This window comes from Ahaetulla prasina, chromosome 13, assembly GCF_028640845.1.
Source record: "Ahaetulla prasina isolate Xishuangbanna chromosome 13, ASM2864084v1, whole genome shotgun sequence".
Classification (NCBI taxonomy): Eukaryota; Metazoa; Chordata; class Lepidosauria; order Squamata; family Colubridae; genus Ahaetulla; species Ahaetulla prasina.
Genome location: NC_080551.1, coordinates 24389829 through 24517021, shown reverse-complemented (window position 1 = coordinate 24517021; position 127193 = coordinate 24389829). Strand labels below are relative to the sequence as shown.

Sequence of the window (127193 nt, the reverse complement as noted above, 5' to 3'; positions counted from 1 at the left end):
GTCCCTTCCAACTCTGTTATTCTGCTATCCTTCCTTCCTTCCTTCCTTCCTTCCTTCCTTCCTTCCTTTTCCTTCCTTCCTTCCTTCTCTATCTCTGGAGGTTTTTAAGAAGAGATTATCTGGAATGGTATAGGGTCTCCCGCCTAAGCAGAGGGTTGGACTAGAAGACCTCAAAGGTCTCTTCCAATGTTGTTATTCTGTCCTGTTCTAATTGATGGAAGGCAACATAGCTGCAGTGGTATGACTCTATGCATTGTGGCTTGTTCCCAGCTTTGAGACGGATTGGTTGAAGTGCTTTGCTATCAAATATGATTGTCACAGCTCCTCTGGCTATGGATTGGCTTAGCTGCTATGATGTCACATGGAGAGATTTAAATCCTGGGTGGAGCTCATTCATTAAAGCCAGACTTATAATGATGTATTTATGGCGTGATCCCACTGAACGTATTAAAACATGCTTCTCGGTAGACATATACAAGACGGCCTCCTAATCTTATCAGGATAATTTAGCGCTGGTGATTCAATGATGCTTCATGGATGCACGTTGAGATCATCCACACATCACCCAAACCCAAGCAGTTGGCTTAGTTTGGACTTAGTGTGTTGTGCCAACTTGTGTCTTTTGGTTCTAAGCCATGGCGGGTAAATTAACACAATGTGTGAACTAAGGTTTAGGACAGGGGTGTGCAATACCAATCATTATAAAGATCTCTCAGAGAGCACAGTGGCTTGTATGGTTAGGATGCTGGGTTGGAGATTCTCAATCATCTAAGTCATGGGTGACCCAAAGGTGCTTTTTTCAAGAAGCAACTGGACTTCCTTCATTTTTCCTTGGAGACATTTTACCTCCTGTCCAAGAAGCTTCTTCAGTTCTGGATGAGAAGCGAAAGTTCTTCAAGGAAAAATAAAGTCCAATTGCCTCTTGAAAAAGCACCTTTGGGATATCAATTAACATGTTAAATAAATTGTCAGTTTATGGAGCAGCTTATGGGTTCCTCTAGATCAGGGGTCTCCAATCTTGGCCACTTTAAGACTTGTGGACTTCAACTCCCAGAATTCTGCAGCCAGCTTTGCTGGCTTCTGGAAATTGAAGTCCACAAGTCTTAAAGTGGCCAAGGTTGGAGACCCCTGATCTAGATGGACAACTCCAGGAGATGTTCAGAAGTAAAGAAGCTCTCCATGAAAGTGGTTGTTAATCCAATTATTTCGAAGACTTCATGTGCCAAGAGGAACAGCTTCTCCTATAACTGGAGGAAACCAGACCTTCAGAAAAAATATCTGACCCTATTGTTTGTCCTGCCCAAGAGTAATTTAAATTTAATTTTATCTATATTGCTCTCACTTTTGCATTTTAGATTCTGTTTAATCCTTCTTGAGCACTCCCAGACTCAGGAAGTCAGGTTGTTAACCACCGTCTAAAAAATTAAAATATATATATATTATTCAACCAAATCCTTCAACTGAGAAGAAATCGCTGCTTCGGCAAGAGCTCCAACTCTTGAAGGGCTCAAGTCTGTCACTGGATTATTTGTAATTATTATGGCCATCACTCTGAGAGCGAGACAGGCGGTCCTTAAAATGGATAAATCAATGAAATAAATAAAATCTGCAGAATTTTCAGGATTTGGAGATGTGTTCTCCTGGGTTTCTTCCCCCACTTTAGTAATAAAAAAGGTTTTGGTTACCATCTTTAAAGCGCTTCATGGCATAGGGCCGGGTTATTTACGGGACCGCCTACTGCCACCGATTGCCTCCCACTGACCCTCTCTCTCACAGAGAGGGACTCCTTAGGGTGCCGTCCTTAGGGTGCCGTCCACCAGGCAGTGCCGACTGGCGACACCCAGGGGAAGGGCTCTGTGGGGGCCCCCACCCTCTGGAACGAGCTTCCCCCAGGACTTCGCCAACTTCCTGACCTTCGGACCTTCTGCCGCGAGCTTTATTTATTTATTTATTTGATTTATTTGATTTTTATACCGCCCTTCTCCCGAAGGACTCAGGGCGGTGTACAGGCAAAAATAAAACAGATAGTACAATATACAATTTAAAATGCAATTAAAAAACTTATTTTAAAATTGGCCTGAAAAGTATACAATGAACTAAAAAACCCATTTAAAATTAGTTAATAAAATTTAAAATTTAATAAAATTCAATTTAAGCCAGCCCCGCGCGAATAAAAAGATGTGTCTTCAGTTCGCGACGGAATGTCCGAAGGTCAGGTATTTGGCGTAAACCCGGGGGAAGTTCGTTCCAGAGTGTGGGAGCCCCCACAGAGAAGGCCCGTCCCCTGGGGGCCGCCAGCTGACATTGCTTGGCGGACGGCACCCTGAGAAGTCCCTCTCTGTGAGAGCGTACAGGTCGGTGGGAGGCATGTGGTAACAGCAGGCGGTCCCGTAAGTACCCAGGCCCTAAGCTTAAGACACATCTATTTATTTGTGCAGGGCTGGCCACGGGTTTTAGTTTTAAATTTAGTTTTTAAATGGGGTTTTGTATTATTTTAACGACGGTTTTAAATTTGGCCTAATTTAATAAGTTTTTTAAATGTTGTTTTTAACTTGTATTTATTCTTATGTTTTTTATTAGGCTGTAAACCGCCCTGAGTCCTTTGGGAGATAGGGCGGTATAAAAATTTGAATAATAAATAAAAAAATAAATATCTCAAGTTATTGGGGGGAAGTCTCTTTTTTCTTTTCAATTCTGACTTTAGGATTTGTGGAGTGGTGCGGTGGCCTAGAGGTGGAGCCCTTGCCTCACAGTCAGGAGGCTGTGAGTTCGATCCTAGGTAGAGGCAGATATTTCTCTCTCTGGGCATGATGGGAATATATCTGCTGAACGAAACTCCGCATTGGCGTCAGGAAGGGCATCCGGCCAATAAACACTCTGCTAGCTCCATTCAGCTGTCCAGACTCCACCCTGCAAGGGATTATGGGGTCGTTAAAAGCTGATGACTTTAGGATTTGTGCATTTTGCATGAATAGAAAAGACAGAGAGAAGAAACAATAGAAGAATGTATACTTTGGAGCAGCGGGAAGCAAATAGTATTGTGTTGAATAATGCAGGAAATTAACTCCAACAATTTTTCCACTGTCATCTCAACGCTGAATAATAGAAAGCCGCAATGTACCTTTTAAAGGGGTATAAATTTTATACGTGGGGCCTCGGAGACATTTGTTTTAAAAAAAAATGAAAGAGAAATCTAGGAGTCTATTATTAGAGGACTCAAGATTTATTAATATCGTTCAACAATCCATCGTATCTTTTTTCCCCTCTTCTGAAAACCTCCGCCTGGTTTTCAGCTGCATAATTTTTTTAAAAAAATTCTGCTTATTTACCCATTTGCAAATAAACATACATAAAATGAAAATGAACAATTCACGGCACATGAGGAAAAAAGGAGAAAAAACAAATGAAAACATTGAAAAGATGTGGGGGGGAGTCTGTACTTGCAAGTATATTTCAAGTTCAGATAAGTTTTTAAAAGGAGAAGCTAAGCCTTCAATATTCACCAACCTGTCCAAGATATAGATATATATATATAGTCGATCAGAATATATGTGTGTGCGTGTGTGTATTTGTTTTCTGAGGTTTTCGCGGGTGTTTGTATGTAGGTCTTTGGTTATTCGGGAGAAGCACGAAGCTGAAGCCTGAAGATGACGAATGAGACTTCGTTGAAACGTCGCCAAGACACTTCCAATTTTACGCGGGAGAAAACCCGAATAACCAAAGACCTACATATATATGTATGTATGTATATATATATATATATTCGTAGGTTTTCACGGGTATAGGTATGTAGGTCTTAGCCTTTTCGAGTCTTTTCCCATGTAAGATTGAGAATATCCTGGCTCTCAACCTTATCCAGCCTCAACCTCTTATCCAGCCAGGATACTCTTTCATGACCGCTGCAGACACTTCAGCTTCATATTAAACCTTCAGACAGGTATTAGTTTTTAGCTAAGCAAAGGTGTGTGTGAATCCAGCCAAAGGTGATTTCTAAATCCCCGTTTCGTGGCTTTGCAAGATAGGTGATCCTATCCAAGGTGGTTTAGACAAACATGCATGGCTGAAGCTAAAACATGGTTGACTTTAACTTCCTATTCACTCGTTTTACTGTTTATGAAATGAATGTGTCACCTTCTTCTTCTTCTTCTCCTCCTCCTCCACCACCACTTTTTCCTTCTCCTTCTCCTTCTCCTCCTTCTCCTTCTCCTTCTCCCTTTCCTTCTTCTTCTCCTTCTCCTTCTTCTTCAGCCATATCCATCATCGGACATTGGCGATCATGTATGCGATGCTATTTTTATCAACAGCGGCATGAAAAAGTATTGTTGAGTTTTGTCCAAACTGGTCCCTTCGATTTTGAAGCCACGTCACCTACACAACTCTCCAAATGTAGCAGATCTCCAGACAGTTGTAGGTTTGAGAACCTCTTTGCTTAGCCAACATTGGGGGGGGAGGGGGAGGCAGGTCTTGTAGCTTGAACCTTGTAACCAACCAACCTCTTCATTGCTTTGCCTTCTGCTGGGACTCTGGCATGGTTGGCTGCCTTGCTTCGGGCTCATGTCGGGTGAAAATGGTCCCCGCAATTCACCAATTACCGTTTCTGATCCAGCATATGCGGCAAAGACGTTCGGTTTGCCATTCTATCAACAGTATTCGACCTAAGTCAACCGTGATTGAGTAAATAATGGATTACAATGTTGTGTGAAGTTAATCCCTGTTCATCAGGCTTACCTTACTTGGGCGGGGGGTGGGAAGGCCGGAGACCCCGCCTGCAGTTCTTGCTTGCAGAGCCCCCCCCCCCGCCCCCCGGTCAAGCACGTCAAACCCAGTTCCCCCCACTGTTTTAGTAGCTTGGCAACTGGTTTCATTATCCAGGTGCCTGGCTCTCTGCCCAGCTTTTTCCAGGCCCCAAACGAGCTCATCTTTATGCGGTTTCAATTAGGCTGTGTTAATTAACCCGAGTCCTTGCTTGCAATGGAGAGAGCCCCATTCTGGCAGCCTTCCTCCTCTCTGCTAATGGCCTCACCAGCTTGAACCTTCTAAATAGAAAGGAGAGAAAATGACCAAGCAGGGCAGTCTGACATGCCAAGACACAACCTTCATGTGGCAGCCGCTGCCAGAGTCCCTTTTCGTCATCCAGGGTTGCAAAACCAGCACTAAAACCAACACTTTCCCACCCCCACCCCCACCCCGCCCCACTCTCCGATCTTAAATACAAGATGCCATCAAGCGCACACACAGCCAGGCGCACAAGCGCACACACCTGCACAAACATCTGCCAGGAAATGCATTAAATGGAAGCAGGGGGATGCTAAGAGGACCTGACAGATGAGCCCAACTCTGCTCGCAATGCGACTGTGAGCGGCAACGGAGTGTTGGGAAGGTAAATCAAGATGGCACAGGGTGTCGTGTCCCACTCCTCCGCTGACAGCTGGGTCAGGGAAATCCGAATCAGGCTTGCCTCTGCAGCTCTGCCCAAAGTCCTAGCAAAGTCCTCAGAGCAGGCAGGAGACCAGTAAGTGACTTCAGCAAGATAAGTTCGACTTTTGCCTGACTCAGAGACTGCCAGAAAGCAGATCCTTTATATAGGCCATGGGGTGTGGCTCCATGACTCAGCACTCATTAAGGCCTGCCCCTCCCTTCCTTCTGTTGCCTCCGCCTATCCAATCTTCTGATGCGAGGGTCACTCCAATCAGCTGTTGTTGGGAGTAAACCCTCCTCAGGCTCACATGCTGTGGAGGAGGGGGAGGGGTCTAGCTGCTCCGTTTGCCTGGGCATGGAGTCAGGGCTGGGGCTGGGAGATGCTCCTTCTTCTGCAGTTTGTCTGGGCATGGAGCCAGGACTTGGGCCGGGAGGCATACATTCCTCAGTGTTCGGGAGCAGGTAAGAAGGCCCCGGCTGCTCTGAGGGCGGACAAGACACAACACAGGGTTTCCTTTGCAAGGTGGCGAAGAGAAGGCAAGGCTCATGGCCTGGAGCTCTTGAAAGTGTGTGTGTGTGTGTGTGTGTGTGTGTGTGTGTGTGTGTGTGTAAGAGATGAAAAGGCTCAGCAGGGGGAAGAGTCGCAGGCAATCCTGAGTAGGCTGGAAAAAGATCTGACCACAGAGAAAAACACTTTCATATGTTTGATGCTCGCTCCAATCTGCCTTTTGAACGATCTCATCTTAAGAAAAGTCTCCCTTTTTGCCAGAATAAATAGGTTGTTCACAACATAGTCAGCCAAGAAAACAAACCAACAGATCATCAAACAAATCAACTCAATTGAAACACAAATGGCCAGAGTCAAATTATCCAACTTTGGGCCTGTTGTGTGAAGGCTCTGACTTTCTGGAGGAGGTTCTGATGTTGGGAAAGGTGGAAGGAAAGAGGAGGAGAAGAAGAAAACAACCCAACGGCAAGGAGGATGGACTTAGTCACAGTGGTGATCAAAAAGGATCAAAAGAACCAAGTTGGGAGCAGATCCCCCTGGAGAAGGTCTATCTGTGTCAGAGGTCTTCAAACTTGGGAGCTTTTAGGCCTGTGGACTTCAACTCTCCGAATTCTCCAGCCAGCTATTCATCAACCAGCTATGCTGGCTGGAGAATTCTGGGAGTTGAAGTCCACAAGTCTTAAATCTGCCAAGTTTGAAGACTTCTGATCTATGTGGTCGCTAAGAATCAATGATTTGAAAGGACCTCATCGATCCATTGGAAAAGAGAAACCTTAACAACACAATTAGAAAACGAAAATTGGAACATAGCACATAGAATTATAGAATTGGAAGGGACCTTGGAGGTCTTCAAGTCCTTGGTTGAGACGGAGACCCTAGGCCATTTCAGACAAATGATTGTCCAGCCTCTTCTTAAAAACCTCCAGCGATGGAGGACCCACAACTTCTGGAGGGAGGACATTCCACTGGTTAATTGTTCACACTGTTAGGAAATTTCTCCTTAGGTGGAGACCATATGAGTATAGAAACATTGACAGTGCGTATTCATAGCAAAATCCAGCCAAATTCAAGCAGGAATAGTTCTATGTAAACAATATATGACACAGCAAAGCACGCTGAGACACTTAGAGTATGGTTTGTGGAGGAAAAAATGATTTTTTAAAAATGAAAATAATCTCAATAGAAATGAGTTATAATTGTAGGTGCCCAAAGCATAGCATGAAAATATTTAAGGTGCAATTAGCAAATGCTAAGACAGTCTGTTATTAACACAGCTGCTTGCAATTACTGCAGGTTCAAGTCCCACCAGGCCCAAGGTTGACTCAGCCTTCCATCCTTTATAAGGTAGGTAAAATAAGGACCCAGATTGTTGGGGGCAATAAGTTGACTTTGTATATAATATACAAATGGATGAAGACTATTGCTTGACACATTGTAAGCCGCCCTGAGTCTTTGGAGAAGGGCGGGATATAAATGAAAATTTTAAAAAAATGAAAAGAAGTGTCGTGTCCCACTCCTCCGCTGACAGCCGGGTCAGGGAAATCCGAATCAGGCTTGCCTCTGCAGCTCTGCCCAAAGTCCTAGCAAAGTCCTCAGAGCAGGCAGGAGACCAGTAAGTGACTTCAGCAAGATAAGTTCGACTTTTGCCTGACTCAGAGACTGCCAGAAAGCAGATCCTTTATATAGGCCATGGGGTGTGGCTCCATGACTCAGCACTCATTAAGGCCTGCCCCTCCCTTCCTTCTGTTGCCTCCGCCTATCCAATCTTCTGATGCGAGGGTCACTCCAATCAGCTGTTGTTGGGAGTAAACCCTCCTCAGGCTCACATGCTGTGGAGGAGGGGGAGGGGTCTAGCTGCTCCGTTTGCCTGGGCATGGAGTCAGGGCTGGGGCCGGGAGATGCTCCTTCTTCTGCAGTTTGTCTGGGCATGGAGCCAGGACTTGGGCCGGGAGGCATACATTCCTCAGTGTTCGGGAGCAGGTAAGAAGGCCCCGGCTGCTCTGAGGGCGGACAAGACACAACACAGGGTTTCCTTTGCAAGGTGGCGAAGAGAAGGCAAGGCTCATGGCCTGGAGCTCTTGAAAGTGTGTGTGTGTGTGTGTGTGTGTGTGTGTGTGTGTGTGTGTGTGTAAGAGATGAAAAGGCTCAGCAGGGGGAAGAGTCGCAGGCAATCCTGAGTAGGCTGGAAAAAGATCTGACCACAGAGAAAAACACTTTCATATGTTTGATGCTCGCTCCAATCTGCCTTTTGAACGATCTCATCTTAAGAAAAGTCTCCCTTTTTGCCAGAATAAATAGGTTGTTCACAACATAGTCAGCCAAGAAAACAAACCAACAGATCATCAAACAAATCAACTCAATTGAAACACAAATGGCCAGAGTCAAATTATCCAACTTTGGGCCTGTTGTGTGAAGGCTCTGACTTTCTGGAGGAGGTTCTGATGTTGGGAAAGGTGGAAGGAAAGAGGAGGAGAAGAAGAAAACAACCCAACGGCAAGGAGGATGGACTTAGTCACAGTGGTGATCAAAAAGGATCAAAAGAACCAAGTTGGGAGCAGATCCCCCTGGAGAAGGTCTATCTGTGTCAGAGGTCTTCAAACTTGGCAGCTTTAAGACCTGTGGACTTCAACTCTCCGAATTCTCCAGCCAGCTATTCATCAACCAGCTATGCTGGCTGGAGAATTCTGGGAGTTGAAGTCCACAAGTCTTAAATCTGCCAAGTTTGAAGACTTCTGATCTATGTGGTCGCTAAGAATCAGCAATGATTTTAAAGGACCTCATCGATCCATTGGAAAAGAGAAACCTTAACAACACAATTAGAAAACGAAAATTGGAACATAGCACATAGAATTATAGAATTGGAAGGGACCTTGGAGGTCTTCAAGTCCTTGGTTGAGACGGAGACCCTAGGCCATTTCAGACAAATGGTTGTCCAGCCTCTTCTTAAAAACCTCCAGTGATGGAGGACCCACAACTTCTGGAGGGAGGACATTCCACTGGTTAATTGTTCACACTGTTAGGAAATTTCTCCTTAGGTGGAGACCATATGAGTATAGAAACATTGACAGTGCGTATTCATAGCAAAATCCAGCCAAATTCAAGCAGGAATAGTTCTATGTAAACAATATATGACACAGCAAAGCACGCTGAGACGCTTAGAGTATGGTTTGTGAAGGAAAAAATGATTTTTAAAAAATGAAAATAATCTCAATAGAAATGAGTTATAATTGTAGGTGCCCAAAGCATAGCATGAAAATATTTAAGGCGCAATTAGCAAATGCTAAGACAGTCTGTTATTAACACAGCTGCTTGCAATTACTGCAGGTTCAAGTCCCACCAGGCCCAAGGTTGACTCAGCCTTCCATCCTTTATAAGGTAGGTAAAATAAGGACCCAGATTGTTGGGGGCAATAAGTTGACTTTGTATATAATATACAAATGGATGAAGACTATTGCTTGACACATTGTAAGCCGCCCTGAGTCTTTGGAGAAGGGCGGGATATAAATGAAAATTTTAAAAAAATGAAAAGAAGTGTCGTGTCCCACTCCTCCGCTGACGGCCGGGTCAGGGAAATCTGAATCAGGCTTGCCTCTGCAGCTCTGCCCAAAGTCCTAGCAAAGTCCTCAGAGCAGGCAGGAGACCAGTAAGTGACTTCAGCAAGATAAGTTCGACTTTGCCTGACTCAGAGACTGCCAGAAAGCAGATCCTTTATATAGGCCATGGGGTGTGGCTCCATGACTCAGCACTCATTAAGGCCTGCCCCTCCCTTCCTTCTGTTGCCTCCGCCTATCCAATCTTCTGATGCGAGGGTCACTCCAATCAGCTGTTGGAAGTAAACTTTCCTCAGGCTCACATGCTGTGGAGGAGGGGGAGGGGTCTAGCTGCTCCGTTTGCCTGGGCATGGAGCCAGGGCTGGGGCCGGGGGATGCTCCCTCCTCTGCAGCTTGTCTGGGCATGGAGCCAGGACTGGGGCCGGGAGGCATACATTCCTCCGTGTTCGGGAGCAGATAAGCAGACCCCGGCTGCGGTGAGAGCGGACAAGACACAACAAGAAGAGAAAAAAAGAAAGAGAGGTGTATATAAGAGAACAGGGGGTTTATGGGTTTTTTTGTTTTTTTGCTGTTATGTTCTTCCAGTGTTTCTGGTTTTGTCTTTGTAAAAAATATATTTTTCTGCTCTGTCCCCAGGGACTTAGATTCATCTCGCTCCAGCCCAGGAAAGAGACAAGCCGATGTTGCCTTTAGCTGAAATGATATAAAATTATTATTTTCCCTCTTATTCCAACCCAATTCAAGCAGAGTCTCAAAATTTGCAAAACTCGTTTGACTTTGCCAGCTGGTTAGGTTGGAGCAGTGGTGAAATCTAATTTTTTTTTTTTACTACCGGTTCTGTAAGTGTGGCTTGGTGGGCATGGCTTGGTAGGTGTGGCAGGGGAAGGATACTGCAAAATCCCCATTCCCTCCCCACTCCTGGGGGAAGGATATTGCAAAATCTCCATTCCCACCCCACTCTGGGACTAGCCAGAGGTGGTATTTGCCGGTTCTCTGAACTGCTCAAAATTTCCACTACCGGTTCTCCAGAACCTGTCAGAACCTGCTGGATTTCACCCCGGGGTTGGAGGGAGATCAAGGAAGGGCAGAGACTGAGGAGGGTCCATGACATGATGGTCGAGTTCTTGGCCAACTCAAGGACAAAGCCTTGAGACCCTTCAGTTCTGAGAAGACGTTTTGAGCTACGGCTTGGTCAACATGGCTTGTAAACCCCGATGTGTGATTTATGCTGTTGTGCAAACACAGCCACAAAACTCTTCTCCAGTCCTCTCTGAATACCAGGAACAGCTCCTTTTATTTATAGTCTATTGTTCCCATTGTAGCAGGCTGCACGTTTGAGCGAGGGAGCAGCTGGTCTTTTGGAGTTTGGAGGCCACCTTTAATATCTTTGGGGAAACCATTTTGGGAGGGATGATGAAGAAGGCTGGCTCATCCCTCTACTCCTGGGGCTTTCGTTTCTCCCCCTTCTCAAAGAGAGGGGGGGCATTCTTTGCATTTTCTGGAAGGGCTGAATCTAATCCAGGTCCTGCCTTGCCCTTTTGGGGGCGGGGAAGACCATTGGCCCAAAAGGGGGGCTTCTATTGGCAACACCTGGCAGCCTCTGGGGAAGGCTTGCAGAGTGGGGCAGATCACAGGTTTCCCATCTTTTGGGGCGTTTTGGGGAGAGGCAAATGTCTTGGCTATATATAGCCATACAGAGATACCCTTGAAGCAAGCAACCTCATTGATTTAGAAGCAAGTGTTTGGAAACTTTTCCTTCCGGTCTGGAATGAAGACAGGTTTATGAATGGTCTCAATACTAAATCATCTTTTTTAGTTTGTTATAGGAAGAGGGAGGGAGGGAGGGAGGGAGGGAGGGAGGGAAGGAAGGAAGGAAGGAAGGAAGGAAGGAAGGAAGGAAAGAAAGAAAGAAAGAAAGAAAGAAAGAAAGAAAGAAAGAAAGAAAGAAAGAAAGAAAGAAAGAAAGAAAGACACGGAGGGAGAGAGGGAGGGAGGGAAGGAGGAAGGAAGGAAGGAAGAAAAAAAGGAAGGAAGCAAGGAAGCAAGCAAACAAGGAAGGAAAGAAAAACACAGAGGGAGAGGAAGGGAGGGAGAAAGGAAGGAAGGAAGGAAGTTCCATAGCTCTGATTTTTTTTTCTTCTTCTCCTGGTATCTTATCCCAAACTTGTATACTCAAGCATAAACCTAATTTTGTTCTGCAACTTCATTTCAAAAGGAAGAAGAACGCTATGAAGCATAGACTCATGGACCAAAGAGAAAAAAATCTCTTCCACACATATAATATCAATCCTTCCAAACATTTCCCCTCAGATGGTCCACTGAGAATTGCACAGAACCATATTTCTCCTGTTGGGATGTGTCCATGAAGGCCACAGAAGGAGGACAATCTGGTCTGGAGAGAAGCCAGGAGTCTGGAACTTCTGTGTTCCCTCCCAACTTTGCCACGGCTTCAAATTTCATTGCCCGCTTCGATCACTCATGGAAGTGTCACCCACACAGTGGGAGACTTTTCAATTAGTCTACAAGTCACAGATAATGAAGATGCTTTCCTTGTGAATTATGGCCCCATATCTGTAATTGAATTTCACTTCAGAACAATGTCCCTCCCTGATCAGAATTCTGCACACAAGAGTTCTAGGATGGTCTTCCAAATCTTTTGTTCTACAGCCAAATTAGGCCAGGAGCCTGGAACGTATTAACGTCTCTGCTGTCTTCCTTTGAAGTCAACAATATCCCCAGAACAATAGATGGCATCTGGAGAACCATAAATGGGAACCCCTGGAAAACTCTCCAAAGGATTCGCCAAACTCTCCAAGACTGGAAAGCATCTGAGGGTAGAACAAGAAGCAATGGGTGGAAACTGATCAAAGAAGCAACTTAGAATTGAGGAGAAATTTCCTGACAGTTAGAACAATTAATAAGTGGAACGACTTGCCTGCAGAAGTTGTGAATGCTCCAACACTGGAAATTTTTAAGAAAATGTTGGATAACCATCTGACTGAGATGGTGTAGGGTTTCCTGCCTGGGCGGGGGGTTGGACTAGAAGGCCTCCAAGGTCCCTTCCAACTCTGTTGTTATATTATATATTAAGTGGGGAGAGCACACAGCCTTGGGGGGGCCCTGTGCTAATTGTACAGGTATCTGAAGTGATCCGGCTTAGCTTTACTTGCTGCTTCCTGTTTGTTAGGAAGCTTGTGATCCACTTACAAGTCTGTTCAGGTACCATTAGCTGGTTTAGCTTAGTTAGAAGAATGTCTGGAATGATGGTATTGAATGCTGAACTAAAGTCTACAAAGAGGACCCTTACATAGGTCTTTGGAGATTCAAGATGCTGTAGGATGTAGTGCAGAGCCATATTAATAGCATCATCCGTTGATCTATTTGCTCGGTATGCAAATTGCAAGGGGTCTAACACTCTCCAGAAATTTACAGCACCCTCCAAATCCAGTTCTCCTACCTCTTAATTCCTTGTGCAAAGCTCAAAATAAATTAAACGAAAGGCCAATCCTACTTAAAATTCAGGCTTCCTCCAGGGCTGCCAATTTCCCAGTGAATCCAATAGTCGTTAAAACTGTAAGATAGCAAATATTAAAAGGGAATTAACCTCCTTCACCGAACACTTTTAGGAAAAAAAAAACATTGCTAACTCCTAACTTAACAGTGTTTTACACTGCTCCATGTTTGCTCTTCCTTAAGTCCTAAAATCATAGGCTAAGGATGTTTAACTCCAAATTCATGTGCTGTTTGTTTGGGGGAACTGGGTATTAGCTGGTCACTTCCTCACACTGTTGCCAAAGAAACAGTAATATCTGAATAAGCAGAGATTTGAAGCAAAGCCATCCGTTTTTCAGGAAGCAGAACTGTGCTTGCCGTGAAATGTCCTCTCTTTTTCCTTAAGCAGCAAGCTGTTTTTTATAGCCAATGCCTGAAAAATTGCTTTCCTACTAAAATTCTGTACGGCTGTACTTTATTAGGAGAAAAGTTTCCAGCTATCAAATTCTGAGTTCACATTAACACTTGGCCCTTTTCACACAAAGTTTTTGTTGAAAAAGGTGCTATCAGATGCCTGGTTTTTTGACTAGAAATGATGCAACTGAAGCTAGTTGGTTTTTGGTTCTTGTTACTACTAGGGGTCAGGGAGCACAGGTATGGTATTTGCACATTTCAATCAAAGAGCCTGTCCGTTGGTTTCACTACTAAAGTGCTGCGTTCTTGCACATCAATAAGCGGATGTCTACATTTTGCAAAGGAGAGACCTTTGGGGCTGTTGCTCCTGTTTTCGTGGAGGTGGTCGGTTCAATCACACTTGCAATTTTCCTCCTAGCAGGCTTAGCAAATTGCCATAAAGGTTTAGCAGTGGAAATTGCTGGAGATGTTTCCATGCAAACTTTACAAAGCGGGTATTCAAGGATGAGGCTCAGCATAAATTTCAGCTCAACTTTTAGTAGGGAAACGCACACAATGAACTGCAAACAACATGTTATTAAGGATCTCAGCTAGTTCAGAAGAAGATCAGAAGACCAATCTTCCTGAGAAATTATGATGCATACATCTCAAATTACTCTCAGAATAACAGAGTTGGAAGGGGCCTTAGAGGTCTTCTAGTCCAACCCCTTGCTCAACAGCCCTCCCAACAAATTGGCTGCAGACACTCGGCAACTCTGCTGCCAAATGCATTGAATGAGATCCAGCCCGATTTATCTAGTCATCTATCCAAATTTGCATTGTCTATTTGGACTGTCTAAATTCTCCAGAAGGATTCTGGTCGCATCCTTTCTCGCTAAACTCTTTCTTGGAAGTTGCATGAGCTGAAGCTGCCTTCATTAGATGTGTTGAGTGGCTAGATACTAAAATAGGTTTTACACTGGGAAGAGTTGCTAAATTAGGCAAAGTTCTGGACTGAATCTAGATTGGGTTGCATTCCAAGCACCTAACCTTAACTTTACAAGTGCAACAATTTGTTTAGGGAGACAAATTTTAAGATGTAAACATGGAGTTCTCTCCAGCAGTCAACACCCCTCCCCTCTCCCATTCCAGTTCAATCCTAATCCTAATTCTTAGGATTTAAAGGGAATGGTGAGAGAATTCCTCCAAAGGGTCTTTTATTCAATCCAAACCAGGGGTGAAATGCTCCTGGTTCAGACCGGATCGTCCGATCCGGTAGCAATGGCAGTGGGTGGTTTGGAGAACCGGTAGCAAAAATCCCTGCCCCCCCCCCACATGCCCAGCTGAGCCTTGCAATCATCGGAGCCTTTTTTTTTTTTACTTTAAAAGCATTTTTTCTGCGGCCAAAAAAATGCTTTTAAAAGTTAAAAAAAAAGCCTCCTAGCGCAGCTCAGCTGGGATCGTCAGAGGCTTTTAAAAGCATTTTTTCTACAACCTCTTAGAAGAGGTTGTAGAAAAAATGCTTTTAAAAGTAAAAAAAAAAGTTGGCCACGCCCACCCAGTCACATTAAAAAAAACCCACCATCACCAAGCCATGCCCACAGAACCGGTACTAACAAATTTAACATTTCACCACTGGTCCAAACATGAAGACAGCCAATAAAATCCTAAGAAAAATATATATATATATATATAGAGAGAGAGAGAGAGAGAGAGGGAGGGAGGGAGGGAGGGAGGGAGGGAGGGAGGGAGCATTGAGACCGACCCTTGGGTTCAACAATTGAAGGTGAACACCCCCACCACCCCCACCAGTCTAAACAGCACTCTTGACATGCCAAATAGCTCTTCCTCGCCATTCAAGAAGTGAACTTGACCTGGGTAATAAATCTCCTTTTTCTTCTTATTTATGAATGACACATTTTGGAGATCAGGTGGGGGGGAAAGCTACCTTTCACTAGCTTGTTACAACTTCTCCCCTACCCAACCTTCCTACTTTGAAAACTGACGCCATAAATAGCTACCGCAGAGGAAGATTACTAACAGTTGTACTTTCAGATCTTAGCGCCTTCTGGCCAAAAGAGGCTTCTCTCATAAGAGACAAGGCTGCCACCTAGTGGACCATCGTTGAAAAAACAACAAACAACCACAACCAGCTTGCAAAGAACGTTTTAAACAGGTGCTACACGTGGAAATCCCATGTTTGGCTTGACTGCTTCAAAGAAGAATGTATTTAAGGGGTTTGAGTTGTCTTTGTTGAACATTGCAACACGTTTTAACATATAATACACGACATACTTGGGAAGTTTCCTTAAAGGGATCCTTTCTATAAGTATGTTCCTGAAAGACAATTTTACACAAGATTTAAAAACAACTGAAACTCAAAACAGGAAAAGAAAAGAAAAAGAAAAAGAAAGGAAAGAATAAATGAAAAGAGACAAAAGGGAAGATATCTAAAGAAGTGACTTCCAAACTTCTCTTTGCAGCCGTTGCTTCCCCAAGAATTGCCTTCGGAAGTTGTGGGAGCTTCATCCCTGGAAGCTTTCAAGAAGAGACTGGACTGCCCTCGGTCAGAAATGGTGTAGAGTCTGCTGCTAGGGCAGGGGGTTGGACTAGATGATCTACGAGGTCCCTTCCAACTCTGTTAATCTGTGATTTACTATCTCCACCTTCCCAAATAACATGTCCTGGATGCCTTCTTCCCCTAAATGGCCTCTTTTGAGGCTTCTGAAACCATCCATTCATTTTTATCCATTTTCAGCAAAAAGGGTTCCATAAAGGGTTTCCAATCATTCAATTATGTTTAAGACAAAAAGTCCATAAGGGGTTTCCAATCATTCAATTATGTTTAAGACAAAAAGTCCATAAGGGGTTTCCAATCATTCAATTATGTTTAAGACAAAAAGTCCATAAAGGGTTTCCAATCATTCAATTATGTTTAAGACAAAAAGTCCATAAGGGGTTTCCAATCATTCAATTATGTTTAAGACAAAAAGTCCATAAAGGGTTTCCAATCATGAAGACCACTGGCAGCTAATGCTCCAAGCAGCAGGTGTCCCAAAGATGCTTTTTCCAAAAGGCAACTGGACTTTTTTCTTTTATTTTTTTCTTTGAAAACATTTCGCTTCTCATCTAAGAAGCTTCTTCAGTTCACTTCTTGGATGAGAAGCAAAATGTTTTCAAAGAAAAACAAACACACAAGAAAGTCCAGTTGCCTTTTGGAAAAAGCGCCTTTGGAGCAAACCATGACCTGGATCGTGGAGAATCTCCATAGACAAGCGGCAGGTGGGGTTTTTAGCAATGGCACGGGTGCAAAACTCAAAATAAAATAAAATAAAACATGGCAGCTCACAGGGAAGTTGAAGGGAGGGGAAAAGAGCTGGGCAGCTGTTCTGGAACCAGCTAATTCAAATGTTTTCTGGCGAAAATCCTCTGAAGATGTTCTCCACCTACTCAGCTCCAGAATTTTGACCTGAAATCTGCAGTCCTCCAAACAATTCAACTTGCCTTCCTGTTTTGGAGAATTGTCCATTTTCCCTGCCCAATAAAGGAAAGTTTTGGAAGGCAAAATCAGGCACTTCATACACTGGAATCAGAGGCCAAGGAAGGACCATTTTTGTCCTTCAAAACTTTAGAATAAAGATCTTCCACATTTTCTCCACGTTGCACGCGAGGAGCTGGCTTGCTCTGGGATGAGAAATACGCGGCCGAAGGGGCTTCCCCAGGATTTGTGGCTAGAGAATAAACCGTTTCTTGTCCATTTAGGTCGTTGCGGCTGGAAACGGCATACGGGGAACCTGGAAGTGAGAAAAAAAAGACAGATATTTTTCATTTTTATTTTTAAAGTAACTTTGAAACTGCAACCAAACCGGGTGTCGTGTCCCACTCCTCCGCTGACGGCCGGGTCGGGGAAGTCCGTATCAGGCGTGCCTCTGCAGCTCTGCCAAAGTCCTATCAGAGTTCTCAAGGCAGGCAGGAGACCGGGAAGTGACTTCAGCAATCCAAGGTAGACTTTGCCTGAGTCAGAGAATGCCAGAAAGCAGATCCTTTATATAGGCCATGGGGTGTGGCTCCATGACTCAGCACTTATCCAGGCCTGCCCCTCCCTTCCTTTTGCTGACGCCACCTATCAATTCTCCGGAAGCAAGGATCTCTCCAGGCTCCAGCTGTTGGTAATTCACATTCCTCAGGCTCACATGCTGTGGGGGAGGGGGAGGGGTCTAGTTGCTCCGTTTGCCTGGGCATGGAGCCAGGGCTGGGAGCTGGAGGCACGTCAGGCCCTTTGTCTTGCTCGGCCTGTCTGGGCATGGTGCCAGGGCTGGGGCCTGGAGGCATGCCAGGACATTCCTCAGCGTTCGGCAGGAGATAAGAGGGACCCGGCTGCGGGGAAAGCGAGCGAGACACAACACCGGGTGAATGGAAGACATAGCTGGCGAACATGCCCGACAGGTTAAGATTGTTTTGTTTTGAATTCGTTATTAAAAGAAAACTTTTGAAGGCTTTTGCCTGCGTGGCATCAGCTGATGCTTCAGTGCATTGTCAAAAGAATAAATATGCTTTGCAAGAATGCCTTGAACGTAACGCCATCCATTAAGTGGTCCTATGAAATATCTCGGTATTTACATCCCAAATATTAGGGATACGATATTTGTTTCAAAACCACCATTTGAAATTAAAAGTGATAGAAAGAAGAATTGACTTACAATCTTCTGTTGCCACTGTAGTCTGGTCCCTAAATAAAAGAGATTATTTTAACATCATTTTGAGGTAAAGGGAAAAATACAATTTCTATTCAATGGTACGATAGGGCAAATACCTTTGTTGACTTTCCAGTGGCTTTCCTGGGAACAAAATATTTAAAAAGATAGAGTGAATTTTGTATATTGCAAATGCTTTTTCCCTTCCCAAAATTGCAAGTTTTCCTTTGACGCCACCCTGGTCAAATCATTTTCCTTTTTACCTTTTGCTTTTTTCTTGCAGTACAAGAATAAAATTACCCCACTCATCAGAAGCAGGGCTGCCACGATGACTGCAGCGATGGCTGCGAGGGGAATCTTCAGGCCGAGGTTTGGGTTGGGTGGCGAATCTGGCGATGCTTAAAAAAAGAGAAACGCAAAATTCATACTAGAATAGTCAGAAAGAGGAAATGAGCAAACGGGGAAGTTTCTGAAGCAGAATCCCATAGAAGAAAACATTTGTAACTTAGGGTTGGACTGGCAGGGCCCTTGGTGCTCTCTGAGTGGGGGGGTTTTCTTGCAGACCAGAGGTGGGTTTCAGCAGGTTCTGAGCATTTCTGGAGAACCGGTAACGGAAATTTTGAGTAGTTCAGAGAACCGGAAGTAAAAATTCTGTCTAGCCCTGCCCCCATCTATTCTCTGCCTCCCGAGTCCCGGCTGATCGGGAGGAAATGGGGATTTTGCAGTAACCTTCCCCTGGAGTGGGGTGGGAATGGAGATTTTACAGTATCCTTCCCCTGCCATGCCCACCAAGCCATACCCACAGAACTGGTAGTAAAAAAAATTGAAACCCACCACTGTTGCAGACATTTCACGACCCAACTAGGTAACATGATCAGTGCCAGAAGGGAGTGGAGCTTGTGAAGAGAAGAATGGAAATCAGAGCCATTCTTTGCTAGGAGGAGGAGGAGGAGGAGGAGGAGGAGGAGGAGGAGGAGGAGGAGGAGGAGGAGGAGGAGGAGGAGGAGGAGGAGGAGGAGGAGGAGGAGGAGGAGGAGAACTGTAGTGTCCTTGATGCTCTCTGAGCTTGGTTGTTTTCTTGCAGATATTCCATTATCCAACTAGGGAACATCATCAGAGCTAGAAGGGAGTGGAATTTGCAGAGAGGAGGAGGAGGAAAACAACAACAGCTGTGGGGTCTTTAATGCTCTCTAAGCTTGGCTGTTTTCTTGCAGATGTTAGGCAACATCGCCAGTGCTAAAACAGAGTGCAGTTTACTCTCACCAAAGCGAAACCAAAATACCTCCTTGCCCACAATCAACACCCAGATGAGCAGAGATTAGCATCAAAGTTAAGAGTAGACCAAGAAGTCAACAGCACCCCAGTGAAGGAACGACCAACTCAAGGCAAGTAGCTAACAGTGAAGAAAAGCATAAACAAGGAATCACTAGGAACACTGACAGGACAAGCCACTGTATATAAATAGAGAGCAAACCTCCCTCTCTTCTAGCACTGATGATATTACCCAGTTGGGTCATGAAATGTCTGCAACAGTGGTGGGATTCAGCCGGTTCTGTCCGGATCACGCAAACCGGTAGCAGTGACTGTGGGAGGCTCTGCCCACCGGCCCGGATGTAATGCGTGACTGTACTGTACATGCACGAACTCACATTTGCAAACCGCAGGGAAGGTAAGTGAATCTCACCTCTGGTCTGCAAGAAAACAGCCAAGCTCAGAGAGCATCAAGGACCCCACAGTCCTCCTCCCTCCACACCCCACGTCCTTCTAGCACTGATGTTGTTCCCCAGTTGGGTCATGAAACATCTGCAAGACAACAGCCAAGTTCAGAGAGCACCAAGGACCCCACGGTCCTCCTCCTCCTCCCTCCACACCACACACCCTTCTAGCACTGATGTTGTTCCCCAGTTGGGTCATGAAACATCTGCAAGACAACAGCCAAGTTCAGAGAGCACCAAGGACCCCACGGTCCTCCTCCTCCTCCCTCCACACCACATACCCTTCTAGCACTGATGATGTTACCCAGTTGGGTCATGAAATGTCTGCAAGACAACAGCCAAGCTCAAAGAGCACCGAAGAGCCCTCACAGTCGGAATTTGTGGGACACATTTTAATGCTCGGTTCTCACCCTTTGAAACTCACCTTCCTTCACGTTCACAGATATCCTACGTTCTATTGTCCACCTGTATCTTTTATTATAAGCGGCCACCAGACATAAATAGCTTCCATTGTCGGCCGTGGTGCTGTTGGTGATTGTAACGACATGCGTATGGCTTCGATGTTGACGATCTAAAATTGTGGAGTTCTTGATTCGTCGGTCTCTGAATGCGTCATCAATACAGCAGTTGATATCGTAGGAGAAGTCAACAGCAGTGCCGTAGCCTTCATTTGAAGCTGAAAAGAGGCACTTGCTCGGTTTGGTTTCTTTAAACCAATACACAGCGAAATCGGTTGTGTTCTTTCCCAGTTCAAACTCGCAGGAAAGAGTAAAGTTTTGGTTTTCCTCAGTGGAGACCTTTTCCTCTGCTTTCCAACCAATGTTTTCAGAACGCTGCTCTGCAGTGCAAAACGGGGGAAAGGGTTGAGATTAGAGGCGTATTTTTGTCAAGTTACGGACCCACAACATTCTTGTCTTATTGCTGTGGCGCTTTGCATCTTACAGAGAAAAACAGTCATTGTTTGGGTGGGTTTCCTTTGATCCCGGGGTCCAATTTTTTTGAAAGAGGGAGTGGAAAACCCACTGCTGTTTTGCAGGTTGGTGTGGTGCCTTGTCTTATAGCAACGGTCTACACAACCTTGGCAGTTTTACGACATGTGGACTTCAACTCCCAGAATGCTGGCTGAGGAATTCTGGGAATTGAAGTCCACATGCCATAAAGTCGCCAAGGTTGGAGAACCCTGTCTTATAGGATGTCATTCTTTTTATGGGTGGCCTCTGTGTGCAAGTCTGATTTAACTTGTAAATTCTCTATCTGTGGGGTCTTTGGTCCTCCTCCTCCTCCTCCTTGATGATTCTCCTGCAAACATTTCCTGCAAACATTTCATTACCCAACTAGGGAACATCATCAGTACTGATGAACACCACCAAGCCACCTGTATATATATATATATGGCAAGCAAACCCAACTCCCTTCTGGCACTGATGATGTTACCTAGCTGGGTAATAAAACATCTACCTGAAACCCACCAAGCTCAGAGAGCAACAAAAACTCCCCAGTTCAACCTTGAGCTACAAATATTCTCTTCTGTTAAAATTCTCTAGTTGGTCCCCAAAACGCACCCAACCAAATCTGACTCTCTAAACCAGACCTTTTCAGGAAATCTGCAGAATCAAATAAATCATTTTGTTTTTTAAATTTCTCAGGTTCAATTTCTATTACAGCGAACATCAACAGATATGGCTTGCCTCAACGGTAGCTCTTCAGTCATTTCTAAGAATTGCAACAGGGGCAATGAGAATGGCCGGTCTAAACCATCTAAATGACTTTGACTTTGATTCCCGCCAAATAGGAAAAAAATAAAACCTTCTTACCTGTTGAGTTCTTTATTATTGCTACAATAAAGAAATTGAAATTGGTGCAGTCATTTTTTGAAGAAAATAGAAGGGTTTTGATCCGATGCCCCACTTGGGTTTTGCATGCAAAAATCCCACCACTGGAGAAATTGCTTAGGGAAAGGTTGTTGGGGCAGTTTTCATGGTTAGAGTTTTTAGAGTGAGTTTGGACAACCCCATTTTGATAGTAGCACCACCGTTCAAATTTTTGCAGAGAGGTAGTCTGCTGCCCAATCCACCAAGTAGCATTGTCTCCCCCAAAGGATTCATTGCAGGTCAGAGTCCTGAGTTCAGTTTCATACAGATGAAAGAAAGTGGCACCTAAGGTAAGAAAAACAGAGCAAGGTGGAAGGATTAACGCTGAACTCCTGCCAGACTCCAGCATATTCTCCCCCCCCCCACCATGGATTGGTTCAATCACTCAGAATAGAGCTGGAAGGGACCTTGGAGGTCTTCTAGTCCAACCCCATGCTCTATACCTATACCATTATAGGTCAGTAGTCAAATCCATTTTTTTTACTACTGGTTCTGTGGGCGTAGCAGGGGAAGGATACTGCAAAATCTCCATTCCCACCCCACTCCATGGGGAAGGATATTGCAAAATCTCCAGACCCTCTCCACTCTGGGGCCAGCCGGAGGTGGTATTTGCCAGTTCTCCGAACTACTCAAAATTTCTGCTACCGGTTCTCCAGAACCTGTCAGAACCTGCTGGATTTCACCCCTGGTATAGGTCCTATACCTAGAACCTATACCATTCCAGACCAATGGCTGTCCAGCCTCTTCTTAAAAACCTGCAGTGATGGAGCACCCACAACTTCTGGTGGCAAGTCGTTCCACTGGTTAATTGTCCTCCCTGTTAGGAAGTTTCTCCTTCATCCCAGCTTGTTTCTTTCTTTGATTAGTTTCCATCTGTTGTTTCTTGTACAACAGATGGAAACTAATCTTTCAGGTGCTTTGGAGAATTCTTCATATGTTTTAGTCTCCAGGCCTTTAATCATCTTAGTTGCTCTTTTTTGGAGTTTTTCCAAAGTCTCAACCTCTTTTTTGTAACGTGGTGACCAAAACTGGATGCCGTATTGCAGGTGTGGCCTTACTAAGGCTTTACAAAGGGCTTCAGAGGTCAGCTGTGAGTCCAGGAAAACACCCAAGCTGTGCCCCACCCCTGAATAAGGAATTGCTACCCCATTGGGAGGAAAAGATAATAAATACAAACCTAGACTTACAACGGTTCATTTAGTGATCTTTCGAATTTACAACAGCCCTGGGGGGAAAAAATGACTTGTGACCTTTTTTCACATTTAATGACCATTGCAGCATCTCCATAGTCACGTGATCAGAACTTGGCAACTGACTCATATTTATGACGGTTCTAGTGTCCCCGGGGTCACGTGATTCCCCTTTTCTGACAAGCAAAGTCAGTGGGCAGGCCAGATTCATTTAACAGCCGTATCTCTAACTTAACAACTGCTGTGATTCACTTAACAACGGTGGCGAGAAAGGGCGTAAAATGGGGCAAAACTGACTTAACAAATGAATTAGCGAAATTCACCGAACAGCTGCCTCGCTTAGCAACAGAAATGTTGGATTCGGTTGTGGTCGTAGGTCTGTCAATCCAAATCAAGACCACACCCAAAAAAGTATCCCCAAAGCCAAGCAAAGATCAAACTCCAAATATAAAAGGCAGCAGAAAAGGCCCCTAAGGAGAGGCTGCGTCTTCCTCTTTCGCTCAGCTCCAGCTGCTTCCTGTAGATCCCACATTGTGGGAATTCCACCCCGTGACAAATGCCCAGCAGGAAAAGGAGACGCCACCCCGGGAACCAAAGCAGGAGGTGGGATGAGAGCCATACCTGCAGCTTCTCTCAGCAACAGGAGAGCCAGGAGGCAGCGCGAGATCCTCGCTGAGAAGCAAAGCATCTCTTTGTTTCCCATCTTCCTTCAGATCTCGAAAGCTGCTTGAGTAAAGGAAGAAAGAGGAAGTTCTGCCTTCGCTGAAGATCAGGAGGTCAAAAATAGTAGCAGAAGGAAATGCATGAAAAGTCATGAAACTGACATTTTTGTTCCTCTTGCACTTTCAAAACCGCCCAGGGGCTGGCCTGGCATGATTACCACACCCAAGTTCTTTAGAAGAATGGAAGTCACAGCCATTGTCTGCAAAGAGGAGGAGGAAGAGGAGGGAGGGGGGGAGAAGAAGAGAACTGTAGCATCTTTGGTGCTCTCTGAGCTTGGTTGTTTTCTTGCAGGCCCAACTAGGGAACATCATCAGAGCTAGAAGGGAGGAGGAGGAGGAGGAGGAGGAGAAGGAGGAGGAGGAGGAGGAGGAGAAGAAGAAGAAGAAGAAGAAGAAGAAGAAGAAGAAGAAGAAGAAGAAGAAGAAGAAGAAGAAGAAGAAGAAGAAGAAGAAGAAGAAGAAGAAGAAGAAGAAGAAGAAGAAGAAGAAGAAGAAGAAGAAGAAGAAGAAGAAGAAGAAGAAGAACTGTAGTGTCCTTGATGCTCTCTGAGCTTGGTTGTTTTCTTGCAGACATTCCATGACCCAACTAGGGAACATCATCAGAGCTAGTAGGGAGTGGTATTTACTCTCTGTAGTTGGAGGTACCTTCCTGCTGGGACTTAAGTTTACTTCGCATTGTTTAAAATCCATAGAGGCCAAATGCAGTTTATGACGATTCAAATGCCAAAGTTGTTACCTGGATCACCCACTAGAGGGCGCAGTGATATTTCTGCCCTTAACCTTGTAAAAAGAATTAGGAGAATTGAAGTCCGTCTTCAATTAAATTAGGGGAAATACCAAATATTGTTTCCAGAAAAACCAGCCTGCATACAAACTCTGATTCAGAGGGTTTTAAAGATCAATATAACTGTTGAAACCAGAGGTTTTTCTTTAGGGACTGATGGACAAACTGTTGGGAAAAAAGTTACAGAATTTTCTCTATGTACATAACTGTGGTGATAACAAATATTGTACATTATTTTAATGTACCAAGATGGGAACCCCAATGGAAGAATGGTTAGTGAAGAGGATGGAACTTGCTGGGATGGCTAAACTGACTTCCTTGATCAACAATAGGACAATATCTATTTTTTATTGGGACTAGAAACCTCTGAGGGACTTTTTTTTTGGACAAAATTGAACATAATCTATGGGGTTTTTTAAATCAAAACCTTATTAAATTCCAAATATTTATATAAACTACAAAAAGCAAAGGATAAAAGGGGAAGCAAATTAGGGAATGCAAGTGACAACAGCAACCAAAAAGCTACCAAAAAAAAAAGGAACTTTGGATTTTCTTTGATGATTAGAAAAAAATGGTTTAAAAAAGTGAGTTATAGAGTAAGAGATAAATTTATGATTGTGCTTATTTATTTATTTTATTTATTTATTTGATTTTTATACCGCCCTTCTCCCGAAGGACTCAGGGCGGTGTACAGGCAAGATAAAACAATACAATATACAGATTAAAATACCATTTAAAAAACTTATTTAAATTAGCCTAAAATTAAAAAATTTCCATACTAAAAACCCCGTTTAAAAATTGATAAAAGATAAAATTCAATTTAAGACAGCCCCGCGCAAATAAAAAGATGCGTCTTCAGTTCGCGGCGGAAGGTCCGAAGGTCAGGTATTTGGCGTAAACCCGGGGGAAGTTCGTTCCAGAGTGTGGGAGCCCCCATAGAGAAGGACCTTCCCCTGGGGGCCGCCAGCCGACATTGCTTGGCGGACGGCACCCTGAGAAGTCCCTCTCTGTGAGAGCGTACGGGTCGGTGGGAGGCGTGTGGTAACAGCAGGCGGTCCCGTAAGTATAAGTGTTGTAAAAAGAATGGAAGCCACTTCTTGGTATATGTGTGTTCTTATCTGTTTCTTTTATTTTTTCCCCCTTTGTTGCATTTTTAACTTTCTTTTTGATGGCTTTCTTTTCCTTATTCTAAATTAGCTTGTATCATGTATTTTTCTTTATAAAAATAACTATTTAATCAAAACATCTATTCTGCCAGAGAAAGGCATAAAATCAACCTGCACATTTCCTGTACCTCAGGAAATTGGTTGGGTGTCAACTTTGATGGTTTATCAGCTTGTTGTGGCTGATTTTAAAAAAAAAAGACTTTATGTCTTAATATGTTCTTGAATTTAATCCAGTATTTGTCAAGTTTAGCAACTTTAAGAGAGGGAATAGAATAGCAGATTAACAGAGTTGGAAGGGAATAGAATGAGCTGGGACCTTGGAGGTCTTCCAGTCCATCCCCCAGCTCAAGCAGGAGAACCTATACCATTTTAGATAAGTGGACTTCAACTCCCAGAATTCCCCAGCCAGTCAAGGAATTGAAGTCTGCACCACTTATAGTTGCCAAGCTGAAGAAACATTGCTCTAAATTGTCCTAGAACTAAAAATATTCCATTTGAAAGCGAGTTCAGCTCATTCCATCTATAGGAACTGTGCGGAGTCTGCAACATTTACATATTTTCCACTTTCTTTTGTTTGACGTTCGGGTGGCTTTGAATGTAAAATGATGCTCTTCACCTAACAGGCACGCATTTGCATTTTTCCCTAGGACAATTCACGTAGGAACGGGTGGGATGATTTGCATGGCTTTCCACTGCCCGGCCAGGTGAGGGAGGCGAGCAAGAGCAAGACCAGGACAAACTGAGCGAGGGGGGGGCAATCCCTTCAGGGCTGACCTTAAAGAGAATTGGGATGGTTTTGATGGTAGGCGAGAACGACCTTGGAGACAGGAGGAAGAGCTGCAGACTAGGCAATGGGCAGAGAAGAGGCAGCTGAGCCCACCGGAGGAAAAGGAGTGTGGGAAGCGTCTTAGAAGGAACCCTGCCTGGTTTTCCACTGAGTAAAAGGAAAGGAGAGGAGAAATATTTGCAGAGTTGAAAGATTCAGTTAATGTAACTTGAAAATTATGATAATTGGGCTTAGCCAGAAATTGTCAAGCATCCACTGTTGGTTCTCTTTGGCTTCCTGGTACAACATGGAAAGGTCCAAGCCAAGCTCAAAGTGGCAATACAGTCTTCAGATGCCATCTACCCCCTGGAGACGGCCAGGTATATCTAGAGGATGTGGCCCCCCCAAAAAAGATAGTGGCCGTGATGTTGAGGATGAAGGACAGCTTAGTACAGGATTTATCAACGTTGGCTATTTGAAGATGCAGGGACTTCAACTCCCAGAATTCACTTCCTTCTTTCCTTCCTTCCTTCCTCCCTCCCTCCCTTTTCTTTCTTCCTTCCTTTTTTCCCTCCCTCCCTCCCTCCCTCCCTCCTTCCTTCCTTTCTCTTTCTTTCTTTCTTTCTTTCCTTACTCCTTTCCTTCCTTCCTTCCTTTCCTGTATACCTTCCTTCCTTCCTTCCTCCCTCCCTCCTTCCCTCCCTCCCTTTCTTTCTTCCTTCCTTCTTTCCCTCCCTCCTTCCTTCCTTCCTTTTTTTTTCTTTCCTTACTCCCTTCCTTCTTTCCTTCCTTCCTTTCCTGTATTCCTTCCTTCCTCCCTACCTGCCTCCCTCCTTTCCTTCCTTCCTTCCTTCCTTCTGCCATCCCTTCTTTCCTCCCTCCCTCCCTCCCTCCCTCCCTTCCCCCCTTCTCCTTTTCTTTTCTTTTCTTTCCCTCTTCCCTTTCCTTCCCTTTCCAATTACTACCTTGTATACAGGACAAATCCACCCCCCATGGCTACAAGCCCAGGTTCTAACCAAGTGAAAGCCTGTTAACAGCCATAGCCATTCACCCAAAGTAGAACTAAGACGGTGCACAGTCTCTGATAGGGAACTTCTTTTTCTTAGGATTTGAGCTTGGGGCCGGCCAAGTTCTCTAGTCTGGTCCCGAGCCAAGTTGTCAACTCTGCAAATAAGGACGTTTGATCTGATGAATGGCTTCAGCCATCCAGAAAGGCTGGTGAAACACAGTAAGCAAATGAGTGTTTTGGGAAGCTGTAAAAAAAAAAGAATATACACACACACACACACACATATATATATATATGTTTCCCTGGGATATTCTGCATCTCTTCTGGCAGGCAGGATGCAGAATCAGCCGGTGGGACTCCCCTCCACAGGAAGGGAAAGGCAAAGGGAAAGGCAGCCTTCGGAGATGCTGAAAGACCTGATCTTAAGATGGTTCCTGGAAACGCAGATTGCTCTCCTCTTGCAAGAGGGCAGATTGCCAGACTGGTTCCATGGATTCCTGACCAGACAGTAAGCGAACGACCCTTTTCTGATCGAGAGGAAGCAGAATTTTAGTCCGAAATAGGAGACGTGGCTTGGAAGCCATGTATATTTTAAGGTTATGGAAGGTCTACTGTTGCAGAAACAGTAGATCCTTGCCAGCATTCTTCCTCAATTTTTTTTTACTTTTTTTTTTTTCTCGTTTTTATCTTTAAATCCTCTTCAGTCATATTTAAAAAGGGAATCCTTGTCAAAATTCCTCTCTTGTATCAGGGAAACTGAGACGCTGCTGGAAAACAGAGAGTTTGGCTGCTTCCTGATCAGGTTGAACGAAAAAGCCTTCGGCTACATCCTTTCCTACCGGTAAGTCTACGGCTTCTCCCAGGGGTGAGAAAAGTCACCGTTTCCCAAATCCCTCTTGGGTTGGGTCTCTTTCTTCACACGCCGGTGCTCTGCGACCCTGAATCCAGTCCTTGAGAAGCTGTGAAGATGGACTGTTGGGCTTTCTCCAGGTCAGCCTTCCAGCCTTTGGCTCTGTGGCAAAGAACGCCAGCAGGAGCTCAGCCAGGTGGACTTGGGATTAAATGCTCCGGGGATGAAGAAAGGAAGCAGGGCTGGGCAGATTCAAGGTGGTCTTTGCTAGACTGGAAGCAACTAAACTGCATGGGAAGGAAGGGGAGGAGGCTTTGCCTAATGTGCTGCAGGCAGGCAGGAAGAAAGGAAGGAAGGAGAGGAGGAGGAGGGAGGAAGGGAGGGAGGGAGAAAAAAGGGAAGGAAAAGAGGAAAGAAGGAAAGGAAAGAGAAAGAAAGAAAGGGAGGGAGGGAGGGAGGAAAGGAATGGAAAGGAAAAGAAAAGAAAGGAAAGGAAAGGAAAGGAAGGAAGGAAAAAAGGAAGGAAGGAAGAAAGAAAGAAAGAAAGAAAGAAAGAAAGAGAGAAAGAAAGAAAGAAAGAAAGAAAGAGAGAGAGAGAGAAGGAAGGAAGGAAGGAAGGAGATTAGGAACTAATAGACAAATAAAGTATTGCGATCACAGAGATCAAACTGCTGTGATTCACAGAACCTATGATTCAAAGCAACATTCGCAATAAAATATATTACCAGCAGGAAATTTCCATTTCTGGCATCAGTACATCTCTACAAGCCGTAGGTTGGTGGCCAAATCAAGCCCAGTGTGTCCAAACTCAGGCTTGTTCATTTCATCCTGTCCTTTGGGACAAAGGTGCCATCCATTATTAAAAAATAATAATAATAAATCCAGTGGCAGGAGGCTTTAAACTGCCCAGTTCAGGGACTGAATTTGCAGGTGTGCACCCCCAACCCCGAGAGTTCAGGATAGCCGGGAAGGAGGCGAGAAGTGGAAGGAAAAGCTGGGCTGTTCTCTCTCCCTCCCTCCCCCCACCCCCACCTGAGACATCCGTCCCATTCTCCTTACTGGTAGGGCCAATTGGGGCTGGACTTGGTACCTGGGCAGGAGAGAGAGAGAGAGAGAGAGAGAGAGAGAGAGAGGCAAATGAAAGGCGGAACCTAGACAGACCAGGAAAGGAACAATGGCGCCAACTGGGTGATCTGCAATTAGCTGGAATTTCAACTTGGCTTTTCCTGGAAAGTCTCCACGACTCTTTTTTTTTTCCCCCTTTGGGGAGTCAAGAAAAGAACCAGGACAGGCTGCAGGTTGTCCTCAGCACCTGCTCCTCAGATGTCCCGCTTTTTGACTTCCAGAGGGAAGGATCGCTGCCGTCATTTTGTCATCAGCTGCCACCGCAGTGGGCAGTACGTCGTCTCCGGAGACACACGGGCGCATGCGAATTTGACTGAACTGATCGGCTACTACCAGAGGTCTGAGATTCAGCCCTTTGGAGAAAACCTCACGTCGGCCTGTCCCAAGGTGGGTCGGGTTGCCGAACCGTAGATAGCCTCCAACCCAATGATGCAAACGTAAATTATCATCCTGTGGTTTTGTTGCATTTAAGAGCCGCGGTGGCGCAGTGGTTAGAGTGCGGTACTGCAGGCTACCTCTGCTGACTGCCGGCTGCCTGCAATTTGGCAGTTCGAATCTCATCAGGCTCAAGGCGGACTCAGCCTTCGCTCCTTCTGAGGTGGGTCAAACGAGGACCCAGATTGTTGGGGGCAATATATGCTGACTCTGTCAACCACTTAGAGAGGGCTGTAAAGCACTGTGAAGCGGTGTAGAAGTCTAAGTGTTATTGCTATTGTTATTTAGCTAAGAGTCCCTGTCATACCACCCAGCCTGTCTCAAAGGGTTGCAATCAGTAGAAGAGTCTCCCTTGAGGCTTCCTATGACAGTCCGAGATATCCTTCTTCGTCCAAGAATTTCAGCATCATTTTAGCATCGCAGGGTACAGCGGTACCTTGATACTTATTTTTAATTGGTTCTCAGAGGCGTGATGAGTACCAAACAAATTTTTCCCATGAGGAATAAGGTAGTAAGTCACAAGGCAGCCAACACAACAAGTTCTAGCTTGGATGTTGAGTACCAAAGAAACGATGAGTACCGGGATAAAATTTTTGCATCAGAATGCGTTGAGTACCAAATTTGATGACTTTGAAAGAAAGCAGTTGATACCAAAGGTGCCACTTCAGTTTCCTTAGAGCTAAAATTCATATTTTTGAATTGCTATTGGTGTACTATAGCTGTGGCTCTCGAGACCTTTCTTTTTAAAAGTTGGGATGGTATTTTGGGTTCATGGTCTGTAGGCTGCCCAAAGAATTTGAACTAGGAAGTTATCTAGAACTTGCCTGCATTTCTAAATTAGCGGTAATGGTCCAGCATGCTGTATCTTCCTCCACGTTCTTCCATTTTCACAGCTGGAGGAGAAAAGTATATATGATGAAATATCTTCAGATCGAAGTCCCAGTGCAGATGCTTCAACACCGAGCAGGAACCCATCTGCCGATTCGCTGGTTACCCGGAATCATTTCACCAATCAGCCAGGACATCCAAGGACTCCACTTCAGGAAGAGCAGAAGTCTCTTTTCAAGGAACGTCAAAATTCAAAGGTAGGTTTTGGAGAGTGATCCAAACCAGCTTCATCCAACCTCAAGTCCTTCAGGCTGGTGGGATCCCTGCAGGGGTGCCATTCAACAGGTTCTGACAGGTTCTGGAGAACCAGTAGCGGAAATTTTGAGTAGTTCAGAGAACCGGCAAATACCACCTCTGGCTGGCCCCAGAGTGGAGATTTTACAGTATCCTTCCCCCAGGAGTGGGCTGGGAATGGAGATTTTGCAATATCCTTCCCCTGCCACACCCACCAAGCCACACCAAGCCAGGCCCACAGAACCAGTAGTAAAAAAATTTGAATCCCACCACTGGTATCCCTGCTTTGCATGCATGGAAACGGAAAGTTAGAAGGATCCAAAGTCTGGATCGTATACAAGAATCTTCTTGGGTGCTCAGTTTTGTATCAAAGTGATCCTCACCCTGTAACTCCTGGTGAGATCTTCAGAAGCAGCAAAGTTCCATGGTGACATTGACGGTTCAATGGTGGCATTTATCATTGCAATATACAACATTTTGGGGCACTGATTTAAAATATCCTCAGCTTGCTCACTCTCCAGGAGCAATAGCAGTTCATGGGTTGGTCTCAACTCAACAATATGGCGGTGTTGAGGGGGCTGCCAAGGGATGGATGAAACCATTTTCCAAAGGGGGAAGAATTGGTAGCAATTATTTATGACATATCTGATTCCCTCCCTGTTAGAGGAGGCCTGGCTTTCAAGACTGGTTGCTGGAATTCAGCAATGGGGAAAGTTTATATTCTGTTTCTTATCTTCTTTGCTTCTCTGCCATGGCAAGTAAGAGTCCACATTCAGAAGGTACCTCTTGAGATCTTCATGCAAGAAGTTATAGAGCAAAACGACGTTAATAGAACAGGGATCTCCAACCTTGGCAACTTTATGACTTGTGGACTGCAACTCCCAGAATTCCTCATCTAGCATGCGCTGGCTGAGGAATTCTAGGAGTTGAAGTCCACAAGTCATAAAGTTGCCAAAATTGGAGATCCCTGTTATAGAGCATTGAACACCAGAACAACTAGACACAAGGGCAGTATTTTCCCCGCATGCCATCACTCTGCTAAACAACTAATTCCCCCAACATTGTCGAACTATTTACTAAGACTATTACTATTCTTCTCCTCGTCCTTCCTATGTCCTATCTCCTTCCACTTATGACAATAAACTTGTTGCTTGCATCTTTACAAACTTGTTGCTTGCAAATTTAGTTTCCTAGTATGCTTTTGATTGCTTACCTAGTATCCTATGGCTATCCCTACGTGTAGTATCTTATGATTCATGATGAATGTTATTTACGACGATGATTCATTACTTATATCTTTTATGTACACTGAGAGCTTACGCACCGAAGACAAATTCCTTGTGTGTCCAATCACACTTGGCCAATAAAGAATTCTAATAAAGAAGGAAGAATTCTAAGAAGTAGACATTCTTCTCCACGAACAGTCTTTTTCCCTTCTTTGCCTTAAATCAATACAGGAGGATCCAGATGCAGCCCCCCCAATACCAGACAGGTCCTGCTTGCTGGAGTCATTGTCTCTGGAGGAAGAGGTTGGAGATGAAGGAACTATTTACTCAGCTGTGAAGAAACTTCCTTTAGATAAAAGAAGCTTGGGAAAGTCAAAAGAGGGGGCCAGAATTTTTGGGGACACTAAGGCAAAGGGATCTGTAGGACTGGGCCAAGGTCACAGCTCTCCTTGCCAAAGGAAGAAAGAATTTGGATTGGCCAAGCAATCAGACACACCATTCACCATAAAAGTGAATCCTGCAGACCCAGCTCAACCAGTCACAAATTATTCTAGGATTGCCATAGACCAACCCAAAAACTGTTGGATATCTGCTGAGCCCCACAATTATCAGTCCACCTTTTTATTGTCCAAGAAATCAGCCGTTCTTAATTATCCACTTTCAAAACTATCTCCCACATTGCTGAATAAATCCAAAAATTCGGAAGAGTTCCATGACTCTCCTCTCAGGATCAACACGAGGTCGGTGGTCAACAAAGAACATGGGCAACTAAACCAACCCAAATCCTTGTCTGAACTCCCAAAGGAACGCATGGATGAGAAGATCCAACCATCTACCTTATGGGCGGACAACACAACTAATACTCAGGAATCGTTCAGGTGGGCAAAAGGTATCTTCCTTGGCTCAGAAAAACCTCCCAAGGTTTCCCTCAGCAGATCCAAAGGGTCTTATGATCAAATCTCCAGAAAGTTTGGTCATGTCTCCAAGCTTCAGATCAACCCTGAGAGTCCATATGAAAAAATACCTGATCCTTACTCTCAACGCTCCTCAACCACAAGTCAAGCTGCATCTCTGGAGGACCCCTACGAGCAGGTTCCCTATCTGCCAGGGAAAAGACTAGAAGGAAAGGTCGCCCAAAAGGTACTGTAACCTTGAATAGTCACCCCGTGTGAAGGGGGCATGGCTCATAAATAAGGAGATTTTCTTTTTGAGCGGTACATAATAGGGGCCAATCCGGATGATGAGTCTTCTTAGGTTTCAGAGAACTCAGTGAGCAAAGTAGGGAGAGGATGGATGTAGTCAATTAAAAAAGGGGTTGTCTAGGTTGAATATCCAAAATCCAGAGAGGGTAGAGTAGGGTAGGGTAGGAGGAAAAGAGGAGGAAGGAGAGGAAGGGGGAAGGGAGATGGATGGGTCAGTGGATAGATGTGTGGGGGGATGGGATGGGATGGGATGGGATGGAATGGAATAGAATGGCGGGTGGGTGGATAGGTGGATGGATGGATGGAATGAATGGGTGGATGGAATGAATGGGTGGATGGATGGAATGATATGGAAGGGTGGATGGGTGGATGGGTGGACCAACTGACAGAGATAGAATCTCCTGAATTTGAAAAAAAAAAAAACCCATACAGCATCCAAGCATATGGAGAGCCTTCCAGCCAGTAATGTTCACAGTTTTCACCTAGCAAGGAATGTTCAGAAGTGTATTTTCTGGGAAGGGTCTTTCTGAAGTGACCCCTCTGATCAGCGTCCCTCTATTTTCCCCCTGGCAGAGTGAGAAGCCCAGAAGGTTCCCCTTCGCAGAGAAGAAGCCTAAATCCTGAAGGCTCAATGTCAGGGTTCCAAGTGCCTTCAGGCTTCACATCGATTTGAACCCAAACTCTCTTCCCAAGGCCTCCGCTCAAGGACCAGCGGAAAAGTTGCAACGGAACACAACCCACCAGGATGTCTCAGACTCCCATTTTTGAACGAAAGCCGTGCCGTCTTTGGGTCACTTGTCCTGCCTGCCAGGGGCCGCACATCTTGGTGGCCTCTTTGATAGAGCTTGGAGATGAAGTGAGATTGGGTAGAGAGGCAAAGACGGTGGAGAGGAGCATGGATTGGATGAGGTCCCCAAGGGTTGTACAGGTATTGTAGTCCTCGACTTACGACCACAACTGAGCCCAACATTTCTGTGGCTAAGGGAGACATTTGTTAGGTGAGTTCTACCACCTTTCTTGCCACAGCTGTTAAGGGAATCCCTGCGGTTGCGTTAAGTGAGTCACACGGTTGTTAAGTGAACCTGGCTTCCCCCTTGACTTTGCTCGTCAGAAGGTCGCAAAAGGGGATCGCGTGCCCCCCCCCCGAGAGACTGCGATTGTCATAAGTATGAGTCAGTTGGCAAATCAGTGCCCCCCATGGGATGCTGCAATGATCCCGGATGTGAAAAACCGGTCTCAAGTCACTTTTTTCAATGCCGGTCACTAAATGAACTGTTGCAAGTCAAGAACTGCTTGTACGGGTGGGTGAAGTCCCCAAGGCCTGAACAGTTACCATGTTTCCCCAAAAATAAGACCCTCTCTTATATTTTTTTGAACCCTGAAATAAGCGCTTGGCCTTATTGCCATGCGCTCAAAAGCCCGATTGGGCTTATTATCAGGGGGTGTCTTATTTTGGGGGAAGCAGAGTATCTATCTATCTATCTATCTATCTATCTATCTATCTATAATCTATTTATCAATCCATCCATCTCTCATCTATCTGTCTGTCCATCCATCATCTCTCTCTCATCTCTATATATCCATCAATACATCCATCTATCATCTATCTATTTATCTATCTACCTACCTACCTACCGTGTTTCCCTGAAAACAAGACTGTCTTATATTTTTTTGAACCCTGAAATAAGCGCTTGGCCTTATTGCCATGCGCTCAAAAGCCCGATTGGGCTTATTATCAGGGGGTGTCTTATTTTGGGGGAAACAGGGAATCTATCTATCTATCTATCTATCTATCTATCTATCTATCTATCTATCTATCTATCTATCTATAATCTATTTATCAATCCATCCATCTCTCATCTATCTGTCTGTCCATCCATCATCTCTCTCTCATCTCTATATATCCATCAATACATCCATCTATCATCTATCTATCTATCTACCTACCTACCGTGTTTCCCTGAAAACAAGACTCTGTCTTATATTTTTTTGAACCCTGAAATAAGCGCTTGGCCTATTGCCATGCGCTCAAAAGCCCGATTGGGCTTATTATCAGGAGATGTCTTATTTTGGGGGAAGCAGGGTAGTCCTTCACCTACAACCATCCACTTAGTGACCGTTCAAAATCACAACAGCCCTGGGAGAAGTGATCTAGAATTTGCACTTACGACCTTCACCATATCCCCATGGTTATCCCTGTCAAATTGGGGGTTCTTGGCCACCGACATAAGATTGAGGAGGGTTGCAGCATCATGGGTTACGTGATTCCCCATTGATGACCTTTCCAGCCGGCTTCTGACATGCGAAATCCAGGGGGGGGAGGAGGGAGCCAGATTTGCTTAATGACCGTGTGATTCACTTAACAACGGCGGTGACAAAGGTCATAAAACCGAGCATGACTTGCCAAACCACCGCCTTGCTTAGCAATGGAAATTCTGATCCCCGATTGTGGCCGTAAGTCGAGGACTCCCCCCACTGGGATAAGTTGGGAGAAAGGAGAACGTTTAGCGGTGAATTTTTCCAGGAGCTGGTTCGTTTCCTAGAAACCGTAAAAAGAGGAATTATGGCTCTGGTGTTATGAGAGTTCTTCCATTCCTCCTTTCTCTTATAATGATTTTTTAGACACAATAAAACAGAAATCCTGCCTCAGCAGTCGTGGGGAGGAGGAGCGGGGGGGGGGCGACTGGAGGTCTTCTCAGAAGCCAAAATAAATCTTTAGAGGTTTTGTCCTTGACTCTCCTCTGCAGTGTCTGGTTTGCCCCCATCCTCTTCGCCATGACATTCAAGGGAGATTAATCAGAAGAAAAGCAAACAGATTTTATTCCCTTAAAAAAAAGAAAAGAAAGAACCGCTTGCTTTTTTTCTTTTTAAATCCCCAATGACTCGATTCATTTCCATCCCTGCAGGGTGAACAGAAGGTTATCCGGAAGTCCCATTTTTCTTCCCCCCCCCCCCCCCGTTTTATTAGGGAAATTGACTTCCATGTCCTGCTTTAAGGCTTTCCGAACGGAGTTAATGATCTCGGCTTCCCTATTTATTTACTTCCAAGTAAAGGGATGGAGATGTTGGCTGCCTGTTGGCACTCCGGGTTTCTGTCTGGAAGAACCGATGCTGCTTAAATCAGAATTTGTTGGCTTAGAAGATGGAAGAAACAGCCACTCTTGTTAGTAAAGATACTTCTTGCTTTATCCACAATTGGGACCAGGATTTCCAGTTGCTAAACAAGTGGCTGTTGAGTCAATTTTAGAGGGTTTTTTTTTTTGCCAAGTTGTTAACAACAATAGCAACAGCCCTCAGACTTGTATAGTGCTTCACTGCTAAGGATGGAAGACTGAGTCAGCCTTGAGCTGACAGTGGGACAGAGTCAGCCTGCAATACAGCATTCTGACAGACAGACAGACAGACAGACAGACAGAAAGACAGAAAGGAAGGAAGGAAGGAAGGAAGGAAGGAAGGAAGGAAGGAAGGAAGGAAGGAAGGAAGGAAGGAAGGAAGGAAGGAAGGAAGGAAGGGCACTTAAGACTTCACAGTGCTTTACAGCCCTCTCTAAGTGGTTTATAGCGTTTACATATTTGCCCCCAACTATCTGGGTCCCCATTTTACTGATCTCGGAAGGATGAAAGGCTGAGTCAACCTTGAGCCAGTGAGAACTGCTGGCAGTCGGCAGAATTAGCCTGCAATGCTGCACTCTTAACCACTGTGCCACCATGGCTCGTAAACAAATCACTCTAGTTATTAAGAGAACCATCTGGTCATTAAGTGAATCTGACTTCCCCCATTGAGTTATCAGAAGCCAGCTGGGAAGGTCATAAATCTTTACTTGCCTTCATTTGATTTTTGGATCTTAAGTTGGATAAACTATTTTAAAATAATAATAATAATAATATCGTAACACTGTAAATATCGTAGTTCTATTGTCATTTGCTGCCTGATCCAATAAATAACTGGCAATTCCCAGAAATTTTGGGGAGACGACTGACACCCCCCTCTTTTTTTTCGGACACAGTACTAAACAGATTTGGCAAATTTTGGAAAAATTGTGTGACTCTAAATGGCTCCTTTCCCTCAAAGCATACAAAAATCCCTGTCTTTTTTGCATGGCTTCATCTAGGCTAAAAACCAGTGAATAATAATGATGATGATGGTGATGATGAGATTTTTCTTAGCTCCGCTTCTCTCATTTCTAACTCTTTTTTAATCATGATTGTATCATGGTTTGAACTAATGATTATCTTATTTCTTTCCTGTTTTGACTGGCTTGCTCGATGCCGCCCAGAGTTGTTTTCCATGAGACGGGCGGCCAAATAAATCGGATTAATAAAATAAAACAAAACAACCAGAGCTTGTCCTTTCAATGGTGAATCAAAAGAAAACCATCTTACATCAGTAAAACCGGCCGACGTTTTAATTCTGGATAATTTACAGAAGCCACACAATATGTAGCAAAGCCCTTCCAGGAGATTGTGTGTGAAAAACGGTGGTAAGATATGATTGTCATCATGCCTAGTTGATTAGCCAAGAACCCAAACCGAAAGAAGGGGAAAAAAAAGAAGTAAAGTACGAAATACAGCTGGTTTCGGAGAAGAGAGAAACACATGGCGGTCACCCATCCCAACGAGGAAAACTGCCTTAGGCGGCTTCCCGGGTTGTGCGATGGCGAAAGGTGTAGGTTGTGTGTTTTGTGTCCCCCTTTGTTTTCGTCCTTTGTTTTCGTTCGTTTCGTTCTTTCGTTTATTTTTTTATTTTTGTTTGTTTTTTTGCAATCGGTCAGCTTAATGCAATCAGGATAGGAAGAGAGGCATATCCCGTTTTGGGAAAGGCATTGATTTGCTAATGCAGAATGCCCTTATGGGAGGCAGGAGAAACGAGGAGGAAATATTTCAAGTTTCATTGAGGAGGAAAGTCTTCACCCAACGTCCGGTGGATGAAGCGCCTCGTTCTGGGCACCGGCGGTTTTCTTCTGCTGCACGAATCCAGCGGGGTGGGGGTGAGAGTGTCGCCTGGTTTTAAATCTGGGGACCTCCTTCTCTTGGGAGTTCCAGTGCTTCGGTTTGATCAAGTCCTTTCAGGAAGATTCAACATCTCGGTGAAGTTGCCCTTGGGATTTTGTCTTCTTTTTGCTCAAGAGGGCTAGTAGAGACACGTATAAAAATGACAAGGAAACCCCACGGACGGCTCGGTGGTGGCCCAGTTTTAAAAAAATAACAGTCCAACAAGGTGTGTCCCACGAAGGGAACAGGCCCATTTGTGGGGCGTTGTTGTTTTTAAAAACAAAAACCAAGTTAGTAGTAATAATAACAATCCAGGGATATTCCAAAGATCTTGGGAAATAGTCCTGCCTCTGCTGGGCCAGGATTCAGCGAGTCCTTTGCTGCAGCATCAAGGAAAGGAGGAGAAAGAAGCCAGGAAGACGGCAACCAGCCTGGCTTCCGGTGGCTCAGCCCCATGGGTTTCAGATTCGTATGTGGAAGGTGCTGCGAGGGAAACGGGAGGGAAAGAAGGAATCAGGAGGAGGGAGGGAGGGAAGGAAGAAAGAATGTCAAACAGGAAGGAAAGAAGGAAGAAGGGAGGGAGGGAGAGAGGGAAAAGAAAGGAGAGAGGGAGGGGAGAAAGGAAGGGAGGAGGAAAGGAAGGAAGGAGTGGAGAAAGGGAAGGAGGGAGGGAGGGAGGGAGGGAAGGAGAAAGAAAGAAGGAAGAAGGGAGGGAAGGAAAGAAGAAAGGAAGGAGGGAGGGAGGGAGGAAGGCGTGGAGAAAGGGAAGGAAGGAGGAAGGGATGGAAGGAGAAGGAAGGAAGGAAGGAGAAAGAGGGAGGGAGGAAGGCGTGGAGAAAGGGAAGGAAGGAGGAAGGGAGGGAAGGAAGGAAGGAAGGAAGGAGAGAAGGAGAGAGAAGGAACAAACAATATGAGAGCAGCTAAGTTGAGATCCACACATCTTAAAATTGCTAAAACAAGCCCTGGTCTAGACTGATAAAATTCACTAAAGCACAACATTTCATACGAAGCAAAGTTGGCATTTTGCCCAAACAGCCACTTCTTCAACCGACTTGAATGGGTCTCGTGGAGTGAACTTACCTCTTTAGATGTTCCACTATCCTATAGACCTGTGTGCATGTGTGTGAAATTTCAGCTTCCACAATGATTTATATAAAACCATTTCCTGCGAAAATGTAGCCAGTCTTGTAGAACGGAACACTTAGCTCCTGCCAGCTGAGAGTGCTAATGGGGCCATTAAAATGCCCAGGCCTTCAAAATGATCACTTTTTTTTTTTTTTAAAAAGGGGGGAAACGATCCCACAGGGATCACATTTTCAGAATCTATAAGTGTTTCTGCCATTGCCTGGAAGTTTGGGGCCTTTGGGATTTAGTACCGGTAGAAGTCATTCCTGGGTTTTGGTCAGATGTTGCTGGAAAAAAATCCTTTCCAATTATCTCTTTCCTTTGAAACGAAGAGACAAGTTTGTCCTCGACCTGAGTCAAGAAAATGCTAGCCTCAATTCCCACAGGAGGAAAATGATGATCTGGTTGGACGCAGGTTTTCCAAGCCCAGCCAAATCGTCTTCTGATCATCTATAACCTAGTCAAATCTGACTGCAGGCTTTGAAACCAGAGTTCTCCGACCTCAGCAAGATCTGTGGACTTCAAGTTCCAGAATTCCCCCAACCAACAAAACTGGCTTGGGGAATTCTGGGAGTTGAGGTCCTCACACTTTAAAGTTGCCAAGGTTGAGGAACACTGCAAAGGATTTTTCTCCCCCACCCCCAAGTTTTTAATTTTAATTTTATTTTTTACAAACACATCAGTGCAGGAACAGTGTGGCACCTGGGTGTCATACATTCTAATACAAATAAAACTAATGGCTTTAGTCAGTTATTACTTTCAGTCCAACTTACATGTTTCTAATAATGATACATATTTATATAAAATTACGATCTATCATTATTCAATTATTCCATGTTTTCTCTTATTATTACTCTTATTTTATTATATAAAGGAGTATACGCTAATATGCCCCTTTTCTCTTAATTCTACCGCTTATTCCAACTTTTAATCATGTCATCCTTTGTTAAAAAACATTTTCTTTCTATCCGACCTAACTTCTAATCATGTCACCTACTTAAAAACGAGAAAGGAAAGAGAGAGGAAAAGCAAAGCAAATCAAAACAACACCAAAAACAAAAAAATCATCTATCCATCATCTCTTGCCCACTTCAACACTTTAGTTGCTATGCTTTTTTTTTCCTTTTTGACTTGTCTCCCATATTCCTCTCTAAAATCTTTATCTCTTTCTACATCTGCTTCCTGGCTGGAGGAGCACCGCAAAAGATCCTCGATCGATGGTGGAGATGCTCATACCTGAGAAAATCTGGAGCTTTGGAAATCATGTTCTCGAAATCTGCAAATCCAAGCTTCCCATCTCCATCCATGTCGGCTTCTTCAATGACCTTTTCACACACCAGGCTAACCTCCTCCTCAGTCAGCTCTTCCTTGGTCAATTTGTTCAGCGTTTGTTCCAGGTCAGATTTGCAAATGAAGTTGTCGGTGTTAAAATCTAGGCAGGCAAAGACAGGAAAGAAAGAAGTGGCCAGGACGTCATTTTGAGGCCCTCAACTTGGCTGGGACTACGGCTCTCATACGCTATACTGCAGTCGATGGGATATGGAGTCACTTTTTTTTTTAGGGCTCTCTATATATCTTCACAGAAACTAGTAGATGGGTAGAATTTTTCTACCAGGCCAAATATCTAATATTTGAGGGGCTGCCACAAAGAAGAAAGGGTCAACCTATTCTCCAAAGCACCTGAGGGCAGGACAAGAAGCAACGGGTGGAAACTAATCAAGGAGAGAAGCAACCTAGAACTAAGGAGAAATTTCCTGATAGTAAGAGCAATTAATCAGTGGAACGACTTGCCTCCAGAAGTTGTGGGTGCTCCAACCCTGGAAGTTTTAAGGAGAGACTGGACAATCATTTGTCTGAAATGGTACAGGGTCTCTTGCTTGAGCAAGAGGTTGCATTAGAAGACCTCCAAGGTCCCTTCCAACATGATTATTCTATTACTGATTGATGTTTTCCAAACTCCCAATAAATTTGATAGGTGGAAAAATAAGTGTTCTAACCCAGCTCCCCAAACACGACAAACCCTCTGAAGTTAACTCAAAGATTCCTTTATTAGGAGCACCAGCAGCCCCGGCCAAAAGTTTATCTCACTGCAGGCTAACAAGTCCCTCCGACAGGTAGATGACTAGTTGTCTGCCACATCTATTCATCTCTACCCCTTGTCTTTTATCCCCAGAGCTAGGATGGGACTTTGCTAGCAGCAGTAGCTCTTTCATCCCAAGGACCGGTCCATAGATTTCCACTGCTCTCCTCTCCTCTGCCTTCTGCGCATCTGCACAGGTCCCAGCTGTTCCTCCTCTTCTTCAACAGCCACCTCCAGACCTGGGCACTGTTGAGTCTCCATCTGAGGGCTGACGGAGGGCCCACAACAATATGTAGTGATTTATTGCACGTGGCTTGGACGTCTAAACTTCAACCAACCCCATCAACCCTTCATTCCTTATCTCCTGGTTGGAATCTAACGAACATCTGGAGAAGGTGTGTTTCTTCCTCTCTTCTCTCTCTGAAGCTCAATCATGAATCTCGCAAGTGAACAATAGGCTGGCGATTAAAAGGCCAGCGCTGAGCATTTGTTTTATTGTGCTTCGCTCAATAAGCAGAATTACCATCAGTTCTATTTAATTAGAAACCAGCAGAATGACATTTAGCAGGTTGCGTATGGACAGTAAATCTGTCGAGGCAGATTTATTGGGAAAAGGTCTGGCATCTGACGAGTCTTTCCTGCCATGAAGGAAATAAATCACATCCTTCCTTTTTCTTTCTAAAGGTTTTGGACCTCGTAGGCTTAAAAATTAAATTGACGTTGAAAGATAGCTTTGCTGAAGGAGTTTGGGGAAGAGGGGGAGTAGATCATACCAGTAGCTACCAGAGACAATTAAGACAAAAAGGTTTCCACTTGTTCCATAAAATACATAATGCTGGATGAGACATTCACAGAATCACCAAAAGAAAGACATGCACTGTGGCTGAGAATTTTTAGCTGCTTTTCATGCTAGACTGAGTCTGGGAATTCTGGGAGTTGAAGTCCAATCCACTTGAAGTTGTCAAAGTTGAGAAACCCCTAACCTGCTATTATTCCACTCCTTGGCATAAATCTTTAAAAGATTTTAAAGATCTTGCTGAGAATTAGTTGCTTCTCATAAGGATACCAAGTGTGTTCTAATCCAGAGTTTCTCAATCTTGGCAACTTTACATTGGTGGACTTCAACTCCCAGAATTCCTCAGCCAGCACTCTGCAAGTTAGTGGACTTCAACTCCCAGAATTCCTCAGCCAGCACGCTGTAAGTTAGTGGACTTCAACTCCCAGAATTCCTCAGCCAGCATGCTCTAAGTTGGTGGATTTCAACTCCCAGAATTCCTCAGCCAGCACGCTGTAAGTTGGTGGACTTCAGCTCCCAGAATTCCTCAGCCAACACGCTTTAAATTGGTGGACTTCAACTCCCAGAATTCCCAGTCAGCTGTTCTCTCACCCTGTTATTTTTCTTACCGTAAATCTTAAAGGCATAGATTGCTTTCAGTTCCCGGGGAGCCATTTCACTAAGTACAGAAAACATGTCAACAAAATCATTAAAGCTGAGACTTCCTTCTGGGTCTTCTGAGAAAGAACGGACAATTCTCTGCCTGAAGGGATTTTCCTGCAGAGAGAGACAATGTGTTAGCTCCCTCCATATTTTTTTTTTAAAAAAAACTAACATAGTAGAAATCAGGGCTGTACTAGCTTAAATGATTATTCAGAAGACATTATTTAGAAGGCAAAGAAGCATGAGCCTTTTGAAAGCAGCTGAGTCTTTTTTTTTAAGCTCCTGTGTGAGTCTGAAGAAACGATTGCAGCTGCTTCGATGAGCCCATTCCAGAAAGCAAATGGGTCTTTAATGCGACTCATCGAAGCAGCTGCATCTTTTTGTACCAATACCCAATCCTTTCATGATTTTGCAGTGTATTTCGTGAACAAGCATATAAACATGTCTTTTTTTTTAAAAAAAAGGGGGGGGGCAAATATATTGTACAAGGGAAAACTGTGGGCTAAAAATACAAAAAACTTAAGAAAGCCATTGCAAAAAATGGTCCCTTAGAATAGGGATCTCCAACCTTGGCCACTTTTAAGCCTGGCGGACTTCAACTCCCAGAATTCTGGGAGTTGAAGTCCGCCAGGCTTAAAAGTAGCCAAGGTTGGAGACCCCTGCCATAGAAGACCATATCAAACAAACAAGCTGGCTGAATTTTTAAAAAAACATAAAATAAAGTCATATCAGTTTAAATTTGGACCAGCAAGAAGCTGAGTTAATGTTGGGGAATTCACGTTTGTCTCAGACAGGAGCAAAGCGTGTGAATGGCTTTCTACAGCCATTGTGTCTTCTCTCCCGTCGTTCCCAAAGGAGAACATGAGAGGAAGCGAAAGGCAGATCTGCCCAGAGATATAACATCTCAGGAGCCAAAACAGTCTCTCCCATTTCTGGACTTCTCCACTGCTACCCATCGGTGTCTCTTACAACAGACTGCATTACCACTGGATCCAGTTACTCTGATGGCAGTCTGCAGACGGATCCACTCAACACCTTCGGAAGCAGGGAATGGATCAAAAAAAATAAAAATAAAATCCTTGTGCATTTCTGCTGAGAAAAGACAGACCCTCACAGACATAAGCCATCTTTGGACTCCTTTTATTGAATCTATGACACCTTCTTCCATGTCAATCAAGTGGCGGTGGTGGAAATGGTAAACTGGCCATTCTATCATTAGGAAGAGACGTGGAAGGCCTGTTCCCAAAGCGATAGGATAGGATAGGATAGGAAAGGAAAGGAAAGGAAAGGAAAGGAAAGGAAAGGAAAGGAAAGGAAAGGAAAGGAAAAGAAAGAATAGAATAGAATAGAATAGAATAGAATAGAATAGAATAGAATAGAATAGAATAGAATAGAATAGAATTAGAAAGGAATAGAAATAGAAATAGAAGAAACAGAAATAATAGAAATAGAAATAGTAATAGTAATGGAAAAGAATAGAAATAGAAATAGAATAGAAAGAAATAGGAATAATAGGAATAGAATAGAATAGAATAGAATAGAATAGAATAGAATAGAATAGAATAGAATAGAATAGAATAGAATAGAATAGAACAGAACAGAACAGAACAGAACAGAATAGAATTCTTTATTGGCCAAGTGTGATTGAACACACAAGGAATTTGTATTCAGTGCATAAGCTCTGGGAATATGCTTTGAATTCACTTTGTTTCCTGTTGGAGCCAAGAGTTGTTAAAATAGGGAAGATGCTTTTAATTACCATATTTTTCAGAGTATAAGACGCTCCAGACTGTAAGCCGCACCTACCTTTTTTGGTGAGGAAAACAAGAAAAATAAATCTGCCTCTGCCTCCCAGCAATTTTGCCTCCTTGCAGCAAACAGCAAACAGCCTGCTTTACTTTCATTTTCGTTTTCAGCATAGCTTGATTAGCACAAGAAAAAAAAAATCTCCTCCCAGCAATTTACCTCTTTGCAGCAATCAGCTGAGGCCTGCACAGAAATAGGCAACGGGCAATCCCTGCAGCCTGAAACTGCTGAGGGTCGGAAGGCCGATCCAACGACAATCAACTTGGGCTAATCAGGTTGTGCTGAAGCTGAAATGGGCTGTTTCTTTTTGCTGCTTGCTGCAAGGACTTAAATTGCTGGGAGGCAGAGGCCAAAGGGTGGGGGCCAGTGGGTGGGAGGGGCTACATTCAGCCCTTTTAGGGGGGGAAAAGGTGCATCTTATACTCCGAAAAATACGGGAGCTCTGGAGAAGAAATGATCTATGGACCCAATTGAGGCTGACAACTCCAGTTGGAGCTGTCCGTGGTCCTACTTTAATCCTGAAGTCTCCTGGGGCTTCCCCAGAGTGGTGACCACGCAGAGAAGGAGCTCCTATCTTCACTAGAATTGCAAGAAGGTCCTGAGCAGGGGTGGACAATTATGGCCCCAATATGACCTGTGGACCTCAACTCTCAGAATTTCTAAGCCAACATGGCTGGCTAAGGAATTCTGGGAGTTGAAGTCCAAAGGTCGTAAAGGGGCCGTAGTTTCTCACTCCTGCTCCTGAGGATGAAATCCAGTCTCTCCATTAACCTGGGGTGGTTACGGTCTCAACCCTATTTTCCAATCGGCTAAAATAAGGGCATGAAGTTTGCCAATCCTGAGTTGGACTTTCAGAGGTGTCTTCAAGATATGGTCAATACATTTAAGGTACACATGATGGCGCATTCAAAACTCTGTTTTTACATGCATTGTTTCAGTGACATCATTATGGGCCACCTTCTTCTGAGAACAGCCTGGAGACACCCCTGGCTTCTTCCATGTGGAGACCCCAACTAGTTACAGTGAGCTCAATAGCAAAAACCAGCTTGCTCAGAACGTCCTATCACCATTCTATTCTTTACGGCCCAGTGCTGGCGTCTTTTGTGGGTTTTTTTTTTCAACCTTGGGAACTTTGAAGATGTGTGGACTTCAACTCTCATGCTAGCCGAGGAAGGCTCTGCTTTCCCTCCCAGACGTTTTCTCGAGGACATTAGCAATTACATTAATTCTTCTGCTTTTTTAGGGCAATTCAATCCCAAGAATTGGCCTTCTGGTCTCCTGTTCCCTGCTGTTGATCTCCCTCTGAATATATGAAGTTACAAGGCTATAGATAGTGTAAACCAATCCCCCTTAGGGTTGAGGACAGGTCAAAGCCACTAAGGAGCATGGCCGGAGAGAAGCCAGGCCAAGGGTTACCTTGCACAAGGGTTCCTCCGGTGCGGAGCAAAAGAGGAAGTCAAAAAGGAGCACCCCAAAAGCAAAAGAGTCGAATAAAGACCAACAACAACAGAAGAATTCAATGATGGAGACTTTGGTGCTTTCTGAGCTTGGTTGTTTTCTTTCATACATTTCACTACCCAACTAGGTAACATCATCCGCGCTAATGAATGCGAGGTAGTAACTTGCCCTGTCCATGTTGGTGGGATGTGGTTTTCCCCTTGGAAATTGGTTAGGGCCATGATGGCGAACCTATGGCATATACCTTCCCTATGGCATATACCTATGGCACTGTGTGCCATATCAGTGGGCACACAAACTCAGTTCCGGTGCGTGCATGGGCCCACCAGAAGTAAGGAAACAGGCTGTTTCTTCCCTCCGGAGAGCCTGAGGGTGGTGAGGAAGACCCGTTTTTCTCTCTCATCTGGCTCCAGAGCCTCTCTATGAGTCTGGGGAGGGCGAAAACGGCCTTCCCTACCTCTACTCTAGGAGTCCCTGGAGGCTGGGGACAGCAAAAAACATCACTTCCTGTCCAACCGGAAGTTGGGAAACAGGCCATTTCTGGCCTCTGAGGGCCTCCTGCGGGGAGGGGGGGAAGGCTGTATTCGCCCTCTCCAGACTCATAGAGAGGCTCTGGAGCCAGGTGAGAGAGAAAAACGGGCCATCGCATGCCAGGAGCAGGGAGGTCGTGCGCGCATGTGCGGGGCACAAAGAATTATAGGTGTGGGCACGCACACCAATGATCTCCCCACCCCTCCTTCCTGGCACACGATGGCAAAAAGGTTAGCCATCACTGGGTTAGGGTATTGTTTTCTGCTCACTTATTTGTCTGGTGTTAATTCCTGCTTATCTGGGCGCTGGTTACTGCAGAGGATGTGTTCTGGCTTTTTTCCCTCCCTTCTTAGCTGTTTTATTAGCTCTTTTCAATGGCATGTAAATGTAATTTATGTCTATGTGTGGATGGCTGATGGATCTTCTTCTATTGGGAGAATTCAATTAGCAAAAAAAAAAAAAATCAATACTCTACTGAAAAAGAGATACGCAACATTCTTGCCGGGCAATAAACACCAACAGTTTAGGGCAAATGGTTTGGCATCAAATCTATTCATGCTCATTATTATGGTCTGTTCCCATCCCAATTTGCTTTGCAAAGGCAGAGAAAGAATTGGAGCTGATCGGTACCACGGCCATCCGTATAGAACAGAGATCTCCAACCTTGGTCCCTTTAAGACTTGTGGACTTCAACTCCCAGAGTCCCTCAGCCAGCAAAAGCTGGCTGAGGAACTCTGGGAGTTGAAGTCCACAAGTCTTAAAGGGACCAAGGTTGGAGACCCCTGGTATAGAATGCTATCCATGCCGAAGTTTACGAGCCCATCATCTCAATGCAGAAGTCTTAATGGGAGAATTTTAAATCTTTAAAGCAAGAGGGCAGCTTTCTGCAGCCACATCTATAAAAACTGCAAATTTTACAGCCTTCTCTGCCCCCCGCCAGCCCGCCCCCAAGATTTTATAGGCTGCCTGCTGGAAAATATCAACACAAGTAAGGCTCCTCTCGCCTTGCTGTACCTTTAATTCCGGCATGTTTTCTATGAGCTGCAGAGGGAGCTTAATATCTGGATTCTTGGTGTAATCCATGGGAACCATGTTCGGAGCCAGTTCGTGATAGCGGCCGTGCAACCTGTAAGGAAACAGACCACAGCTACGGATCAAGAAGATGGTACGTAGATAAGGTTTGGTTCCCAGCTTCCGGAAGAGTCATCAGCCTTCCCATTAGCTGATTTTTTTTTCTTAAAAAAGTTTTACAAAACTTTTTTTTCCCCTTTCTCCCCCTCCCCCCTCCCTCCTCCCTTCACAAACCCCCCCTCCCCTCCCCCTCGGACTTCCCGGAACAAACACAAGTTATAGTTAAAAATAAAACAAACATATGCTAAAAAATTTTCCCTAACTGAATTATACTCCTACAACTCTCATCAGCCTATTATTAACAGCAACTGCTTGCAATATTGCAGGTTCAAGTCCCACCAGGCCCAAGGTTGACTCAGCCTTCCATCCTTTATAAGGTAGGTAAAATGAGGACCCAGATTGTTGGGGGGCAATAAGTTGACTTTGTATATAGTATACAAATGGATGAAGACTATTGCTTGACATAGTGTAAGCCGCCCTGAGTCTTCGGAGAAGGGCGGGATATAAATGCAAAAAAATAAATCAATCAATAAATCAATTCCTAACCTCCTCCCACCGCTTCTGTAGCAGAATCCTGAGCTTTACTTTTTTTTTTTATTATTTACATTTATATCCCGCCCTTCTCCGAAGACTCAGGGCGGCTTACATTGTGTAAGGCAATAGTCTCATCCTATTTGTATATTTATATACAAAGTCAACTTATTGCCCCCAACAATCTGGGTCCTCATTTTACCTACCTTATAAAGGATGGAAGGCTGAGTCAACCTTGGGCCTGATGGGACTAGAACCTGCAGTAATTGCAGGCAGCTGTGTTTAATAACAGGCTTCTTACAGCCTGATCCACACCGCGGCCCTTTGAGTTTGTTGCTCCTTTTCTTTACGCTTGAGGGCTCCCCTCGTCACTCTTCGTTCTTGTGGTTGTTCCTCAGATGGTAACATCACTGGGATCACCTCAGCTTCCACACCCATTTGAGTCTCTTGAATTCTTTTTTCTATTACTTCTATTTCAACTTTCAGCACAGTAGAAAGAAAATATTTGGCCTTAAGCACAGTATCAATACGATATCTTCTTCCTTGATAATACACTGTCAAACCAACTGGAACTTCCCATCTAAATTGAATCTGGTACCTCTTAAGTTCTTGTGTAAAAAATATAAAGTCTTTCCTATCCCTTAACATTTTGGGAGGAATCTCTTTCGAAACCTTCAGCCATTAGCTGATTTTTATTTTATTTTATTTTATGGCTCCTTCCGGGAAGATCTGGTACCAAAACGTTTGAGAACTGCTGTGATTTCCCACCAGGTTCATGGAATGCTCGGGGCCCCCAACAGGCTTCTCGTGAAACTCAGATTCCGCTTTACAAAACGAGAGAACTTTTCTTGGGAACCAAGAAAATGAGCATCGGTGGTACAGAAGTCACAACTCTGCCGCCCCTACTTGACATGTGGGACCCCCTGGTAGACCTCCTGGGAGGGCCAGGAGAAAAAAAAAATAACCCTACATTTTGGGAGAATTTGCCGAGGATGAGACTTGAAGTCCAAGAAATAAGAAGAACATCTGTTTGCAGACAGATCAACTCCTCTCGTGTTGATGATTCTAAGCTCCCTATTCTGCCAGCCTCGTCCAGGTTAAAGTTTTGCCCAGGAGACATCATAAAAAGTTGCTTTGATACAAACAAACAAACGAACAAAAAAACCTGGGGAGCATCAGCCTGGTTTTCCCATCCCGCCTTCCGCTGACACATTTTGTTCTCTTCAAAGTAACCCTCTCTGAAAGAACTCCTAGTCCTGCAGCCTTGGCTGGACCAGAATAAATTATGGCCCTCTTTGGTTTTACTTTTCAGGTACATTGCACACAGCAGGGACATCTCTGCTACGGTGAGGAGAGGGGGAAAAAAAACAAAAACCCTCGGATTACTAAAGAGAGCCCACTCTGGACATGTTAGCAGAGCGTTGTCTCGTGAATTCAAATAAGCACGAATGGATTATTGACTTTGAGTTGAGACGATGGGCTTGGACGAGGATAATGGTCTTCTCAAGAGAAATGCCAATAATAGCTTTAGTTCATTAAGCCTGGAAATTGTCGTTTTCTACCAAGTCAGAACACACACGAACGGCTTTGCTCTAGGAAGCGGTGTAGTTTTTGCAGCCGAATTGTAATTAGTCACAGTGCTACGTGGAATTTACCAGAGGCAGAAATATGGCAGAAAAGAACGGCAGGTTGAAAGGTCTTTCTTGCACCTGTTGTAGACATCGCCTCTTTTCCTTCTCTGGGGAGAGATTAGTGTTTGAAATGGGCTGATCTCATAAAAATAACCGTGACTGTTTTGGGAAATTGTAAAATAAAGGAAGCAACCGATCGTAGAGTAGGAAACTGGTCTCATTGGAAAAACCTTGGTCCAGATATACCTGCGTTTGACCAGACAAAACCCAGGTGACGTATCTGTTCCCATCCTAAAATCCTGTCTCTTTCCCCAACAGGCATAATTTGGGTAAGATGACCGACGTTTGAATAATTGTATCAGCCCTGGAGGCCCATCTTTTGCATTGGATCTTCAGGGCTGCCACACTTAGTGCTGTGGGAAACTGGGAGGGGGGAATTGCACAGAGAGGTGGAGATATCTAGCCATAACAACATTCTTTTCTCTGAGAGTCAAGGACATCCTGCCCTGCACCTGGAGTGGCGTGACTGGGAGGCATCTCCAGTTGGGACGGTGCATTGATTGGACCATGGGATGGACATGTGGGTGCAGGGGGAAGGGACTTGGCCTTTCCTTTGGGTGGGGAAAACCTGGAAGCTTTCAGATTCGGGTTTCCCCAGATGTGCCAATATGACATCCCTCATAAAATGGACCTTTGAGGAAACTCAAGCCTCGGAGTTAGGGAACCCTGACAAAATAAACCTGTCTAAATTTAGTTGAAGGACCATCAGACAGCTTGCATAAAGCATGGCAGTTAGTTTGTTTCAGCCGAAATCAACGGAATGAAAATAATAATAATAATAATGAATAGCGATGACTGTTTGTTGCTTTGTTTTTATCCATGGGCTCATCCCGGATGTTTTGTTGAGTTTGCCAACAACTCAGGGCTGTGACTTTCTCAGAACATGGAGGGGAACCACAAGAGAGTTCCAAAACAGCCCCTGTTCGTTTGCGGTTCCCGTCTGGAAGAGTCACCCGTACCAGAGGTGGGTTTCAGCAGGTTCTGACCAGTTCTGGAGAACTGGTAGCAGAAATTTTGAGTAGTTCGGAGAACCGGCAAATACCTCCTCTGACTGGCCCCACCCCCATCTATTCTCTGCTTCCCGAGTCCCAGCTGAGCGGGAAGAAATGGAGATTTTGCCGTATCCTTCCCCTGCCACGCCCACCAAGCCACACCCACCAAGCAATGCCACGCCCACCAAGCCACACCCACAGAACTGGTAGTAAAAATTCTGACTGGCCCCGCCCTCATGTATTTTCTGCCTCCCGAGTCCCAGCTGATCGGAAGGAAATGGGGATTTTGGAGTAACCTTTCCCTGGACTGGGGTGGGAATGGAGATTTTACAGTATCCTTCCCCTGCCACGCCCACCAAGCCACACCCATCAAGCCATGCCATGCCACGCCCACCGAGCCACACCCACAGAACCAGTAGTAAAAACTTTTTGAAACCCACCATTGAGTTTCAAGGTAGGAAATACCTTTACGTTCAAGGTAGGAAAGCTTCTCTAATTCCTTGCGCCCCTCCCCCACCCCCAGGAAGGACTTGAGCAACACCTGGCGCCTCTTCCTGGACAAACCTGAAGGGTGGAACAAGGTGCATGTACTGCTTACCTGAGGATCTCCTTTCGCGTGAAGAAGGTGCAGTCCTGTAGGAGAACAGAAAGAGAAAAGGGAAATGAGGCTTCCCCGTTGCAGGGGATCAGCTGAGGAGAAGACCTCTTCGTGTTCTGCGGAGGAAAAAGGCGTCTGGCTTGAGCAAGGGGCTGGACTAGGAGGACTACTTGAGGGTCAGCTATTAAGGCGGGTTCTTTTCCTGCCTAGCGGGTGGCTGATGGGCTCGAGAGTCCCTCCAGGTTCGATTGGGTGGCTGAATAAAGCGACAGAGAATGCAGGGAGACGGTTTCTCTCCTCCTTCTAGAGATGAAAAAGTAACAGAACGAAAGAGTTGGGAGGGACCTTGGAGGCCTTCTAGTCCAACCCCCTGCTCCAGCAGGAGAACCTAGGCCACTTCCAGGCAAGTGGCCGTCCAATCTCTTCTTGAAAACCTCCAGTGGTGAAACACCCACAATTTCTGGAGGCAAGTCCAGAGTCATTGTCCTCAGAGGCAGGAAGTTTCTCCTTCGTTCTAAGTTGGCTCTTTCCTTGATTAGTTTCCTGTTTCTTCACCGGGTCTCCAACCTTGGAAACTTTAAGACTTGTGGACTTCAACTCCCAGAATTCTGGGAGTTGAAGCCCACAAGTCTTAAAGTTACTAAGGTTGGAGACCCCTGCTTTGGCGAATAGGTTGAACACCACAACCCCACCCCTCTCTTCTTTGTGGCAACCCCTAAAATATTGGGACCCCGCTGGAGAAAGGAGCCAGGATCCCTCCCTGGATTTGCACATTCTTGCACCGCTCAGGGAGGAGGGTGTGGGTGGCCTTTTGCAAAAAGGAAACACAGGAAGCAAAAGAAATGCTGGTTAAACACTCTACACACACACAAACACACACACACACGCACACACACGGAGCTTTCTTTTTCCCTCATGTAATTATATCAGCCGGGATCGTTAGCCAAGATCGTTACTTAACCAGAAGCGAAGTCCGAGGCTGGGCTGGGCAACGGTAATCCAAACTTCCAAGGGAGAAGAAAAACTCAGCCCTCCCACCCAGCGTCCTGTTTCCAAGCTCCATTAAGCTGAAAGCCTTTTCGGCCTTCCGGAGCCAAAGCTTTGGAGGCCAGCACAGTATTCGGGCAGCCTCCGCTGTGCCTGCACATGGAAGCTCTACTTTTAGCCCCTTTCTCGGCTGGGAAAGGTTTTGAAAGTGTCCCCGTTTATTGCAGGCTAATGGCTTCGGATCGACTCGTTCCGAGGGAAATGGCCTGGGAGTTCGGTTTGCTCGCAAGAGAAATTAGCATCATTAGCATCAAGAGAGGGAGGGAGGGAGAGAGAGAGAGAGGGAGGGAGAGAGAGAGAAAGAGGGAGGGAGGTAGAGAGAAAGAGGGAGAGAGGGAGGGAGAGAAAGAGAGGGAGAGGGGGGGAGGAAGAGAGAGAAAGAGAGAGGGGGGAGAGAGAAAGAGAGAGGGAGAATAAATTAACTAATAAACTAAACTAAGTTAAAGAAAACCAAACCAAGCCCAAAAAATACGTCAACGGTTGGCAGAAAAGCTTTTTCAGAATTAAAATGAGCCACATTTTCTGCGATTTACAAATGCGTCTGCTCAGCCTCCATCCAACTGAGTTATGTATTATTATTATTATTATTATTTTACAGTAGGATCCTGGCCTTGTATAAATAGCCAGTCAGAAAGGCCAAAACTGAGACCGGAAAAAAGGGAATTATCCTGTAAAAATACGGGGTCTGATGAAATAGAAAAGGAGGCTTCTGAAAATTTCTCTTCAGGGGAGTCCCTTCCAAGACAGGTTTTTTTTTTCAACCGCGAGAATCTATTCCTTTCTTCTTTCCACTTGATGGAAATGGCCGTTTAAGCAAGATCCATTTCTGATTCTCACATGGCTTCCTCCCCGCCTTCTTTTTCTTTATCTTTGTGTAGAGTTTTACTGAGTCTGACATGGTGCCCTTCATAATAAAATAATTTCCAATGAGATCATGCAGGTTAAACGCCATACAGCTAAAATAATTCTATTGCCCTTTTTGTCTCGCTGAATTTGCAGAGATAAAGGACTCTGCTTGGAGTTTTGAAAGGTGGAAGGTTTAGGTCCCCTTTTTTTAAAAAAATAATATGTATTATTATTATTGATTGATTGATTAGCCTATAGCCATATCAACGTACAAGGTTCAAACGCGTATTACCAATAAAATCCTATGCAAATTATCAATTTTTATTGGCAATACGTGCTCGAACCTTGTACATTGATATGGCCTATAGACTAACCAATCAATAATAATAATAATAATTAATATTATGTATATACAACATATTATTTCTAGAATAAAAAGCAATGCCTGAGTGGAAGGCGTCTGTGAGGTCATCTAGTCTAACCCCTCCTGGATTAGATTTCCCGTAGAACATTCACACAGTGCCCAGGTAAGAGTTCTTTGTGCATAACACGAATAAGTCACCTGTTAGGTTCATGAACCAACCTTGGCAAGCCGTAGAAATGCACCAGCTTGCTAGATTTTTCCCAGAGTTGGTTCAGCGTGTTGTGGGAGTGCATCAAAGTTAAGAAATCTGAAACCTCATTTGTAGAATCAAGAGTGGCAACAAAATGTTACGGCGTAGAGGGGCCTAGATTATGGGAATTGTGCTCCCAAATTTCTGAAGGGCACCGACTCAACCGTGAGATGTTTCCAGGCATTTTTAAAAAAATAATAATAATCCACTTCATTGCAACTTTTCCCTACACTGACATAACCGTGGAGGCTGTTTTGCTTTAAAAATTGTGAATTTGAACCTCAGCGTTGAATTCTCCAATTTGCAAGGATGTCGTTCGCCCTCCATCTGAACCTTCCAGACGGAAAGGAGTCAACGCCAATTTGTCTTCCCTTAGGAAGACTTCAAAAGGAAGACAGGGAAGGTAATTATGCAGACGTCGACCACGGCACAACAACCAGTTTCATTTTTTTAATTGACTGGCTGGAACGGGGAAAATGAAGGGGTCCCCCTCCTCCCAAAAAAACCACCACCAGAATTTCCAATGGTTCTTCCCAGTCCAGGCCGTCTAATCTGGGCCGGCCTGGGTCTCTGTGTAGGAAAATAGGCTCCCATTTAACGTTGGCCAGTAGACCAGGTGATGGGAGTGGAGATTCCCATCCTCCAGTTTCCACTGGACCTTTTGTGATGGGAGTGGACCGATCCTGAGACTCTGATGTCTCTGCTGAAGATCCGCAGAGTAAGGCACGGACCATTCTGACATCCAGCAGGGCCAGTCAAGCCGCCTGATTCATACGAAAGGGTCCTGCAGGGTTTCACTTCTTGCAGGTTGGCACATCAGTTTGAAAAGGGGCATCCTGAGGCAACAAAGCCCATCCAGGTGGTGTGTGGGCAGCAGTTTCCCTGGCACAGATAGGAGGGGGTCTTTATGGCAGGACTACTACCAAGCTCAGGAGTTCTGGCACTCGCTTCTTCACCCACCACAGCTTTCATCTAAAGCAGAGCTCTCCAACGTTGGCAGCTGGAAGACCTATGAGTTCCCAGAATTCCCAAGCCAGCATAGCTTGAAGCCTTATGGACTTCAGCTCCCAGAATTCCCAGGGAGCTGGCTAAAGAATTCTGGGAGTTGAACTCCACAAGTCTTCAAGTTGCCAAGATTGGACAGCCTGATTTAAAGGCTTCAGGATTCAACTCAACACACTTTGGGCTTTCCAAGGAGGACCATCTGCCCCAAACCTCTCTCTCTCTCTCTCTCTCTCTCCCTCCCTCCCTCCCTATCACTATCCCTTCTTCCTCTCTCTCCCTCCTCCCTATCTCTCCCCCCTCCCTCTCCCTCTCCATCTCTCTCTCCCCCTCCATCTCTCCCTTCTCCTACTCTCTCCCTCTCCTTCTCCCTTCTCTCCCTCTCCTTTTCCCACTCCTTCTCTCTCCCTCTCCATCTCTCCTTCTCTCTTCCCACTCTCTCTCCCACCCCTTCTCTATCTTTCTCTCCCTTTCCATCTCTCTCTCCTTCTCCTCTCTCCATCTCTTTCTCCCTTTCTCTCCCTCTCTCCCTCTCCCACTCCCTTCTCTATCTCTCCCTCCTCCCACTCCCTTTCCTTCTCTCTCCCTCTCCCTCTCCTCTCTCCCCTCCATCTCTCTCTCCTTTCTCCCATTCTCTCTCCTTCTCTATCTCTCTCCCTTTCCATTTCTCTCTCTCTCCCTTGTCCCTCCCTCTCCATCTCTCTCTCCTTCTCGCTCCCCCCTCTCCTTCTCCCTCTCTCCCACTCCCTCTCCATCTCTGTCCCTTTTCTCTCCCCCCTCTCCTTCACCCACTCCCTTCTCTATCTCTCTCTCCATCCCTCCCTCCCTCTCTCTTTCTCTCCCCCCATCCTAGAAAACTGCCTCTCAGCCCAGCCTGACCCCAAGGCCAGATCGAAGGAGGGGCCCCGCTGCAAGGAAGTCTCCTAACCAAGCACCCAAGATTAAAGAAAGGTGGCTCCCCCCAGGAAAGAGAAGAGGCTGTCCGGGGTTTTTGGGAGACCCACCGGCCTTCAACCCCGTCCGCTGAAGCCCGAAGCAAGAGAGCCTCGTGCTCCCCCTCCACCCCGAGCATCCCCAAGCCCAGCCCAGCCCAGCTCACCTGATAGGCGTCTAATTGTTCATCCGTAAAGATGGTTTGCTTGTTCCCCATTTTCGAAGGAGGCGCCTTCCCACGTCCAGATGCGTCCCATGCCAAGATTTAGGGCCTGGGGGTCTTGCTGGCATCGAGACCAAGCATGCAGTGTGACCGGATCGAAGAGGGGGAAAAAAGGGAGAAGGGGAAAAAAAATCTCACACCTGCATCAAAAGATTTGCGGTGTCCGTTCTCCCTGCAGAAGGAAAGGGGTTAAACTCCCCCATGAAGATCAGGCCCAGAGAAGGCTGTTTGGGCTGCCTCTTTGGTCCCTGGGGGGGCCGCAGGAAGGCTTTGCTGGAGGGAGACGATCGGAGGAGACGCCTCCCAGGTCTGGAGAAACCATCTCGGCTGCCTCAGATCTCAAAGGCACGGAGGGAAATTGAAGACGGTCCTCCTTTCGCTCTCTCCATCGTGCGCTGCGTGACATCGGCCACACGGCGGCAGCACTTCGTTTTTATAGCCGAAGCTGGCAAATAGATTCAATACAGATGAATACAAACAAGACTTGGAAGGGACCTTGTAGGTCATCTAGTCCAACCCCCCCCTCCGCCCAAGCAGGAGACCCTACACCATTTCTGACATGGCACTCCAGTCTCTTCCCGAAAGCTTCCAGGGATGAAGCTCCCACAACAAGATAAAATGCCCTTGCCCAGATTTATTAATGCTTCTGTTTGATCCAGCCACTGACCAAAATTAGAACGATGCATCTGTATTATAGAGAAGGGGAGCAGAGGATGAGAAGAACAGCAAAATAACATAGTGGGAAAGGACCTTGGAGGTCATCTAGTCCAATCCCTCTGCTCGGGCAGGAAAACCTGTATCGTTTCAGACAAACGGTTGTCCAATCTCTGCTTAAAAACTTCCAGTGTTGGAGCACCCGCAACATCTGGTACTTTGGCTACATTTTCTTCAAGAGTTTTTCTTCAATCAGAATAAGCTGGAAGGGACCTTAGAGCAGCGGTCACCAACCAGTGGGTCCGCCGACCATTGGTGGTCCGTAAGAAAAATTGGTTGGTCCACAGAAAACCTATTTGCGGTTTTTATATTGCACTACATACTATTTATCTTTTTGAAAAATTCGTTTTATTGGTCCGCAGGATTTAAAATTATGAATTTAGTGGTCCCTGAGATCCGAAAGGTTGGCAACTCCTGACTTAGAGGTCATCTAGGCCAACCCCTCTGCTCAAGCAGCAGACCCTACGCCATTCGAAACAAGTGGCTGTCCAGTCTCTTCTTTAAAATCTTCAGTTTTGGAGCACCAACACTGTTCCATTGGTTGATTGTTCTCACTGTCAGGAAATTTCTCCTTAGTTCTAGGTTGCGTCTCTCCTTTAATTAGGTTGCTTCTCTCCTTTAATTAGAATAACATAACATAACATAACATAACATCAGAGTTGGAAGGGACCTTGGAGGCCTTCTAGTCCAACCCCCTGCCCAGGCAGGAAACCCTACACCATCTCAGTCAGATGGTTATCCAACATTTTCTTAAAAATTTCCAGTGTTGGAGCATTCACAACTTCTGCAGGCAAGTCGTTCCACTTATTAATTGTTCTAACTGTCAGGAAATTTCTCCTTAGTTCTAAGTTGCTTCTTTCTTTGATCAGTTTCCACCCATTGCTTCTTGTTCTACCCTCAGGTGCTTTGGAGAACAGCCCGACTCCCTCTTCTTTGTGGCAGCCCCTGAGATATTGGAACACAGCTATCATGTCTCCCCTAGTCCTTCTTTTTGTTAAACTAGACATACCCAGTTCCTGCAACCGTTCTTCATATGTTTTAGCCTCCAGTCCCCTAATCATCTTTGTTGCTCTTCTCTGCACTCTTTCTAGAGTCTCAACATCTCAACAGAACAGAATAGAATAGAATAGAATAGAATAGAATAGAATAGAATAGAATAGAATAGAATAGAATAGAATAGAATAGAATAGAATAGAATAGAATTTTATTGGCCAAGTGTGATTGGACACACAAGGAATTTGTCTTGGTGCATATGCTCTCAGTGTGCATAAAAGAAAAGATACCTTCATCAAGGTACAACATTTACAACACAATTGATGGTCAATATATCAATATAAATCATTTAATTAATTAATTAATTAGGAAGGCAATAGAAACACCACTTGGTAATTTATTTACTTTGGGAGCAATAGGCTTTCCTTTCAAAACGCAAATTACATTTTAAATCGGTGGCTATTTAATTCCTATGTAAGCATGAAATCATTTGTTACCCTTTTGTTGGTAACCACGTTGTGTATTTTCCAAAGCACCGGAAGGCCAGACAAGGAACAATGGATGGAAACTGATCAAGGAGAGATTCAACCTGGAAATAAGGAGAAATTTTCTGACAGTGAGAACAATCAACCGATGGAACAGAAGCTGCCTTCGGAAGTCGTGGGAGCTTCATCACTGGAGACTTCAAGAAGAGACCTGGACTGCCCTCTGTCAGAAATGGTGCAGGGTCTCCTGCTCGGGCAGGGGTTGGACTAGATGACCTACAAGGTCCCTTCCAACTTCTATTCTATTCTATTCTATTCTATATTCTTCTATCTTCTATATTCTATTCTAGCGTCTTCTTATTCTTCTCCATTCGCACATGGAGAGTATGAAGTATGGCCAGGTCACGTGGTGAGTTCTAGTCTTTTGCATAGCCCCGCCCTCAACAGCTCTAGATGCCCCGCGGACCAATCAGGAAAGGCTCCTCCCCGGTCGCCGCGGAGGTGGGACGGGGCGTAAGCCTCCTGGCTTCCCACCAATCCGCTGCCAGTCCGGTGTAGTCGGCGGGCGTTGATTGGCCGGCGCATCCCCCAGCTCAGCGCCGGCGAGGGGGCCGCGGCCGATTCCTTCCCTTCAGACCCGCGGCGTGACCGTCAAGCCGGGCCGAGCTGGCGAGGAGTTGAAAGGGTCGACGCTGCCGCCTCCGCTCCCTTCGCCATGGCTACGTCTTCCTGGATTCCGAAGGTGAGGCGTGTCCTGAGGTGACCTTGGCTTCTCCCTCAGGAGGACCCCCGGGTGGCCCCGTGGGAAGTCTCGCGAGAGTTGGATCGCCCCTCCCTTCCTGGCTGCTGGGGGGGGGGGCATTCCGTGATTCCTGCTCGGGCGCCCTTTGACGGGTTCGCCCTTGGCGCCTCGCGGGGCCCGGAACCACAACTCCCGGCAGGCCTTTCCCTCCTTAGACGCGCGGAGGTTGCTGGGAGCTGTAGTGCGGAAACTGCTTTGAATCAATTGCGGTCTGAGGCCCTTCCGAGGGGACCGAATCACAACTCCCGGCAGCCCCCGCGGCAGGCGGAGAGGTGGCTGGGAGTTGTAGGCCAGCCACCCTTGCAGCCGGGTGGGAGCCTCTGGCCCTGCTTGCCTCTTATTGAGGCTGATTTCCGCCCCCACCCCACACACACACACCGCTGGCTGCGTCCTCACAACAACCTCGTGGGGTAGGCCAGGAGGAAAGGGAGGAGGACTGCTTGCAAGATCCCCCCTGCCTGCAATGGGGTTGAGTGACAGATGTGATCCCACTTCTATGGGAAAGGATTCCTGTTATTCACAGGCTCATCATTGCCTGCTGGCTATTATTATTTATCCTGACTTTTTATATCTATCAATCATTGTAACAACCAACTGGCGCACAAGACATTTATAAGCTAAGGAGAACAGGACAGGACAATTCTGCTGCTGGTGTTTCCTAGTCTGGTAACGAAACATTCAGAAACTAAATTGAAGCAAGCTCGGAGAGCAAACCACTAACAATATCTATCTATCTCAATATCTCAATATATAGATATATGTGGATATAAATATATGGTATATAAATACATAGATTAGATATAAAATGATAAATCACTATGTTTTCACGATATCCACATGACTTTTATCACTTCTATACAGGTAATATTAAAGCCGCCTCTGGTAAGACAAGGGCATCATTTAAAATAAAATTATTGCCATTTTCAATGATACGATGATCACCCGGCTTGTTTTGAAAGAGTGGTTTCCATAGGAACATCTTGACAGTTTTCACTGGTGCCAGATATCTGGTATTTCCCATAGTACAGAGAAAAGTAATAGAATAGAATAGAATAGAATTTTTATTGGCCAAGTGTGATTGGACACACAAGGAACTTGTCTTGGTGCATATGCTCTCAGTGTACATAAAAGAAAAGATACGTTCATCAAGGTAATAGTAATAATATTGCAAGATACCCTCTGATAACAGTGTAAAGCTGAAGAATAAGGCTGCGACTGAGTTGGGGTATTATTCTTTATGGTGCCCTGGGGTGCCCAAAATTCCCTGCAGGTGAATGACAGGGAAGGATATCTCTGCCCTCTTCACTTTTCGAACCCCTCTGCTTGGATCTGCTTCTCCTGACCTGATTTGTTTAACTAGTTGTGTATTCGGTGCTGATTTAATGCAGCAGATGCTTTCTGTCAGTCCGGCTGCTAAAATTAACTATATTCTTATTTTCATTGCTATAGGTCTTTCGTTTTCTTGGGGGGTTCAGAATTCAGAAACAGGTGACCAGAAATTTTGCTAGTAATGTGAGTATACTAGTGTAGTTGTTGTTTCTCCCCCCCACCCCACCCTTCCTTTTTAAAGATGCTTTACAAGAGGGTTGTAGAATACCAAAAATAAGACCATGCCAGGTTTAGGAAGCTAAAGTCCACGTCTTAAAAGTTGCCAAGTTTGAAAAAACACTGCTTTAAAGCAACGGAGAGTGGAAGGAAAAGAGATTAATTCTGTTTCCTGTGCCATGAGGAAAATGTGTAGAAAATAAATTCTCTTTAATGGGGTGAGTGTTAGGAGTATATAAAAGCATCATAAGCTTGAAACTGCTAAAAGGTCCTGTATGAATTGCAAAACATTCCGTTCCACACTCAAAATGCTCGAAACCATCCAGATCACATTTGAGGCAGCTACTTGGCATTCAGGATTGGGCACACTGTAAAAAGTTGTGCTTCCATGTTTCAAACATTTGGCAGACTCCATCTAACGGCCAGGCAGGGTCAACTTTTAGAAAATGTGCAGAAATAGGGATTTTGCTCTTGATGGTTCTCAGGGTAGTGGATTGGAATGGCCGGCATGAACAGATTTTTACCCTAAGCGTGTCACAAAACTTGCTATGAAGGTTTTCTTCGTAATCAGATCAATCTTTTTAGCTCATTGTTTACAGCAGGAGTGGGCAACCCAAGGGCTCCCTTTTAAAACAAAGAAAGCAAACTCCTTTACATAATAATCTGAACCATTTCACATTGCAAGGATGATGTCTGAATTCTGTATTCAAAAAAAGGCAGCAGGTCAGGGAAGCCCAAGAAAATAAAAGCTGCGATCCTCTCATTGAGTAAAAAATGCACAGAAATCTCAGGGCATCATTTAAAGTCCAAATAATCTCCAGAGTTTTGTTTTTTTTTCTTTGAAACCATCTTTAAGCATAACTTCTGATGGATGAGGGTTTATTTTTGTTTTTGTTTTGTTTTTCTTCTAGCCTCAGACGGTAACGTTGATCCCAGGAGATGGTATTGGGCCTGAAATCTCTGCTGCTGTGGTGGAGATTTTTGAAGCTGCTAAGGTAAACCTGGCCGTGGATGGTTTCATGGGTTTGCTTATCCCTTCTGAATAAACGACGGCTTTATTCCTCGTTAGCACTTTCCTGCTTGAGGCTCTGTCGGTGTTTTTTTTTTTTTTAAAGTGCAACTGAGGACAACAATGAGGGTGGTTAATAATTCCCCCCCCCAAAAAAAATATATGTTTAGGTCCCTGTTCAGTTTGAAGAAAGAATCGTGACTGCCATCCAAGGACCAGGAGAGAAGTGGATGATACCCCAAGATGCCAAAGAGTCTATGGACAAGAACAAAATAGGATTAAAAGGTACTTGGCTCGAAAGGAAGAACTATTAAGTTTTGCTGCAGTTCTGGAAATAAGCCCGTGCTTGAATTCCACTATGTAACGATTAGAAATACGCCAAGAAGGTCCCGTTTCTTGTGCCTTTTTTAAATCACATTTTAGTGTGGTTTTTTTTTAAAAAAAGGTTGCTTGGTTCACTGCCAGTTTCTAAATGTCGTGCTGCCAGTGAGGACTTTCCCACATCTCTTGTGCCTCTGCTTGTTTTCCAGGCCCTCTGAAAACTCCCATAGCTGCTGGCCACCCGTCCATGAATTTGCTGCTCCGTAAAACGTTTGACCTGTATGCCAATATCCGCCCTTGCGTGTCCATCGAGGGCTACAGGACCCCTTACACGGATGTGGACATCGTCACCATACGAGAGAACACAGAAGGCGAATACAGCGGCATTGAGCACGTGGTACGTGGTTCAAGGGGACATTAATTCCATCCGTCCCATACGCCTAGATCGTGCAGGCTGCTTGAATTTAACAAAAGAATTCAGTGAAATTAACTTTTAACTGCCGCTTAACCTGGTTTTTCCAAGTTTTTCATAACCCCCCTTTTTTTCTGCTACTCGCTTAACCTTTGTGTGTCTTTCAGATTGTGGATGGTGTTGTGCAGAGCATTAAACTCATCACTGAGGATGCAAGCAAGCGGATTGCTGATTTTGCTTTTGAATATGCCAGGAATAATCAGAGGAGCAAAGTTACGGCTGTGCACAAAGCTAACATTATGTAGGTGCTGATAAAATGACTCCAAGCCTTTCCGATTCTTATTCCAGTGTTCAGAATCCTGACTGCTTTTTTTTAACCAAGCCATGTTTTCTGCTGCGACGCATTGTCAGAGAAAGAGAGGTGGTGTATTGGAAGCTTATTTTTGGCAGACAGATATTATTCAATTTAAGACTCGATCCTTGGTCTCCGCTTTTCCAAATTAACTCGCTAAAAGAAAGCTTTTATAATTGCTTAGCTAGAGATGATTGAAGACTACTTGTAAATAATAATTTCAAAAACCTTTTTGTACGCCTGGACCTCCAACCTGGGTTGCTATTCTTTGTGTGCAGGCGAATGTCTGACGGCCTGTTTCTGAGAAAATGCAGAGAAGCCGCAGAAAACTGTAAAGATATTAAGTTTAATGAAATGTACCTCGACACCGTGTGTCTGAATGTGAGTATATACTGTATGATGGGACATTTAAGCGGCCACTGTTCCGGTTATGTTAAAAACAACTGTTACCTGTCTTCCTTTTTTCTTCAGATGGTGCAGGATCCATCTCGGTTTGATGTCCTCGTCATGCCAAATTTGTATGGGGACATCCTTAGGCAAGTAATTTTGAGTTGATGGTGGTCCATGTGGGTGGGAGATGTGGCCGCAGCTTCTAGTCCCAAATGTTCTCCTCTGGTGCAACCTGATTTTGCTTCCTTGCTACGGAGCTTGTGCTTCTCAAATATCATCCACTGCAAAGGCTAATTGTCCTTTTTCCCATCCTCTTCTTTGTGTGTGTGTGTTTCTTTCAGCGATCTGTGCGCAGGCTTGATCGGGGGTCTTGGTGTGACTCCCAGCGGAAATATCGGTGCTAACGGAGTTGCAATCTTTGAATCGGTAAGGTCTTGATTGCGACATACACTTAGCTTCTTAGACTGGCCTTTGCTGGGGGTAGCGATGGGTCAGTGGGATGAGGATGCTTTCTCTTCGCAGGTTCATGGAACAGCTCCGGATATTGCCGGGAAAGACTTGGCCAACCCAACGGCGCTTCTCTTGAGTGCTGTCATGATGCTGCGTCACATGGAAATGCAAAACTTCGCCATGAAAATAGAAACAGCTTGCTTCGAGACCATCAAAGACCAGAAGGTAGATCTTGGCTAAGGTCCACCAAACTGAGGTGATTTTGGGAAGGTCATATTCTGGGACTGAATGCCTGTTTATTTAGGTTCAGGCCTTCCATGTCTGAAATCCCAGCACTTTTCCCAAAATGAGTTAGGCATTGACTAGGTCAGGAGTGAGCAACTATAGCAACTTTGTAATCAGTGGACTTCAACTCCCAGAATTCCTGAGCCAGCATCAGGGATGGACAACTGTAAAACTTTATTACTGGTGGACTTCAACTCCCAGAATTCCTGAGCCAGCATCTAGCTGGCTCGGGAATTCTGGGAGTTGAAGTCCACGGGTCGTAGTCACCATAATTCCCCAATTGGACTTAGTGATAATGGTTTTATCACCCTTTGCTATTTCTACTGTATAAATGATACTGTTAGCACAATCAGTTAAGAACATTAGGTGACAAGATGCCAAAAGTTGCATCTCATTCCAGACTCCAAAGCAGGAACTGTGAATTTATTCTCTCTTTCAGTACAAATCTTATAAAACAAAGTTTTATTTGTGTGTGGCCTATACATTTGAGGGCAGAAAGATTAGATCAGGTAGCCTGTTCACTTTTCCCGTTCATAAATGATCTAAAAGTTCCATGCACAATTTGCAAAATTTCCTTTCCCAATTTTAGGTCTTGACCAAAGATTTGGGAGGCAACGCCAAATGTTCGGAGTTCACCGCAGAGATTTGTCGCAGAGTGAGAGCCATGGAATAGAAGTTGTCTCCATGTCTTCCTGGTTTCAATCCCTCCTAAAGGATGCTGTTATTTATTACATGTCACGTCCATTTTTTTCTTTTTCTAGAAATAAACTCCATTTCCATTGCTTGAAATGATAAAATTGTTAGCTACCCTTACATTTCAGACCCATCTACTTTCCAGAAACACTCCAAAATTTGGAAGTAATATTTTTTCTCACCCCAGCAGTACAAGACACTCCTCAAGCTGTCCTTAAGCAGCTTCCTCGCCTTAAAATAGCACAAAATAAAAATTTTCCTTGGGAAATAGAATTATTTTTTTCATTACTCGCTCCTGGAACCTGCCCTTCCAAAGCATAAAGACTTAAAACTGTGGGCATTTCAACTTGTGTACATAAAATGTCAAATATTTTAAGGGCAGAAGGAATATCATTCAGTGGTAAAAAAAATAACATCCAATTACAGCTTCAGTATTTTTTTTTTCACACATCATCTCTTGCTCACTCGAACATTTTCCAGCGCTGATCCGTTCTATCCATTGCCTTTGTCCGCTGCTGATTATGAAAGGAACGCTAATGCTTTTTTAAGAAAAAAAATATTTATCTTGGGGAATATCAAATACATATTTTGGGGTTAGAATGTATCTGCAAGCCATTTGTATCGTGCTTGGAGTTTATAGAGCTTTAGGTTCTATTTCAGCGTGCTGCTCTGCAATGAACTGGGTTTCAAAGCACTACAGTAAAAAAAAAAAAAAACCAGAAATGTATTCGGTGTGAGGTGAGACGACATGGAGGATGCTAACGGTTGCTTGATTCGCTTTTGTTCCAGGTGATGTGAGCAAAAACGAAATGCATGCTAAGGTGGGAGTTTTGTCCTGTTGCAGAGGGATCAACGAATGAAATCTCCTTTGACTCATGAGAACAGATGTTGGAAGAGAGGAATTACAGAGATGCTGGGTACAAAAGCATCAATATTTCTGCTCCTAGTACTTCCGATCACTAAAGATGGAATCTTTCTTTTCCTTGGGAAGTCTTGGAAGTCCTGTTGGCCTTTCCTTACGTAGTCCACTATGCTGCAGACTTTTAGAAAAGGAGTGTCCAACCTTGGCACCTTTTAAGACTTGCGGACTTCAACTCCCAAACAGCCAGGCTGGCTGGAGAATTCTGGGAGTTGAAGTCTGCAAGTCTTAAAAGGTGCCAAGATTGGACACCTCTATTTTGGAATGTCTTGCATTGATTCGCTGCCCAGCTTCTGTCACCTGTGTGTGGCACATTCCCATTTAGTTTCCAACTTTGGAGATACGAGCTGTGGCAGGACCACTGATCTAACCAGGACTGCCAATCTCCAGCTTGGTGGGGATTTTGGGAGGGGGGTGGTATTCATTCCCATTGAAATCAGACCAGCAGAACTGCTTGTATTGCTACCAAGAAGTCCGTTCGATATTCTCACCGGTCAAAAAAGTAGCCGTGAGGCAGCCAGCTTTATCCTGTGTGTGACTCTGCACGGTGTTTAATGCAGTCACTTTCATATCTGTGTGGGCTCAAAACCTGGGAAACGTTTATTAGTCCAAACTGTGTGTTTTTTGCAGCTGTCTGTAATAAATGAGGTGGAAGCCTGCCATTTGATGCATAACGAGAGGAAAATAAAAAGACTTTACAAAGAAATCTTGCTTTTTTGTGTTCTTTTAATAAGAAGTGAAGCTTTAAATGCTCTGACAATCTATTTTTGCATCTCCCTCTTTTATCTCTGCAAGATCTCAGACTGATTCTAGAAAGGACATTTAGTTTAAACAATGTATTGGGGTTACAAACAAGCTTTGTCATGAATCATAGAAAGTCTTCAAATTTTTAAACGGAAGCTACTAATGTAATGCTGGAGAAAAAATAATCTGGAATCATGGAAATGATGTTGAATAAAATAATCTACTTAGAGCCATGTGGAATAGGGCAGTATAAAAAGCTTGTAACAAATGCAACAGCACCGTCTGAACCAATTATTACGGCTCATTGCAAAGAGTTTCATGGGTACATTTTGGGGTACCTCAAACTTTTAGCCAATGTTTGCTTCCCAAAATACTTTTATCATTTGACACGGTTTTTTTTTCCAGAGCTGGCTTAAAAATGACCTTTATCCATGCAATTGAATAGTTCCTGGGGAATTCATAATAAATCAAAATACAGTTTGAGTTAAAAGTATTTTCGAGGGACAGCTTAATTAATCATTCCATCTCTAGCTCATATAACTGCAGTAGAATAAAAGTCTGTTAACTGGAATGTATTTGGGAGTTCTGATTCGGTCTTTCTGGTTACTAAATTGAAAGTAACACTGAAGTCATAGAGGAGTTGCTTTCCGCCCCAATTGCAAAAACCTTTTCCAGTGTAATGTTTGCATGGGAACAGTTAATGCTTTATAAAAGAAACTGGCAGGATTTCTTCTCCTGATGGAGCTAAGGCAACTCAACTTCAATCCTTGTAAAAAGCTTCAATTTCATTTTGGTACTTCTCAGCCACCGTTTGCCGCTTTAATTTCATCGATGGACCTAAAAGGGAAGGGAATTGGTAAGTAGGAGGGAAGAATTGAAGGAAAATGATTGGTGGGCTCAGTTCAGATTGTATGTTTCGTGCAATTTTGGTAAGTCTTGCTTCACCAAGCCTTCGCCTTCCCAATAATCTACACCTCCAGCTCAGAACGGAAAATGCCCCCTCCAAAACTCACTGTAAACTCACCAAATTCTCCCCCAGAAATGGAGAAATCTTTTCCTAAAATCGCCCACTTCTGAATGCGCTGAGGGTTGCTGGCGGAGCGCCTGTTGACGCGGTCTATGCCATCTTGCACAGCCCGGTAAATGGCGCGATCTCTAGTCTGCACAATCTCGGACACCCGCGTGGCTTTGCTGCCGGCTTTTTGGCAAAAGGCTCTGGCTTCTTGGGTCAGGCAGTCGGTGGGTTCCGATGTATCAGGATCTACTGAGCACTAATAACACCAACATCAAAATTACACACGACACCTTTAACCACGGCAAAGGAAAATCGAGCGGTCACACCAAACCTAAGCTTGGGTGGGTTGAGTGTTGGGTGACCCTAGTCCAGTTGGCTGGACTCTGATCCAAGACATTGTGTGAATCCGAAATGGGGGAAATTGGCCATCTCATCAAGGCATCCGGGGAACAGGAAAAGGGCCAGATTTCAAATATGCAACTGAGAATCAATCAAAAAAACTATTTCATCATGTACCTTTAAGGTCAGCAGCATGGACAAGAACTTCTTCCGATCGCCAATCAACACAGCATTGCTAATAAGTGGCAGCTCCTTCCTGACAGCTTCTTCCAGGGGGATTGGAGGGATATTCTCACCCCCAGCTGTAATAATGAGCTCTAAGAAATACAGAACACCAATGTTCAGCTCGAAAATGCCTATCATCATCATCCTAGACATCCATCTGTGACAGGGAAGATGGGCTAGCATCCTTGCAAATACTTTTCTATGGCCCCATTGGCATGTTCTGTAAAACCTCAATTGAATAAACTAGTGCAAGGGGTATCCTTTCCTTTCCCCCCCCCAACCCCCTGGCCCCGCCAAATGTCCATTCAAATTTCAAATGACATCAGCCAAATCATGATAACATTTTGCATCGATCAATGTGCTAGGCAAATTACATGAATGGATACAAATGACTACATTTCATCCACATCAAAGCGCAAAAGATGTATAGTAGATGCTTCAACCTGGCTACTTTGGATGCCGCAGGCTTGTGCCCAGATAGAAATTGATAAGTAGCAAGGGTCTATTTAACTGAAGGTTTGCTGTGCTTTCATATGGCATCATGCAGAATCTCCTGGCCATTCTATTTACAAGAAATCCAGCTCAACCAATATCTATTTCAGCAAAGACTATTCTGAATTTTAGGAATATTATGTGGTTCTTGCTGCTAATTGTCTGATTTAGTTGAAACTTAAGCAATTCCCGTCAACCAAGAATCTCTCCAATAGATAATTTGTGCTGAGCCTTCAGGAATGCCAAGAGATTTTTCAGAAACTTCTACACGATGGCGGGAAGAGGGCAGCCTCCATCAATAATGGAGCCTGAAATTTGGTACTGAAGGACTCGGTAGAAGCACCTAAGAATTTAACAGCCTGGACAGCTAAAAGGAAATGAAGTAGGGCAAGGCAACCTCCAGATGTTTGAGACGAAAGCTCCAACCACTCTGGCCAGTGGGAAAGAAGTACGGAAGCTGTGATCCAAAACATCTGGAGAGCTTCAAAGTGCAGCAAAAGAGGCACCACCTTTAATTCTTCCGGTGACATAAACAAATCCATCCTGGTCCATCTTTCCAAGATCTCCAGAGTGCAACCAGCCATCCTGGTCAATCACTTCCCTGGTCTTGTCCTCCATGTTCAAGTAGCCCATGAAGACGCTCCGTCCCCAAAAGCAGATCTCCCCGTTGCCGTCCTCTTCTTCATTTACTATCTTAATGAGACAGCCTGGGACAACCTTGCCACAGCTGCAAGGAAAGGATGGACAGCAGAAACAAGAGTGTCAACACCACACTGAGAAGATGGGAGCTGTGCCTTTTCCCGGAGGGGGCTGGAGGTGCCTGATGAGCAGAAAAGGCCACACCCACGAAACCTTAGACAGTCTTTTTTTTCTTTTTTTTTAATTGCAATTGTGCATTTGCTTGATTTTTAAAATATTGGAGCTCTGGCACTCAGCAGCTTCCAGATACATCATGAAAATGTCCCCAATACTCCTAAGGAGAAATGGTTCTAGAAATATGGAAAAGCAGGTCTGCCTTTTCTCCAATGTGTTTGCAACTCTATGCTGGCTGGGGAATTCTGGGAGTTGAAGCCTACACTTCTTCCAGTTGCCGAGGGTGAAAACACTGCTCTTGAGTCTCCAAGGCCTTTTCACAGTGGGCTTAACAGAGTGACTAAATCAAACCAATGCTTTTATTATTGAGTCTGTCATCTGCACCTCCATAACTGTCGGGTTTGGCTCTGCAACCAAACAAGACAAACACAGACTTCAGAGAATAATTAGAAATGGAGAAAAAACAATGGTTGCCAACCTGCCTTCCACTGAGGACCTGCCTATTGCACAAATCAAAAAGAGGGCTGTGAAAATATCTACAGACCCCTCGCATCCTGGACATCAACTATTTCAACTCCTAACCTCAAAAAGATGCTACAGGGAACTGGACAGCAAAACAAGGACAGTTATTTCCTGAATGCCATCACTCTGCTAAAGAAATAATTCCCTCAACACTGTCAAATAATTTACTAAGACTGTATTACTATTGAAGAATAATAGTATTCTTCCTTACTAGTATCTATCTCTTCCCACTTCTATAAACATGTTGCTTGTATATTTCAATTTATATTGTTTTTACTTGTTTCCTAGTACGATTTGATAGCTTATTAGTAACCTTGACTATCACTAAGTGTTGTATCTTTTTATTCTTGATGAATGTATTTTATTCTCCTTATGTACACTGAAAGCATATACACCAAAGACAAATTCCATGTGTGTCCAATCACACTTGGCCAATAAAGAATTCTATTCTATTCTATTCTATTCTATTCTATTCTATTCTATTCTATTCTATTCTATTCTATTCTATTCTATTCTATTTTGCCAGTATACGAAGCACAAATAAGCTCCATCATACTGACAACTAAGTTTAATCTGTTGTAAAAAGACAGTCTTTAATTGCAGGAGTCAGATGTAAAGGACCGAACTCTCACAAGGTGACCACAATTTTGAGCTACATTTCACACTCACACCCAGGGTAGATGCCAGGGAAGGCAGGGAAACCACCACACATAACTGTCTCCATCCCTTATCTTCGCAGGTGGCCCCAGCCCAGTCTACTCTCACCACCTGTAAGCTAAACGTCAAGGTTTCTTGGTTGGGGGGTTGCTAAGGGGAATAGGCCAGATCTTTACCTGTAGAGTCGATACACGTGTGGCCCAGCTATGCAAAAGGGACCAGAGGTTTCGCTCATCCCGTACCCTTCATAAATAGGGATGTTCAGGCTGAGGAAGAAGTGGGAGACTTCCACGGGGAGAGGGGCAGCTCCGGAGAAATGCTTCTGGCACTGGGAAAGGCCCAGGGCCCACCGGATGTTCGCCAGGAGCAAAGAGTCCACCAACCCCATCCAGAAGGGCTTTGAGTCCCTACAAAGATGCAAAAGAGGACAGCCACCAGGTCCAAGGTGAAATTGGGAGGAATCAAGTGACCCTTGTCAAGATTCAGGGCAGGGGTGAAATCTACTTACCTTCCTTACCAGTTCGGAAGTGCATGTGCCGCACACGCACAACCTCTGCGCATGCGCAGAACCTTTCTGCGCATGCGCAGAGGGTACAAAACACCGCACATGGGCAGGTGGGCGGAGCCTCACACCTGGATTGCTATCGGTTCTCCAAACTACCAGCCAAGATTGCTACCGGATCGTGCAATCCGGTCCGAACCAGGAGCATTTCACCCCTGATTCAAGGGGGGGAAAAAGAGACTCAACATGAGTTGAAGTCTCAAGAGGAGCACAAAGGACATCAGACAATGTTAAACAGCAGTCCGAAACAAACCCATTCATGCAAACTTGGTGTTGTTTCTGGAATACATTTGCCAGCCAGGCAACCACTGTATTTTATTTATTTAGGAGATTTATATCGCTGCCTGTTTGCATATGGCGACTCAAGGCAGCTTATAAGAATATAAAAACATCATAACATCATATAAAAACAATAAAACTGAATAGATTTTGCCTATCTGAACCTCCAAGACAAGGACGTTGAACGGGTTTTGGTTTGCAGGAGGCTATCGGTCCCACAAAGCTTTGAAAGTTATCCTGCACAAATTTTTGGAACTGCAAAAATCTTCAGCTAGATTAGAAACCTGCAGAACATCTAAAGAAGGTATTGCTTCAATGAAGGCAGTGTTTGCCAATCTTGATTGCTTTAAGATGAATGGACTTGGCTGGGGAAGCTGCCTGGGATGGGGTGTCTGAGAGTTGAAGTCCACTCACATTAAAGCAGTTGAGGTTTGGGAAACACAGAATTAGGGATTTATTTTTCCTTGCTGTTTGTGCTGTGTAATAGTTAACCCTCTGACCCCCCAAAAACAGGTCCTTATGGGTACCCACCTATTTGAGCAGCTCAGGTTTTGTTCCAAAGTGGCCGACATGGCCCAAGACAGCATCTTCCTCTTCAGCAATCCAGTCCGAGAAGAAACCTCTTTGATCTTCTCCATCATCTTCTCCCACACGCGGGGTACTCCCATTTGTGAAGTGGGCAGTGCTTCTCTGAGAACCTCAACCAAGCTTCCCTGCGAAGGCCAAAGAGGGGAGGTTGGGAGCAAAAAGACCAGGGATGCCCACTCCATGCCGACTCCCTGGTCAACAGGTCAGACTGGAGGATCGTGCCTTCATGGGGCACTTGCTTAAGTTGTGGAACCAGAAGTTACAAGATGAAGTCACTGCCACTGCCTCACCTGGCTTTAAAAGGGGGTTGTATATGAGGGGTATTAGCTTGTAATTCCCCCGTATTTCTCAAAAAGCATTCCCTGAGTTTGGCAGGGCTTTAGACACTTAAAAAATACCTGGTCAGCAAATGTTGCAAAAAGAGGCCTGTTAAACTCTAAAAATATATCACCTCCCTAATCTACTCTTAATCTTAAAAGTAATTTAAGTAATCTCTAAAGCAATAAACAGCACCTCAATCAAGGAACTACCAACAGTCAAACAGTCAACAGCAGCCTAATGAAGCAACCCCAAGGGACAGATAGGACAAGTTATTTGCATATAAAGAGAAAGCAAAGCTCACTCCCTTCAAGCGCTGATGATGTTACCTAAATGGATAATGAAATGTCTGAAAAGAAACAACCAAGCTCAGAGAGGACTCCGACTCCTCCTCCTTCTCTCCCTTCTAACACTGATATTGTTACCTACTTGGATCATGAAACATCTGCAAGAAAACCACCAAGTTCAGAGAAGTGGTTCAAAACCACCAAGTTCAGAGAGAGCCCTAAGGACCCCACAGTTCAACCCTGAACTACAAATACTCTCTTCTATTGGTAATTAATCTTACAGTGACTGAGACTGGTTAATTAAAAGTGCTGAAGAGATGAATCAAATTATCACCTATAAAGTACATCCACCCTATTTTTCCCTTATTATTTCTCTAGAAGGATATCTCATCCTATCCTGCTGAAAAGTCCTGACATAGCTTCCAGGCAGGACACAGAGAGCATCTTATGGAAGATGCACGGAACTGCAGGGAAAGAAACTTGGCCCCAAACCCCACCGAGAGACCTTCAAGGCGTCCGGCTGTGCGAAATAAACCTCTTCGCCCCACTTGATCCCAGTCCAGAGGTCATACATCTGACCAGCAACGTGGCTCAGGGGCAGGTAACTGACTATCTTTTCCTGTTGGATTTCAGCTGGTTGTACGTCTCCTGCTCGACTGGCGTGGGCAGAGGTCCAGGTAATCTGTCCAGATTTTTAAAAAGAAATGGCAAAGAATTAAAGTCCTGAGCCAAGGATCTTGGAGGGTTTTTTGTTTTTGCTGTGTCCCAAGGTCATGTGATCCCCCCTCTGCAACCTTCTGACAAGCAAAGTCAATGGGGAAGCCAGATTCACTTTCTTAAAAATAGTTTTTATTAAGCTTCTGACTTTTAAAAACAGAATAAAGAAAAACACGACAAAGACAAAAACACATTAAAAAACATAACAAAAATAACATTACATTATATATTATTTTACAGCTTACCAGTAGAGGAAACAGTAATTTGAAAAATTTTACAATGTGCAGAAACGGATAAAATGACATTGGAAATTAAGGAAAGGGAAGAGTCGGAATATTATAGAGTGTGGAACAAACTATATGAATGGTTAGATAAAAGGAATCAAAACAATAATTCGGAATGTTAAATTAATTGGGTTAAAATTAGGAAGTGTAAATTACAGAACATTGTTAACTGGACAGTGATGATTGTGTGAATAGATACAATGTAAATATGTATATTTACAATGTAACTTAGATGAATAATTGAACAAAAATAGAGAACATATATCTATGTCGATACAGAAAGCCACATTCACTTAACAACCGGGTTACTAACTTATCAACTGTGGTGATTCACTTAACGACAGTAGCAAGAAAGTTCATAAAATGGGGCAAAGCTCGCTTAACAAATGTCATACTTAACCACAGATTTGGGGTTAAACACAAATTGGGGGCTCAATGGCGGTCCTAAGTCGAGGACTACTTGTATTGGGTTATTTCTGTAACATCACCTGCATTTCTTGGTGTTTCCTCTCCTACTTGAGTTATGTGACTTTGCCATTGAAATTAGATGTAATTTTAACATGGTTGGTGTGTTTACTGTGACTTTGTAACTGCACAGTCATGACAGCAGAGGGAGAGAGATCAAATCAGTAAATAATACTGTCTCTTCCGCGTCCAAATATGCTTTTCTGCGTCATCTAAGCAGCATCAAGGTGGCCAAATTCTTGGGCAGAATTTGATCACCGTTTAAAACAGGTCATCTTTTAATAAAAGGGGCCTCAGTGCGTAGTGAGGGCCAGCAAATGCTTTCCACAATGAGGGAGACAATAAAAATAGCTTTCCTGCACATGGAAATCAGGATCGAGCCGGATCGAGCAAGCTAGAACTTGCACAGAGAAGTTTTACTGGTCTCCAACTTCTACCCTGTTATCCATGAATAGATTTCTTTGGACAAAATCAACTCAAGAAGAAGAGAATACAAATATTCTTTTCTATCATAAGTACTCTCTTCTATCAGAAAATCAAGTTTATGGGACTCTGAACCATCTCCAAAAGTTGTGGGTGCTCCATCAATGGAGGTTTGAAGATGTGATTGGATGACCATATGTCTGAAAATGTATAGGGCCTCCTGATTGAGCAAGGGTTGGATTAGAAGACCTCCAAGGTCCCTTCCAACCCTGTTATTCTGTAAAACATGCGTCCCCAAACTTGCCAACTTTAAGACTTGTGGACTTCAACTCCCTGAATTTCCCACCCAGCGCATAGTTAAGACTTAAAGTTGCCGAGGCTGGAGATCCTTGCTTAGAAGACATTTCTTCCACTGGGCACGACTGAGGAACTGCCCTCCAGTGCCAACCTGAAGTGGTCTCCAGCCTTCCTTGAGACAGCCAAAAATTCTTGTGGCACTATTTTCTCTATGCCCAGGGGCCAATCTCTCTCCTGCCACAGTTGTCTCGCTTCCCAGCCCCCTGACCTCTTTCCAAGGGGATGGGAACCCTTTGCAGAGTTGGAATAAAAGAGAAAACATGATTTATGCCAGTTCAGCCATGGACAGAGTAATTTCTGTCACTCCCAAGCTGGCAAAAAGACCAGGCTGTTGGCAGGACATATTTGGGCCCTGGCTAGGGACAAGTAGAAATATGGCCCTTGTTGTGTTACACTCTCTCTTTTATACTAAAAATGCACTGTTCTGTGTTATCCTGACAGTACATCTCTACTATTTTTTTACTTCCCAAAGAAATATGAACTTTGTTCTACATTTTTTTAGCTATTTCAGCATTTAGATCTGGTGTTGTTGTTTTTTACTGGAGATTATGGTCTATATTTTAATCCCTGTATTTCAGACCTTGAGGGGATTATTAATAAATCTTCAGTGCAAAAATTAATCACGTAATACATTGTATTCTTGCATTAATTTTGGCACTTTTATTTAGGTTTTATTTTGTTTCTAATTTGTTATTGTTAGCATTGACTGACATGGACACAGCTAAATACCTACATTGTCATGGCTCAGCATGACCCCTTTGGGCTTCCCTGTCGTTCCAGAGGTGTAGATCAGGACACAACATTGGTTTGCCTCTTGGGAGTTGATGATGGCATCAAGTTGTCCATCCGGAATTTCGTTTCCCAACTCCATGAATTCATCCATCTACAGAACAGAGAGGAAGGTCCCTATGATACCCAGGTCTTCATCGTAATATATCTGTTAATCTTTCTGCATTTATTTTCACCAGGCTTGGGTAGCTTCGAATAGTCACATTAAAGGCTTTTACAACACTCTATTGATACGGCTATGCCATACATATGCTCGCTCCGCTGTAAGTCCATTGAATTTCCACTGGATACCCCAGTTGGGGTCAGGAGACCAAACCCGTTTATTTTATGTGGGATGCATGTAATTTGCCAAATAAGCTGCTAAATTAATACCACTTAGAGGGAAAATAGCACTAGATTTTTTGTAGGGGGAGGATTGTAAATTCAATCCTCCCTAATTTTGCATCCTGGACTACTAAGTGGTCTTTTTGGTTTTAGATTTTTTTAAAAAATCTGGTCTTTGAGGACATAAATCAAGGGTGAAATCCAGCAGGTTCTGACTGGTTCTGGAGAACCAGTAGCGGAAATTTTAAGCAATTCGGAGAACCAGCAAATACCACCTCTGGCTGGCCCCAGAGTGGGGTGGGAATGGAGATTTTGCAGTATCTTTCCCCTGCCACACCCACCAAGCCACACCACGCCCACCAAGCCACGCCCACATAACCGTTAGTAAAAAAAAAATTGGATTTCACCACTGGCATAAATGTCCTTCTTTTTACATCAAAGGACAATTAAAAAAACTGGACATTGGGAAAATTAGAGATACAACTGGGAAAATCTAAAGGATTCTTGATGGGTCTTCAAAGGACATGTTCTATTCTTGAACAAGCAAGTGACTCTAAATCTAAGGATGTTTTACTGGTGTTAATTTGCTCGGACAAATGCACCAAGAGAGCAGCTACAGAACATATAATTTCACACATGAACCATGTGAAGAAGGCTCCTCTGAGTCTCCTCCCATCGTTCTTTGGATCCAACCCCAGTTTTAGAACGGAAAGCTAAAACATCTACAGAACTGGAAACCCGAGGCTGATGGATGAGCTGGCCAACAAACAGCACCGGGCAACTGGGAGCACATCCATTAACACTTCAAAGAAGGACGGGGTCGGTTTGGTCAGGATGACGAAGCGTGAAGTGTCAGCACGTCTGGGGAGAAATCCTTTCTCCATTACTACGATACTGTCCTGGCCAGTGAAGGCAAAGGGCAGAGAAGGACACCGTTACATGTTGGGAAATGAGACCATAATTTCTTAGCCAATAAACCAGGGGTGAAATGTAAAATTTGTTACTATCGGTTCTGTGGGCGTGGATTGGTGTGTGTGTGTGTGGGGGGGTAATGTGACTGGGTGGGTGTGGCCAACTTTTTTTTTTTTACTTTTAAAAGCATTTTTTCTACCGAAGAGGTTATAGAAAAAATCCTTTTAAAAGGCTCTGGTGATCAGGCAAGTCAGCTGGGATCGCCACAGGAGCCTTTTAAAAGCATTTTTTTACAGTCTCTTCAGCCGAAGAGGTTATAGAAAAAATGTTTTTAAATGGTTCTGACGATCCCAGCTGAGCCGCACGATCACCAGAACACTTTAAAAGTTTTTTTTAACAGCCTTTTCGGCCGAAGAGCTTGTAGAAAAAATGCTTTGAAAGGGTTCTGACAATCCCAGCTGAACCAAGTGATCATCAGAGGCTTTTTTTTTACTTTTAAAAGCATATTTTCGGCCAAAGAAAAAATACTTTTAAAAGTAAAAGAAACCTCTGATGATCGCACGGCCCAGCTGGGCATGCGGGGTGGGGGAAGAGGGGGGCCAGGGATTTTTCCTACCGGTTCTCCGAATCACCTGCCACCATCGCTACTGGATTGGGCGATCCGGTCTGAACCGGGAGCATTTTACCCCTGCAATAGACTGTGATTGAGATTTAAGTATCTTCATGTTTCATAATTCATAGGAGTATCTTTTGATGTCCTTTACCAAGCTGAAGTCTGTGGGATTAGTTAGTTGGTGGGTTAGTTTTACTACTGTTGCTAAATTGGCCTCAAATTTTAGCTGATTAATCTGGAGGTCACACCTTTTTAAATCTGTAGTTTTGTTCACGTGTGCGGGAAAGTATTATTTTAAAGTTTGAGGATGCACAGTATATAACACAGGTATCCAATCTTGGCATCTTTGTAGACTTCAGCTCCCAGAGTTTACCAGAACGGCCGGCTGGGGAATCTTGAGAGATGAATTCTGGGAGTCTTTTTAGAATTCCAGATATCTTTAATTATATCAACCAGGTTCATGTCATGCTTAGTAAGATGTATGGACCTATTTTCTAAAAACAGGTTTTGAGCCTAGCCTTATGTCTGAACCTGCCAATTGTAACTTATTTAACAAACTATGGATAAGCACTATGTATCGGCTCAACCAGACACTCCCCAGATTTTTTTCCTTTTCTGTCTTGCTGAAGTATTAATATTTCCTCTTCAAACTGTTTTTCACCAGTTACAGAAATCCCAGCAATGGTGAGGGAGAATGGAATTAAAACTAACGAGGCAACTAAAATGGATGAATTACTTGATTTATCATGAATTTACATACCGTATACAAATTGGGATGTTTCTCAGACACACGATCTTTATACATCACGACAGCTTTTAAGTACGGTAAACGATCCCAGATCTGTGTAAAGTTTGAGATTTTTTTTTAAAGTCTTATTTGTTTTATGGATAATGCTATACTGGAACAAAAAAATTAACATTCCAACTCAACTTAAAAGAAATCAGACAGACGAATATTATCACATAAGCCAAAGAGATTAAAAATGATAAAAGCTTCATTTCTGCGTTAGGTTTATAACCTTACAAGGATATTGTCCAGTCTGCTTTACACATTGCACAAAGCAAGAATTGTGGAATGAATTGTAAAGCTTGTTCTATATGTCACATTTAAGCCCTAAATCTCAGTTGACTAACCACAATGCCTGAGTTCACATGACACCTTGACAAAAATAAACAAACCATCTTCCAGTTTACTGACATGCAAATCTGGGTTTGTTTCGCAACTGAGTTCAGCCCAGGATAACCCTTCACAGCCAATTTTATTGAATCTCAAAATAAGTTTCAAATCTGTAATATGAGCTGCTCTAAGCTGAAATTGATTGGAGCAGCAAAATGGCTTGGAACCAGGTGATCTGAGGGACCATCTATTGCCAGTCACACCTACCTGACCCATCAGAGTGGGGAGGCAGCAAATGTTGCAGGGCCCTTCCCCAAGGGAGATACACCTGGTGGGACCCAGAAGAAGGGCCTTCTCCATGGTGGCCCCTTCTCTCTGGAACATCATCCCGCCCCACAAGATTAGAATGGCCCCCACTCTAATACTCTTCCGGAAGGTGCTGAAGACCTGGTTCTGGCTGCGGGCCTAGGGAACCCAGAGCGGGATGGAGCCCATGAAATGGTTCGTGTGATCTGCTGTCGTCGGGGCAGGGGGTGGGAGGTGGGGGGTGATTTTGTTATATTGTACTGTATTAATTTATTTGATTTTGTTAGTTTTATTGTTTTAAATGTGGTTTTATATTCTGTAAGCCGCCTTGAGTCGCCATGGGCGAATAGGCAGGTAATGTAAATTCAATCACTCAATCAATAAAATGAAGGACACAAATCTAACAAATAAATGGAAGCCCGGCAAATAAATTCACGAATAAACAGAGGTAAATAAAGTCAAGCTGACATTCTCAAACGGGTGTAAATTCTAGCAGCAACTTCCTTACCTGCATTATCTTGTCCAACTGCTTCTGGTTTTCCACCACCACAATATTAGCTCTGCAGTCATGAGCAATATAATGACAAGCCTCTGGAGAACTGGTGGTGTAGATCCCAGACACAAGGCCGCTGTTGTTGAGTAGAAATAATATTCTCCTTTTAATGACAAGCATGCCATATCGTACAAGTGGGTTAATAGTTCCTAGTTTGAAAACGAAGGGCTTATGACAATTATAGGAGTACACAGGATTTTTTTTTAAATTAGTGAAAAAGGCCTAACTGATCTTGGCTGATCTCAAAAGCAGGACTGAAACTGGACAGTGTTTGGATGGGAAACTAGCCAGGAATGCCAGATTATAGTCTAAACCAGTGTCTCACAACCTTGGCCTGAAGATGTGTGGACTTCAACTCCCAAAGTTGTGTGGACTTCAACTCCCAAAATTCCCCAGCCAGTCAGCTGGGGAATTCTGGGAGTTGAAGTCCACACATCTTCAAGTATTCAAGGTTGACAAACACAGATCTCAACTGAGAAGTTAAAAAGAAATCAGTGGGAATTCACTTATGAAAACTTGATGGACATTTCCATATAATCATCAAGACTTGTGCACAACTTGCAGACTTAAATTTTCAACAATCCCTTGCATTTAATGCAGCTTTCTTGGGAGAAATACCCCATGGCTTGTAACTTGTTGACCTCTGGACTTGCTGACACCCCTCCAGCTCTCCTCTCCTGAAAAAAGAGGGGTTCCAGCTAAACCATCAGCTACCTCAGCCCATCTTCCCTGGCCAGGAGTTTATTTGTGTCACATTTTCCTCCGTAAATCCCTAATGAAGATGTTTCCAACCTTACCCAGCAAATACAGCTCCTACAGCCGAAATGAACCACTCTGTAGAATTAAAACCCAGAATTGCAACACTGTGGAATCGTTCAAGGCCAAGCTTGGGGGGAGAAAAAGGTACAATACAGTCAACATTGTTGGAAAGAAAGAAAGTCTTTTTTTCCCCACTGAGATGTGAACTTTGTTAATTTCTCCTCCTTCCCCTTTCTCATTTAACTTGGCATGCAAAATTTCTAGGTCATTTAGCACAGAATCCTTATCCCATGCCAACTTTCTGGCTGTTTCTCTGATTTTAGCTGCTGTTGTTGCTTTTCTAAACCCCGTGCGATATCTTGCTGTTTGAATATTATTTGCCTTACTTAGTCAAAATAAAAAGAACACTGGTGGCTGTCTTCAGTTATCAAATCAGCTGTGGCTTCATGAGAACGGGAAGGATCAAATTATCAGGGCTTGAGTATCTTTGCAGTCGCTCAAAAGGCAGTCAGTCCAGAATTTGCAAAAGAGGAGGAGGAGGAGGAGGAGGAGGAGGAGGAGGAGGAGGAGGAGGAGGAGGAGGAGGAGGAGGAGGAGGAGGAGGAGGAGAAAAGGGAGAGGAAGGAGAAAAACAGGAAGATGGTGTATGCCAAAAGTTTGTTAGGTGACAGGCTGCCACAGGATTCCTGATGAAGTATTATTCTTTATAAGAAACATTGCAAAAATACAACAGTAGAGATCATTCTTAATATAAAGATAAAATTGCACAAATACCTGCACTCACTTAAATAAGTCTCACTCCCAAAGACCACAACATGGGTATCGGGTATAAAAAAGTGGTTTACCTTCAGGAAACTCTTGGCTGCTTTCCGAGAAAGGTGGTAATACTCCGAAAAAGTAATTTTTTCCCATTTCCCCTCCTTTTTGCTGGCTAATGCATTGAGAGACTTGTATTTCTCTAGAGATTCTAGGAACATCTGGTGAATTGTTATCGGCGCTTGTGAACAGGTGGGGTCCCTTCGCAGCTTCACCTGCCCGTCTGCTGTTGTGGTCCAGAGAGGAGCTAGGAAACAAGAGCAGATTATTCAGTAACATCTGGAGATGAAAAAAAACTCTAAAGTCCAGCTATGTTAGCTCCTCTTTTTTCATTGGGACCAAATAGGTATTTGCAAGGAGGCCACGGCATTTTTCTGGATTTCCTCTTTCTTTTACAATTTGTTTTCTTTCATAAACAAACTTTCTCTATTGTAATCCTACAGCCAAGGAGGATTGTGATTTTATTGATTTATAAAACAGGGCAGGAGCCAATAAAGGAGACTATTCATAGTTCAAGATTGAAGTATTGGACCCTTGGGGCTCCCTGAGCTTGGCTGCTTTCTTGTAGACGTTTAATTACCCAACTAAGTAACATCATCAGTGCTAAAAAGTAATGCAAGAACCCCATTCACTCCTGGCATTGATGAAGTTAACTAGTTTGGTAATGGAAAACAACCAAATTCAGAGAGCCTGAGGGTAGGGGCCTTTGCAATATGCAAGTTAGAAAAGAACTTCAAGAAAATCATTGTCCCCAAAGTAGATTAAGTAATGTCTTCGATCTACTTCAATGTATCATAAATAAAGCAATTCAAATTCATCCTGATATTCATTTACCTGAATCTTTTTCCAGACTCATTCCAGAATCTTTTCAGGTGCTCCGGACTTCTGACAAATTTCTGTGAAAGGAAGGAAATTTTAAAACTCCCTTTAAAACTCTGGTTGTTAATAGCTTGCTGAGGATCAAGTTCTCAAAAAGACAAATCGCAACGGGAAATATTTTTATCTAAAGCAGGGTAGAAATATTCTCCCAAGCAAGTTCTATAGATAAATCATTTTAGCACATCAGCATTTACTCTCTTTTTCACAAGGGAAATTATTCTTTGCAAACAAAAGAATACCTCCCCCCCAAAAAAATCTTATTTTTCTCAATAGCAAGTATTACAACTCTGTATCTTTTTTGGAATGTCGTTTTCCTTTCATACAAAAAGCTGCATTTATTCTCTGTTACAGAATCCAGCTTACCCTCCTTGTCCTGTTTCAGCCTAATTTTACTGCTTTTATAGACCACACATTCACGCATTCCTATATTTTAGCCCGTTGAATTATTTTATCTTCAATTTGTCAAAAGACCAACTCAAAAAGTTGCCATTCTGGAAGGACAAAACTTTCTTGATGCCTGAGTTAAACTCAACCAAACAAGATATGGGTCAAAACTTTTCCCAAGTCTGTTGATTTTTTTAAAAAAAGCTATTATCTGTTTGATGCATTACAGTCTTGACATCCTTATTTCTAAACAAGCACCTTATACAATACAGCTTCCATCTGCCAAGAAAAAAGCAATTTCTCCAGGCATTATTTTACCTGATTGCTTTATTTCTGGTCCTTTTGTTGTCCTGCTACAGTTCTTTCTTCGGAGAACCCGTCAAACTGACCCAATTCTTTAGATTCAAGCTGAGTGGCATCAACTCTATTGAACTCTGGAGGCACAAAGTGCTGATTTTAGTTAAGAATTCAACGGGCATCAACTTGACCAGACCTGCAGTGAGATAGATGGGGGGCGGGGTGTCTCCAAAGCTTTTCCTGGTCAACTTGCTGAGAAACTCCTTCGTGTTCAGCGGGGACAAACTTTCCTTTCATTCGGTGTTTTTTTCCTTCTCCGTGAGAAGAATCTCAATGACGTTTGTGATCAGGCATCCCTTGGCACAAAGGAGAATTGGAAGTGGCAGAGTCATGGATGTAGACCCTGGAGGAGTTAAATTTCTAGCAAGAACAGACAGGGTGGTTACAAAAGCGTTTCGGCAACGGTGGTATATCAAATGCCAATGTAATTTATTATGAAATTAGGATTCAGCTTTTGATATTTTTATTTACCCATTTCATTCATTCATTCATTCATTCATTCATTCATTCATTCATTCATTCAAACTTTAAACCATCCCATATCTGAACCTCTCAGGTTGCTTTGCAATGAAACACTGTAGACATAACTGTTGGAATGAAAACCTAGCCCAATGATGGCTAACCTTTTTGCCGTTGCGTGCCAAAAGCAGGGGGAACGCGGGGGGGGGGGTCACGCGCGTGCTTGCCCATACCCATAATTTAATGCGCCCCGCCCTCCGTGCATGCGCGCATGACACACACACACCCCGCACGACCCCCACTTTTGGCACAAGATGGCACTGTGGGCCCGGTAAGCCCGTTTTTCATCCTCTCTAGGCTCCAGAGGCTTTCTTGGAGCCCAGGGAGGGCGAAAACGGCCTTTCCCACCACCACCCTGAGGCCCTCCAGAGGCCGGGAACGGCTCATTTCCCGACTTCCAGTGGGCCCGGAAGGCTCAAAAATCAGCTGGCCAGCATGCACATGCGCACTGGAGCTGAGCTAGGGCAACGCTCGCTTGCCCACAGATATGGCTCCTCGTGCCACCTATGGCTCGCGTCCCATAGGTTCACCATCACGGACCTAGGCAGGTAAAATGCAGAATGGAAACACCCTACAGATTCAGCAGTGACAAGGCAAGACAAATAAAAAGCCAAATAAATACAGGGGAAAATAAAGGGGCCTTTACTTGAAACCAAAATGCTGCTACAGTGGGGGGGTGCCCATTGTGCCTTTCTGGAGAAGGTTTTTTTATCAATGAGGGGGCCACCACAAAAAAAGCTCTTTCTCTTCTAGATCCGAACTCACCTCCATTGGTGGAGGGACCTGGAAGAGGGCCTCACTGGAAACTCGTAAGGCCCAGGTAGGTACAGAAATCAAATTAAATTAAATAGCATGCAGGTAACATGGTGACATGTTGACATGCCTGAGCAGTAGGTTGGGCTAGGTGACCTATTAGGTCCCTTCCAACTCTGTTAATCTGTTAAATCCTTTCATTCTGGTTTCCTGCTGTTTGCTGCTAATTCTGTGAAAGTCTCATTAAGTCGGTGTTGATTCCTAGCGACCACATATCTACAGTAGATTTTCTCCATGATGATCTATCCTCAACTTGGTCCTTCTGGTCTTCCAAGTGTGCCTCCATCGCCATTATAACTGAGTGCCACCACCTTACTTCTGGTTGCCTCCTTCTTCTCTTTCCTTCCATCTTTCCCACATCAACTGGGTCTTCACTTAATTTGTTCGAAACAGTACAATTTGAACCTGGTCATTTGATTCTTGAGTAAGAATTCTGGGCTGGTTGGTTGATTGATTGATTCATCTTTGTTTCTTGGTTGTCCATGGTATTCTCAAAAGTGAATGGAGATTGTCCGTCATTCAGGTCATGGTTGTCCCAAAGCTTCATGAGGCAACTGGACTTTTTTGTTTTTCCTTGAAAACGTTTTGCTTCTCATCCAAGAAGCTTCTTCAGAACTGAAAAAGCTTTGTGATTAAGAAACAAAATGCCTTCAAGGAAAAACAAAGAAAACTCAGTTGCCTCTTGAAAAAGCACCTTTGGGATATTCTCAAAAGTCTTCCCCAACACCAAAGTTCAAAGCATCAATACTCTTATCTTCTTCTCCATTTTAGAAACTAGTAAATTGTAATCATATACAAAAATAGAGTTCACTCTTCCAAAAACTATACCCATGCCCTTCAGCCAATGTACGAATTGCGATTTGATGAAACAATGATGACCTGCTTTTTAAAGGCTGGTGACCACATCTAATTTTGGGATGAGATTGACAAGGAGTTTGGATGGCCCTCCAATGTAAAAAGGCAGCTTTTTATTAAAAAGAAAAAGGATAGTGTTTTTTCAGTGTTATTTTTCCTAGGGTTTAAAATAAACTCTGCTGAAATGCACACTGCTGAAATTACTGTATACTGGAATGATCACTGTTGTAAAATTAGTTGACAGTGACATGTATTAAAAATGGATATTAAATTATTTTTGTGATTGTGCTAAGCTTCTTTTGAGGTGTACGTTTCCAGTTCTGGATTATCCCAAAAGTGGAATGAAGCACCAGGTCATTTCTGGCAATCAAAGGGAGTTAAAAAATCCCAGGAAAGTTTATGGGCCATCTGAAGTTTGGAGTCCTCATGAATTGTCCAATGCTATGATGGAAGAAAGAGGAAAATTAGACCAGCAGGAAAAAAAATGCAAGTGTATCTAAGCAACAATAATGACGAAGGATAGCAACATTCCATGAATTCCATTTGACAGTTGGCTAGAGAAAAAAATAGATGGAAAATTCTCTGATGGGTTACTCGGTGAAAGGATGAATCTTCTCAGCTTCTTTTCTTCTGAAGCAGCCTCTCCTAAATGATTACCATTGTTCCATCTTCTGCTTCCCAAGTTGGCCAAAATGTCTTCCAACATTTCATTCATTAAATGAATTGTCACATTCAATGCAGGTAAGTTCCTTGCCAGAATGACAGGGTTGTTAAGAGTCACTGCTCTACAAAAACTTAATTAAAGCGGGTTAAATTAAAAAATAAATTAATGGATATCCACGGGGTGGGGTCACAAAAAGTCAAGATGGTAACCGCAGCTCCAAGCTCCACATTGTATGTAAAAACTGGAGCAGATTTTTACATGCACCAAGGTAGCCAGCATCTCCAAATCTTTGACTTTCCTTTGTGAACACCCCTGAATCAACATAACCCTTTGTGTTGCTTCTTATAACTTCGGTGCCTTTTCTCCACTTTTATGGATAAACAAAAGTCATGGAGTCCAAAGAAGATAAAAGAAATCCTGGGCAGTCATCATCAGAAGATAAAAAAGCCAAAGATCAATCCAATGAAGAGAAAAAAAGTAAGGAGTCCAACGCAGAGGGCAAAAAACCTAGTGAGAGTCCCACAGAGAACGAGGAAGCCAAAGAAGCCGATAGCCACGCAGTAAGGCAAAATTATCATTTGTTTCATGCGTTTTCCCTTTTAATTCCTCTGTTTCCTTCCAGGGCTATTTTTATAATTATCCAATTTTTCATAAAAGCAATTGCAGATTAATTCTAGAATAAAAGCCTGGGGGCCATGCGAGTTTTCTCCCAATAGAAGAGAATACTGGCAGCTTGAGGTTCAACCATGTAGTTCTTGACATTGCTGAGGTTGGTGGTTGGCTTGTAGGCATCTCATTACCCAGCTTGGCACCATCATCAGTTCCAGCAGAGATGGGGGGGTTGGCTGCTGGTTTATTGAGAGCAGGTTGCCCTGCCAGTTTTGGTGGGCCTGTGGTTTTTACCCTCAAGGAGGAAGCTAGATCCCCAAATTAGATCTGTCTAATATACAGGCAGGTCCTCGGTTTATGACCATCCAGTGATCGTTCAAATGGCGCTGAATGAGGACTTAGAATGGCTCCTTGGAGTTCTGGCCGCTGCAGTGACAGTTGGTTCACCTAATTAGGATCTTCCAAATTCTTACAAGCAAAGTCAATGGGGAAGCCAGCAGGAAGTCATAAGTGATGGTCACGAGGTCCTCGTTTAACGACGGCAGTCGCAGACTTGCGCCAGAATTGCCATTGCATCCAAGATATGTAGCAACAGAAGCGCCCCGTGCAATCGGATCTAATTCCTTTAAGAAAATATCTCTTTGTTGGGAAGGAGTTCCGTATTATTATTGTTATTATTATTATTTGGGGATCTGTTTTGCATTGCATTGAAGGGCTCCAAGCGGGCTGCTACTTTTGTTCAAGCCAACCCTGTGAGGTGGGCCAGGCTCAGCAAATTGGAATCACATAGAATCCCTCCTTTAGCCTTCCTAAGGCCCTGGACCTAGACAGGATCACTCAGCGGTCAACACCCGCCGGGACTGCCTGTAAAAAAAAATAAATCTGAATTTTAAAAGATTTCTTGAGGAAAAGTCCTCCCCCAGGAACCCTGAGGCGGCGTTACGCTATTAGCGTAGCGAAGCCGCTTCTGAGCCGGCCGGTGCGCAATTTGTTTCCCCCTTTACGCGGGCGGCGTAACTCAGGCGGGCTTTCCCCTCGCGACGAGCGGGCGAAGATTTGGCGAGGGGGGCGTGGCCGCGTCGGCTCTCGCCCCGCCTCCTTCATTCCCCTCCGCGCGCCCGATTGGTCCGTCTCCCGGCGGCTGCCGAGGCTCCGTCCAGACGGTTCTAGAGACTGGTCGTGACGTCACGGCGGCGGCGTTCCAGAAAGTTCGCGGCGGCGCCTATAAAAGCACCGCAGCCGCCGGGCGCCGCGCCAGGATCCAGAGAATCGGGGCGGGTGGAGGTTGTGCGCGCGCGGGGGCGGCGAAGGTAAGACTCGGGGGCTGCCCGTGATCGCTGAGGCGTGACAGGGCAGGAGAAGCTCCGGAGGGAGGGAGGCTGACATCGCGCCCATGGGATTGGACTACTTGGACTACAAATCCCATCATCCGCCCGTCACGTGTTGCGCCCTTGTCCTGATGGGGGAGGATTGCGGTTGCGACGTTTAACTGGGTGGGCGAGCGGCTGTGGATGATGGGAGTTGTAGCTCCAAAGAGCTGGGGAGAGGAGGAGGAGGAGGAGGAGAAAGAAGGGGGTTCGTACTGGTCTGGGCGAGGATCACGGGGGTTGCAGTCCAAAAGGGGAAGGGCAGTGGGGGGAGGGGTTGGTTGCACGGGTGGATGGGCATTGTAGTCCAAACGGGTTTTCGTTTTGAGCTATGGCTGTGGAAGATGGGAGTTGTAGCTCCAAGGAGCTTGGGAAAGGAGGGTTAGAAAAAGGGGGTTCGTACTGGTCTGGGCAAGGATCATGGGAGTTGCAGTCCAAAAGGGGAGGGGCAGTGGGGGGGTTTGTAGTCCAAACGGGGTTTTATTTTGAGCTATGGCTGGGGATGATGGGAGTTGTAGCTCCAAGGAGCTTGGGAAAGGAGGGTTAGAAAAAGGGGGTTCGTACTGGTCTGGGCAAGGATCATGGGAGTTGCAGTCCAAAAGGGGAGGGGCAGTGGGGGGGGGTTTGTAGTCCAAACGGGTTTTTATTTTGAGCTATGGCTGGGGATGATGGGAGTTGTAAAGCTCTCAGGGAGGGGATGAGCAGGCAGAGGGGTCCGTTATATTTGTATAAATTAAGGAGGGGAAATTCCTTTGGGCCAGAATTGCAATTCCAGGTGGGGGGAAATGAACGGTTCTGCAGAGAAGCCATAATTGGGTTGCCGCCCCCACCCAGGATCTGAAAGACACACACACACCCCACAAAAAAACCCCTAGTAGACCTTCATTGGAAAGGAAGAATGTTAATAAGACCAATATTAATAAATCCGGAATTGGGGAGAACCCAAAAGATCGAGATTAACAGTTGGAAGGGACCTTGTAGGTCATCTAGTCCAACCCCCATGCAGACCCTACACCATTTTTGACAGATGGCGGCGCAGTCGCCTCTTGAAAGCTTCCAGGGATGAAGTTCCCACACGATTTTTGATAATCTCCCAAAGGTGCTCTTTCGAGAGGCAAAAGGTGAGTGATGAAAAATTCCTAATTCTTCCTGGTCCGGCTGGGACTTTCATCAGGATAAAATTTGGGTTTTTAGGAAGAAAAGAGGGAAAGCCTGGAAAAAAGTGAAGGAGCTCCCTGAAAAAGGATTATTCATAATCTGTATTTATGCTTCCAGTGCAGTTCTCCATAGAATGGCTGGAAAGGAATCTCCCCTTCACCAGCCCCCCTGAGCTGCCTTTATTGTTATTAAATTTATCTACAGCCCATTTAGTTTTGCATTGATTTGGAATAAAGCGAGGTATGTGTATTGTGATAAACTCTAGCTGGATCAAAAATAATCCAGTTTTTTTTGGGGTGGGGGGTGTATATAATGTTGGTTTTGAAGTATTTCTAGCAGGACTAATGGATTCTGGAACAGCTTTGTTCCCTGACTTGCAAGATTCGTTTTTCTCGCCATGTACATGTAATACATCCGAACTAGACTGTTGTTTCTCTGTCTCATATAATATATGTGGGTATATGCATAATTGTATTTACAATACATAATTGTATTGTGGTGGTTTATTTTGTCGTGTTTATGTAATGTATATTGAAAGTGGTGACCCTTTGAGAGCTAAATGCAACAAAGTTTCATTCTAATGTATGCCGATTAGTGTACATTCAAAGAGTTCTTCTAAATTCTAAGCTGGTGCATAACTAGTTGTTTATTAAGCTTGTGACTGTTCCTAGGGCTGAAATGCTGTGCACCTGTCAGTTTCCATGGCCTTGTGTTGTTGTGGGGAAAATAGAAGTATTGGGCATCTTTGCTGCCTTGAGTAATTTTTAAAAATAATGAGGTGAGGCATAAATAAACTTTAAAGAGTTTTAAGTATGGCTTATATGCTGCCCTGGCTGGTTATTGTGTGATTTAGTTTGTGAATCAAGTTTAAGAAATAATTGAGCCATAAACGCAAGAACTGTCTCTGTCCACACATCCCCACTCCAAAATTGTTCATTTTTGCTTTTAGGCATCCCAGGTCAAGAATGCTTCCCCCCCCCCCCCCCCCCCAATTTCAACAGCAAGATAAGCATTTGAGATGAGCAAGTTGGCTTCTTCCCTGAAATGATGCACAACAGGTTTCACAACAAGAAAAAAAGGCCACTCATAAGCGATGATTGATTATGCAAGGAATTGTTAATTTGTTTAAGGTTGCTTAAAGAAAATGCAAAACACAGGTTTTCCTGTGGGTGCCCAACCTTGGCAACTTGAAGACCTGTGGACTTCAACTCCCAGAATTTCCCAGACAGCATGATATCCACAAGTTGCCAAAATTGGATACCCCTGACCTAGACTGTAACAGAAAAGTAGAATTCTGTGTGTGTGAACAAAGGGAAAAAATGCCCTTCCCGTAAACAAAAAGAATATTGAACTGGAAATATTGGAGCTTGAGGTATTGAGTGATGGTTGGTTTGTTTCTCTCGCCCTCTTAGGCAACCATGGTGAAGGAAACGGGCTATTACGACACTCTGGGAGTGAAACCCAATGCCACCTCCGATGAAATTAAGCGTGCCTACCGCAAGCTAGCATTGAAGTACCATCCTGACAAGAACCCCAGCGAAGGCGAGCGGGTATGAGCTGAAGTTAGATGGGGGAGACACTTTGGGGTCAACCTGAGCATCCAGGACCTAAAGGTGCCTTTGCTGTGTAATCTGTGTAATCGACTTGACTGTATTCGTGGGAAGGAGACGCACAGTTCACCCAAAAAGACTGCTGCTTATGGAAGAGAATATTTGTAGCTCAGGGTTGGACTGTGGGATCCTTGGTGCTCACTGAGCTTGGCAGTTTTCTTGCAGACATTTTATGACCCAACTAGGTAACATCATCAGTGTCAAGGGGCTGTAGTGTACTGGTGATGTTACCCAGTTGGGTCACGAAACTTCTGCAAGACAACGAAGTTCAGAGGGCCCTAAAACTGCTATTAGTGCTTTCAGGATGGGTCTCTGTTTGAACAGGTTGCATAGGACGATCATCCCACTCTAACCTGATTCTTGCCTTGTGTATGTAGTCCATCGAATTGTACTACAGGGTCCAGCAACTGACGCGGTCGTAAAGTGTGACATCATGTCACTGTGCTGACATATGATGGCAGTTGGAGCAGCGTCAATGGCAGTTGGTAGGCAATTCCCATTTGCGACTTCCTGCTGGCTTCCCCAGTGACTTTACTTTTCGGAAACCAGCCGTGAAGGTAACGAAGTGGCAAAGGTGTCACTGCAAGCAGCAGCCACAGCTACCAGGAACAGTCCTAGGTCCCCTCATTCATTTCTATTAGAATTTTGCTCCTTCAAAAAGGTCATTTCCTGCTAACTTTGGTTATGGGAAGCCGGCAGGAAGTTACCTCGCCTAGCAACTGTGGGATTCAAGTAATGATGGCAACCAGGGCTTCTGCCTCTAAGCAATGAGCTCTCACTTTGTGACCGCTTAGAGACAGAAATCCCACTCCCAAACAGTAAGTTGAGGATTACTTGTATTAGAAAATTTAACTCTTGCTTCTGATAATTGTCATCCAGGTTGGTGCTGATGGGAGTTGGAGTACATCTTTGATTTAGACCTGGAGAGCTTTCCTAAGACATCCTTCCTTACTGCCTGAAAAATCATCTTGTTCTATTGTGCAATTATCCTTATCAGACAGTTGAGCTTTACATTTGACAGAAAAGCAGAGCGTAATTATTTTTAAATAATGGGTGTAGCCAGCATTACAATTTTACCTGGGAACCTGGTTCAAAATATCCAGTAAATTTAAAAAGAGTATTTTCATTTGTTTCATATGTTTGAGGTACTAACAAAGTCCAATTTATACCTGGTGGAAAAGCAGCAAATATGAATAAGAAACTATCAAACTTCATGGCAGTGTACTGGGGGGCGGGGCGGGGGAGTTAATTGATGAATGGAAGTTATGCATGAACTCTTAATTTTCAGCTAGGAAGTGAGTCTTTAACATGCTGATGTTGGGTCACAAAACAATTTGAGGGGGGAGTGTTTTAAGCAACCACACTTGCAACATTTCTGTACGAGCAAAAAAAAACCAAAACCCTGTTAATTTCAAATGAATAAAATTTATCAAACGTGTCACATGTGCATATTTTCATTTCAGCACTGATTACAATGGCCTTTGTCTGGAAACGGGAGTTTTGTACTTTGGCAGGGAACATATCATTTTTTGTACAGTAGAAAAACATTGGGTACTTCGCTTGAGTCCCAGACACAACATCCAGTTTCTTTGGATTATAAATAAAACGGTGGTTGACTGCAGTTTTGCTGTAACAAATCTCAGCTTGTTACAGTTTTGGTGTAGCATCCTTTGTGATCACAGCCTGCGATGCACAGCTGGGCCGTGATACAAAACTGCATTACCTGTGTCTGAGCCTGCAGTTTCATAGTGTACATAACTTGGAAATAATCCTGCTAAATTCAAGAGAGTTTATTTTTGAGCAAAGATGCGTAACACAAAAGCGTTGAATTCAGTCTTTTCCTGGGTGGACATGCCAAATTTGAAGGAAATGCCGACATGTTTATTATCTCCCCACGATTTCTAACAGTGCACCGATGGAAATTTTGAAAAGGAAATAGCTAGTTGCTTTGAGGCTGGGAAGATGAAAGCTATTTCATGGAACTGCTTTAGCCAGTTCTTTTACATTTTCTCATGCAGGATGTGTTTCCTGTAATGAAAATCCCACTCAACATTGCATAAGAACAGGTTGACCTAATACTCCTGGATGATGTTGTGTATACATTTAATCGCACACTTTTGAGGTGAGATATGAAGGGTTGATAACGGGCCAACTTAAAATGCCTCAAAACGTTTTTTGTCCAAAAATTAAAAGCACTGTATATCCAGGGCCACTGCATTAGGCAAGTTGCAGAGGATAATGAAATCCTAACTTGATTACATCCACTGTCTAGTTTGATGGTATATTTATAGCTATAGCATCAGTGAAAGTTCATAATAAAGAAATAGGAGCACGATAAAACATTCTTGCAGGCAAAAGAAGGAACATCTTTCAACTTGGAAGTAAGTAGCATTTGATGTTTCCATTTATAGAAATGGCTCAAGTTTGCAGAACTGAATTTTGAATTTAAGATACAGGCACTGTTCAAAGAGGAAGAAAAATATGTATATTGAATTAAAAATTCAGTTTTGCCAATATATTTTATATAACTGGTGGCATTTGAGAAAGCTGCAATTTGGGATCTCTCCGGCAAATCATTCTCTCCTACCAAGCAACAAATTCCCCATGTTAGCAGAAGTCTGCACTTAATGCAGCGTCCTTGGCTGATGCTCCACAGGAGCCAACCTTGTACATACATCTTCACACTTACTGAATTTTTTTCTAGCTCCTGATATCACAGACAGGAGATGCGGAATGCAAACAAAAACTGGGGAATCTAAAATCGCAAGAGGCTTCCCTTGACCAATGACTACATTCCTAGGCTTTTCCCTTGTAACTAAGAAGCAGAACAAGAGAGAGAGGATGCGAAGGAGGGAACATTGTAGGAATTGACTAATTTTCAGATGCAAGCAGAGTATTGGCTGTAAGAAGAAACTGATGTTAACATCTTTTGTCCTTAAAGTTGAGAAACGGAACAGGAGTCCATAGCTTCATTTTGTGCTGCACAATTAAACGGAAAAAGTAAAAGGAAAAATGAGCCTGTTCTTTGGTCCATTATTGTCCACTCAAAAGTCTGCACTGGAAGTCCTGTGCCTCCAAATCACCTCCTCTGTCTCTGCAAATAGGTGTAGACACAAACACACAACTGTGTGTACACATACACTTAGGTGGAGATAGACAGTCACAGATCTTCCAGGTGCTTTCAACGGAAGCTCCGGAATCTGTTACCCATCTCTTTATTTTTTTTATGGCTTGCGAGAAGCTTCCAAACGAGCTTTCACTTCATATGAAAAACCCTCCCTCTGAACTGCATGAAACTGGGCAGAAGGTACTCCCCTCCCACCTCCCCATGTAAAATGTCACCATTCTGGCTTGGAAGTGGATTTTAACATTTTAAGGGTGGGGGGCTCAAGCAAGATCCCCATGGTATTTAAACCAGTAGGCCTGTTTCGGGGATTCAGGGGAATTAACTCTCAAGTTCTCAGTGGAAGCAGCCAGAAGGAGCTCTTGAACACCACAAAACGGGCACTTTAGGAAAAATTCCAGGGAATGACTGACCAATGATATGAGATCTACACCTTTTTTAAAAAAAATCCGAAATGTGGATGGTGTGCTATTCTCGTGTATAGAGGTTCAGGCATTTTTTTTAAAAAGTTGAGTTTTTCCTGTGGTGCCAGCCAGTTATTCAGAGGGTTTCTCTCTTTCTCTCTCTTTCTTAGTTTAAGCTCATTTCCCAGGCTTATGAGGTCCTGTCGGATCCGAAGAGGAGAGACCTCTATGACCAGGGTGGCGAGCAAGCCATTAAAGAAGGCAGCTTAAGTGGCGGCAATTTCTCTTCGCCCATGGACATCTTCGACATGTTTTTTGGCGGCGCTGGCCGGATGAATCGAGAGAGAAGAGGTAGGGGCTTGTGTTTTAAAGCATTGGAAGGAAACTGGAGAGGTTATAATGTGTTCTACGTCAATGATCATGCAGGAAAAAGTACTTTTTTTTTTTTTAAGCAAAGGTTAATTGTGCTTCAATACGGATGACTTTATTCAGAGCCAAATGGTTTGCAGGGGAGAGAATTGCAAAGCTAAAGACTGTAACACGGGGGTCTCCAACCATGGCAATTTTACGACTTTTGGACTTGCCAACTCCCAGGATTCCTCAGCCAGCTTATCCACATAAAATTGCCAAGGTTGGAGGTCCCTGCTGTAGTAAATTCATGGCAGTTTGGTTTTCTGTCTGGACATTGAAAATTCTGGGTATTTTTCTGTGCTAGTGAATTCCCCTAGAAATTTGGCCAGGAAGAAGGTGGAATCAGACATGAGTTTTGCAGTTTCAGACCTGTTTTTGAGAAATGGTCGACTAGATGAGTGAATACGGTGCTTTGGAAAAATAATTAATTTGGAAGATAAACCTTATTGCAACACTAGTCATGGGGCAATACTTTTAATTGTCTTTTAACTTTTCTGCAAAGGACGGAGGCTGCCTTGTTAGGTATACCGGTAGCTCTACTGGAAACTTTGAAATGCACCTTGGCTATTGTTAATTGTCTGCCCTTCTGTTTTCATCAGGTAAGAATGTTGTCCATCAGTTGAGCGTCACGCTGGAGGACTTGTACATGGGAGCCACAAGAAAACTAGCCCTTCAGAAGAACGTTATCTGTGACAAGTGCAAAGGTAATAATTTCTTGATTATAAAGGACTGCAAGAGTTGAGTACAAAAGTTGGCCCCTTTTCAGGAATTTTAGGAACTGCTCTTGCCTTCTTGACCAAAAATGCTGACCATTTCACGCAATACATTTTAAGACACCAGCTGTCTTTCAAGTAAAGCAGATTTTGTGACGCGGTGACTCATCAGGAATGTTTAATCCAACCACAGGAATAGATCACCAGTGTGTTAGATTCATCTCATGGATGTTGCCTTGAACGAATATCGCGAATGAAATCTGCTGGGATATTCATTCTTTCCTCTGCCTCAATCCAGCTTTTTCAGAGAGAGGCCTTGGTAAAGCTAGCGTAGTAACAGAATGTTGCCATTAAAAAAGAAGCATTAACCAAAACAAAACAAATTTGTTTAGAAACCGGAGTGAGAGCTCCTCCAGTTTGTGAAATTTCATACCGTCCTTGTTACCGTCCATTTGCAAATATGAGAAATTTATAGATAAGTTTTGCTTCATAGTTTGGTCGAGTGTCCTACACAAACATGAATAGGCCAAATAAGGCAATTTCCCTGTTTTTTGTTCAGAATGCATAAAAAGTACCCCTAGTTTTACAAAGAGGCATAACTTTATCGACTGAAATGCGAACAGTTGAAATGCAGGTCTGTCTCCCCTGAATTTTAGATACAATGCAGACTTAATCCTGTTCTCGCATGAGACAGATGCTGGAAACCCTATTCATCACCACAGAGATCCGTATTCAGTTTGGAGAGCTGAACAAAACCCATTTTTATGTGTGTTTCTTCTTCCAAGGTTACGGTGGGAAAAAAGGGGCCGTAGAAAAATGCCCCACCTGCAAAGGGCGAGGCGTTCAGGTGTTGGTCCAGCAGATCGGACCCGGGATGGTGCAGCAGATTCAGACCGTGTGTCCGGACTGCAAAGGCCAAGGGGAACGGATAAATCCCAAGGACAGGTGTACCAACTGCAACGGCAACAAGGTGGTTAGAGAGAAAAAAATTATCGAAATTCACATCGATAAAGGTAAGAGTTGGAACATTGCCAGGGGGCGTGGGAGATGGCTGCGGAGCTCAGTTATGCTAGAGAACCTCAGATGCTCAAATCTTTGTCACCTTAAGTACCGGGGCTTTTGAAACCCAATAGACAGGGCCTCCTTTTGGTATCGCTGTTCTCTTGAGAAGTAACCTTTTTAAGTGGCAAAGCTGCACCTCTTGTTGTGAAAGGCCGTTCTTGACGTTCTTCGGAACTACATTTTGGTTCCTTGTAGTAATTTTTGGTGTGTGCCAAACGGGCTCCCCCAATTCCTGTTCCAACCGCAGGCTTCTGTAATTTAATTTTAGGATTAGAACATGCAGACGGGCAACATCGTCTTCCGTTCTTTTACATTCTCACTTGCAAACACAGACGAACGTGTGAATTAAAGTGTGAAGTTGTTCCGGTACACTGGCACCAAAGAACATCACACAGAAATACTTTGCTTGTGATCAAGACATTCCCCTCTCCCCTCCCCCTCCCTGGTAGTGGTAGTTGAGTCAGCTGACTTGAAGTGAATCCTTTGGTTGTTATTCACACGTGTTTCTGAGTCAAGGGACTCCTGTCCTGAATTCAGCCCTATTTCTCTGGGCTCTCTTGTTTTCTAGGTATGAAAGATGGCCAGAAACTCGTCTTTCACGGAGAAGGCGATCAGGAACCCGACCTAGAACCGGGAGATGTCATTATTGTACTGGATCAAAAAGATCACTCTGTATTTCAGAGGAGAGGCAATGACTTGGTGATGAAAATGAAAATCCAGCTGACGGAGGCCTTGTGCGGCTTCAAGAAGAGTGTGGAGACGCTGGACGACAGGGTCCTCCTCATATCCTCCAAACCAGGTACGCTTGGCCTCTTTTTGGGGGGAGGGGCTGCGTTTTTTGTGTCAATGTAGAGCTGCATTTACATTTTAGACCTGGTGTAACGCCCCGGCTCTCCCAACAGGGGAAGTGATAAAACACGGAGACATCAAATGCATCATCAACGAAGGGATGCCGATCTACAAATCCCCCTTGGAGAAAGGATCCTTGATCATGCAGTTTTTGGTAAGGAAGGCTTTTTAAAAAGGGATTATTTAACGCAGGCATGGAGGGTGAACGGATATTAGCAGCTAAAACTTGGGGGTTTGTGCCTTTAATGATCTGCTGTAAACTCCTGCTGAACTCGGCATTGGGGAGGGAATGGGACAGTTTTGATAGCGGGGAATAAAAGGGCTCCTCTGCATCAATAAAACCCACATTTTTAACAGATTTAGTGTCGAATAATCAGTGGAGTTTATATCTCAAGATGAATCTCCAAGCTTGTTTGTGGGGCGGAGCCTGAATTCAGAATCAGAACAGAAGCTGGAAGGGACCTTGGAGGTCTTCTAGTCCAGCCCCCTGCTTAAGCAGGAGAGCTTACACCCATGATGGTGAACCTATGGCATGCGTGCCACAGGTGGCATGCGGAGGCATTTCTCTGGGCATGCGAGCCATCGCCCTAGGTCAGGTCCACCATGCATGCACGCGCAGTTCCCACCGGCCAGCTGATTTTCGGGTCTCTGCCATGCATGCGGGAGACGCGCACACATGCCCATGCCTCCCCACCCCACCCAGGAGTCTCCACGTGGCCCATTTTGGATGCCAGATAATTTTTTTTTTTTTTTTGTTTACATTTATACCCCGCCCTTCTCCGAAGACTCAGGGCGGCTTACAATGTATAGGGCAATAGTCTCATTCTATTTGTATATATTTACAAAGTCAACTTATTGCCCCCCCAACAATCTGGGTCCTCATTTTACCTACCTTATAAAGGATGGAAGGCTGAGTCAACCTTGGGCCGGGCTCGAACCTGCAGTAATTGCAGGCTTTGTGTTCTTAATAACAGGCCTTACCAGGCAGAGCTAAACCGGCCCTTACCGAACCCCTAATCACGGGGTTCACGCAGAGGCTCTGAGAGGGCGAAAAACAGGCCTACCAAAAACTCTGGATGGCCAGGGGAGGCCTCTGGAAAAGCCTCCAGAGCCTTGGGAGTGTGAAAAATGGGCCTACCGGAAGTCTGGAAATGGGCCATTTCTGGCCTCGAGGCTTCAGGGAGGCCTGCTAAGCCCAAAACGGTGTGCTGGGGTGGGGGTCGCATGCGGGAGGGGGGTGTGAGTGCATGAGGGGAGCGCACACGTGAGCGAGCCAGACCCGTGGCAATTCTGGCCTTAACTCGGGTTCAAATCCTCTCTCTCTCTCTCCCAGGTTGCCTTCCCCGAGCATCACTGGCTTCCCAACGATCAGCTCCCTCTCTTAGAAGCCCTGCTGCCTCCCCGGGAGCAAGTGATGGTTTCCGAAGAGATGGATCATGTCGACCTGGTGGAATTCGATCCCAAAGAACGAACATACCGAAACCACGGCGAAGCCTACGAAGAGGATGAGGAAGGCCCAAGGACGGGGGTCCAGTGCCAGACCTCGTGAACCGAGCAGGTTCTGGCTGCCTGGGACTGTTAGGAAGAGCGTGAGGAATCATCGCCGGGGCTCCGTTTGTCAAGTTCGGCGCGACGAGAACAGATGTATATTAGTTCTGTTTCATATTTATGTGTTTGTGTTGTTTAAAAAAAATGGATCTGTGTAACTTGAAACCCGAATGTGCTGCTGTGCTGTTCGATACAAATACACCTTTTTCCCCCCACATTTAAAAACTAAAGCAGGGGTCTCCAACCTTGGTCCCTTTAAGACTTGTGGACTTCAACTCCCAGCTTTGCTGGCTGAGGGACTTTGGGAGTTGAAGTCCACAAGTCTTAAAGGGACCAAGGTTGGAGACCCCTGCACTAGAGTAACCGTCCCAAACCTGCAGTTTTCTGGCTCTCCAGGGCTACGAAGAATGTTTGCTGGGGATGATTAAACCAGGAGTGGGCATTTTTGAGAACCGTGCACGTAAAGGTTCCCCCAGCAGTAGTTAAAACTTGAAACGTTGCCACTTCACTTCAATAAGATGGTCTCCAGATCCTAGATTATTTAAGAGGCATTTTATTAAATAAAATATTGGGACCATTTTCTGGCGTGAACCCTGAATGGTTGGATGCTCGGATGGGAACTTCTACAGGGAACCCGAAGAGTTTGGAAGAGGGCTCCTTTATATTACTGGGTGTACAGGTAGTCCTCAACTTGCAACAGTTCATTTAGCGACCGTTCAAAGTTACAACGGTACTGGAAAAAAGGGTTTAATGAGAGTTTTTCACACTCGTAACTGTTGCAGTATCCTCTGGGTCACATGATCAAAACTTGGGTGCCTGGCAACTGACTCAGGTTTATGACGGTCGCAGCGTCTGGGGTCATGTCATCCCCTTTTGCGGCCTTCCGACAAGCGAAGTCAACAGGAAAGCCGGATTCACTTAACAGCGTGGCTAACTTAACTGTTGCAAGAAAGGTCGTAAAACGGAGCAAAGTTCACTTAAATGTCTCTATGAGCAGTGGAAATTTTGGGCTTCGCTGCGGTCGTAAGTCGAGGACTACCTGTATCCCAAATCGAAATGCATTACAGCAAAGAAATTAGAGCTACAGAGCCAAGGGCACATTGTGTGGTTTTGTTTGGCAGCAACACCACAAGGATTGTTGTGATTTCCTAGTTGTGGAGCCAACACTAAAGGAACGGAGCCCGATTCTGTTCAGCTACGGACAATCCTTCACACGGATCTGCCCAACTTTGGAACGCAATATTGTAATTCTGCAAAACAAGCAATAGCGCCAAGAGGAAAAGACTGAATCGTTGCCCAGATTCCACAGTAAGGGTTTATTTAGCTTTAAAATAATTTTTTAAAAAACCAAAATAGCAAAGTGCCCACCTAAATAATTTTCAGATTTCCATCTATTAGATTTTTCTTGACCCAAAAAAAAAAGTATCAAAACACTTTTGGACAACCGACACTGTAGCCATCGCGAGCAGAAATCTTAGACGGGACAGTCGTAAACGTGTATTTCTTGATCGTCCCCAACGGAAACAATTTTTGAGCCGTTTCCGTTGTACTGCACTCCCCAGACCTACGGGCGGGAGAGAAGGGCCCAGCAAGTTAGCAGGAAGGACAGCCAGGGACGGGCTGCCCCAAAGATCACCTCCCACTCTTGACCTCCCTACCTGGTCTTGATGGTCAAAGAAGGTGTGGGCACAGGTCCTGGAAGGCACGTCCCAGACTTTGACCGTTTTGTCTGATGAGCTGGAATTGGGGAGGGGAAAAAGGGATTGGCTTGCTTAATTCCAGGACTGACTCCCTTGTCTATAGGAGTCCTTCTAAAAGTTACGTGCGCTTATGTAAAGTATTTATTGATTAGTTTTCTCACCTGCCTTTTGTACAATTAAAGTTCACTGATTGGTAGATGTGGATGATAAATCTAGCAATGGCCAATTTTGGAGAGATTCCTTCCCTCCCTCCCTTTATCTTCCTTCCCCATCATTTCCTCTCCTCTCATTTTCTCATTCCTTCCTCCATCTTTCTTCCTTCTGTCCTTCCTTTGCTCGTCTTCCTACTTTCTCCCCCTTTTATTTTCTCTTTCCCTCCTATTCCTCACTCCATCTTACTTTCATCTTTTTTCCTCATCTCCCCCTTTCCTTCTCTCCCTCCCTCTCTTTCCCTCCTCTCACTCCTTCCTTCATCGTCTTTGTATCTTCTGTCCTTTCCTCATCTTCCCTCTTCCTTCCCTCTCTCTGTCTTTCTTTCCTTCCTTCCCGTCCCCCAAATCTGTTGCGATTGTAGACAGAATACATGTCATTCTACTCACCTGGAAACAAAATGGGTATCATCGGGGCAAAAAGCTACATTTAATACCCAAGATCCATGGCCGCTCAGAGTGCCTGCCAAGTTGGCATGCTGTCTGTTAATTCAGAAAACAGATTCTGGGTTAGATTAAAAAAAACATCTTAAAATGATTTTCAGAATGCCCCCGAAATCCCGATACTTCTAATAAAAGAGGTAGGAACAGACAGTCCAAACTAGCAAGCTATCAGTGACAGCTTGTAACTACAAGTTGACTTCTGAGATAGGAAAGAGATACATGCCCGTTTTCGGGAGTGTTAATCCCTTGGATTCAGAAAATTCGGGAGCTGGAAGCAGAAATTCAAAGGAGGCACGGGGAACGGAGCTGGCGGGAGGATTTATGGAGAAGGGAACCGAAGCGGCAGATGGTGGGTTCAACAAGGACATCACTCACACATCATAGATCTTGATGTAGCCATCATCTGATGCTGTCACAAGCAGCTGTGAGTCCGGGGAAAACGTCAAGGAACGGATAGGCATGGCGTGACCTGAAGCGGAAGAGGTAATCAATCGCCTTGTATCTTTGGCTGCATCTTGCCTCTTATAAATCAGTTGAACTACTCCCAAAAATGTTTCCAAACCTCACCTTCCAGCGTGTGGACAAGTTTCCCGGTTGCAATATCAAAAATATTGATAATCCCGTCAATCGCTCCGCTGGCTAGATATTTTCCATCTGGACTCTAAAGCAATCAGAAACTGGTATTGAGCCCTGCCCTTTCTCCACCACATGAAGCCATGATAGTCACACCAAACGCTACGCCTCTTTACCATTTTGCATTTACACAGGGTGGAATTTGGGGACTGACCTTGATTACATTTTAGTTTAGTACAGAGGTCTTCAAACTTGGCAGCTGTAAGACACACAGCTGCTGGAGAATTCTAGGAGTTGAAGTCCACAAGTCTTAAAGCTGCCAAATTGGACCTTTCCATAATTAATCTTTTAATGCTTTGGTTATGTTATAATAATAATAACAGAGTTGGAAGGGACCTTGGAGGCCTTCTAGACCAACCCCCTGCCCAGGCAGGAAACCCTACACCACTTCAGACAAACGGTTGTCCAATCTCTTCTTAAAAACCTCCAGTATTGGAGAATTCCCAACTCCTGGAGGCAAGTTGTTCCACTGATTAATTGTTCTCACTGTCAGGAAATTCCTCCTTAGTTCTAAGTTGCTCCTCTCCTTGATGAGTTTCCACCCATTGCTTCTTATCCTGCTTTCAGGTACTTTGGAGAATAGCTTGACTCCCTCTTCTTTGTGGCAGCCCCTGAGATTTGAAAGACTGCTATCATGTCTCCCCTAATCTTTTTATCAAGTTCCTGCAACCGTTCTTCATTATGTTTTAGCCTCCAGTCCCCCAACAATCTTTGTTGCTCTTCTCGGCACTCTTTCCAGAGTTTCAACATCTTTTTTACATCATGGCAGATATATTTTGAAAATGTTTTACAGCACTGACACCCTTCCCAACCATCCCTCTCTATTCCCTCAGCGCCGCTGATAAAACCATTATAATTCAGTGCAAAGTATCTGGGATGAACTTGCAGAGTGGGAGTGATAATAACAGGTGACAATATATGCTTATTAAAAGACAAACCAAGCATCTTACGTAAGCGATACTTAGGATGAATTTCCCTCGAGTGTCCAAGGAATATTCTTTTTTCCCGGTCTCAACGCCAAATATGTTGACTTTTCCGATGTGGCTTCCGGTTGCCACATACTGGGAATCGGGAGAAAAAGCCAGCGACCAAGCGTCCACTACAGGAAAGGAAGCGGACAAAATTCTGAAATACCCAGTAATAAGTACATTCATTTTTGTTGTCAAGATTTGCACTCAGGTCTGGCAAGGAAGCAAATAATATTCTGAATAAGCAAACAGTAAATTAGTAAAGCTATTTTCAGGCCCAGTATTGATTAGTCTTTTTAACTGGATCTGGGCTATGAGCTTATTGTTTCAATGTCCGTTATGAATACATGCCCCAAAGGTGCTTCCCTTCCCCCCTTCCCCCCCCCAAAAAAGGCAACTCGACTTTTTTTGTTCTTTTTTTTTTCAGAACTGAAAAACTTCTTGGATTAGAACCAAAATATTTTCAAAGGAAAAAAAACCAAGAAAGCCAGAGTTGCCTTTTTGGATAAAGCACCTTTTGGACAACCGTGACCTGGATGACTGAGAATCTCCAGAGATTATTCACATTGTCCTCTTTATTTATTTACTTACAAATAATTAAAAAAATAAAACAACAAAACCTTCACTGCAATAACAAAGGCAGCCATAATCTTTCACCTACTAATTAAAATGGATAGGCCACAAGTAAGTGACATTTGCTCAGTTCCCAGGGTTGGGTTGAACGTTACCTGGCCCAGCATCTATTGACCTGATCTGTTTGCCAGTGTCCAAGTCCCAAATGCGGATGTGAGCATCTAATGAGCTGGACGCAGCAACGGTGCCTGTATGACTGATGTCCACAGAAACGACACCCAGCTGATGGCCTTCTAAAGTCCACTTGAGATCCAGCTTTTCCTCATTCCTTGGAGAAACAAAAAGAAAGCATTTTTCCCCCTAAAGAAGAATAAGTGGTACACCTATCCATCGTTGCCATGTGGTGTATCTAGCGATGGTTCTTGAAATTCCATTCCTGATGGCATACTTGGCTCCCAGTATCATATTTTCCTCCCAAATCTGGACTAGCAGTGTGGTCCTTGTCTGATTACCATTACTGAATCCAGAATTGCATTCATAATTTTATTGTTGTGGTCTGCCGGCAGCCTGCGGAGCTGGCAACGGAGTCAGACAGCGATGAGGCTGAAATGGGGCCGGGGCCATCGTGGAGTGAGGGGCAGTCTCCAGAGCCTCGACAGTAGTAAGGCAGAGGAACAGGAGGAGCCTGTTCCTAATGCACGCATGAGGAGAGCTGCCAGAAGGCAAGAGCAGCTCAAGCAAAGAGGATGACTCAGGAGTAGGGCCAAGGGATGATTGGCCCCTCCCATAAAGCTTAAAAAAGACCAGCAACGGCATTTGGGCTCTTTTCTGGAAAACAACATTGGTAGCTTCGTCTTTTTGCATTTATTTTGTATCGGTGTCTTCTGAACGTTTGTCAAGAAAGGCCTTTGGCAGTTTGCCTAATTGGAGCAAGGTTTACGATAGGACTGAGGAACTTGTGTTTGCTTTAATTTAGTTGAACTACGCTGGGAATGAAGTAATTCTCAGCTGTTCAAATAAAGTTGTTTTTTTTTCCACTGACTGAGTTTCCTACTACCCACTTGGGCCTGGGCCACAATATTTATGACAGTTGTTAAGCAGGTCCCTCATGAGTGACCCCCCACCTGATTCTTACAGAAATTGTTACGCGAATGCTATAATTGTTGAGCAAATAGTCATGAAATAAATACATTTTCCCTACTGGGTGTTTTTGGCCAGAAATGGGCAAAAAGTGCTGAAAACCCACAGTCATGTGACTGCAGAACACTGTGAAGAGCTGTGAACGAGAGCTGGTTACCAAATATCCAAAATGGAAACATAAAGGTGTGGGTGGGTGTAGTGTGTTTGTGAGGGAAAAACAAATCGTAACTTCAAAAACAAGTCCTAAGTAGTCCCAGAGAATCTGTTCTAACTTCAAGTGGTCTCTAAGTGGTAGGTTGTTAATTGAGGATTACCTGCATGTACTTCTCTGACTGGTTTCATACTACACAGCATTTTTAGAAAAACCACCTGGAATTTACCATTTCCAGACTTTCACCAGATCATCCAGAGAGCCTGAGATTACAGTCTCTGAGCCGTCGTTTCTGTTTTTGCCCCAAGCAACCGACCAAATTGCATCGTCGTGCGCTGAGAGAGAGAGAGAGAGAGAGAAAAGACGACTCCCGTTAGCCTCTTGCAAGAAAACAAATTCCACTGAGCAAAGCCAGCCTCACCAGCAGGAAATCTGAAAAACCCTCCACAAAGGAATTCCAGGCTTTGATGATTTGATGCTTCTGGGATCCTTTCCCTTCCCCATCGCAGCTAGTCCGGTGGGCCACACCTTCTACCTGTGAAAAGCAAAGCTGGCTTGACCTTCCCGTTATGGATCCCCTCAGTTAAGGAGGTCCAAGGAGGGACCAAGAAGGGGGGCCTTCTCCATAGTGGCTCCCTCCCTATGGGACATCATCCCCATGAAAATAAGATGGGCTCCCCACTTGACAGGCTTTTGAAAGGCCCTGAAGATATAGATTTGCCAGTGGATCTGAGAACAGCCAGGATGATACAGAGGCCATCAAGGGGTTAGTTTGATTGTTGTTGCCAAGCGATGGGGACCTACTGAGGTTTGTATTGGGGATATATTGCAGTTTTAGCGCTGTAAACCACCCAGAGTCACCGTAAGCAAGTTAGGCAGCCATATAAAGGTTCTTAATAAATAGAATATATGAACATTTTTAATAAATTGTATACATATATGTAAATGTTCTTAATAGAATATATATAAATGTTCTTAATAAATAGAATATGTACTTTTTCAAAAGAAGGGATATCCTCGTTTCATCCGTGACCTTTGGATTCCTGAACCTGCCACCTAATTTATTTTTTTATTCATTTCATTTTTATGAAATTTATTGGCCGCCCATCAGGTTAACTCCTTAAAAAGCAAACACACCAAACACAATTTAGAAAAGCAGATTTTCCTTACCTTGTTCTTGCTTGAAGAGAATGCTATACTGAAAGAGGGGGAAAAAAACAGAAGAACCAATCAGCCCCTCAATCCTCTGTCTTGTAACACGTGTGAAATAACACGACTGGGTGCTTCCTTACCTGAGTTGTCATTGTTCTCTCTCTCTCTCTCACAACCCCACTATGTGCATCAAAGCTCTGGAAGAAGGGGAAAAGTGCTGAGGGGAGAAAAAGTATTAGAATTGAATAGAATTCTTTATTGGTCAAGTGTGATTGGACACACAAGGAATTTATCTTGGTGCATATCCTCTCAGTGTACATAAAAAGACAACACACATTCATCAAGAATCATAAAATACAACACTTAACGATAGTCATAGGGAACAAATAAGCAATCAGGAAACAATATCAATATAAATTGTAAGGATAAAAGCAACAAAGTTACAGTCATCAGTGGAAGGAGATGGGTGATGAGAATGATGAGAAGATAATAGTAGTGCAGATTTAGTAAATAGTTTGACAGTGTGGTGAGATATATATATATATATATTCTGGGATTTCTGAGATAAAGGAAGAAACAGCTGCGATCACACATTGCTCCCAGAAGCACGAAACTGAAGCCTGAAGATGACGAATGAGACTTCGTCGAAACATTGCCAAGACACTTCCAATTTTATGCGGGAGAAAACCCGAATAACCAAAGACCTACATATATATATATGTATGTATGTATGTATGTATGTATGTATATATATATATATATATATATATATATATATATGTGTATGTATGTATGTATGTATGTATGTATGTATGTATGTATGTATATATGTATGTATGTTTTCTGAGGTGTATATATATATATATATATATATATATATATATGTAAGTCTTTGGTTATTCGGGTTTTCTCCACGAAATTGGAAGTGTCTTGACGTTTCGACGAAGTCTCATTCGTCATCTTCTGGCTTCAGCTTCGTGCTTCTGGGAGCAATGTGTGATTGCAGCTGTTTCTTCCTTTTTAACTGCCTGAAGATGACGAATGAGACTTCGTCGAAACGTCGCCAAGACACTTCCAATTTTACTTGGGAGAAAACCCGAATAACCAAAGACCTACATACAAACACCCGCGAAAACCTCAGAAAACATATATATATATATACACATACATACAAACGCACACACATACACATTTATATTTACATATAATTTACACACACACACATATAATATTGATATCTATATCTATCTATCTATCTATAATATTTTTAAATTTACCATGGAAAAGATACACTAGGAAGTCAAGAACATGATAAAAAAGCCACAAACCCAGATGTGGGGCGGGGGGGGGTTGCGAGGCCGGAGCCCAGATGTGGGGGGGGGAGAAAGAAGGGGTTGCTATGGAAACCGACGCGCCGCCCCCCCCCCCCCCCTCGCATCCGCTCGCTCCGCACCCCCAGCAACTCACCCGCCGGGACTACCCGTCGCCGCGCAGCAGCTGGAGGCGCCCCCTGATGACGACACGCTTTCGCCACCGAGGCGAAGGCCAGAACGGCGCGGAGTGGCGGCAAGCGGAAGCAGGTAAAGCGCTCTCTGCTGCCCCGGGGCGGTGAGGCAGAGAATCGCAAGGGCCGCTTTTTTTTGGCTCCTGGATGGCGGCGCTTCTCCGCCCGCGATGGTCCCTCGGAGCGCCGGTAGAGCAGGGTTGGGGTCCCAGGAAGCATTTCTCAGCCCTCCCCCTCCCTTGCCAGGCCGAGCAACCCTGCAGGTCTTGCAACCCGGGAATTGCATTAGGGGACCCAGTGCATGCGCGTGCATGAGTGTGCACGCCGTCCGTGCACACGTGCGTGTCCCCTGCTTGCATATCCTTTTGCTTTCTGCTTCTTGGCTCATTCGAGGCCGGCTTGAACCCCAAATAGGCGCCCCCCCCCCCAAGCTGGAAGGAGCAGCTTGCATGGTCTCCTCCCACCCTGCTGAAGCCGGCCTTCCAGCACAGGGGTCCCCAACCTTGGCAACTTTAAGCCTGGTGGACTTCAACTCCCAGAATTCCCCAGCCAGCTTTGCTGGCTGGGGTATTCTGGGAGTTGAAGTCCTCCAGGCTTAAAGTTGCCAAGGTTGGAGACCCGTGTTCCAGCACACACACACACACACACACTGCAAAAGAACCCCCCCCGCTTTGCCCCCCCCTCTTAGGATCGTCTTCCTTCCTCGCCGAGAGCAAGGGGGCCTCCTTTAACGGTCATAGGTCGAGGTCTCTTGGCTTTTCGGGGGGGCTTCAGTTGCCCCCTGGAGCAAGCCCAGCCTCTCTTCTGCCGCCCCCCCCACCTGACTCTTCCCTTCAGGGGGGAAAAAAAATCCTAACCGGCATTTGCACATCTGGATCCCTCCTGCCCCACCCACATCTGCAGCCTGGGTTTGGCCAGATGTCTTTTGGTTTCCATTCTTCTCCGCCTGAGTCAGCATGGCAGATTTTTCTTCCTGGGAGAAAACGTAGAAAGAGACTCCAAGGAGCCCGTTGGCCTTTCGTTGCTCATCCTGGAACATTCATGTCCTTTCCAAATGCCTTTGATATGCCTCATAAACCTGGTTGGGACCAGCTGGGGAGGGGGGAAAAAGGAAATTTTAAAAGCAACTTCATCAATGCTTCTCTTCTTCGGCAAATCTCGCTGACAAAAGGAACAGAAGAGCAACCTATTCATGCTTGAATAAAACGAAGTTACCCTTTTTCTCCCATTAGCATGGAAAGCTTCCCCAATTCACACATCTTCCGGTCTGTCCACCCCTTTGACTTATGTTTTACCAGCCTCAACATCCTCTGTTGACCTGAAACAAATAACCTGTTTTCTTTGAGGTTAAATGACGGGCTCAGCCGTGGCAGAGCCAAATATGTATTTCTGAAACACCAATTGCAATCAGAAGAAAGGTTATTTCTCGGTTGTTCTTCGGCAAATTGACAATTTGGGATCGGAGCTGATAAGCCCAGCACAAATCTTGGATCAAAAGATTGGGATGCTCATCAGATCTTTCCTTTAGATATAGGTAATAGATTAACAGAGTTGGAAACAGAGGTGGGTTGCAGCAGGTTCTGACCAGTTCTGGAGAACAGGTAGCGGAAATTTTGAGTAATTCGGAGAACCAGCAAATACCACCTATGATTGGCCCCGCCCCCACCTATTCTCTGCTGATCAGCTGATATCCAGCTGATCAGGAGGAAATGGAGATTTTGGAGTAACCTCCCCCCTGGAGTGGGGAAGGAATGGAGATTTTACAGTATCCTTCCCCTGCCATACCCACCAAGCCATGCCACACCCACAGAACCAGTAGTAAAAATTCTGACTGGCCCCGCCCCCACCTATTCTCTGCCTCCCAAGTCCCAGCTGATCAGGAGGAAATGGGGATTTTGCAGTATCCTTCCCCTACCACGCCCACCAAGCCACACCCACAGAACCGGTAGCAAAAAAAAAATTGAAACCCACCACTGGTTGGAAGGGACCTTGTAGGTCAGTATTGGTGAACCTTTTCAGCACCGAGTGCTGAAATGGGAGCGTGCGTGTGCCGGAAACCAAAAGAGCAGCTCCCCGGCGCGCACACGCAGGAGCATCGGAAAACGGAAGAACAGTTCCCCAGCGCGCATGCACAAGACCAGCTGGCAGTGCACATGTGCACACCAAAGAACCTGGAAAAGCCACGGGTGACGGCTGGTGTGCCCAGAGAGATGGCTCTGCGTGCCACTTCCGGCACACGTGCCATAGGTTTGCCATCACGGTTGTAGGTCATCTAGTAGTCCAATTCACACACACACACCAAACAGGAGACCCTACACCATTTCTGACAAATAACAGCCCAATTTCTCCTTGTCCGGGCTTTAACCCAGAGGTTCCCAATCTTTTTCGCCCGCGGCTCCCCCGGAAATCCGACCTGCAACTGCGCATGCGCACCAGACGCGCCCGCGGCTCCCCGGAAATCCGACCTGCAACTGCGCATGCGCACCAGACGCACCAGAAATGGCGCATCAGCGCCGGACCCAGCGGGCGCAGATATTCCGCGGCGCCCCCATGACGATAGCGCAGCTCCCTGGGGAGCCGCGGCTCACAGTTTGGGAATCACTGCTTTAACCTGTTGTGTCTCGTCCGATCTCACCACAGCCGGGGCCTTCTTATCTGCTTCCGAACACAGAGGAATGTCCTAGTATGCCTCCCGGCCCCAGCCCTGGCTCCATGCCCAGACAGGCTGAAGAGGAGGAAGTATCTCCAGCCCCCAGCTCTGGCTCCATGCCCAGGCAAACGGAGCAACTAGACCCCTCCCCCTCCTCCACAGCATGTGAGCCTGAGGAAGGTCAATTGCCAACAGCTGCAGACTGGAGTGACCCTCGCGTCAGAAGACTGGATAGGCGGAGGCAACAGAAGGAAGGGAGGGGCAGGCCGGGATAAGTGCTGAGTCATGGAGCCACACCCCATGGCCTATATAAAGGACCTGCTTTCTGGCATTCTCTGAGTCAGGCAAAGTCTAAACGTATCTTGCTGAAGTCACTTTCTGGTCTCCTGCCTGCTCTGAGGACTTTGCTAGGACTTTGGGCAGAGCTGCAGAGGCAAGCCTGATTCGGATTTCCCTGACCCGGCCGTCAGCGGAGGAGTGGGACACGACATAACCTTTGTGATGTTCAAGCTGAGGTTGCTTACTGAGACTGGATTCTGACTTAACATCACCCTTTTTTTAAAATCACGTAATCTCTTTCCACACGCCCATGCGGTCCATCAGCCGACCTTCGGATGGCTGTCAGATTATTCGTTTAATTAAAAAAATAAATCCGGAGCCCCCTTGAAGGGCAGCTTACATTTTGTCCCCCAGAACTGAACTGTCCAATTACATATCGGACCTTGAAGTTGATGCAGATATAATTTTTGATGCGTCTTTTTAACCCATCTGGAGTTAGTTGGAGGTTTTAAAGAAGCATCTCCTTCGTTCCCTGGGGGCGGAATTCGGATCTTTCCTAATGTGCAATAATTGAGATAATTGGCTGGATGGGGTTTCTCATTAGGACAGGAAGATGGGCTAACCTTTCACGGACAAATCTCATTTAGGGAGATGAGATAAAGAAGCTCCCTTTGGCATATGGAGCCGCTGTTTTATGAGAGATGAGAATAACGGGCCTTTTTTTTTTTTAATCGGTTGGAGGGCACGGAACAAAGATTCGTTTGCAAACAGTTCTATTCAGCTTTATTGTCCCAAAACAGGGGTGAAATCCAGCAGGTTCTGACAGGTTCTGGAGAACCGGTAGTGGAAATTTTGAGTAGTTCGGAGAACTGACAAATACCACCTCTGGCTGGCCCCAGAGTGGGGTGGCAATGGAGATTTTGCAGTATCCTTCCCCCAGGAGTGAGGAGGGAATGGGGATTTTGCAGTATCCTTCCCCCAGGAGTGGGGAGGGAATGGGGATTTTGCAGTATCCTTCCCCCAGGAGTGAGGAGGGAATGGGGATTTTGCAGTATCCTTCCCCCAGGAGTGGGGAGGGAATGGGGATTTTGCAGTATCCTTCCCCTGGAGTGGGGTGGGAATGGGGATTTTGCAGTATCCTTCCCCCAGGAGTGAGGAGGGAATGGGGATTTTGCAGTATCCTTCCCCCAGGAGTGAGGAGGGAATGGAGATTTTGCAGTATCCTTCCTCCAGGAGTGACGAGGGAATGGGGATTTTGCAGTATCCTTCCCCCAGGAGTGGGGAGGGAATGGGGATTTTGCAGTATCCTTCCCCCAGGAGTGAGGAGGGAATGGGGATTTTGCAGTATCCTTCCCCCAGGAGTGAGGAGGGAATGGGGATTTTGCAGTATCCTTCCCCCAGGAGTGAGGAGGGAATGGGGATTTTGCAGTATCCTTCCCCCAGGAGTGGGGAGGGAATGGAGATTTTGCAGTAGTATCCTTCCCCCAGGAGTGAGGAGGGAATGGGGATTTTGCAGTATCCTTCCCCCAGGAGTGGGGAGGGAATGGGGACTTTGCAGTATCCTTCCCCCAGGAGTGAGGAGGGAATGGGGATTTTGCAGTATCTTCCCCCAGGAGTGGGGAGGGAATGGGGACTTTGCAGTATCCTTCCCCCAGGAGTGAGGAGGGAATGGGGATTTTGCAGTATCCTTCCCCCAGGAGTGAGGAGGGAATGGGGATTTTGCAGTATCCTTCCCCCAGGAGTGAGGAGGGAATGGGGATTTTGCAGTATCCTTCCCCCAGGAGTGGGGAGGGAATGGGGACTTTGCAGTATCCTTCCCCTGCCACGCCCACCAAGCCACACCCACAGAACCGGTAGTAAAAAAAAAATTGGATTTCATCATTGTCCCAAAGGTGCTTTTTCCAAAAGGCAATTGGACTTCCTTGTGGGGGTTTTTTTTTCTTGAAAACGTTTCGCTTCTCATCCAAGAAGCTTCTTCAGAACTTCAAGGGGGGTGGGGACGACAAAGTCCAGTTGCCTTTCGAACGAAATCACCTTTGGGACAACCATGACCTGGATGACTGAGAATCTCCACAGAGATTATTCCAGCTTTATTAATTATTTGCATCATATTATCTAAGGAGCAAGTTGACAAGAAAAAAACTTTTAAGGAACTCTTGAGGTGCAAGGCCAGCGATCGAAGCGATAAACTTAGTGAATGTTTTGTTTAAAATACATTTGTTTAAGATATTTAAAATATCTGCTTCACAGATCTATTCTATGCAGTTTACAGAGTCAGCCTCTTGCCCCTAACAATCTGGGTCCTCATTTTACCCACCTTGGAAGGACGGAAGGATGAGTCAACTTTGAGTCGGTCAGAATCGAACTCCTGACAGTGGGCAAAGTTAGCCTGCAATACTGCATTCTTAACCACTGGGAGGGAGGGAGGGAGGGAGGGAGGGAGGGAGGGAAGGAAGGAAGGAAGGAAGGAAGGAAGGAAGGAAGGAGCACTTACATACCGCTTCATAGTGCTTTACAGCCCTCTCTAAACAGTTTAGAGTCAGCCTTTTGCCTCCAATAATCTGGGTCCTCATTTTACCCACCTCAGAAGGATGGAAGGTTGAGTCAACCTTGAGCTGGTGAGAATCGAACTGCTGGCAGTGGGCAGAGTTAGCCTGCAATCCTATATTGCATAACCACTGCACCACCATGATCATCTGAGAATGCATCCTCTTATCATTGCTATCCCTCCAGAGCTGCAGAGTTCTTCGTTCTGGTCCAATGAAGGGCAGGCACAGCCAGTGAGAGTCAGAAAAGTCAAGATGTCTGTCGCTGCGTGCTGAAAATTCCTCCTCTTTCATATGCACCACACTGAAAGGAGGAGGACACACCCTGGATAAGAGATGGATAATAATGACACCAACTCTTACCACGTTAGCAAGCCATAGTTTCTCTGCATTAAACATTCTCCATAACAAACACGATTCGTGCAGTCGGAGATGTGTCCAGAGGGCCTGGTGCGAACATATTGGCAGCCACAATGGTCCATCCTCCTGCCCAATCGGTGAGATCAATTTAACAATTTCCCCTGGGTGCCGTCAGCTAGGCAGTGTCGTCTGGCGACGCCCAGGGGAAGGGCCTTCTCTGTGGGGGCTCCCACCCTCTGGAACGAACTCCCCCCAGGACTCCGTCAACTTCCGGACCTCCGAACCTTCCATCGCGAGCTTAAAACACATTTATTCATCCGCGCAGGACTGGATTAGACTTTAAATTTATATCGGTTTTTAATGGGTTTTATTATTTATACTGCTTTTTAATAATTTGGCCTTTTAGAATAAGTTTTTTAATTGTTATTTTAATTTGTATTTATATGTTTTTACTTGCCTGTGAACCGCCCTGAGTCCTTCGGGAGATAGGGCGGTATATAAATTTGATTAATAAATAATAAATAAATAAATAAACAAATCAAAGTAATTACAGTGCCCATCAAAATCAGATGGGGATGGGGGAAGCTTCCACTGTACCTGGGGGCCTGCCGTCTTGAATGTTTTGACCGTAATCTGCAAACATTTATGTTCATTTTGACACTGAGAACATGGACGGATATTCCAAGACATTGGAAAGAAAAAAAAATAAACGCCAAAGAAGTGGCTTTTTTTTTGTTGTTTGCATTTTTTTACAGGGCCCATTTCTGGCTGCCTCTGCTGCTGCTGCTGCGGGTGCAAAACGCAATGACAACGGTGTCATTTTAATGAGGGCCTTGCGCACAATGGCAGAAGTGCCCAAACGCGTCTTCGGTTGCATCCGTCAGATTACATTTCCCCGCTTGTCACCTCGTGGGGAGCCCCTCCATCCATTTAATTTTGTCAGCGAGATGTACGACCCGCCTTCCTGCCTTCCAGATGGATAATTTATCTGTGTCGCAGGCCATTTATCACCTTTCTCCTCCTGCTCCGTCTTTGGATTTATTCCTGCCATCTCTTGCTTCTTGGCTGGCACCTTCCTAATTCGTCACCCCTCCTGGATGATCTTTCCTGACTCCACCGTCCGCCGGTCAATAAAGCCTGGGGTGAGGGGATACTCGGAGAGCCATTAGGGAGGGATGATTGAGTGACCCCTGGCTCCAGCTGTAGCACCCGCACACACGGCCCTTTTGTCTGGCCAGGCCTGGCCAAAAAAAGAGATGGATGAGTTCCATCTGTAAGGGAGAAGGGAGGGCCAGCGGGAGGTGTGGGATGGGATGGGATGAGGCGGGCAACGCAAGGGTTTCAGGTGAAATAAAAAAAGTGATGAAGACACACAGAGAGAGAGAAACATGTTTCTGGATCTTAAATATTGTAAGCCGTCCCGTATGTGTGTGGGTGTGTCCCCCAGGCATGAGCTGGGTGGTGATATAAAAAGCAGAGCCTGATTTGGAGACTGGGGATGAATTTTATTTTCTTGAAACATCCCCCACCCGGGAAACAGGTGGTTGGGGGGCGAGAGCACCTGGATGGAGGAGAACGGAAACCTTGGCATGACTTGACTTTCTCCTTTCTTTCCTTTTCTGTTCCTTTCCTTTCCTTCTATTTTTCCTTTCCTTTCCTTTCCTTTCCTTTCCTTTTCTTTCCTTCCCTTCCCTTCCCTTTCCCTTCCTTTCCTTTCCTTCCCTCCCCTCCCCCTCCTTCCCTTCCCTTTCCCTTTCCTCTCCCTCTCCTTCCTTCCTCCTTTCTTTCCTTCCTTCCTACCCTGTCCTACCCTCCCTAGATTTTTGACATTAAACCTGGATAAAACTTTCTTTTAACTAACTACATCTATCATCCCCTCCTTTGCTCCCTTCCCTTCTCCTTTTCCCTTCCTCTCCTTTCCTTTCCTCTCTTCCTTTCCTTCACATGCCTGCAGTTTGAGGCAGGATGGGCATTATGTTCTCTGTACCAGGACCAGCTCAAACCAGGGTCCTGTCTAAGGACGGGAGCATCCCCAGAAGAGAGAAACCGTTTCTCTTCTTGATTCAGCATTCTCTGTTTCGTTTGAAACCTCCAGTCCTTCTGCGGCTGGATTCCAAATGCAATTTTGGCTCTCTTGGATGGAAAAATGGCCTGGCCATCAAAGCAAGAAAGGATGGGGAAAGACTAAACACAGGGGTGTGCGTGTCAGAGTGCTGAAGTGTATGAAGAACAGTTGCAGGAATTAGGGATGTTTAATGAAAAGAAGAACCAGGGGAGACATGATAACAGTGTTCCAATATCTCAGGGGCTGCCACAAAGAAGAGGGAGTCAGGCTGTTCTCCAAAGCACCCGAAGCAGTGGTGAAATCCAATTTTTTTAGTACTGGTTCTGTGGGCGTGGCTTGGTGGGGGTGGCAGGGGAAGGATACTGCAAAATCCCCATTCCCTCCCCACTCCAGGGGAAGGTCCTTCTCTGTGGGGGCTCCCACACTCTGGAACGAACTTCCCCCGGGTTTACGCCAAATACCTGACCTTCGGACATTCTGTCGCGAACTGAAGACCCATCTTTTTATTCGCGCGGGGCTGGCTTAAATTGATTTTAACAAATTTTTAAATTCTTAGTAATTAATTTTAAATGGGTTTTTTTAGCTTATTATATATTTTACTTCTCAGGCTAATCTTAAAATAAGTTTTTTAACTGCATTTTAAATTTGTATATTGTACCGTCTGTTTTATTCTTGCCTGTACACCGCCCTGAGTCCTTCGGGAGAAGGGCGGTATAGAAATCAAATAAATAAATAAATAAATAAATAAATAAGAATACTGAAAAATCTCCATTCCCACCCCACTCCTGGGGCCAGCCAGAGGTGGCATTTGCTGGTTCTCCGAACTGCTCAAAATTTCCGCTACCGGTTCTCGGTCAGAAGCTGCTGGATTTCACCCCTGCCCGGAAAGCAGGACAAGAAGCAATGAATGGAGACTTATCAAGGAGAGAAGCAACCTAGAATTAAGGAGAAATTTCCTGACAGTTAGAACCATTAACCGGTGGAACAACTTGCCTCCAGAAGTTGTGAATGCTCCATCACTGGAAGCTTTTAAGAAGAGATTAGATAACCATTTGCCTGAAATGGTATAGGGTGTCCTGCTTGAGATGGGGTTGGACTAGAAAACCTCCAAAGTTCCTTCCATCTCTGTTAGACACCAGATTATTAACTGACAGCAAACAGTACTCCTTATTAGCAATGATGATGTTACTTAGTTGGGTCATGAAACGTCTGCAAGAAAACAACCCAGCTCAAAGGGTACCAAGGTCCCCTCATGTCAGCAATGAGCTACAAATATTCTCCTTTTTCTGTTATTCTGTGTTCTATATTCAACCTAAATATCCACAATAGAACGGAGGGAGGGAAGGTTAAGCGGCAAGGAAGGTCCTGGGAAAACCCACTTCCTTCTCTCGGATTTTGGAAATGTCCCTCTCCCCCCTTAAAACAAAACAAAAAAACTCCCAGCATCCCTGCACCATCCAGCGCTCGGCAGAAGGAGCAAGTGGGCTTGGGGGCTTCTCCCCCTTCCCCATGTCATCGCCACCTTCTCGGCCCATGAATCTTCCCGCTGCCTCCCAGCTGCAAAGCGAGGTACAATTGGGGTGGGGGGGGAGTGGGGGAGGGCGCTGCGAAGAAAGGCAGGGAATCCCCTTTTGGGGGAAGACCCAGGCGGTCGGTGGCTTGCCTGGCAGGATGAAGGGGAAGGGGATGATGGATGGGAACGAGGAAGGAGGGCGCTGCTGGCAGGGCGCGTGGGTGGGTGATGGATGATGATTGGGGAGTCGGAGGCGTCGCTTGTGTGCCCCGAGCGAGGGGGGGGGAGCAGAGATAGAAAAGAGGCAGATGGATGGATGGATGGGTGGATAGGGGGAGGAGGAAGAGGGAGGGAGGTGTAAAGGAGTCCTTTGGCCAGTTCGCGGTGCGGGACAGACGGAGGCAGAGCTCCTGCGCGTCGCCTCGCCTTGCTTCGCGGCTGCTTCGTTCGCCTCTCGTCCCGCCCCGTCCTGTCCTGGTCCTGGTCCTGGTCCTGTCCTGCCTCGCCTTCGTCAGCCATGCCCAACTTCGCCGGGACCTGGAAGATGAAAAGCAGCGAGAATTTCGACGAACTCCTGAAAGTCCTGGGTAAGGCGCGGGAAAAGGATGGATGGGAGCGAGCGAGCGAGCGAGCGAGCGAGCGAGCGAGGAAGGCTCGGGTTTCAAAGGCTTATTCAAGGCGCTAGGCATCAAGGCGGCGGCTGGAAGAAACCCCGGCCAATTACACACACGCACGCACCCCAGCCGTGTTGCTTTACTCGCGAGTCAGCGGGGCGAGAGGGAAGGAGGACGGAGGCAGCCACCCGATTCTTGGAGAGGAAGCGCACTTGGCGCTGGTAGGGAGGAGGAGGCAGAAGAAGCGGGTCCAAGGCGCGTGAGAACGAGGCCAGATGATTTTCTGGAGGGGCGCGGGGTATCCTTGAGGCTGGAGGCGGGCTCGGAGCGAGGGTGGCCGGGCTTGGAGCGCTGCTCTTCCGTGGCACCCCTATTGCTCCCCCACTTCTCTAGCCCGAAAAAGAGGTTTTAGACATGAAGGGGAGGGGATCCCACATCCCAGGTTCCTCTGGCCAAGGGAGGGGGCACTTGAGAGCAGGTATACTTCACCTGCTTAGCTCCCCCCCCCACTTGTCACTGGGGCAGCTCTTGAGGTCCCCGGTCCCCCTGCCCACCCAACAGCAGGGCTGGGTGTGGGTGTGGGTGTCTTCTGTGGGGGGAGCAACCTGCGTGGAAAATGGACCTTTAGGTAAGGCCAGTCCATCCAGGCGCCCACAGGGATCCCTGTCCTATTAACGGCCCCCGCCCATGTCTACCCAGGAGTGAACGCCATGCTGCGGAAGGTGGCGGTGGCCGCAGCCTCGAAGCCCCACGTGGAGATCCGCCAGGACGGGGACCAGTTCTACATCAAGACCTCCACCACCGTCCGGACCATGGAGATCAGCTTCAAAGTAGGGGAGAGCTTTGACGAGGAGACGGTAGATGGAAGGAAATGCAGGGTAAGGCGTTCCAGGCCGTCTTCTCCCGAGGCTTGACATTCAAGGGAGAAGGGGGTCCCGGGGTTTCTCCTTCTCCTTCTGCCCCTCCCCCTCCCCCTCCTTCCCAAGGCTGAGTTTTGGGGTGGAAGGGAACATTCCGAGAACAGGACAAAGGTCCTGGAGATAATAAGCTCCTCCTAAACCAAAGGGGTCCAACCTCGGCCACTTTCAGACTTGCTGGACCGTTGCAGAATTCTGGGAGTTTGAAGCCTCCCAAGTTTCAAAGTGGCCAAGTTTGGACATCGGTATCCTAAAGTAAAAAGTGTTCTCCGATGTAGAACAGTTCCTTGGAACTTCTTGAGAACACAGAAAGGTTTGGCCATTTGCCCTCTTCTAGGAGAACTTCTTGTAGCCAAGATGGCTGATTTGGTAGCGTGTCTCCCCAAAAAATTGTGCTGGAAACACGCCATGCAAAAACCCATGGGGGGTGGGGTGGGAAGAGTTGGTGGAATGAGTTGTGGTGTCCAACACTAAGCCTTGCTGCCTGTTCAGCTTCGGAGGTAGCAAAATCTCCATAATCCAGTGGTAAAATAGAGCAAGATTCCCAAGGGGCTGCAAAGGCAGAGAAATGTTTTCTTGTGCACCTTAAACACAGATGCAGACACACACACCCCAAATAGGGAAGTCTAGCTGAATTTTGCTCTCCCCGCAAGCCACAAACCAGGGGATTACTTTCTTGAAAAAGCTTTTCTTTTGTGGCAAACCAGAGCCACAAAACCTTTCTCAGTTCCTCCTTTGGGGGATCTTCTAAAAAACCAACAACCCACTTGCTCTCCATGACGGGCTGATGAATCAGGATTTTGGGCAGGAAGGTTTCACTGTAGCTCTCCTGTCATCAAGCATCCTGGGAATTCGGGCGCTGGACATCCCCGTCCAATGGCCTGGCTTGGGGATTTCCCCTCCGGCCTCATCCAACATGCCCCCTCGTATCATGTTTGCACTTCGGAAATTCCTTTCAGGTTGGCATCAATTGCCCAGCTTGGCAATTGATGACCTCTTTAAAAAAAAAAAAAAGGAAGTAAGTTTGATTTGGCTTTGGGGAAGATGTTTAGGGATGTCCAATTCCTGTTTGTGGGAAAAGATATGGAGGGGAACCTCAGCCGCTCATTCTTGGCAGCTGGCAAAGGGAAGAATTGCTCACGAATGGAAGCGAATATACAAACAAATGTCTAAGGATGATGTTGCAGGATCCGATGTGGGTCAGTTACCGGGACCGCAGGTTTTGTCTTCTGAGCTTTTCGGCTCCTCAGGGAAGTTCTCCTAGCAGAGTGTGTGTGTTAAGTGTGTCCTAGCACACACCCTGCTAGACTAGAGACATTCTCTGGAGATGAGCTCTAGCACAAGTCCGAAAACTCAGAAGACAAAAACTTGGATTCTGCTGACCAACCCAGATCGGATCCTGAAGAATGTGTGTTTTTGAAGTTCTCAGAAGAGATTGGACAGCCGTTTGTCTGAAACGGTATCGGGTCTCCTGCTTGAGCAGGGGGATGGGCTGGAAGACCTCCAAGGTCCCTTCCAACTTGGGTATTGTTATTCTTATGATGATCCAGCATTGTGTATGTGTGTCTTTGAGTCAGTATTACCTCCTCATGATTGACTGAACAAGTTCCTTGACAAAAGATTTTTGGAAAGCGGTTGGAAGCCCTTCCATTCTTCTTCCTAGGGTGGCAGAGGCACCGGTTGAAAGTCACTCAGTTGGCTTTGTGCCTAAGGTGGGACTAGAACTCATCATCTCCTAGTTTCTAGCCGAGAAGTATCTCAACGCTTGTGCAAACTGGCTTTCTTCTGAAGTTATGTAGCAGTGAATAGCAATTGTTGACCTACACAGGTGCACTTCTTGGAAGTGGTTGGGGAAATGGAACGTTAAACTCGAGCTGACTGGGGAATTCTGGGAGTTGAAGTCCACCCATCTTCAAAGTGGTTAGAATTGAGAAACACTAGTCCTTTAGGGCGGGGATCAGGCTGAGAATGGGGTATCACAGTCTTGTCTCTTCATCAGTTTAGAGCGAAAGATCATGATTAAATGGAATTATTGGGGGTCCTAGTCAGGGGTGAAATCTAAAAATTTTCCCTACCGGTTCTGTGGGCGTGGCTTAATTGGTGGGTGTGGTTTGGTGGTCAGGTGACTGAATGGGCATGGTCAATAATAATAAATAATAAAAATAATAAAGTATACAAAACTTGGGAGGCCCCGGTCTACTTTCTTTAAAAATAGAGGCCCCGGTCTACCAATTGCCTTTTACTGAGAGGCCCCTGTCTACCTTCTTCTGATCAGCTGTAGTGCGGCCCTTTGAAGTGCTGTGGCAGTCATTTAAGGCCGTTTGCAGCTATATCACCACCGAGCACTTCAGGGATAGAGAAGAGGAACAGCGAGGCGTGGGCAGAGGGTGGGGGCAGGGATTTTTGCTACCGGTTCTCCGAACTACCTGCCCCCATCGCTACCAGATCGTACGATCCGGTCCGAACCGGGAGCATTTCATCCCTGGTCCTAGAGGAAGAGAGTGAATGGGGAAGCTGCAAACAGCATTATAAAAGAGTTAAATAAGGTGTGGCGTGCAAACAACAACAAAAAAAAAGCCAGAAGAGGAGTAAATTATGTTCCTGGAAACCATCAGAAGAATTATATCCCAATTTCATGTGGGTTGTGGCTTGATCCAATGATCAATTCAATTTAAAAAAACAAAAAACCTTTAATTGTTTTAAGACGCCCGGAGCAGCAATTTTCCCAAAACTCGAAATGGAACCACCAGCCAAAGGAATCCAACAGGGCAAACTTTTCTTCCTGGCTGGGTTTGTTCACTTAATCTGGTCTGATGAAATCTGGCATTAAATTAGTTTTTTTTAAAAAAATAATAATGATAAAAGTCTGTCTGGGATGTTTCCAGGAGAAAATTATAAGCCTCAATCCTGGGAGGTCTGGAATGTCAGATGCAGAAATATCTCCCCAACCACAAAGATCTGACCAATAGATTTTTTCCCCACCCTTGATTCTCTATAGAGCAGGGCTCTCCAATCTTGGCAACTTTAAGACTTGTGGACTTCAACTCCCAGAGTTCCTCAGCCAGCTTTGCTGGCTGAGGGACTCTGGGAGTTAAAATCCACAAGTCTTAAAGTTGCCAGGGTTGGAGACCTTTGCTATAGAGCTTCAGCCTTAAGTGGAAGCTCCTTTGGAGGTGTTGAGATGGTTCCTGCCAGCGCTTTCTCCCTGTTGCTTGGCTGCGACTGCGGTCCTAACGCCTGACCTCCCCTCCCGTCGACCGCGAGGGGCAAATCTTTTCTTGCAGAGTTTAGCCACTTGGGAGAATGAAAACAAGCTTTACTGCAAGCAAACGCTTCTGGATGGCCAGGGTCCCAAAACGTACTGGACAAGAGAACTGGCTGGAGATGAGCTGATTTTGGTAAGAGTTTTGAGCTTTAAGGTGGGCTGAGCAATTCCCACCACCTCCGCAAGAGAAGAGCTGCTCTCAATATTTGGGTAGCATGTTAAAAAAGCAACCACCAACAACAACCCCTAAGTTTAAGCTGGGTTGAGCACAGCTATAGCTTGGCCTTTTCACGGTTCCATTCTGTGATATTCGGTGACAAGGTTCAGCCCAGGATAGAAAAGCCGAATCCTTAAAAAGGCTTGAATTCTCAGGTTTACCCCCTTATTGTTGTTGTTTTTAAGGTGCATTGGAAACGAAAGGACTCGGCCTCTTAATTCCCACCCCTCCCTCACTGCCATTTAAATCCGTTCCACTGGGAGAAAATTGCAAAGAGACTTCGATCTCCATCTGAACATTTTTAACCATTTTCCATAAGGGAAGAAGAGCCTCTAGGCCCCTTGGCCCCGGATGAGGTGAAGGAGGGAGTTAGTTCCAAAATTGGTTATCACCAAAGGAAAAGTTTTCAAAAGATCAGTACGAGAGCAGGTCTTCTCCTCCTCCCTTCTCTAGCTCACTCAACACCCACCCAAAGGTCCACGTGTCATACAGTGGGACGCAGACCAATGAACGTTCTCCCAAACCGAGCGCCACAGGGTCAAAACACTCCCAACACACGATCTGAAAGTCGTCTCGCACAGGGGTCTCCAACTTGCATTTTTCTGAAGAAGCACCACGAGACCCAACTCTAAGCAGTACAGGTAGTCCTTGACTTACAACCAAAACTGAACCCGAATTTCCTGTGGCTAATTGAGACAGTTGTGCTTTTTGCCCCATGTTAGGGCCTTTCTTGCAGTGACTGTCGTTAAGCGAATCACAGCAGCTGTTCAGTTAGCCACACGGTTAAGGGAATCTGGTTTCCTCCTTTTGAGGTTGCTTGTCAGGTCACAAAAGGTGACCACATGACCCCGGGACATTGCAAGCGTCAAAAATAGGAGTCGGTTGCCAAGTATCTGAATTTTGACCATGGGGAGGCTGCAACTGTTGCCGAGTGTCACCTTTTTCAGTGCCGTTGCAAGTTGCAATGGTCACTAAACCGACTGGTATTAAGTTGAGGACTACTTGTAGATGAAATTGAAGGTGTTCAGACTCAGCAAAATCTGACATGTGCTTTGGAGGTCTTCCAAATTCTAAGTACATCCCAGCAACACAAGAACTCCCATCTTTCCAAGAATTAGGAGACCAGATGAGGCCGTGATGGTGAACCTATGGCACATTGCATTTTAGGGGTTCGGCTGCACGCGTGTGCATTTGCGCACCCACACGTGCATGCTTTGGGCTCTCGGTCCAGAAAAGGTTAGCCATCACTGAGGCATGTCTTCTTTGAACCTTATGAAAAACAACGCAGAAGGTGAAGTAGGACGGAAAGTTCAACAGCTTCTCCCCAAGCTGGGGTGTTTGGCTTCCTAAACCAGCAAAGCGTAAACCCCCCCCCACAAACCACAGTCTTCTGTACGAAAAACTTAACAGAAAAACCTTCTCCTGGTTTCAGGTTCTCTTTTTTTCCCCCTCCTTTGCAGACCTTTGGCGCCGATGACGTTGTGTGCACGAGGATTTACACGCGAGAGTGAAAAAAAGGCCAACCTGCCCTCCTCCCTTCCCCCTCCCCTTGCGGGAAAAGCCGGAGGATCAACAGCAGGTGTTGTGAACCCAAGTCCTGCCGAGTAAACATCCTCACGTGTTGTTTTAACGGGCTGGCTCCTGCGTGATCCTACATGTCGTTTCAAATCCCAGCTCACCAGCCCTATCTCAAGATTCTCCTCCCCCCCCACCCCGTTTTGCTTAGATGGCAGATCCAGGTCCCCATAGATTTTGCGTGTGCGTGTGTTTGTGGGTACAAAACCCCCCCCCACCCCCTTCATTTCCCCCTCCCCCGCTGCTCACTGGTATTTATACAGCTTCACATTTGTACGATCCGAGCAGTGATGATTAAACCCCTTGGTTCTTGTTCACCATGCTTTGCAAATCGATGTTTCTTTTACTTTTTAAAATGCATCCAGGCCAGTCAAACGACACAATGGGAGGGGGAGAACCTCCAAATTCACACCTTTGCTGTGTTAGGTGCCTTACCTGGTGGTGTTTTTTTTTTTTAAAAAAAAAGCAGCTTTCCCAACCAGCTGCAATCGCTCCGTGCTGTGTATTGTACAAAGCCGCAATTTTTTTCTTTTTAACTTAAGGAATTTGTTGCTGTACAAAGATTAGTGGAAATCACTCCCCATAGACCAGGGTTGTTGTTTCCTGCCCCCCCCATCATAGTTAACTACCTAATTATGGCTTCTATCTAAGTTGGGGAGTATTTCAGGTCAAGCTGCAAAACACAGGCTTGTCGTTTTGGTTATACCTTTCGAAACCCTTTTCAAATCATACACATCCGTGTGTTTTCCAGATGACTGGAGCAGTTCTGCCCCAGATTTAATTTTTGCAAATGAGAACGTCGATCTTAATCTGGAAAGAATCATTGGAAGAGAATATTTGTAGCTCAGGGCTGAAACGAGGGGCCCTTGGTGCTCTCTGAGCTTCGTTGTTTTCTTGCAGACGTTTCATGACCCAACTAGGGAACATAATCAGTGCTAGAAAACCCCCCCCTGCTCCCTTCCAATACCAATGATGTTACCTACTTTGGAAATGAAACGTCCACAAGAAAACAATCAAGCTCAGAGAGCACCAAGGACTCCAAAAAAAAAAAAGAACAACAACAACAAAAAACCATTAGGTTCATTTGTGCAGAACAGCCTTTTATACAAAAATTTCCTGAATGTAGAAAACCAGCAACTTAAGGAAACATTTCTCCCAATTTTCAATGCTCTCGTGACATTTCCTTAAGGTACAAATTTGCAAATGAAGGATTTCGCTTTTCCAGGCTGAGAAACACACGGATGAGAATCACATTCTGGAAAAACGGAGAGACCGTGACAAAAACCTTCGAACTAGTCGATCTAACTGATGCAATTATTTTCCCACATTATCTGCTTCTATCACGTAGTCATTTTCAAGCTGGAAACTATTTTAGGAACTCTGTAGTGCCAGCCCAAGGATTCTGGGGGAATACGGGCCCCCCAGATCCTGTGCCTCTTTCAGACATTTGAATGGGTGAGAAAAAAAAACAACAACACTTGACCAACTATTTAATTTTTATGGAAACTATCCAGTTCGCCATTAAACTCTTTCTGAATCAGAGGAAGTTCCCAAAGGTCTCTCCGAATCTTGGCCACAGAATGAAAGCTCAGCGAATATTTTCCTTTTAATGATTTTTGTTTTTTAAAGGCAGCATTCATACAGAAGTGATGGGGCAGCTCCCTTAATTGTGTGACAATCCCTCATTAGGACAATTCATCTGCCTTCCACCCCAATCCTTAATGAAAAGGGAAGTCCTTCGTGGCTAATTTGGGACACCGTTGTGTGGCACATGTTCACAACCGAGGCAGTGGCCTGTTAAATTGAGTCTGAATTCATTCAGGCTGTGTTAATTTTATGGACACTTGGAACTCAGCAATTATATTTTATGGTGTGTGTGTGTGTGTGTTCATTCCAAACTCGCCATTCAGAAGCTGACCTAATTAAGAGATAAGGACAGTGGGCCAGATTTTGTATGACTGTTTCACATGCTCCCAAAAGAAAGGAAAAAATTGCCAGGCTGGTATTTAAGGGGTAAAAAAACACAATGCGCAGAAGGATTTGGAAATATTTTCAAATGGATTCAACATCGACACAGAGAGGGGGGGGGGAAACATCCCTGACTCTCTTTATCACAATGCAAACAAAACAATATTGGTCTTGGATTCACATCGTGCCTGGTGCACACATGAGTTAGCACTCTGTGGTTTATGGGCTGCTTTCACACTGGATGAACTCTATCGACATTCAGCGCATACACACCCTGCTGGCAAGTCCATTCTGTCCTTATTAAAATCCTTTCAGCCGGTGAGCCGAACAGGAAGAAAAATAAGGAGAATTTTTGCTGGCTTTTCAACCTCTCCAAATCGGAAGTAACCTTGACAGGCACTCTCAAATGCCCTTTAACAGAATGACGGAGTCGCAAGGGACCTTGGAGGTCTTCTAGTCCAACCTCCTGCTTAAGCAGGAGATTCTATATTATCTCAGACAAATGGTGGCCAGATCTCTTGCTCAAAACTTCCAATGATGGGCGCACCCACGACTTCTAGAAACAAGCTTTCCATTAACTGTTGTCATGGTTAGGAAGTTCTAGGTTGCTTCTCTCCTTGATGAGTTTCCACCCGTTGCTTCTTGTCCTGCCTTCAGGTTCTTTGGGGAATAGCTTGAGCCCCTCTTCTTTGTGGCAGCCCCTCAAATATTGGAAGACTGCTATCATGTTTCCCCTGGTCCTTCTTTTCACTAGACTAGATGTACCCAATTTCTTTTTAAAACATGAATTCCCCCCCCCCCCATTCCAGTTTAGGTAACTTATCCACGCTCCACACAAATAACCTTTATGGCACATCCCCCAAATTGGTCAACCGCTCCAGTGTTGTGAACATAAAAGAACAAAGGGAAGCTGTACCAAAACGTGGCCCATTTTAAGTCTGGAATATCTAAGGCAGGAACACTGGAAAATCAACCCCCCCCCCCCGACGGGGGCAGGGAAGTAAAATGATCAGGTAGAAGCTGCAGGACCTTGGATAGCTCCAGCAAGACCAAATGAAATCGGTTTGACCCCGTGTTTCATGGGCTGGGCTACCTTCAGGGGGGGAGGGGTGTTGGGTTTTTTTTATGACAGGGGTCTCTGATCATGGCGACTTTATGATTCGTGCAGAGCTGGGAGTTGAAGTCCACGAATTGTAAAAGTGCCAAGGTTGGAGACAACAGTACAATACAGATTAACAGAAGTTGGAAGGGACCTTGGAGGTCATCTAGTCCAGGGGTCTGCAAACTTGGCTCTTTTAAGACTTGTGGACTTCAACTCCCAGAGTCAATTCCCAGCTTTGCTGGCTGAGGGAGTTGAAGTCCACAAGTCTTAAAAGAGCCAAGTTTGCAGACCCCTAGTCTAGTCCAACCCCACCACCCAAACAGGAGACCTTACATCATTTCTGAGCGATGGCCGTCCAGTCTCTTCTTGAAAGCCTCCAGGGATGAAGCTCCCACAACTTCTGAAGACAACTTCTATTCCACTGGTTGATGGTTCTCACTGTCAGAAAATTCCTCCTTATCTCTAGGTTGAATTTCTGCTCGGTCAGTTTCCATCCATTCTTCCTTGTCTGGCTCTCAGGTGCCTTGGACCTTCTCCTCTCTGGGGAAGCCCCTCAAATATTGGAAGACTTGCTTTATGAGACATGAATGGTCCTAGGTGGGTTTCTGAACCTGGAGCCTAGCACTCATTGTCTACTCATTGTCCACCTCCTTGGGGGGGACGGGACAACAGAACCTGTTAGCATGGATAACTATAACAACGTCAACGCATTGAAGAAATACATGAGCCTCTATCTCAGCAGCATAGAAACCAGAACCAACCATCATCCTTTGTAAAACTATCTTAGCTTTTGAACCGGAGGGGAATCGTTGCTGGTGCCAAAGTTCTGCACACACACCAGAGGCGCCGCATCCGAATTAAAGAGATCTGACTACGTACTTTTCGGATCCCGGCAGTGAAGACTTGTGGCTGACCAGGAGCGATCAGGAAGGACAACCCACAGTGATACACAAGTAGCCCTGATAGTTTAATGGACATACTGCACTACAGTCAAGTTTACAACATCTGTATAGAAATCATCACATGAATAGGTGGCAAAAAGGAGAAAAAAGAGAAGAAGAAAAAGGAGAAGTTAAGTGGTAGAAGAAGAAGGGGGGGAGGATGATTAGGCTGAGGAGGATGGGGTGAGGAGAAGAAGAAGAAGAAAGGAGGAAGAGGAGAAGAAAAGAAGAAAGGAGGAGGAGGAGAAGAAAAGAAGAGGAGGAGGAAGAAGAAGAAGCACATTACAGAATACGAAAGCCATTTTTAAAATCAGAAGGAACACCTTGAGTTGCTGTTGGCACAGGCCAGGATTGGACCTTGGATCTTAGATGTCAGACACCAGGATAAGGGGGACCAGAGAGGGGTGGGGGGAAGAGAGAAAAGCAACATTGGGAACCCCCCACCAGAGGGAGGTCTGG

The 127193-nt window shown here is 45.0% G+C and overlaps 8 protein-coding genes across 13 annotated transcripts; 4 read left to right on the top strand and 4 right to left on the bottom strand.

The window, feature by feature from the left end:
• Nucleotides 1-16650: 16650 nt before the first annotated feature.
• On the bottom strand, nt 16651-23627 carry LOC131184898 (uncharacterized). Its single transcript, XM_058156738.1, has 7 exons — nt 23454-23627; nt 21586-21927; nt 20196-20609; nt 18320-18454; nt 18176-18200; nt 18063-18091; nt 16651-17156 (listed from the first exon to the last, which is right to left on the bottom strand). The coding sequence occupies exons 1-7, from the start codon at nt 23533-23535 to the stop codon at nt 16939-16941; spliced, it is 1245 nt and encodes a 414-aa protein (XP_058012721.1). The 5' UTR covers nt 23536-23627; the 3' UTR covers nt 16651-16938.
• A 3987-nt stretch (nt 23628-27614) lies between these two features.
• SH2D7 (SH2 domain containing 7) lies at nt 27615-33863 on the top strand. The gene is made up of 6 exons (XM_058156479.1): nt 27615-27787; nt 27920-28120; nt 29476-29641; nt 30583-30774; nt 32269-33177; nt 33813-33863. Exons 1-6 carry the CDS (start codon nt 27615-27617, stop codon nt 33861-33863), a joined length of 1692 nt encoding a protein of 563 aa, XP_058012462.1.
• A 3742-nt stretch (nt 33864-37605) lies between these two features.
• Nucleotides 37606-59094, bottom strand: CIB2 (calcium and integrin binding family member 2). 4 transcript variants are annotated; one of them, XM_058156405.1, is made up of 7 exons: nt 59003-59094; nt 56220-56337; nt 51612-51646; nt 47683-47794; nt 42840-42987; nt 40592-40787; nt 37606-38713 (listed from the first exon to the last, which is right to left on the bottom strand). In XM_058156405.1, the coding sequence occupies exons 2-7, from the start codon at nt 56268-56270 to the stop codon at nt 38692-38694; spliced, it is 564 nt and encodes a 187-aa protein (XP_058012388.1). In that variant the 5' UTR covers nt 56271-56337; nt 59003-59094; the 3' UTR covers nt 37606-38691. The 4 variants fall into 4 exon arrangements, with proteins under 4 accessions (XP_058012388.1, XP_058012387.1, XP_058012385.1 ...); XM_058156404.1 differs by lacking the exon at nt 59003-59094 and adding an exon at nt 56944-58750; XM_058156402.1 differs by lacking the exon at nt 59003-59094 and adding an exon at nt 56944-58750 and having other exon boundaries at nt 37607-38713; nt 56220-56721.
• On the top strand, nt 59042-66352 carry IDH3A (isocitrate dehydrogenase (NAD(+)) 3 catalytic subunit alpha). The gene is made up of 11 exons (XM_058156400.1): nt 59042-59210; nt 60720-60782; nt 61727-61810; nt 61995-62109; nt 62355-62542; nt 62725-62858; nt 63188-63290; nt 63381-63445; nt 63641-63725; nt 63822-63974; nt 64624-66352. Exons 1-11 carry the CDS (start codon nt 59184-59186, stop codon nt 64705-64707), a joined length of 1101 nt encoding a protein of 366 aa, XP_058012383.1. The 5' UTR covers nt 59042-59183; the 3' UTR covers nt 64708-66352.
• Nucleotides 66353-66433: 81 nt separating this feature from the next.
• ACSBG1 (acyl-CoA synthetase bubblegum family member 1) lies at nt 66434-82635 on the bottom strand. The gene is made up of 14 exons (XM_058156313.1): nt 82504-82635; nt 81757-81818; nt 80952-81169; nt 80145-80233; nt 79303-79423; nt 78132-78212; nt 75467-75616; nt 72993-73169; nt 71826-72007; nt 70630-70860; nt 68971-69188; nt 67922-68061; nt 67415-67661; nt 66434-67227 (listed from the first exon to the last, which is right to left on the bottom strand). Exons 2-14 carry the CDS (start codon nt 81776-81778, stop codon nt 67151-67153), a joined length of 1953 nt encoding a protein of 650 aa, XP_058012296.1. The 5' UTR covers nt 81779-81818; nt 82504-82635; the 3' UTR covers nt 66434-67150.
• Nucleotides 82636-87249: 4614 nt separating this feature from the next.
• Nucleotides 87250-98413, top strand: DNAJA4 (DnaJ heat shock protein family (Hsp40) member A4). 2 transcript variants are annotated; one of them, XM_058156414.1, is made up of 9 exons: nt 87250-87312; nt 88397-88490; nt 89940-90077; nt 93836-94016; nt 94676-94780; nt 95575-95802; nt 96420-96650; nt 96754-96854; nt 98034-98413. In XM_058156414.1, exons 3-9 carry the CDS (start codon nt 89946-89948, stop codon nt 98247-98249), a joined length of 1194 nt encoding a protein of 397 aa, XP_058012397.1. In that variant the 5' UTR covers nt 87250-87312; nt 88397-88490; nt 89940-89945; the 3' UTR covers nt 98250-98413. The 2 variants fall into 2 exon arrangements, with proteins under 2 accessions (XP_058012397.1, XP_058012398.1); XM_058156415.1 differs by lacking the exons at nt 87250-87312; nt 88397-88490 and having other exon boundaries at nt 89940-90140.
• A 1131-nt stretch (nt 98414-99544) lies between these two features.
• SKIC8 (SKI8 subunit of superkiller complex) lies at nt 99545-106956 on the bottom strand. 2 transcript variants are annotated; one of them, XM_058156412.1, is made up of 11 exons: nt 106686-106956; nt 105359-105435; nt 105237-105264; nt 104296-104401; nt 102931-103103; nt 102185-102333; nt 101169-101262; nt 100977-101070; nt 100548-100640; nt 99907-99985; nt 99545-99812 (listed from the first exon to the last, which is right to left on the bottom strand). In XM_058156412.1, exons 1-11 carry the CDS (start codon nt 106939-106941, stop codon nt 99723-99725), a joined length of 1239 nt encoding a protein of 412 aa, XP_058012395.1. In that variant the 5' UTR covers nt 106942-106956; the 3' UTR covers nt 99545-99722. The 2 variants fall into 2 exon arrangements, with proteins under 2 accessions (XP_058012395.1, XP_058012396.1); XM_058156413.1 differs by lacking the exon at nt 106686-106956 and adding an exon at nt 106496-106517.
• A 9530-nt stretch (nt 106957-116486) lies between these two features.
• CRABP1 (cellular retinoic acid binding protein 1) lies at nt 116487-122968 on the top strand. Its single transcript, XM_058156193.1, has 4 exons — nt 116487-116722; nt 117449-117627; nt 120951-121064; nt 122609-122968. The coding sequence occupies exons 1-4, from the start codon at nt 116653-116655 to the stop codon at nt 122657-122659; spliced, it is 414 nt and encodes a 137-aa protein (XP_058012176.1). The 5' UTR covers nt 116487-116652; the 3' UTR covers nt 122660-122968.
• The last annotated feature ends 4225 nt before the right edge of the window (nt 122969-127193 follow it).

What these genes read in the sequence shown, in the direction of transcription:
- LOC131184898 (XM_058156738.1), bottom strand. Translation starts at nt 23,535, where the DNA reads ATGGGAAACAAAGAGATGCTTTGCTTCTCAGCGAGGATCTCGCGCTGC. An exon ending in CTGCAAGAAAAAAGCAAAAG is followed by an intron (nt 18,201 to 18,319) that starts GTAAAAAGGAAA and finishes TTTTGTTCCCAG; the next exon opens with GAAAGCCACTGGAAAGTCAA. An exon ending in CCACTGGAAAGTCAACAAAG is followed by an intron (nt 18,092 to 18,175) that starts GTATTTGCCCTA and finishes TCTTTTATTTAG; the next exon opens with GGACCAGACTACAGTGGCAA.
- SH2D7 (XM_058156479.1), top strand. Translation starts at nt 27,615, where the DNA reads ATGCAGAATCAGCCGGTGGGACTCCCCTCCACAGGAAGGGAAAGGCAA. An exon ending in CATGGATTCCTGACCAGACA is followed by an intron (nt 27,788 to 27,919) that starts GTAAGCGAACGA and finishes GATCCTTGCCAG; the next exon opens with CATTCTTCCTCAATTTTTTT. An exon ending in AAGGAAAGGTCGCCCAAAAG is followed by an intron (nt 33,178 to 33,812) that starts GTACTGTAACCT and finishes TCCCCCTGGCAG; the next exon opens with AGTGAGAAGCCCAGAAGGTT.
- CIB2 (XM_058156401.1), bottom strand. Translation starts at nt 52,674, where the DNA reads ATGGAGCTTGGAAACAGGACGCTGGGTGGGAGGGCTGAGTTTTTCTTC. An exon ending in AGCCTCGGACTTCGCTTCTG is followed by an intron (nt 51,647 to 52,572) that starts GTTAAGTAACGA and finishes GTTCTCCTACAG; the next exon opens with GACTGCACCTTCTTCACGCG. An exon ending in AAAACATGCCGGAATTAAAG is followed by an intron (nt 42,988 to 47,682) that starts GTACAGCAAGGC and finishes CTCTCTCTGCAG; the next exon opens with GAAAATCCCTTCAGGCAGAG.
- IDH3A (XM_058156400.1), top strand. Translation starts at nt 59,184, where the DNA reads ATGGCTACGTCTTCCTGGATTCCGAAG. An exon ending in GAACAAAATAGGATTAAAAG is followed by an intron (nt 62,110 to 62,354) that starts GTACTTGGCTCG and finishes CTTGTTTTCCAG; the next exon opens with GCCCTCTGAAAACTCCCATA. An exon ending in GAGTTGCAATCTTTGAATCG is followed by an intron (nt 63,726 to 63,821) that starts GTAAGGTCTTGA and finishes TTCTCTTCGCAG; the next exon opens with GTTCATGGAACAGCTCCGGA.
- ACSBG1 (XM_058156313.1), bottom strand. Translation starts at nt 81,778, where the DNA reads ATGAGTCTGGAAAAAGATTCAG. An exon ending in TCATGCTGAGCCATGACAAT is followed by an intron (nt 73,170 to 75,466) that starts GTAGGTATTTAG and finishes AAATCTGGACAG; the next exon opens with ATTACCTGGACCTCTGCCCA. An exon ending in TGTCACCGGAAGAATTAAAG is followed by an intron (nt 68,062 to 68,970) that starts GTGGTGCCTCTT and finishes TGTATTTCTTAG; the next exon opens with AGCTCATTATTACAGCTGGG.
- DNAJA4 (XM_058156414.1), top strand. Translation starts at nt 89,946, where the DNA reads ATGGTGAAGGAAACGGGCTATTACGACACTCTGGGAGTGAAACCCAAT. An exon ending in TATCTGTGACAAGTGCAAAG is followed by an intron (nt 94,781 to 95,574) that starts GTAATAATTTCT and finishes TCTTCTTCCAAG; the next exon opens with GTTACGGTGGGAAAAAAGGG. An exon ending in CGAAATTCACATCGATAAAG is followed by an intron (nt 95,803 to 96,419) that starts GTAAGAGTTGGA and finishes CTTGTTTTCTAG; the next exon opens with GTATGAAAGATGGCCAGAAA.
- SKIC8 (XM_058156412.1), bottom strand. Translation starts at nt 106,941, where the DNA reads ATGCTTCCTGGGACCCCAACCCTGCTCTACCGGCGCTCCGAGGGACCA. An exon ending in TCTCTTCAAGCAAGAACAAG is followed by an intron (nt 104,402 to 105,236) that starts GTAAGGAAAATC and finishes TCTCTCTCTCAG; the next exon opens with CGCACGACGATGCAATTTGG. An exon ending in ACTTGTCCACACGCTGGAAG is followed by an intron (nt 101,071 to 101,168) that starts GTGAGGTTTGGA and finishes CTTCCGCTTCAG; the next exon opens with GTCACGCCATGCCTATCCGT.
- CRABP1 (XM_058156193.1), top strand. Translation starts at nt 116,653, where the DNA reads ATGCCCAACTTCGCCGGGACCTGGAAGATGAAAAGCAGCGAGAATTTC. An exon ending in TAGATGGAAGGAAATGCAGG is followed by an intron (nt 117,628 to 120,950) that starts GTAAGGCGTTCC and finishes CTTTTCTTGCAG; the next exon opens with AGTTTAGCCACTTGGGAGAA. An exon ending in CTGGAGATGAGCTGATTTTG is followed by an intron (nt 121,065 to 122,608) that starts GTAAGAGTTTTG and finishes CCTCCTTTGCAG; the next exon opens with ACCTTTGGCGCCGATGACGT.